This window comes from Equus caballus, chromosome 29, assembly GCF_041296265.1.
Source record: "Equus caballus isolate H_3958 breed thoroughbred chromosome 29, TB-T2T, whole genome shotgun sequence".
NCBI lineage: Eukaryota > Metazoa > Chordata > Mammalia > Perissodactyla > Equidae > Equus > Equus caballus.
The window spans coordinates 25165683-25309861 of record NC_091712.1 but is presented as its reverse complement, the minus strand read 5'-3'; the positions used below and the strand labels follow the sequence as shown (position 1 = coordinate 25309861).

The 144179-nt window shown below is 39.4% G+C and overlaps 4 protein-coding genes across 10 annotated transcripts; all 4 read left to right on the top strand.

Moving 5' to 3' along the window:
- The first annotated feature begins 47968 nt into the window (after positions 1-47968).
- Positions 47969-52298, top strand: COMMD3 (COMM domain containing 3). Of its 2 annotated transcripts, XM_003364353.5 has the most exons (8): positions 47969-48502; positions 49828-49939; positions 50043-50106; positions 50207-50241; positions 50609-50669; positions 50762-50818; positions 50912-50971; positions 51913-52298. In XM_003364353.5, the coding sequence occupies exons 1-8, from the start codon at positions 48364-48366 to the stop codon at positions 51970-51972; spliced, it is 588 nt and encodes a 195-aa protein (XP_003364401.1). In that variant the 5' UTR covers positions 47969-48363; the 3' UTR covers positions 51973-52298. The 2 variants fall into 2 exon arrangements, with proteins under 2 accessions (XP_003364401.1, XP_005606951.1); XM_005606894.4 differs by lacking the exons at positions 50043-50106; positions 50207-50241 and having other exon boundaries at positions 48226-48502.
- Positions 52299-53344: 1046 nt separating this feature from the next.
- On the top strand, positions 53345-54146 carry LOC138921357 (brain acid soluble protein 1-like). Its single transcript, XM_070254855.1, has 3 exons — positions 53345-53352; positions 53446-53648; positions 53794-54146. The coding sequence occupies exons 1-3, from the start codon at positions 53345-53347 to the stop codon at positions 54144-54146; spliced, it is 564 nt and encodes a 187-aa protein (XP_070110956.1).
- Positions 53461-63689, top strand: BMI1 (BMI1 proto-oncogene, polycomb ring finger). Of its 5 annotated transcripts, none has more exons than XM_023632367.2 (10): positions 53461-53785; positions 58587-58717; positions 59074-59170; positions 59764-59819; positions 59910-59960; positions 60127-60235; positions 60316-60361; positions 60795-60893; positions 61251-61331; positions 61423-63689. In XM_023632367.2, exons 2-10 carry the CDS (start codon positions 58606-58608, stop codon positions 61750-61752), a joined length of 981 nt encoding a protein of 326 aa, XP_023488135.1. In that variant the 5' UTR covers positions 53461-53785; positions 58587-58605; the 3' UTR covers positions 61753-63689. The 5 variants fall into 5 exon arrangements, with proteins under 5 accessions (XP_023488135.1, XP_005606950.1, XP_005606949.1 ...); XM_005606893.4 differs by lacking the exon at positions 53461-53785 and adding an exon at positions 54015-54261; XM_005606892.4 differs by lacking the exon at positions 53461-53785 and adding an exon at positions 57728-57843.
- Positions 63690-77596: 13907 nt separating this feature from the next.
- SPAG6 (sperm associated antigen 6) lies at positions 77597-143971 on the top strand. Of its 2 annotated transcripts, XM_023632241.2 has the most exons (11): positions 77597-77776; positions 77862-77957; positions 96677-96843; positions 100612-100795; positions 117145-117350; positions 118125-118298; positions 119488-119640; positions 122109-122300; positions 133687-133803; positions 137102-137247; positions 143016-143971. In XM_023632241.2, the coding sequence occupies exons 1-11, from the start codon at positions 77752-77754 to the stop codon at positions 143083-143085; spliced, it is 1530 nt and encodes a 509-aa protein (XP_023488009.1). In that variant the 5' UTR covers positions 77597-77751; the 3' UTR covers positions 143086-143971. The 2 variants fall into 2 exon arrangements, with proteins under 2 accessions (XP_023488009.1, XP_023488010.1); XM_023632242.2 differs by lacking the exon at positions 137102-137247 and having other exon boundaries at positions 77603-77776; positions 143016-143772.
- Positions 143972-144179: the final 208 nt, after the last annotated feature.

Genomic DNA, 144179 nt, shown 5'->3' with positions numbered 1-144179 from the left:
GCCAATTGCAAGGGCAAATAAAGCTTAAAATAAGTTACTTTCTTATCTCTTCAGGATTGCTTCCTTTAGAAATAAAAGTTGGAAGTTGTAGCTTGATCGACATTGTCCACTCTTAAATCTAGCCACTGAATGCAACTGATTAGGTATTAAGGCCTACTTTTTTTCGATCATGGCAAAGCATTTATTAAACTCTTAAGACAAACTTGGGTTTCTTTTTGTAAGTCCATGTAGTGATTAATTTTCAATGTAGAACAAAGATCACCACATTGATGCATCCTTCTTCCAGCATTTCATGTGTTAAACAGTGCTAAGTAATATGCAATTCAACAAGAATATCATCTCTATCTGAAAAAAGAGGCTGAATTTTAAGTAGACCTCATGTTTTATTCAAAATCTATTTGGAAAGATAGCTAATAGAAATTACCTTCAAATTTTTGGCAAGGTAGTCCTTAGAAATGCAAAAAACAAATTCAGAAATATGCAAGATATGATAGTCAACTTATAACACATACAATCTTTACATAACTATATTGCTTATTATTTTTAGCATGACCTATTGATCTCTTTGTCTTTCAAAGTCTTAGTATTGGCAATTTATTGAATACTTTTAAGGTACTTTTTTATATGTACATTGGTCTGTTTGTTACATCATAAGTCATAGTTGCTTCGACCCACTGAAATATGTTATGCTAAGTATATTTTAAATGGTCCTTATTTATATTATGAATACCTCAAATTTCAAATGTCTGCAATTTTTACATTTTGAAGTACATTTTTTTAGTGCCACATATTGCTATATGTTAGCACATGGAATACATTCAGGTATTTCATTCTAATAGGATCCAAATGTAAATGCCTCAAATAAGATATGTAATGTGACAGAAAGCAGCAAAGAAAACTTCATTTTATTATAATTCTATTGGCATTTTAAGAACATTCAATTAAAAACATAAAGTAAGTTTCCAATATGCTAAGACTTTACCTTTGTACCAAAATAGTAAAAAGCAATACAATCGACATTCTCTAGCAATCCCTTCCCCATCCATTGCTTTCTCAAATACTCTTCTCATTATATCTACCAGATACCAAGCATGGTCAAACATTTAGATAAAGAAATGAAATGAAATTTTTAAATTTCCCTTCTTAGTATTTGATGTTTCTTAATTGTTTTATGAGAAATCGATACAGTTAAAAGATCTTAACAATTTTAAACCTAAAATTAAGATGAACTCGTGCCTTCATTTATCAAATATATAGACTTTATTGAGGTCCAAGGTTACCTGAGCAATGAATGTATTGAAAATAAATATTGAAATACAGAAAGTTTAAGGGTTATAACTCTAGGTGTTAACTAGGAATTTAGGAATGGTGTTGTTTTTATTTCAACATTTTCTCTTGCTTTAGGAGAGCAGCCTATAGTACCAAAATAGCCTAAGAAAAGTGTGTGTAGGGCTGTGGTAGTTGGAGGGGTGGTTTGGGGGGAGTTATTGAGGTAATCTTACAGCTTTTTAACGCACTTGTTTGTTTGAAAACACTTTATGTTCCCAGCTAAATATTTGGAAATATGTTCATTGCCTCAGACAATTTCTCAGATAATCGTAAAGACCTAAAAATACAGCAAAAGAATGTTGATCAGCTAAAACTTTATAGTTTTCATGTCACAAATAAAAATTGTATATAAGCCATTGATCGTGATATTAATAAAAATTGTACAAAGCAGTATGGAAAAATTGCATAGTTGTATTGCTGAATAAAAAACTATTGCTACAATAAATGCACTATTTTATAAAAGTCAATAATCTTTTAGAGCGGTTTTCACACATTTTAATATATCATTTTAAATTATTCCCTTTGTTATATACAAGTGTTCTGAATTGAATTGTCTTTAAACATATAGAATCCCCAGCTGATTTTTGTATATTAGGAATAACAAGAAGCTACTAGAATTCTTGGTTACAACAAGGGTCTAAACACAGTGATAATAGAATTTCATAAATCAATTATATGCTCCATTTGAAGATTATAAAGCATAATTAACTTACTTGACACCAACACAAACAACGTTTTGTTTCTTCACAGAACAGGCTATGAGCTGTTTTCAATTATTGCACCGAAATGCTGTCCTCTAAAATTAACAAATGAAGGAACATTTGCATACTGCACAGTGGCCTGAAGACAACCTAGAGTGCAGCTATCCAATTGTTTTCCTAATTATATTTTGCCTGCTTGCATAATTTATTTTCCACTGAGGAACTAGTGATCACCTAATTTTTTTTAAGCAACTTGGTGGAAAAAATTCCTGAAGCAATGCATTATCCTTATGAATGATGTGAAATGAAATTAATCATTTGAAACAGCACCCACAGGTTGTCACTTTAATTCTTAGTTTGGAATATTGAGCATAAAATTGTTATGTTGTATCTTTTGCTGTGCCCTTCCTTACGAAGATACAGGAAAAATAGAAACGAATGTATCGATGATTAAAATAAACATTTTCTGGTTATGTAAAACGGAGGAGAGTTTTCTGGGAAGAGGGGGTTGGTGCAGAATTCTTGTCTGCCTTCGGCACAGGTGGACTAGGCAAATTGCTGCTTGGTACAGTTTCAAGGGCAACTGTAGAGTGCCTCTGCCCCCAATCCTTCCCTCACCCATTCATTGATGTCTTCAACAGTTTTATAGTTTAAAAGGTAGAACCTAGGTAAAAATCCAAAAACTACTGAGAAAACTCCCATTCTCAGCTGTTGCCAATTATTTATACTTTTGAGTGTCAGAGCAAATGTTGGTGGAAGGAAGAGAAAGTTTCAGGACACTGAGTAATTAACATGAATGGGGAGAGAACTTGAGGAGGGAAGAGAGAAAGGGCTAAGGATGGGAAATTGTTGAGGCAAAGAGACAAACTTGTCCGTAATTTTTGCCTGGTCAAAAGTAATTGACTAGATAACGTCCTATTTAACATCAGCATTTAATGATCTATAATCCACTTCATTTTATACCATTCCTTATATCTGGGCAATTAAGTTATCAGTGTAAGGTATAATGGAAAAGAATTAAAGATTTCAGGTGCAAACTGGACTTAGGTAAAATGCTCAGATCATTAAAGTCGCGTCTACAAAAAAGAAAGTGAAATGTTAATAGTGTTATGTATTTGACAATGAGATAATTTATCTGGCCACACAAACTAACTAGATGACTGCTAAATTTCTGCTTTACTATGAGCTGTATTAATATATATCATGGTTAAAGACAGTCTCTTAAATCATTTTTGTAGTTGATTTCAGAAAGTCTGTTTCCCTATTGGTTATATTAATGATGATTCCACGTTGCGTGGAAATTAGAACATTTGTCAATTCAAAATCAATTGTTCAGATAGCCAAAAAATTATGTTATGGTTCAGTTATTTCAAACATAAACCGGACTCAGATTTTTTTTTTCATAACCAACTATTTCAATCCATTCAAGATTCTATCCTAAAAGCAGCATTTAGCAGTTTTCAGGTAATTTCCAAACAAATGAAGATTAATAAATCATCAGCAATTAAAGTTTAGCTTCATAATTTAGTGTAAAAGTGAATTTTTGGTCAAATGCTAATAACATAAAAATGAAATTTACGTATGTCCCTTGTTCTTAAATATTGAACAAATAATCATCGAATTAGCCAAAACCAAAAGATATTGAAATATAACTTCTAGTTAATTTATCATCCATAATTGATTATCCTGCTTTGCAATTCAATAACATCTGTGATCAAAGATATCTTTCAACAAATTAACTCTAAGTTTAAACAACTGGAAACCATTTCTGGATGGTGCAGGATTTCGTAATGTTAGTTCAAGAGACTAAGAGACATATGACCAAATTTGGAAGCTGATTTGTGCTGATTTGTGAATTGTTTAACTTGTGTCTTGGGCTCTGACAAAGGGAGACACACGTTCAGACATATGTAGTCATTTAAAGACTCCAGTCTATTTCCTAGTTGGTTATCTGCTTCCTGAGTCCAATTTTAGTAGCCAGTGAGTATCTCCTCCCCCATCTGACTTGATTCTGGTTTCTTATTTTGTGATTGCAAGCTGAATTTTTTTTCTCCTATATTCCTGACTTTGACCTGAGAAGTAAACTGATCAGTGGTTTGAGCATACTTTCTTAGTGTTTGTCTATTTTTGAAAAGATCCTGAGCTGTTTCTCTGATCACAGCCTAGTGATCCCAGTACATGTTGACACAGTGGCCCAGCAAGCATTCAATGCTATTTTTCCTGGTGGCGTGACCACCTGGCCACCTGCCCTTCAGGAAGAATAGGGACCTGTCCTCTGTTGACTGGGTCTCTCTCTCAGCTCTGCCTGATGTCAGACCATCTAGGAAAGAGTAGCTCTGTGCTTCTATCAGAAGAGACCAGGAAAAATCTCACCTTTGCAATACTTCACGGTTGGGCTAGGATTTCCCTCAATTTCCTATGTTAACTAAATTGGTGGGTAATATTTTTTCAGTTTGTTGGTTGCCAAAGATGACCTTTCACCGGGTTTATCTGAGAACCTGGCCAATTAGTCCACCTTCCGTTAAAAGTAGAGGAACTGTCCCTTATACCCCCATTGTCTTGGTGCCGGGCCAGCCCTGGCGACAGCTGGATACTTGTCTTCTTAGTAGTTCTCCAGATATGGACCTCCAGGTATGGAACAGGAAGGACATGAAGGCCTTGAGCAAGGCCTCAGTGTCCTTGGCCTTGTCTGGACCTTCATGCTTAAAAGTCGTGGAGAACCATGACTCTGTCTTTATTGGTATCAGGGCCCCTAATCCTGGGCCTCTGCCTTTGTTTGGCCCTGTGTCAACTTTCGCTAAATCTCATTACATCTGGGAAGCATCCACACCAGCAGTGCAACCGTAGGGAGCCAAAGCCAGTTTGTGTTCTGCATAGAAGGTGAAATAAATGTCAGTGTTTTAATTTATCATGTTTTCTGCAATATGGTTCTCTCAGTTTTTACTGATACCCAACTACTTCTCAAGGATTCTGGCAGGAATCATGGCTGGAAGGGCCTAACCCTACTGCTAAGTCTTCCCCTGCCTCGAAGGTTTGGTTTGGTCCCCTCCTTCCCAGATGTACTCTGCTGTAATTAACTCGAGCACAGTTATAGCAAAGACCGACTTAGATTTCTTTTAAAATCTGCTTTTCTAATATGTAATGTTGTTTCACTATTCCTCTTACTAAGTTTATGAGGAGGGTATTATCAAACCTGCTTTACAGAAATACAAGCATTTGTTCTTGGCTAATGTAACAACTCACATTTAGCCATTGTACAAAGCGTGTGAAGGGCTTTACACATAAAGGCTCTGTGAAGTGGGTGCAATTATTATGACGTTTTACTGAGGAAAGAAGGCTTAGGGATAGTTAATAAAGTGCCTGAGATTCTTACCAATGTTACTAACGGGCCTTCCATGTTGTCAGATCAGTGGACCCTTTCCTTTCCTTAACTTTCTCAACCTCATAGCACAGATCAACCCTCCCAGATTGACATGATGATTGCTGGCTCTTTTTCCTAGCCTGTTGGTCTTCTTTGCCGCCTCGTCCTTCTTTACCTTAACTCTCAGTGATGAAGTTTCTGAAGACAAGGCCCTACCCCTCTTCTTTACTCTCCGTCTCTATTCTCATAACTTCTACGGTAATCTGTACATCTACAGTGACAACACTTACACCGCTACGGAAGACCTCTTCTCCAAGCACAAATTTATCTATCCCACTATCTACCTGATAGCACCATTTGGAAGCTTCTTGGGTATCTAAAATCACATAATATATCCAAAGGTGCATCCTTGGGCTTCTGCCTACAAATCTGCTCCTCTCCATTCTCAGTGAATGGCATCACCATTACCTAATTGCTCAAGTCAGACACCTGCAAGTCATTCTTTTCTTAAAATGCTTACATCCATTCCATCACTGAGTTCTATCCATTTTACTGCAAAATGCCTGCTATCCTTCTATTTTTCTCTATCTCGATGGCCACCACATTAGCTTAAGCCACCATCGACTTCTCTCTGCACTACCGAGATAACTTCCTAAGGGGTGTCCCTTCTGCTTTGCCCTTGAAATCTGTTCTCCATCCAGACATTGTAATCCTTTACATATATACATATATAGATTTTTTTTTGGTAAAATTTTTACAGAAATGTTATTACAGAAGAAGTTTACGGAAAAGTACACAAATCATAAATGTAGAGCTCAATGAATTTTCACAGCCTGAACACACGTGTATAACCAACACTCAGATCAAGAAATAAAATGCTATCCACACCCCCAAGGACCCCCTCCAAAATCCCTCCCAGTCATTACCCCTGAAGGTACCCACTATATCTTCTTTTGCCATAGATTAGTTTTGCCCTTTTCTAAACATTGTATAACTGGTATCAACAGGTTTGAAATATAATACAAATTATGACACTAGAGCCTAAACTCCTCAAGTCTTCTTTTATATGTAGATTAAAATATAAACATATTACTGTGGCCTACCAGTAGCAGGATAATCTGGCCTCTACATACTTCCCCAAGCTCAAGTCCCACCATTTTCCATTTGCTCTATATGCTACAGCTCACTTGGTCCTTTTTTGATTCCTTAAATATGTCAACGTCTTTCTTACCTCAGGGCTTTTGCATATGCTGTTCCTCTGCTAGAATGCTAGCTCCAGCATGGCTGGTTTCTACTCACTCCTAAGTTCTCGCTTAAGCATCACCTCCCCAGGGAAACTTCCAGGACCACTGTATCTCCTACCCTTCTCCCATCCTCCTGCCGTAAGACAAGGCTTCTGAAGGCTGGGGTGTGTCAGGAATGGCTGGGGGCCTCTTGTTCTTGGCAAACAAAAGAGGCATAAGAAGATGTTATCTTTGTTTCAGCAGCTGTACACATGTACAATTTAAAGGGGCATTTGAATTGGTTAAATTTTGGTATAAAGGAAGCTGGAGGAATTAGAAAAGAAGTGTCCGACAGACATGGCAGAATCTGAGAGACCTGCTCTGCTGTCTCCCAGGAAGGTAGATAAAGCAGCTCGCTTCTGTGCCTCCCTTAGCACATGTTTTAGATTCATTAGCGGGAAGAGGAAGGGCCACAGCCTTTGCTTCTACAATGCAAGTGTTAAGTCCATCAGTCGGTGAGTAGCTGGGTACCTGGCAGGCAGAGAAGGGTGTGGGACAGCAGCAAAGACTCCAGCATATTTGGCCATTTTCCCCAGGACGCAGGTGGCGGATTCCCGGCGGAAACCTTGTTCTGTGTAAGTTGAAACACTCACCACTTTACATGAAGTGTGTATATCTCAGTTTGTGTGCCTTGAGCTTGGATTTCTTGGAATTTCACTTTACCATATTCCCTCAAATTTCCTCCCACTGTGATCAAATACTTTGACTGTAAATGGCCACCTCTGTGCTGGTGAAACAGGCATTTGGGAGGAAGGGAAGTAGACAGAAGAAGGTGGATGGGCAGTGGCCCAGGGACCCTGTCCAGTGGAGACCAACATCTGTCCTTGAGGAACCAGATGCAAAGTTGTCCTCCATGGGAGGCCGCAGTCCCATGCTGTCCTGAGAGCTGTTAGGCCCCAGTCTGCGGCCTCCCATCACACACAGTGCCTTGCCCAGCCCGTGCAGTGAGGCTGCACAAATATTTTCCCTGGAACTCGTTCCTCAGTTTCACAGAATGCTCCAGTTTGAATAGGATCTTTGAATGAAGTACCTCACGTAGGGTTTGGGTTCACCTTGGAGAAAATGTCTGGGTTACTCAAACGAAAGTATTTCATGCTCCCAAAGTGCTCACTCTCAGGCAGCATAGGCTTGAAGAGAACACAAAAGTGTAATTATTTGTTTACAACAATAATTATATTATTATAATTCATTATTATTAATAATACTTATTCACAGTATAAAAGATATTAGACGTTTGTCACTGTTTTGGGTTTCAGTTGGGCTGTTTTCATTTCAAAAGACAGCGACTGTCTCAAGTTACCTCAACTACTTGAGGTCTGGGTTGAGTGGAACAGAAGCCATGCAGACAACAGCACTGCCCTAGTGTCAAATGGATGGATTTGCTCGCTTCCTGCTTGTCTCTGTCATCGGCTATTGAGGCTTGACTTGACATTGCTGCAATCCAGGCTTCCTCCTCCTGCCTCCAAATGGAGGACAGGGGAAGGAGGAGGGCGGAAGGAATGTTCCACCATCAAGGACTGTGGCTGAGCTCTCTGTGCTCACGCCAGAAACTTGATTCTTCATTTCCCTCTCCGGACTCCTGGCTGCTTGCATTGCATCGCCCTACCTCATAACTTTTAAGTTTCACTTTCTCCCGGCGGATTGCTTCATTCACTTAAAGTTTTTCATTGCAAATTCCTGACAGAGAGAGACAGAAAGGGGGAGGGAGAGAGAGAGTGGGAGAGAATCTGAATGGCCCTTTCACCCTTTTAAGGCTGACGATGCCATGGGTCTCTGGCCAGCCTATGAATTTACTGTCCTTTCAGCTGGGGCTGGGACGTGAGTTGAAGGGCGTCATGTGATCCGTGTACCTAAAGTCTGCCCTCTCAGGAGGTGCAGGGGGTGCTTCATCCTCCTTAGAAGCAACTGTGGTTAGAAGCAGCTGGCAATGCATTTGGCATTCCCAGTATGCTCTCATCAACAAAAGAAAAGCCTGAGCAATGCAAGTACTAGGTATAAAACGTACAAAGTAATCTTTCTTTTTGAGTGGATGTTAAAATATATGTATATGATGGTGGATACTTTGAAAGAATACATTCTTCCAAAAAAAAAAAAAAAAAAGCAGCTCTGGTTTGGAATGTTTATTTGACCCAGCTGTGGAGCATTATCCTACTGATTCAAAAAATTAATATATTCTTTAGAAGTATTAGTATTATAATAATCTATTCCTGCAAGCAATAAAAAACAGAAACATAATGGTTGATGTAAGGGGTTAGTGTTGTACACCTGGACTTCGATGGAAAAAGAAGGCTTTGACGACGAGAAGGCTTTGGGAGGCTGTTAATATGTTCCAACTACAGTATTCATAATAGATGTTAGGTATTTCCAGCCCTTTTCTGCATTATTTAACATGAGTTTAACCCAATCTTTCCTTAGGCTCAATGGAAAACAGGTGTCAAGGGAGCAACATGAAGATGTTTTTATCTTCCTTAGCTATTTCTGCAGCTGTGGGAGAAAGAATTTTCCCACATTCTGAATAAAAACAAGGTTATACATTTCTACCAGTCATATCTAGACAAAAACCTAAAAATCATCCTTGATTTCTTCTGTCTCTTACCCTATGTTTCCAGCCAAACCATCATCAAGTCCTGCTACCAACAATGCCATCAGAGACCCAGGCTTTATCTTTCTTTTCTATCATCCTTAATGTATTGGCTTTCATTCTCAAGCTTGTTACCTCATGGTCTCCAGATGGCTGCTACATTGCTAGGCATTGCATCTGTGTTCCGGACAGGAAGAAGGGTATGGACAGAGACTGATTTCCTTCAGAAGTTTTGTCTTTATATTCAGGAAGGAAACCCCTTGGCAGAAGACTACCTCTCACATTTCATCAGCCAGAACTGGATCCCATACCTCTTCTTAGACTAATCAATATCCAAAGGACTAAAATTGCTAAGGTAGATGTTGCAGACTTGTTTGCACAGTATCTCTTCTAACCCCCTTCTGTGCATTCCTGTAGAGCTGAGACTGGAAAGCTAAAAACTACATTTCCAAGACTCCCTTGCAGCTAGGGAATGGAGTAAAAGAGAGGTGGATACAAGGTGTCCATTTTGCTGGTACCCATTATCAGGGTAGAGTGGCTCAGGAATGGTTAAATAGGCACTTCCTTGATTGCCTCTCATTTATAAAATGATTTAAATCATTATTAACTTCACTTGGTGTTGGCTTTGTCCCTTTTTGGTTTTTGTCTCTGGTTGTTTCGATGTGGAATATTGCAACATTAGGTAACCCACAGTACAGCACTTTATAGCATATTTGGTCCCCACACAGTTGATGAGCTGTGCTTACAGCAAGATAAATTTCTTTGGTCTCAGAACTATAAATCGCTAGGCTTCTGCAAGGGCACTGGCAATGGCTGCTGATGGTGATTTTGATGGTGGTGAGATTTTTCAAGTCACCTGGACACTAGGAATTGTGACCGCTGATGGTGTCTTTTTCCTCTTGACTACTAAGAAGATTTAAGGCAAATGAATGGTTTTCTTCCTGAAAGTATAGTCTTCATTCTGCATATTTTGTGTGCTAACCTCACTTCTGATCCTATCATTTCTACTCATTTTTCTCCTTGTCTTGATTCTCTTACTTATTTTTGTTATTTCATTCTGTTGCATCTTCTTCCCACATGGCAGAAACCCTTTGGAAAATAGGATTATGGGAGTATGTCTGCTAAAGAAATAAAACTATTAAGTAAAGACATTTGAACATTTGACCTCCCAAATTAGAAAAACTATCAATATACTAGGTGTCAAAAATAAAAATTGGGATTAAACATTCCATAGGTATAAAATGACTTTAGTAGAATATTTTTAATTGGTCTCAAACATGAATCTCTGCTTTGTTCCTTGGAAACATATTGTCTTTCTTCCATATGCTTGTCATAAACTTGTGAGTAGGATGAATATAAAAGATGAATGCTCACATTGGCCTTAAATCATCTCACTGTGGTGATGAGGACCGCATACATCACAGAACGGAACTGGAAGTATTTGTCACCAACACTTTAGAGAAGATAAATGCATATACAAATGTTTTAAAAACCAATAGGCAGTATAGTAGAATATGAAACTCATACCCAAATGCCAGTGGTATCCTCTGACATGATTTAAAATGGGACCACAATCCAGATGGGGGAGTGAAGTTTGGACAGCAGGGAGAGTGTGCTCCGCAGACCTGCTCTGACTGCAGAGCCCTGCCCCAGACCAGAAGCTTCACAGGGCACCATTTTGAAGGCTGGGAGGTAATATTCCTTCAGGGCATCAGGCTGATTTTGCTGCTGTCAAGTCAGTTAAAAACACGAGTGGCCATCCAATTAACAAATTCTAAAGTGTATGAAGGTGTGTTTCAAGAAATTGCAATGAGAAGATTCAGCCTCATGGCTTTATAATCAGAGCAAATTTTTGACCCTAAATAATGTTGACCTGCTTTGACATCAACTCTGTTTACTGAACACAATTCCTCTAAATGGTTTCTGTTTCCCACTCCCACTCCACATCCCACCCCCAAATCAAATCCGCTCTCAAAAGCATTATCAGCATTAAGCATATTCAGAGGTGTGAGCGGAGGGCAACTAAAGAGGAGTTTTACAATGTTTTGAGTAAAGGAGCACTATTGAATAATTGTGTGGCCTGTCGGGGAGCACTCTCTCCTTAAAATCATTCCTTGGCTCACCAATGCATTCACAGTGAAGTCCAAAATCCTTGGAATGGCATCAAGACTCTTCGCCATGGGAAGCCTGATTCCCTCCCCAGTGTCATCTCTGGTCACTCCCCATCTTGTGGCTTGACAATGTCCAGCTACACTGAATTACATGTTGTTTCCTAAATACACCACATGCTCTTCTCCCTCTGGCTCCTGCACGGACTGGAACACAGACCCACCTTCCTTGTCCATTCTTCCTGCCTGATGACTCTGGCTAAATTTTCAGGACCTGCCCCAATCTTCACCTCAACCAGGGAACCTTCTTCCATACCCATTTTTTTGTGGCACCCAGTACTTACCCCATTGTACCCCCTAAACTGTCCTGAAGTTGCCTGTGTCTTCTTCTATTTCCAAGCGTAAATTCCTTGAGGGCACAGACTCTGTTACATTTATCATTGCATCCCCAGCACTTGGAATAGTGCCTGGAACATAGGAGATGCTGGATACCCATTTGCCGAATGAATGAGTTATTATTCTGCAGGAAACAATTCATTTGGATGAATAGTTTTGCTGCATTTGAAAAAAACCACTTGTCTTGTGGACGTAATTCATGCTATATCGACATTCATGTTTCCTAATAAGTACTCCAGAAAGGTGTTGTCATCCAATGTGATAATCCTACTATTTGCATTTTAATCCCATCTCAAATTTATAAAAACCTCATCATAGCTTAAACAAGAAATTTATCAATCAAAATATTCACTTTAAGGATGGAAATACTCTCTAAATAGAGATGGCAATTAAATTATAACATAAAACAAATATTAGCAATAATACCCTGTAAATAGGAACCTAGTCACATTCTTGATTTTATGAAGAGTAAATGGCTTTTTTTCAAGCTGTAAAAAAAAATTTCCAGAATAAAAGCACCACTGTCTTCTCACTGTCCTGATGATGATAATCATGATAATAACAGTAATTTACATGGCTAAATGTGTACCAGGCCCTTTGAATGAATTTGTCATTCAGTTCTCATAACATAAAAGTAATCGTGACCTTTATTTAAAAAAGAACAAATGAGTTTAAGATAAGTTAAATGGCTTGTCCAAATTTACATACTAATAACCAACTGGTAGAGTCAAGAATGAAGCCCAGACAGTATGACACCAGAGTTTAGGCTCGTTCCAGACTTCTGGAAAATGCAATCTCACATTAAGGAATCTGAGATGCTATATCTGAGTTTTGGTGAACTCCTCCTCTATATATGTTATGCCATTACCAGTTATGGAGTAGAATATGGTCTAAAACTGGTCCTTCTGAGCCTGCAACCAATGAGTTTGGTTATTAAAGTGTCAGAAGTTACATTCTGTATTAGCTTTCTATTGCTACATAACAAATTACCCTAACCCGGCATCTTAAAACAACAAACATTTATTATCTCACAGTTTCTGAGAGTCAGGAATCTGGGGCTGCTTAGTGGGGTGGTTCTGGCTCAGGGTCTTTCATGAGGCTGCAGTCAAGCTGCAGTCCAGGGCTGCTGCCATTTCGAGGTTCCACTGGGACTGAAGGACCTACTTCCAAGTTACCTTGTGTGGGTGTTGTCAGGCTTCCATTCCTTGCAAGAAGTTGGGGTGAGCACCCCAGTTTCTCCCTGACTGTTGACCAAAGACCTCCCTCAGTTCTTCACCACATGAATCTCACAATAGGGCTGCTCACAACCCGGAGGCTAGCTTTCCTCAGAGCCAAGAATCCAAGAGAGAATAAGAAACAGGTGACCCAAGAGGAAAGCAGCAGTCTCTTTTAACCTAATCTCAGAAGTGACGCCTCATCACTTCTACTGTGTTCTATTCATTAGAAATGAGTCACAAAGTTCCACCAAACTCAGGGGGTTACACAAAGGGCATGATGACCAGAAGATGGGGGTCATTGGGAGCCATCCTGGAGGCAGTCTACCACACGGGCTTTAATATGCTATGAAGATATGGATGTCTTAGTTTCATTCCTTAGTTACAGGTTTCCAGCCAAAGTGTTGGCTTTTTCTCTTTATTCAAATGAAAAGAAATTAGATTATTAGACTCAAATGACACATCTCAGCTTACCAAAATACCCTTTCACTAGAAGAAAAGATTGGAAAAATGAAGAAAAACTTAAAATGCCTTTAATCTACAATTACATCAAATGGCTAATAATTTTCTTAGCATGTATCACATTCTCTCCTAATACAGTTCAAATGTTGGTCTAAGCTATAATGGGTCCCAAAGAAAAGACCACACAAATAAGCAAAGAGCACTTAGAAATACTGTTGAGTATCAATTTCTTGAAAACAATTGTGTGTTTCCAGTACCTCCCCTTTATGGCTGACTAATTTCTGAAATCAGTGTGACAAGTATCATGCCAGAGACTCCTTGGGGACAAGCTGAAGAACACATATTTAAGATCTATTTGAGAAAAGGTGTGTTACTGCCTTGATACAACACAATTAATCATTTTTAGAATAAATCAGCTGTTTTAAAGATAAGAGAAATATACACTTCAGATTTAGTGGTTAAAATGAAATGGTGATACTTCCAAAAGTTAAATCAATTTGGAATGTTACATATTTTCATGCTTAGAAACTTAGGAGGCCTCTACATGGTTTTAAATTAATTCCTTACAGTGCCATTATCAGAATAAGTAATCATTCATTCTGCAAGTTCGTTAATGCCCATGACCAAAAATCTTAAAATTCTGATCTGAAATGACATGAATCTTATTCATAAATGTGGCAGTATCGTCTTATGAAGGACTATATGATATTTGCCCTTGACTTATTATAAGGTGAAAATTGTACATGCATCTGAATTTTTTCCAATTAATCAGGAATTTATCATCACTGACATTTAACTTTGACCCACGAGTGCTAAAATCAAAGAAGAATTCCTTTCTTCTTCCTATCACTAAAAATGTGTCATATGTTAGTATAATTTTTTTCTAACAGTGAAATTCTTAACAGCATTGTAAATGTTACATCCACTTTGTAACTACAGGACAGCGACTAGAACACAGAAAGCTGTGTTGATTGCTTTTCAGGCTTGATCTATAACCTCCAGTGGTCAAACTTGAACTACAACTTTTCCAGGCTGATAGCAGAAATTTGCCATTTTTATAACAATATTTTTTACAATGATAATATGAATTTAGACTCAGTCTTCTCTATCAGGAAAAGAAAATATTCTCTTCTTTTTGCCACTTAATTAGATATTCATCTTGTATGAAAGCTATGAAGTTATATAATCATATTTTCAGAAATAAAAGGGATTATATGTTGAACACTTTGTTTTCAATGGCGAGTAGAGTGAAGCCTCATTAATTTACATCTTGTGAATTCGGAGTTCGTTACGCTTACTGTGATTATATTTTCACTTTTGTATGCTCTATTAAAAGGGTTTATAAATATATCTGAAATGTAAATTAGATCCCACAAGAGAATGTTTTTGCATTTAAGATAATAAACTTTCTAGGACTTTAGAAGTATTTTGTGCAGGAGTAGTTATTATTCAGTATTACTGCATCATTATGGTAGTCTCTAAAGGATGGCTATCCATCAACACTTACCAGCACAGCATGGAGAGAAACTTATCTTAGTGAAGAGGCATTTCTTTACATTGTAATTTAGTCTTCTCACTAATTCACATAGCCTTTCTCACAATCAACACCACTTATTTGGTCTTATCTTTTCAAAAATTTGAGGGTACATTATTATTCGATATAATATACTGACAATAAAGTCAAGAATTTGAAAAAAGTCTCCATTTCAGACAAAAGTAGATTTGCTAGGTTTTTCTAAATAGTATAAAAATAAAAGTTTTTCAAAGTGTTCCAATTTCTATTCCAAGTTAGTATGTTAACTGAATTTTCAAGAGAGCATTATCAATGTATGGTTTTGTTTTGTTTTTAAGATTTTATTTTTTTCCTTTTTCTCCCCAAAGCCCCCTGGTACATAGTTGTATATTCTTCGTTGTGGGTCCTTCTAGTTGTGGCATGTGGGACGCTGCCTCAGCGTGGTTTGATGAGCAGTGCCACGTCCGCGCCCAGGATTCGAACCAACGAAACACTGGGCCGCCTGCAGTGGAGTGCGCGAACTTAACCACTCGGCCACGGGGCCAGCCCCTATCAATGTATGTTTTTATTTTCATTGCAGAGAAAGCATTCCCCCAGAACTCACTTGAAAATGTGACATAAGTAGAGATAAGTAGATGGACCTTCAGTTCACTTTAAAGTGATAGGAAAAATAAAATTAGATGTATAGCTGGACACATTATGTAAACTATTTTCAAAAAAAGAATGAAAAAGAAATTAGTTTATGTTCAACTCAAAGTTATAGAATGTAAGTCTGTATCCAGTCAATCAATAAGTACTTATTGAATATCTACAATGTAACCAGCCCAGGGCTAGGTTGCTATTTGGTGACTATCTAATTATAAATAACCATAATTAAATATAAATATATACATTTCTGCATTCAAAGAACTTATAATTTAACTGAGGATATAAGATTTAAACAGTAGAGATCATTTAAAATGGAATTACATTAAAAGAAAAATGGTACATGATAAATTCAATAGAAATTGAGAAAAGAAGCAATTAATAGGTGCTGTTGTAACTGAGTAAAATTAAAAGGAGAGGGGGAACTTTAAGCAGGCAGTTAAGAGATGAGTAGATTTCCACAAGAGACTTAGAGCAATGAGTGCTCTCAGTTGGAGAAAGGGAATAAACAAAATAACACAGGTCAAGATCACAGGGTTTGTTTCACAGGCAGTAAGAATTTCACCTCATAGGAGTGAAGGCTCATTTGGAAAGTGGTGGAAATTATATTTGGATAACCACTGTAGGTTATCCAGATAAAGGAATCTACTGAAAAACAAGTCAGAGAAATTCAGATTTGATGCAGAAAGGAATTGGGGCCAACTACATGTTCCTGAACAAAAAAGTAGTGACAAGAACATTTTTTGGGGGAAGCTTTTCACCCACAACTAAAATTTAAACATAATTAATTAAATAATTATGAGCCTCTTGCTTGGTAAAGACGATGTTAAAAGATGACCGGAAGAAATCAGAACCTCTTAAGTTCCATTTGCTCAAGTTTAGTTATATTGTCTTGATTCCATCAGAAAGAATAAAGGGTAGAGAAAAACACAACTTTAGGAGAGTGAGGTCCAAAACAGATGGGAAGAGAGTGAGAAAGGAGCTACTTCCGTAATTTAATACCAAAAAATATATCGACCGAGCGCCTCCTGCTTGCAAAATACTTGATATGAAGCAATCAAACATAAATAAAATCCAACTCATGTGTCCAGGTGGTTTACAAGATAGTAGATGTGTTAAAGAATGTACATTAGGCATTTTTGTAAATGTCATAACAGAGGTGCAAATAAAAATCCTATGTGCGTTCACAGAAGGGTGAAGTCACCTTTCTGGTACATGAATCAGAGGGTTTCGTGGAAGAGGCTGCCTTTTTTGTAAATCTCAAAATGAGTATGCTGTCAGAAGGAATGGCCAGGGAGCCTCAGACAAGAGATGTTTATTTGGGGGGTGGGGGGCTGTCTTGTGTCTGTTAAAAATCAAGAGTTACAGTAGAAAAACAGGGAGAAGGGATTGGGGGCCAATAGCAGTGCCTAGCACACCTGGTTTGTACAGAGATGGGAGCAGGAAGATGACATCTGGCTAATGTGCAGAATATATGAGTGTCATGCTGCCCAAACTGGTTTGGAATAGTTCCTTAGCAGGAATGTTCTGGCTCATGGAATAAAGGAGTTGCTCAAGTGGGATAGCATGATGAAAGAGTTATGAGGTTACCAAGGCAGAAGAGCAATTTATCTAGCAGAGGGGTAAACCTGAGGAAGGCAAGATCTTATCTTGTGAGCGTACCCCAAACTTTCCCATTCTTGGCTTTGCTCTTTCATCTACCAATTCTCTTTGTATTCAGTCCTGAATGCTCAAACCCTCATTTCCTCATTCCCTTCGGTGACTTTATATTTTGTTCCCTAGAAATTAAAATTCAAACTTCAGGGCTGGCCATATTTTTGTTGCAAACCTTTTATTATCCAGCTACAGTACTGACATACTGAATCTCCTTTATGTGCTAAGTAATGAACTCAACTAGCTGGAAAGCTTCAACTCGAAGAGAACAGACACTCTTACGATATAATTCACAGACAATTCTCTTCACTCACATTATTCCTGCCTTAAAGGACTTCCATGTCCCCATTATTAGTTGGTTTCTCACTAAAACTGACGGTGAGCAACCTCACCTTACGCATATTTACTTAACAAAACATTAATACCTCATTAATTGGGCTGGGAATTTAATTTGCCTACTCTCAAGCAACAATTTTTTGTTATTAAAAAACACAACACTTGATCTTCTAGAGTGGGCTGCAAAGACTTCTCTAAAGGTCAATTCGTTCTGCAAATGATTTTCTAAATATTTACTAGCACTCAAGGACAGTCCAACTGGGCTACTTGTTTGTGAAAAGAAACAATGCCACTTTACACACTGCTGTCAAGCTTTTGATAAATATGTAGAATATGGTCTTGGGAAACGATGAACCTAATTTAAAACAGAACAAAATCTTCTTGTGCCTCTTCCAAACAACGGCAGTGATTTTCCACTATTTTTCCTCCTGATGCTCTTCTCAGTCTCCTTGGTTGCTTCCTCCTTATCTCCTTGAATTCTAAATGTTGTTGGACCCCAGGGCTCAGTCTTCGGATCTGTCTCTTTCCTGGGTTGACCTCAAGCAATCTCTAGGCTTAAGAACCACCTCTGTGTTGGCAATTCCCAATTTTCTATCTCCAGTTTAGACTTCTCTCCTGAACTCTACTCTTCCATGTCTCATGCCTAGACAGCATCACATGGATGTCTAATAGGCATCTCAAATTTAATGAGTCCCAAACAGAGCTTCTGATTTTTTCCCCTAAATAAAAACTGTTAATCTCACTATCTTCTCCATGTCAATAAATGGCAACTCCATCCTTCCAAATTGCGGAGGTGAAAAACTTTGGTGTTGCTCTTGACTCCTCTCTTTTCTCTTGAGCCCCTACATCTAATCTGTGAGGAAATCCTACTGGTTCTACCTTCATCATCTATCCAGTCTTTGACCACTTTTCACTATCTCTGTCACAGTGCATGCTGCCATCATCCTTCCCCGACATTCTGGCAGTTGTCTCCTGCCTGGTTTACCTGCTTCAAGCTTCTCTCCCAACTCTCATACCTAAGGTTTATTTTGAGATCTTTTTAAAATCTCCTCCTCTGCTCAAAACCCTCTGCTGTATTCCCATCTCAGAGTCAAAGGCAAAGTCCTTACAATGGCTTCAATTGCCCTTTGTCGTCTCTCCTCCACCTCTGCTCCAGCACACTAGCTTCCTTGCTATTCCTCCAACTCCAGTCCTACTCTCTCCTCAAGATCTTCGCAATTGTTGGTCCTCTATCAGGAATGGTCTTTCCGCAGCTATCCTCATAGATATCTTCTGGTCTTGGATTAAAAGCCATCTTCTCAGTGAGTCTTTCCTGACCAGCCTATTCAAAATTGCAGCTCCCACCTTCTCCCCAACACGCTCTCTCTCCTGTCTCTTCTTTACTTTTCTCCATAGCACTCATTATCTTCTGATGTATATTTTACTTACTTGTTTATTGTCTGCCTCCCCTCACTAGAATGGAAGTTCCTTGAAGGCAGAGGATTTTGTTGCTTTTGATCATCTAGAGCAATGCCTTGTACATCATAAGTGCTCAATAGATATATGTCGAATAAATAAATAAGTAGTGAGTATTTATGACTAACTAGGGCAAAAGCATGATGAACAAGGATGCTTTCACAAAGTATAGCCACCATGGCTTTTCCCCCTCTTTGTGACCCCAGCGGCTAACAGAGTGTCTGTCATATTGTAGGCATTCAATAAATACTTGTTGAATATTTTTTGGAGAGCACAGACTGAAGCTAGATTGCCTGTGTTCAAATCCCTGCTCCTCTACTTACCAGCTGTGTGACCTAGGGAAAAGCACTTAACTGCTCTGTGCCTAGTATCTTCATAAAATAGAAATAGTAATAATAGTAATTATACATGGAGTTTTTGTGAGGATTAAATGAGTAAATATACCTAAAGCAGAGAACAATGCTTGGCACGCGGTAACTGTTAGATGATGATGATGATGATAGTCCTAGGAAACTCATAACAAGATGAGAATTTTCTGAATAAGCTAAACTACCCAAGTTCTTTAAATGTGAAAGGTTACATGAACGTAATCAAATGAGAAAGTCACAGCATGTCACTCCCCAGTTGAAAATCCGTGACTAACTCCTACTACCTCCAGGACAACATCTCAACGTCTAATCTAGCATTCGATGACTTCTACACTTTGTACCCAACATTTAACTTAAAAGTTAACAAGAGGGGGCCGCCCCGGTTGCACAGTGGTTAAGTGCGCACGTTCTCGGCCCAGAGTTCACCGGTTGGGATCCCGGGTACGGACAGGCACCGCTTGGCAAGCCATGCTATGGTAGGCATCTCACATACAAAGTAGAGGAAGATGGGCATGGATGTTAGCTCAGGGCCAGTCTTCCTCAGCAAAAAGAGGAGGATTGGCAGCAGTTAGCAGTTAGCTCAGGGCTAATCTTCCTCAAAGAAAAAAAAAGTTAAGATTTTTTTTCAAGTCACAAGGTAAGGAATTTTCCAAAAATGTAGGATGATGATTTTTCTAGGACTGCATAGTGCCTCCTATTTTTAGAGCACCATGTGATTTTCAAAGAGCTTTCACATAGTCGACTTGTTTACAACAGTGACCACATTAAAAAGAAACTAGCACAGGCATTATTATTTTCATTTTATGGATAAGGAAAGCAAGATTCAAAGAGAATAAGTGATTTGTTTGAGGTTTCATAGCTGGTAAATGGTGCATCCAGAACCAGAAAATTGATGCTTCTGACACTGAATTCAGGGTCTCTTTTACCACAACCTTCTATTGCTACATAGAATTTAATGAGTGGGGTAGCATATGCTAGTTATATAATAGGTGCTTAACACACATTTATTAATTGCTTAAGGCAAAAAAAAATATTTATTCTTTTGCTCTGGACTTACCAGACTTGTCATAGAAAAAGGATAATTCGTATCATTTAACAGAATATGAACTAACTCCCAAATCTTACTAATTGTCTCAGTGCCTTTTTTAAGACACAAAAGCTACTATAACAGGCCTAGGATTTCTATCGATATCTATATTTACTATTTGTTTTTCTAATGGAAAGATACGTTATCTCCCAGGAGTTCTGCAAAATTGATGCCTAGGTTTCATGACTTGAGTCATTTTCTCTTGAACCAAAAAATAAATAGTCAGACTTTACAGGATCTTTGTTTCCTTCCGTATGTACTATTCCAGATCCTCTGCTCCTATATTTGAAAGGTCAGAGAGATTCGACTTTAAATTGTCTTACACAGGGATTTAAAATCTTATGCTTCAACATCCCATCACATACTCCTAATATTCTCTAGCTATAATAAATATACCTAGAAAATGGCATGATATTTATATGCAAGGATCTTATGTTTGAAAATAATCATGTTTGTAACTAAACTATGAACAATAGCCTTAGAAGAATTTGGCAAATACTGTATAATAGTCTTATCTTTTCTATTTCAGCCAGACTAAAGAGTAGTTTCTTTCAAGTCTGGAAACACCCAGAAAACCTCTTCATTTCCTAAGGCTGAAATGAAGAGGCATCACACACACACAAAAAACTTATGGGAAAAAAGAAAACAAAAGAAATTTAGCCTTTCGGCCGTTTGAGTTGTTTAAAGGAGCAACTATAGCCTTTTGTGGGTGAGCTGTCTGCTGTGGTTGAGCTCACGGAAGACGTGGAGATGATTCCTCCTGTGGGCTCCAGCCTTCCTGACACCCTGTAATAGTCATCTTGGCTTGCCAAGGTAGCTGCCCCAGTGAAATGAATCTGCAGGCTTCAAAGCACTGAGAACCAGGAAGCTCACTTCCCTCGGCCTCTTCTCCCTAGCTTCCACTATTGTTTTCTACATTTCATCTGCCAAAAACATACGATGAACAATGTGATCCAGTGAGGGAGGAGGCACCAGCGCCCAAGTTTAGTGGACACCACGTCTAGACATCGGGCAGAGAATACACTTACATTGTTGTACAGGCTGCTCATGTAAACTGTTATTCCCTGGCACCTACAGGCTAGGGCGGGAGTCCAAACTTGTGAGTGGGCAGCAAGCCATGCCAACAGATGGGCACGGGGATGACAGCCAAGGGACTATGTATGTACATCAAGTATAGGTGTTGAGAACAGGAAATTCCAACTGAGAAGATGAAAATGACTGTCTCTCAAGCTTATAGTTAAGAGCTTGTCACTTCATGCCTTGGTTAATATAAACGGACTGGAGTTCAAGAGACTTAGATTTTGACAAAATCTTAAATTTCATCTTATTTTTTGTAAAAATATAAATATAAAAATAACTCCGACATTTGCAGCAAATGGTTTGGTGGCATTTTGTGAACAGAAATGTTTCAACTTCTCAAAGTTTTCATGACTATTAAAGCTTCTCTTAAAGAAATCTAGAATTGGATCCTTTTATAGAACTAGCTCATTAGATTTTCATTTTCTATTAAAATCCTTAAGTGCATTCAATTTTATTAATTCAGTGTCATGTACAATTCTGAAGGAAATTTATCCTAACGAATCAATGTGATTGAATTTCCTGATTTAATCCTCTATTAAATCTTAAAAATACCTGAGATCCACTCTACTTTGTTTTTAATGTAGGAAAGATAATTCAGAGGGGGCACTTTATTGGTATTTTAAGTTTTTCTTTCTAAAAATAATGCAAAACCTCAAATCCTGAAATTATATGATTTGAATCATAAGTGGGAGGAGGGGAGATTCAGAATCCGTTAAGATCGCCAATATGAACCAAGAAGGGCACATGTGGTTTATATCGCTTAACTTCTCTGTGCTTTGTTCCTGATTAACGAAGTTAAGGAATTGGTCTAGGCTATCTTTAAGGTCCTCTCCAACTACAACATTCTCTATTTCTAATGCAAACAAATGAAATTGTGCCATCCTCTCAAAATAGAAATCAAAATTCTGAGTGGAAGTCTCCTCGTGGCTATTGTAACTCCAACAGAAGGCGTGTCACTATACAATCCAAGTTGCCCCGGATTCCTCAGCTTTTCGGAGGTAAGGAAGCCTTGATTCATCCCCAGCCTTTGAAAGACCCTTCAGAAACAGGTTTCCCCTATCATCCAAAACTTCTCCGTAAAACTATTTTTAATTTTTTTTATTGAGGAATAATATAAACACAAAAGGACACATGGCATGAATGTATAGTTCACGAACTTTTGTCAATTGGATACACCAATGAAAAGAGCCACAGATCAAGAATCAGAGCCTCATCAGCACGCCAGAAGGCGCCGTTCCCTTCCAGTCGCTCCCTCCTGAACAGCAACCACCAAGAGGACTTCTATCAACGTAGATGAACCGTAACTGTCTCTTGAACTTTGTATAAATGGAATCGTACAGCATGTATTCATTTGTGTCTGGCTTCTTTCACTCCATATTGTGTTTATGAGATTCATCCATATTGTCGCATGATGTTTTAGAATGTTCATTCTCGTTGCTGTATAGTAATCCGTTTAGCTATTCTACTGTTAACAGGCATTTGGCTAGTTTCCAGATTGGGGCTATTACAAATAGTATTTCTATGAATTTGGGGGTACATGTCTTTTAACGAACACGTGTATGCATTTCTTTGGGGTATATACCGCAGAGTAGATTTGCTGGGTCATAGGGTAAGCATATGGTTTGGCTCTAGTAGATATCCACTTTCTCCAGTAATCATAGCCGATTTACACATCCGCCACCAGTTTGTGAGAGTTCCTATTGCTCCGCATTCTTGCCAACACTTAGTATTGTATGTCTTTTCTCATTTTTGCTCTTCTGGTGCTCTTCTATGTGGGTTTTTTCCTAACATTTTCTTAATTGAGGTGAAATTCACATAACATAAAGTTAACCATTTAAAAGTGAACTATTCACTAGCATTTAGTACAGTCACAGTGTTGTACAACTACCATCTCTGTCTAGTCCAAAACCTTCCATTACCCCAAAGGAAATTCTGTATCCACTGAGCATTCACTTCCTATTCTCTGCTTCCTCCCCACCTGCCCATGGCAACTACCGATCTACATTCTGTCTCTACGGATTTACCTATTCTGGATATTTCATATAAATGGAATCATAAATATGTGACCTTTTGCTTCTAGCTTCTTTCACTTAGCATAATGTTTTCAAGGTTCGTTCACATTCTTTCAGTACTTCATTCTTTGTATAGCTGAATAATATTCCATTGTATGTATATACCATAATTTGTTTATCCATGCATCCACTGATGGACGTTTGGGTCATTTCCACCTTTTGGTTATTGTGAACAGTGCTGCTATGAATATGCACGGATATGTATTTGGTTGAGTACCTCTTTTCAATCCTTTTGGACAGGTATATATAATATCTAGGAATGAGATGCCTGGGTCATATGGTGATTCTATGTTTAAGTTATTAGGGAACTGCCAAACTGTTTCCACAGCAGCTGAACCATGTTAGATTCCGCCAGCAATGTTTCAGGGGTCCACTTTCTCCACATCCTTGGCAGAAAAATAACCCTTGTTACTTTCTGGATTTTTTAAAGAATTATTATTATAGCCGTGGCTATCATGGTGAGTATGAAGTGGTGCCTCATTGTGGTTTTGATTTACATTTCCCTAGTGATTAGTGATGTTGAGCATCTTTTCATGTGCTCTTCGGTCATTTGCATATCTTTTTTAGAGAAATTTCTGATCAAGTCCGTTGCTCATATTTTAATAGGATTATTTGTCTTTTTGTTGTTGAATTGTAACGTTCTTCATACATTTTGGATACTAGACCTTTATCAGATATATGACTTGTGAATATTTTCTCCCATTCTATAGGTTATTTTTTCATTTTCTTTCTTTATTGGTGAGGAAGATTGACCCTGAGCTAATATCTGTTGCCGATCTCCCTCTTTTTACTCGAGGAAGATTTGCCCTGAGCTAACATCTGTGCCAATCTTCCTCTATTTTTTATATGTGGGATGCCACCATAGCATGGCTTGATGAGCGGTGTATAGGTCCACACCTGGGATCTGAACCCTTGAACCCTGGGCCACCAAAGTGGAGCATGCCAACTTAACCAGTATGCCACTGGGCTGGCCCCAATTTTTTCACTTTCTTGATAATGTTCTTGGATATTAGCACAAAAATTTTTAATTTTGATGAAGTCCAATTTATCTATTTTTTCTTGTGATGCTTGTGCATTTTATGTCACATCTAAGAATCTATTTGCTAAATCTAAGGTCATGAAGATTTACCACCAGGTGTTTTCTTCTAAGAGTTTTATGATTTTAGCTCTTATATTTAGATTACTGATCCATTTTGATTTAATGTTTGTATATGTGTGAGGCAAGGGTCCAACTTCATTCTTTTGCATATGGATATCCAGGTATGCCAGTACCATTTGTAGAAGAGACTATCCTTGCCCCAATGAATGGTCTTGGCATCCTTGTTGAAAAATCAATTGACCATAGATGTATAGGCTTTTTCTGGAATCCTGATTCTATTATATTGGTCTCTATGTCTATTGTGATGTCAGTACCACATTGTTTTGGTTACTGTAGATTTGTAGTAAGTTTTGAAATTGGGAAATGTGAGTCCTCCAACTTTGTTCTTTTTCAGTATTTTTTGGCGGAAATTCCATATGAATTTGCGAACTGGCTTTTCCATTTCTGCAAAAATTGTCATTGGAATGTTGATAGTGATTACACTGAATCTGTAGATGACTTTGCTTGGTATTACCGTCTTAATATTGTCTTCCATTCAATGAACACAGGATGTCTTTCTATTTATTTAGATCTTCTTTAATTCTTTAAGTAATGTTTTGTAGTTTTAAGTGTACAAGTTTTTCACTTCCTTCATTAAATTTATTCCTAATAAGTTTTATTACATATTCTCTTGGATGCTCTTGAAGATGGAATTGTTTTCTTAATTTCCTTGTTGGGTTGTTCATTGCTAGCGTATAGAAACACAACTGTCCATGCATGTGTGTTCATCTTGTACTTTGCAACTTTGCTGAAATTTGTTTATTAGCTCTAGGGTTTTTTTTGGTAGAGTCTTTGAGACTCTCTATATATAGGATCACGTCATCTGCAAATAGAGATAGTTTTACTTTTTTCTTTCCAATTTGGTGCCTTTTATTTCTTTTTCTTGCCTACTCTGGCTAGAACTTTCAGCACACTGTTGACTGATAGTGGTTGAAACAGGCATCCTTGTCTTGTTACTGATCTTATGGGGAAAGTTTTCAGTCTTTTACCCTTGAGTATGATAGCCGTGGGTTTTCCACAAATGTTCTTTATTATGTTGAGGAACTTCTCTTCGATTCCTAGTTTTCTGAGTGTTCTTATCATGAAAGGGTTTTAGATTTTGTCAAATGCCTTTTCTGTATGAATTAAGATGGCCAGGTAGTGTTTTACCATCATTGTCCTATGAATGTGGTATATTACATTGATAGATTTTCTTATGTTGAACCACCTTTGCATTCCTGGAGTGAATCCCGCATTGTCATAGTGTTTAATCTTTTTAATATACTGTTGGATTTGATTTGCTAGTATTTTGTTGAGGATTTTTGAATCTATATTTATAAGGAATATTTGTCTGTGGTTTTCTTTTCTTTGTGGTATCTTTGTCCAGCTTTAGTGTGAGAGTAACACCGGTCTTATAGTATGAGTTAGCATTTCCTCCTCTTCTATGTTTCAGAAGAGTTTGAAAAGAAGTATTAATTCTTCTTTAAATGTTTGGCAAAACCAATGTGGTTTTGATTTGCATTTCCCTATTGTCTAAAGAACTTGAACATCTTTTCATAGGCTTATTGGTCATTTTTAAATCATCTTTTGTGAAAATATGTTCATGTCTTTTGTCCATTTTCCTATTGGAATTCTGTCCTTTTCTCAATTTGTAGAAGTTTGTATATATTCTGGATGAGTCTTTTTCAGATATGTGTATTTTTATATCTTCTCCCACTCTATAGTTTGCCTTTTTATTTTCTTAAGGGTGTCTTTTGACAAACAGAGTTCTTAATTTTAATATAGTCCTATTTGTCATTTTTTCTTTTGTGGTTAGCTATTTGTGTTGTGGTTAGGCCATTTTTGCCTACTCCAATGTCGTGAATATTTTTCCTGTGCTTTCTTCTACAATCTCTATAATTTGACCTTTCACATGCAATTTACCTGGAGCTTACTTTTGTGTAAGATATGAGGTAAGGGTTAAGATATATGTTTTTTCCATGTAGATATCCAATTAACTCAGTACCAATTCTTTCCCTACTGCCCTGCAGTGTCACCCTTGTCTCAAATCAGTTAACCATGTATGTGTGGGTCTTTTCTGGATTCTTTATTCTGTTCTGTACAGTGGCTTCTCTAACATGCATGAATACCACATTGTCCTAATTACTATAGCTTTATAATGTAAGTCCTAATACCTGACAGTGAAAGTCTTCCAACTTCTTCTCCAAGATTTCCTTGGATATTCTTCACCCTTTGTATTTGCATATTGATTTTAGAATCAGCTTCTCAACTTCTACAAGGGAAAAAGAAAAAGCCTACTGGGGTTTTAATTGGTTGTTGGTTGTTGCAGAGGGCTTTGGAAGTTGAAAAAAATAAAGGAACACATCTAGAATTTGGGGACAAGATCAGAAGAAACACTGTTTATTCAATATATATTTGTTCAGTGCCAGATTTTGGCCATGCCCTCTATGAGGTGTGATAATGTGTAGAGACACAGTGGTAAACAAGACACAGTACCGGCACTCACGGAGCCGAGGAACTGCTCTCTGAATTCCATACTGAGAATCTCCACAGAATTGATCCAACCTGCGTGTTGCTTTTTAATCATGACAGTTTCATAATGGGTGAGATTAGACACCTGCTGAGGCATTTTATGATCATTTGTAAATGTCTTCCTGATGACACTGGGTGCTTTCTAAATCCTCAGGAGGTTTCACTTAAGAAATAGAAGTTTAGAGTTTACTGAGTTCTTAACACGTGCCACTGAGCACTTCACACATCATCTTATTTAATTCTCATGACAACCTCTTGCAACAATGAAGTAAATATTATTGTCCTCATTTTTACAGATGAGGACACTGAAGTTTAAAAAGGTTGAGTACTTTGCCCAAGATCACACAATAAGTGTATTATGGATCTAGGGTTAGAACCCAGGTCTTCCTGATTCCAAAGCCAATGCTCTTAACCACTACAAATCAAAAATAGAAATGATATAAAATGACTTAGCCCCATGATTTAATTTCTTGCAACATTTGCATGTGCAGTGTCGAACAGAATGGTAATGATATGAATGGAGTCTTAAGCAAAGATAGACATATATTAATTTGCCAGTGTTTTTGCATGCTCCATAGGGTTGTGGGAGATAAAAAATATCTAGAGTGATAGGGAAGCTGGAATTAGTTATCTGGCCTGGTTGGGGCTGAAGGGAGTAAAAATCCAACTAGTATTGAACGATGGGACCTTGGTATTACATGGCACAGTTAACTATGGTCACCTGGCATGAAGTGCTATTTCATACAAGACATTGAGAGACCCAAGGCCTGTTCCCAAGAAACACCATGAAGAATTTAAAGACCACTGGATGAGTAGGTGATTCTAATGGTATTGGAGAACCTAAAGGAAGAAAACGGCCAAACTCAAAGTTCTAAGATCTTAGCTTATGTCAAGGACTAAAACTAGGGACTTCCTATGATTATTCTTAAAGAATCTCTTATCTATTGTGCAGCAGGATTTATGGACTCCAAAATAAATGCTGAGATTCCTGAAAATCAAACATCAGCTTAGATCTTGTGGGTGGTCCAATTGCAGTATCAGTTGAAGAACCAGCCTCACCAGATTCCTCGTGTTCAAGTTAAGGCACTAAATGAGAAAACATAGGAACCCGAGGATTGGAGTACAGACATATGGGAGGATTAGAATAACTCAGAAGATACCAAACCTCCAGCCACCCTTGAGTTTCCTTTGTCAACTGAAGCTGATAAGATTCTTCTTGCCTTATTTGAAAACTCTGTAACGATCTGGCGTGATGAGAAACATTTTCTTCATATCTTAACTCCTCCACCCATTATTGTGTCTACCTGTCTGTCTATCTATATAGTTAAATTTAGTTATACATATATATATACACATACACACATAGATATGTATAATTATATATAGTTATATATACACATATAACTACACACACATATGTATATATACATATACACATATATACATCTGTAACTATATATGTAGTATATGGAACAAATATATTAGTATATAGTATATAGTTACTTATATACATCCTGGCATGTCTTGGGGGAGATAGACTATAACAACAAAATCCAACAAGAGAAATATCAACTGTACATTGAAAGAATTGTAGGATTATGCTAATTTATATTGGTAAACTTTGGAAATTAATTCTGAGGGTGTTAGGCCAAAGAAAATGGGACAGAATTTGAGGTCTGGATGAATTTATTGAGTGTACTGACTCAAGCAGCTGGGAATGGTTCTAATGGTTTGCCCAGTTGGTTGAATGAAACCCGGCTAAATAAAGTTGAGATACCATAAGTTCCTTGATATAATGCAAAGGAAGAAACGAAAGAAAGATAAAAATGTTGGAGTGGATTGATCACGCAAAGGCTGCTCTCTTAACTCTTAACTGTGTCCCTTTACAGGAACCAGAAGTTACTGCTTGGTGAGGGGAGTGCCAAAACTGAAAACAAATGAACAAACATTGTACTGGCTATTCTATGTCACTTAGGGATGTGTTGGGTGAAATGGGCTCCTACCTTCACTCCCCAATGAACTCATAATGGGAACACCAAGGTCCTAGGGTAGATCACCAGGGCAGGGGTGCGTAGCTGCAGAATGGAAGTGGTAAATAGAATGAGCCCTACAAGGAGCTTTATTAGCCACTATTCGAGTATTTGGTACCTAGAACCAAAATAGATGGCCAACCTATTGAGGGCCTACTTTATCTAAATAACCCAAAACCTCTAAATCTGGTGAACAGAGACTTGCTTTGAGCCTTGATGGTGGGGATACAGAGCCACTTACTCGATTCCTGACCTAGCGTGCCTGCCTTGAGGGGAAGATTGGGAACCTTAGAGGAAGAATCTGCAACAATATCACATGTATGTACATGAATCTTCCTCCCGGACTTTCCCAAAAGCACCTGCAAGTCACTGATCAGAGTAACAGTACGCTGTAAAGGCAAATACCTAGATGTTTGGGGATTATTGGAAACTGGCTCAGAACTAACTCTGATTCCTGAATGACACTGTGGCTTACAAGACAGAATGAGATGGTTCCCTTGCTTCCTTTAATCTTGGCTCACAGAAGGCCTTCCCTGACCAGCCTATTTAAAAGTGCAAATACCCCTCCACCTAGAACTCCCTAGCCCCTCCCTTGACTTATTTTTTGCTCCATAGAATTTGTTGCCTTCTCATAAACTAGGTTATTTAGTGAGTTAGTTTATTGTCTGTTTCCTTCTTTTAGAATATAAGCTCCATGCGGGCAGGGATCTTTGTCTATTTTGTTCCTCGCTGTATCCCAAGCAGCCTAAAACAATGCTTTGCATATGATTGACACTTAATGGGTATTTATTAAATAAATAAAAATGAGAAATAAAGTTTTAATCTGAGTTTGTCTCATGTAGGCCTGGTAGGAACCTAAACCCACGCTGTATTTAGTTCCTCTGTTGTTAAGAGCATAAAGGAATAGATGAACTCAAAAACTGAAAGAATCTCCACCCTGGCTCCTTGTCACATCCACAGCAAGAGCTATTGTGGCGGGAAGGGCCCTTGGAGCATCCCTTGTGTATCCCTCCATACCAAGAAGTTACCAAAAAGCGATACCCCATCCCTGAGGGATCACAGAGATAGTAAGGGTCATCACAACAAACCTAACAGACACAGTGATGATGATTCCTTTCACATCGCTGTTTAACTCACTTGTATAGTCACTGAAGCTAATGGATGTCTTGAAAAAGACAGTATACTATCAAAAATTTAAATTCCCTTTATGGGAGAAGTAAGACAGTGAGCTGATATCATGGGATTTACTTATCATGTATCCATCACTCAGAAGTAGCCGACCTTATAGAATGGTGGAACAATGATACATGTCCTTGATAGATGGGTTTGCTCTCTTATGGGGTGCAGCAATTGTTCTTAACCAGCAACCAATTCCCCCACAGCTAGAGTTGATGGATTTGAGACAAGAAGAGGAAGTAGGAGTGGAAGTTTTCACTGTTACCCCTAACGATTCACCTGAAAAATATTTGCTTCCTATCCCAGTGACACTAGGCTCTGGCATAGAGGTCTTAGTACCCAAGGGAAGAATGCTTCCATCAGAGATAAACCACTGGTTCCCTTGTATTATAAGGTGTCACATGGCCAATTCAGGCTTCTCCTGCCAGTGGACAACAGTTCAAGTATTACATTGTCTTATGGGGTGAACACTCCTGATTACTAAGGGAAAGTAAGTTTGCCACTAGACAAAGGGTAAGGGAAGAGTATGCACTGATTCTTGAGGGTACATTGGATCACCTCCTAACATTATCTTGACATTGGTGAAAATTATAGAAACCTTATATATACAGGACCATTAAGGGCTCAGATCCTTCAGGTTTGTTATCCCTTTGTGTTAAGAGTCTCAACCAGCTGAAGGCAGAGGGCATATGGAACATGCAGTAGAGGAGGAAAATCATAACGTCTGCCCTGGCCTGGTGATCCATGATATAAATGAGGACTACTTTCTTTTCTCCTAAGTCAGGTACATATCTATACATTTTAACTAAGTTCCATTTTCTCCCCAGGTCTCTTTTCCCCACTATTTCATATGGGCTGTAAGTTAATCTAGTGATTAATTTTACAACTTGGTCCATAGGTTACAGAACATTGAGATGGGATGGTGATGAAAGTGGAAGAGGAATGCACATCTCCCTGAGATCCTGACTGGGAACTGGGTGCAGTTACTAACGAGACGTGGGTGGACCACTTTGCGAAAGGAGGTAAACACATTTTCCCCTGTCCTGGGGCTTACTCATCATGTAAATTAGAATTCTTTCTTTCCTTCCGAAGTTCTTTTGTCTCTCCCTCCTTCCTTTTCTCCCTTTCTTCCTTTTTTTCTTTCTTCCTTCCATTTTTGGAAGTTTAAGTATGGGAAGAAGATTGTAGGCTGATATTAGGCAGCCAAAGGGGTGAAAGCTAAAACTGGGCAGACACTTGTTGTTCTTTTTGCCACTCACTGTCTGAATTCTTTGTCTCTATTTGCAGAACCTCTCACTTTATGAGGCAGAGCCTACCATCTACTAAGTTGAAAATGTGAAATACTTCTTTTTTTCAGATTCCTTGCACGTAAGTGAGAACTGTCAATCAGATACATCTACCAATTTAAAGTCCTGGGAGCTTGCAACACAAAGACACAAGGGTCATGGTGCTCTGGTGACAGATGCCAATTGTGGCCATTTCCTGAACCAACAAGGGGCAGTAGTTCTGGCAGTACCCTCCTGTGCCCAGCTAGTGACAGGGTCTGTGCCCAGCTCTCTTGTGTGCTATCATCTATTCCACATGCAGTGCCATCTTCCGTGGAGCAGTACTGTGGTGATTTGGGGGTGCTATTTCCTGGCTGGGTGGCCCCAAAGCAGTGGTGTACTAGAGTCAGCTGTACTAGCTTGTAAAAGGCAATTGCTAAATATTCAGGAATTTTGTGAGCCCGTTGTTAAATGTTAAATAATATAAACTTATTAAATTAATTAGGTATAAAACAAAGATAATAAATACTCAAAACCTCATCATTTCCTAATTATTTTACTGTTATCTATGGACATAAGGTTTTTTTACATCCATTGTATCTTCCCAGTTCCATGTTCAGTGATGTCACACTGGGAGCTTGAAATTGGATATCGTGGGAGTATTTACACCAGGGAAATTGGCAAATGCTATAAATCAGGGCTTGATTTATTATTTTGTTGCTTGTCTAGAGTTTAAGGGATGGAAAATGTTAATAACACAGATTAAACTTAAAAGTGTGTCATATCTATAACCATCACTTGTAAATAGCACAGAAATTAAGAAAACACTTTTTTTCCCCATAGAGCTGGTTTCACTGCCTAAAAGCTTCATTCTTAGATGTTCCCAGCGATTTTGAGAGCAACCTATTATCCTTTATAAAAATATTTTTCTGCATAAGTCAGAGCATGTTTCTAAGGACAAAGAAAACCGATGGCTGCACTGCTCTATCTGTAATGGAACAGGGATCTTTCCAGGAGCTGCAACAAAAATGTCTACAATGAGCCACCAATGTTCAAGGGAGGGCAGAATTCTGCCTTTCATTCTGAAGCTTAGCCTCAGCTTGTCACAGAACATTTCAACCCTTTGGACAGTAGTCCAACTCCTATTTGAAATTGTTTGTCTTTCTGTACATCCCAGTTGAACCGCAACATCTCTTGCACATACTACATAGACCTCGTGTCCCCAGTGTACGTTTATATTCTGATGTGGACTACTTTGCATATTTTTGAGGAACTAAGCTACTCATATTAAAAGTCACAAACATGTATTGAGTACCTACTATCTACAAACTGCTGTGGCAGAAGCTGTTGGAGAATAAACAGAAAGTTTTGTTTCGTCCTTGAAGAAATTTATCACTCAGTATCAGAGATGACGTATACACAACGACTGACTTTCAAAATAGAATGTATTAGGAAACATAAAAGAGGTTCAAACTGCTACGCTATCTACCAATTTCATCAAGACAACAACTAAGCAATCATACTGTTTATAACAATAAGCCAAGCATGATAATGGGTGTCATCCAAATAAAAATCTTAATTTTTTTTTAATATTAGAAGAAGACTGATATGAGCGTAGGAGACAGACAGACCTGGGCTTGAGAAGCCACTCGAAGATTTGCTTGCTATGTGTATCAGTTAATAGTTCAATCAGCGAAGCAGAACCACCAGGCGTGATATGCAATAAGGGATTCATCATAGGGATTAGACCTGACACAATTGTGGGGGAAGATGTGATGGTAAAGGTCTGTAAAGGAGAGGATACTTGGAGGACCAGATGCAGTCACTAACCTGGGAACATGAACAGGAGCCCATAGAGGGCTCTGTGGAAGGCTGATTCCTCTGCTGGTGGGCCTGAAGTCCCTGCACACCAGCAGCACAGGCTGTTGGTCAGGAAAGCAGGTCATGAAGCGACGAAGTGGTGGAAGGCAGGCACACCTACTTGTAGTAACACGGCGTGTTGGCTTTATGCTGTCTCTCGCTGCATCGAATCTGGCCCAGGATTGACAGCACCTGAAGGAGATTGGCAGGCACTGAGGCAGCTGCAGCCTCAAGCCAACAAGAGAAGCCAGGGGATGAGCTGTGGCATGTTTTGAGGGTAATGGCTGCCGCTTCACTTCTACGTTCCAAATGTTGCTCAGATTTCTCTTGCGGCCAACTTTAAATGGGAACCATACAAGCCAGAGAATTTGGGGAAACATAATCCCAGTTTAGCTAAACTGACACAGTATAAAGCCACCATACTACGTTACCTTGAGTAAGAGACTAAAACTGTTCTAGCCTCAGTTTCTTCAGTTGTAAAAAGGAAATAACAGTACTTACCCGGGAGAGTTGTTGCGAGGATGCATATCTTAAGGCATAGTACCTAGGATATAGTCTCTCAAATATTATTTATTCCATGAAACAAATTAGTTTAAAGTCTTTGATGTCAGTTTTTTGGTACTTCCTTTCTATTTCTCAAATTATCCTCTTTTGGTAAGATTATCATTATGATTTGCTATTAAAATATATTTCTTGAAATATATTTTAATATTGTGTTTAGTGTGTCATTTCCTCTGGTTATAAATGATTTTCAATATTATTGAGAGCAAAACTCATATGCAGTTAGTATTTGTATATATGGCCCCAAGCTTGAAAATAAGTGTATGATTTAGATAATACGAGTTCTCTTTAGTCACCAACAGCTTGGTCCTCAACCAATATTGACTGGAATTTTTAGATCCCTCCAAAAATTTTGTTACTTCTCTTCTGATGCTCTCTCTTATTTGAGGCCCATGGACCAATGTCCATGATGAAATCAAAGTTCTCAGATGCTAGGGTTGACAGATTTAGCAATAAAAATATAGGATGCCCAGTTAAATTTGAATTTAAGATAAACAATGAATATTTTTTTAATATAAGTATGCCCAATGCAATATTTGGGACAAACTTATACCAAAAAAATCATTCAGTATTCATCTGAAATTTTAATTTAAGTGAATATTCTATGTTCTATATGGCAACCGTCTTTGATTCCTCCACCCCTCTAAGGCACTCTCACCTCACTAATTCAGGAATCTCATCTACTGTCACACCTTCTCATACTATTTCTGTGGATAATTCCCATAGCAGTTCAGCTCACACTCAACGCATCTCAAAATGAAGCATTATCTTGACCTCAGAAATGGCTACCCTTTCCATGAAGTCACCTCTGTCTGCACTGCTGACATTCTTCTCACCTCTTCAGACAGAATCTTGGGTTCATTCTTGAGTGCCCCTCTCCAACTTTACCTACTTCCAGACATTACTAAGTTCTGTCAATTCCTTCTTTAAAGTGACTTCCCAGTGTTCACTTTCCTCTTCATTTTCACTGCCACCACCTCTGCCCTAACTCCCATATGCTAGACAGATTCCCTAATTCCAGTCTCCTACTTTGATCCTGCCCGAATCCTACTCATCTTCCTAAAACACTACTGTTTCATCATTCTGTGCTGCTCAAGCACTTACAATGGCTTGTTTTTGTCTACTGTATTAAGTACTATAACTAGCGGAAAATCTTTTGCCCTTTGAAGGACAACACTAAGAAAATGAAAAGAAAAGAGATAGTTCTCTCAAGAAAAAACAGACAACCTGAATACTATTATATCTACTTTAAAAATAAATTTGTAGCTAAAGACCTTAAAATAAAGGAAACTGCAGGCCCAGATAGCTTCCCTGGTGAATTATCCTAATTATTTATGGAAAAACCAATACTAATTCTACACAATCTCTTCCAGAAAATAAAAGCAGGGAGGTCAGCATTATTCTGATACCAAAAGAGACAAAGACATTAGGAGAAAAGAAAACTACAGACCAATATGCCTCATGAACATACACACAAAATCCTCAACAAAATATTAGCAAATCACACCCAACAATACATAAAAAGGATAATACATCAAGATGAAGTGGGTTTTATCCCATGAATACAGGTTAGTTTCAAGATTTAAAAATCAATCAGTGTAATTCACCATTATCGACATACTAGAGAAGAAAGCCTGTATGGTCATCTCAATAGACACAGAAAAAGGCTTTGAAAAAATTCAATACCTATTCATGATTTAAAAAAAATAACTCCCAGTGCCAGCCCTGAAGGCCTAGCAGTTAAAGTTCAGTGTACTCTGCTTCAGCAGCCCAGGCTCCATTCCTGGGCATGGAACCACACGCTCATCTGTCAGTAGCCACACTGTGGCGGCAGTGGCTCACAGTGAAGAACCAGAAGAACTGACAACTATACACAACAATGTACTGGGCCTTTGGCGGGGGTGGGGGAAGGAAGGAAAAAGGAGGAAGATGGGTAACAGATGTTAGCTTAGGGCAAGTCTTCCCCTGCAGAAAAAAAAAAGGGAGGGAGGGGACTGGCCTGGTGTCATAGTGGCTAAGTTCATGCACTCCACTTTGGTGGCCCAGAGTTCACAGGTTCAGATCACAGGCATGGACCTATACACACTCATCAAGCCATGCTGTGGCGGTATCCCATATACAAGATAGAGGAAGATTGGCACAGATGTTAGCTCAGGGCCAATCTTTCTCACCAAAAAAGAAAAGAAAAACCTCCCAGCAAACTGGGAACATAAAGGATATTCCTATGTTCTTCAACCTAAGAAAAGATATCCATGAAAAACCTTCAACTAATATCATAGTTATTGGTGAAAGACCAAACACTTTCCCTGAAGATGAGGAACAAAGTAAGGATGTCCACTTTCACAACTCCTATTCAACATCATACTGGATTTCCTAGCCAGTGCAATAAGGCATGAAAATAAATTAAAGACATACAGATTGGGAAGGAAAAAAGAAGGAGTCTTCTCTATTTACAGAAGACATGATTGTCTACACAGAAAAATCCCAAATGGGAGCTGGCCTGGTAGTGCAGCTGTTAAATTCACACGTTCCACTTTGGCAGCCCAGGGTTTGCTGGTTTGGAACCTTGGTGTGGACCTCTGCACTGCTTGTCAAGCCATGCTGTGGCAGGTGTCCCACATATAAAGTAGAGGAAGATGGGCACGGATGTTAGCTCAGGGCCAGTCTTCCTCAGCAAAAAGAGGAAGATTGGCAGCAGATGTTAGCTCAGGGATAATCTTCCTCAAAAAAAAAAAAAAATCCCAGATAGAGTCCATAAAAAAGCTACTAGAACTAATAAGTGAGTTTAGCAAGATCATAGGATGTATAGGCATTATACAAAATCAATTGTATTTTTATACACTTGCAATGAACAATTAGAAAATGAAATTTTAAAAAATATCATTTAAAACAGCACCAAAAAGCATAAAATATTTTGTTATAAATCTAGCAAAATATGTACAAAATCTGCATGCTCAGGTATAAAACACTGATGAGAGAAATCAAAGAAGACATAAGTAAAAGTAGAGATACATCATCCTCATGGATTGGAAAACTCAGTATTGTCATTTCTCCTCTAAATTGATTTATAGATTCAACTTGATGTCAATCAAAATCCCACTAGGCTTTTTTGGGTAGAAAGCAACAAGCAGATTATAAAATTTATGTGGAAAAAGCAAACAAAATAGAACTGCCAAAACAATTTTGATAAAGAAAAACAGAAGACTCACACTACCCGATTTTAAGACTTACATAAAGCTACAGTAGTCAAGACTGTGTTGGTGTTGGCAAAAGGATAGATACATAGATCAATGCGTCATAGAAGATCCAGAAAGAGACCCACATAGGTATAGTCAACTGAATTTTGACAAGAGTGGAAAGACAATTGAACGGAGAGAGTTTTTCAACAAATAAGGCAAAATAATTGAATATTCATATGCAAAAAAAGTCAACTTAATTCATATCTCACACAATATACAAAACTTGACTCAAAATGGATTATACACCTAAATGCAAAATCTAAAACTGTGAAACTTCTAGAAGAAAATATTGATGAAAATCTTTGTGACCTTGGTTAAGGAATGATTTATTACACACGACACCAAAAGCACAACCTGTAAAAGAAAAAATTGGACTTAAAATTTAAAATTTCGGGGGCTGGCCCCGTGGCCGAGTGGTTAAGTTCGCGCACTCCGCAGCAGGCGGCCCAGTGTTTCGTTAGTTCGAATCCTGGGCGCGGACATGGCACTGCTCGTCAGACCACGCTGAGGCAGCGTCCCACATGCCACAACTGGAGGAACCCACAACGAAGAATACACAACTATGTACCGGGGGGCTTTGGGGAGAAAAAGGAAAAAAATAAAATCTTTAAAAAAAAAATAAATAAATAAATAAAAAAAATAAAATCACATGCTGTAGAAAAGAATATAAAATCATTAAAAAAAAATTTAAAATTTCTGCTCTTTGAAAGATAATTTTAAGAAAATGAAAAGGTAATCCACAAAATATCCACAGAAATATTTGCAAACATATATCTGATAAAGGATATATATGAAGAATATATAAAGAACTCTCAAAACTCAGTAATAAGAAAACAAATAACCCTATAAAAAATGGGCAAAAGATTTGAATTCACACTTCACTAATAAAGGCATATAGATGGCAAACAGGCACATGAAAAAATGGTCAACATCATTAGTCATTAGGGAAATGCAAATGAAAACCACAATGAGATACCACTACACACCTGCTAAAATGTCCAAAACAACTGATAATACCACATACGAGAGGATGTAAGGCAACTGAGACTCCCATCCAATGCTGGTGAGAATGCAGTGTGATATAGTTACTACGGAAAACAATTTGTCAGCTTGTTGTAAAGTTAAACATAAACATATCATATAAACCAGGAATCCCACACTTCAATATTTATTCAAGAGAAATAAAAGCATATGTCTACACAAAATCAGCACATAACTCTTTATAGAGGCTTTATTCACCATCTCCAAGAATTCAAAACAATCTAAATGTCCTTTGAGTGGTGAATGGATAAAGAAACTGTGGTATATCCATACAACGGAATTCTATTTGGCCATAAGAAGGAAGGAACTACAGATACACACATCAACATACGTGAATCTCAAAAATATTGTACTTGGTAAGAGAAGCCAGACACAAAAACTACAAACTGAATGATTCTATTTGTATGACATTCCAGAAAAGACAAAACTATAGTGGAACAAGGTAAATCAATGGTTGCCTGGGATCAAGGGTAGGGCAAGTGTAACGACTGCAAAGGGGAAGGGGGAAATTGCTGGGATCATGGCAATGCTCCATACATTCCACGTGGTGTGGTTACATGACTACATACATTTGCCAAAATGTACTGAATTGTTTGACTCTTGGGAGTTGTGGAGTTTCAGCTCCACATTCCAAATCGTGTGCCCTCCGTCCCCTGGTAGGTAAGGGTTCTTTTTTTTCTGATTGTCTTAAATTTGCTTCATCTTCTTAATCCCTTATGAAACGTGGCGTTTGCAGAAGATTTTCCAAGCAGAGCAAAAAGGAACACAAGTTATGGATCACTCTAACTGGAGTGAGACAGCAACTCCCTAAAACTAAACAAGAGACATTCCAGAGGAAAATGTGAGGGCATCTTGATTTTGCTCCCGGAGACTTTCTAAAGAGCTGCTAACCAAAGGAAATGATTCAAGAAAAACCAGAGGAAGATCCAGTGGGAAGACAGGGAATGGCCCACGAGGCCTTCTAAAGAGGGAGGTGTTTACAGGTAGGCTGACCATAATGGACACTGGCCTAGATTCTGAGGTTCCCAGGGAGGGGGTCAAGAGCTGAGGGGTAAGATAATTATTGTCATCAAGGTCTTTGAGGGTATTTTATAACTGTTGCTATTAAAAGAGCTCTGTCAGATTCACTTTAGAGTCCCAGAAAGTAAAGAAGCGCCAGGCAGCCCAGAAGGTTTTTATTTAATTTTCTAAGTAGGGGCTTATGTGCTTGGGGTCCTCAAATGGTTACATCATGTGCACAACAGCTGTAAATCTGAATGAAAAAAAACCCATGCCAGTAAAAACAAAATTTACAATCACAGAATTACATTATTTGGTTATAATTGCATGCATGAAGCACATGGTAAGGCCAGGTTCTGAATGCTTTTCAAGAGCCATATGAAAGAGATGCCATTATTATTTCCACTTGAGGAAAATGAGACTTAGAGAAAATAAGTCCAAGGTCATAGAACTAGAAGCAGGTGGGATAGCGATGTGAGCCCAATTTCCACTGACTTCCGGCTCTATACTACCTTCATTCATTCAACACATATTCTTGACTATCTATCATGCACCAAGTACTTGTCTAATAAAAGGACTCTTTATAAGGACAACAAAGTAAAAAAGTAAAGAAATAACAACCATCAAGATTTAAATGCCATGAGCTTCAGTATATTTTAAGAAAGCCTTGTAACTTGTTTATATAACTTCATAGTGATCCATACAGTTAAGACAAAAATAAACTTTTTAAGAAAAGTTATGAAAACCTCTCTATTAAAAAAAAAGGATACATCTCTGGATGAATACCCCCAAAAAGATTTTTTATATTCCTCTCTTCAAGAAATCTTGTTAGCCTAATCAAATATGTTATTCAAAAAGTTGATATTCCCCTTGAAACTAGAGATAAACTCTAATCCTTAATTTTTTCATTTAAACTCATATCTCCAAAATAATTATTCATATAACTGTTCAGATATCTTAAAGAAAAGGAAACCAGTGACAAGTATTTTCACTCAAAGAATGTTGCAATATTATTCCAATACACAAAGTAGTATTATCTACTCTTCTATAATTATATTTAGCTGGACTGATAATTTAAAATTTTTGCATAATATAAAACTATGCCTGAGATTCTGATGCCATTTCAATGTAAAGGTTGTTTTTTTTAATTACCTTAGGGATGATGTTGAATACGTTCAAATATAACCAAGTCTTTATGTTTACACTATTTTCTAAAATAAAATAAAGAGAAGCTAAGAGAAGAAGCTTAAGACCAACTAGATTGTCTTTATGCCATTTATGTCAGTGGACAGATACTTAAGCCTTAGCTAAAGATTTAAGTCTGTTACTTTATGACATATCCTCCCGAACCCTCCCTCCACCCCTCCCAATCCCCCCAACCCCCACCCCCACCCCAGGCAGCTACCCCTCACCTCCCTCCACTCCCTTTACCCCCCCCCCCCACACACACACACCACACCACCCTGCAGGACCGCCATTATTTGACAGGATGTTTGCTGCAAAATGACTACTTTCCTATAGTCACTCTTGATTTTAATATAACAGACTATCATTATGACTCAACTTGAACATTAGTCATCATGGAATGTCGTAGTCTCTACAAACAGACAAATATTGATCATAGCAACTTTTAGAAACAGAATAAAAGCAAAATGAACATAAAATTAATTTAAAAGTATTAGTTTGAAAATGCTTTTAGATTTTCAAAAACACGCTAATCATTGGTTAAAACATCTCACAAACATCTGTATCTTAGATTTTTATTTATGTTCACCTTCTTATAAACATAATTTAAGGCAACATTCAAAACTGCAACACATATAGTAGAATATTATTTTCCTTCTGTTATAATTGGCAAATGTAAAATCAAAATTTCCAGTATATTTTGTTGAAAGAAAGAGTTCTTTGTTAATCAGAATGTTGTCTATAGAAATATATAAAACAAAATATATAGCTCTTTATTGATACCTTTGATCTTACAAAATGATTCTTCATTTCAATTCACAAATATTTTAATTACTTTACTATTTTAACTAAAACAAAAGTTTTCTTTTACCTCTGTTGACTACTCACCTATATATTGTAGTTGGGCCTGAGTTAAAATTTTCTGTCACCTTCAAATTTTAAGAAAAGCATATGAAAATTCAGAGTATTCCCAGGCCTCATTTGCCCGTGTATTTTCATCTACATTACTATTCTTTACCAAATTTCTTCTCATTTCTTGGTCTATAATTTATAGAGCACTGCAAGTCAAATGAAAGTTGCCAATTATCTGATTAATTTTGATTTAGAATACTGTTGCTCCACGTGATTCAGGCCTATATCCTTTAGCACAAAATAAAAAGAAAATTGAGTAATAACCCAGATGCTAGTAACTCAGGTCTAAGTTTCTAATTAAGCAGACTAAATTGACTGTGTATATTAATACAATTCTCCCTTTCACTCTGTTGCTAGTCATTGTTTTCTTCATATCATATGATATCAAAATGATTTTATAAATCTGTCTCCCCAATACCTTTCCCTATAGAATACAGATGAAAATGCTTACATAAAGAAATATAATTTTGAAAATAATACTTCAAAGCATTAGAACAACTATATTTATGTTTCAACCTTAATAAAGTGATCAAACAAAAACTTAGGGAGAAAAACCTGTCTGTGTGGGGAAAAATGGAAGTTTCATCTATTTCATTGGTACTTGTCTTCAAAAAATCTATAAAATTACTTTTTGAGCATTTACCATGGTGTGAAAATCAGTTATGTATAAACTATTTAAAGTATTTTCTGAATAGTTCTATCTATGGAAAAAAACGAGTGAGAGATTTGAACACAATTTTTCTACTAAGGCTTTTAAAAAGTACTGAATTTTGCATAAAATTGTTTCAAGTCTATGTTTAATTTTGACAAGGGAGGTAAAATATAAAATATGTATTCTCTTGAAAATAACATATTCAAAACAACCATAATTAAAACGCCAAATTCTTTAACCAGTATTATTTAAAATATCATAGATATTTCAAAATATTAAAACTCTTTCACCTAGGCCTTTCTTTGCCAGGTAAGCTCTTTTAAAATATTAATTTTGGGGTAAATATTTACTTTAAATGAATTAAAAGCACGTTTTGTACAGTTTTTTAAGTGTTTGTAATGTATTTACTTCAGATCATGAATTCTTATATTCTACACATAACTTCCTTTCTGAAATGTTTTATTTGATAAAGGATGCTCAAATCTTTCATTTTATAAGCAAGTACAAATTACTGTTACCTGAGTTTTAGTCTATAAAATACTCCCTTCATTTTTTTGTTTCCATATTTATTCTTAAAATTATATTCCTTTAAACACAATAAATATGAATACTTGTACATTATTTACATTTCAAAATGTAATATGTAAAAAAAGTATGCTCTCGAAATAGGAACTTGTAAAAATTATTGGCTTTAGACAATAATATTCTGCCGAGTAGGCTCATTGGTTCCATTTTTTTGCTGGAATTCATGAATCTGGCCAAAACTCCAATTTATGAAGTATGAGAAAATACAGTGTTAGATGAAATATTTCACAACCAGAACCCAAAAGGAAGGGAATCTGTTAGATATTCTTTGTTGTCTAAATGCAGGACATCTTGAAACTCATTAGGCTCTGGACATGACAGATGATCCTCCAGCCCGTCACCGTGGGGCTTAGTCAAATTCAGTAAAGCTAAGAGAATCTTCCTGTAATGGACTGTATCAGAGAAAACAAACAGTAAATAAGCTTTCTGTGATATTTCTCCTCATGAAGGGAAAAATTATATTCCATCCCTCTCTTTCTCCCTCCTTCCCTCCATCCCTTCCTCCCTTCCTTCTTTCCTTCCCTCTCTTTTCTCTTTCTCCTTTCTTCCTTCCTTCTTTCTTTCTTTCAAAAAATATTCAATCTCTCTCTTTAAAAACATACTAACAATTTAAAGGACAGTCTGCATACATATGGAAGAAGTAAGTAGATATATGCATCAAAGTAACCTTGTTTCAATGAGTCCTTGCCTCACTTTCTCTCCCTTACAGCTAAGCCATGGGTCATTCTGGCTGATACCAGATCAATGAAGTAGGAAATCGAAATGATGATCTTTATAATTTAAACAAAGAAAAAAATCAACACGCTGTTGAGGGAGAAACTGTGCTGATTATCTAAGCTGTCTATTTGACAGAATTTATTGGAGAATTGGCTAGCTTCTAATTTTCATATCACTTCACTGGTGAAGTAGATATAAATTATGTGATTTAAGGAGTAAACTTGCTTTTTATAATCCATACAAAAGATAACTAAATTATAGTCATTTAAATCACTTACTGAATTTAAAGGTAAATTATTAGTTTTTATTTGTCTCTGTAGAGAAGTTCTAGACACATGATTCAACCTGTTCTTTTCTTATTAAATGTAATATGGATTATGATTGCTTTCTTAGTTTCTTTCTAATTTCTTTACCTTTAGATTAAAACTTGCTTTCTTCCCTTGGCAAATTGCATTTGTTTATTTCATTTCCTTTTTACAAATCAATTGCTCATTTCTTCCTGGCTGAAGACTTCACAGTTTTTCTGTGGGACTCAGATATTCCCATGTGACATTACTTACTTTGCTTCAAAATAAGGGATCAAACTTTCTACAGGCAGCCCTAAAGAGCACACACGACTTCTAACATGCACAAAATCTTCTGAAAACTATAGACTGGTTAGATCCAAAGATTTGATCTTTAAGGTTATCATTTGATTCTTATGTACATTCCTTTAATGTTACGGAGTTATCTTATTCTGACCCAAGTAGCTAACAAAATCATAGCATGATATTCTTGATGATAGCTCCTAAATTCCTCTTCAGAAATTCAAGATTTTTCCCCCTTTTTGGCAATATCTTAACTATAGAATTTCCTATTTGCAAAGTTTAAGAAAATTATAGTTTCCTAACTTCAGAAAATTCTTTGAGATTTATCTTTTTAAGAAATTCAATTTCCTAGTACTGTATTTAACCTGTTAAAATTTAGACTGAAAATATTTAATTTTGCTTATTGTTATATCACATTTTGAAGCTTATATTTGATACTACCCTGATACAGCTATTTGAAAATGAAATTTAAAAAATGGTACTAAATGATATAATACTACTTAAATACGAATTGTACCATTTAGTCTAATTGTTTTGAATAAAAGTTTTGAAGGAAAAAAATGCAAAACACTCATGCAAAACCACAAGCATGAATTTTCTAAGTGTTTTAGAGAATATTACATCACTGATTTTCATTCCTCTGGTTTCAGTTTCTTTAATGTAACTAGCATTTCACTTTCCCTCACATATTAAGGCACTAATTCCATTGAAATGAATTTGGGTTTTATCTAAAAGTCCACATATACAATACAGGCTATATTATGTGAAGGGAGAAAGGTTATATTTGCCTATAATAATTATTGTAGCAATGACCATGTATAAATTATTAGGGATTGGATTAAATTTTAAATTTGAAAATAAGAATTTTTTCTCCTCTGAATATTCAGTGTGCTGTGTTTGACAACATATGTAATGGAAGACAATTTTAAATGACTGAACTCTGTGATCATGAATGTGCAAAAACTTGACCCTTCAAATTCCAAGTGCCAATTTCTGCCTTACCAAGTTAAGATATTTAATAAAGGAAAAGAATATATATAGATTTTATAAATCTCACTGAAATAGTTTTGACCTAGACTCTCAAATGTCATGTATAACTAAGTTAAGTATTCTTCCCAACTATCCCTTTGTGGTTAAAATAGCTTTAAACTAGTAAATTCTATTTGCATTAACATTTATCTCAAGGCTTTAAGGTCAATACACATCAAAGAATCGGCATTACGGGGCAAGGAGAAGATGGTTTCTTGTGTACAGGAAATTTTGAATTGTGTTTAACTTTCTTCTCTCTAGGAAATGAGCATGTTTTCCATGGGCAGGAATCAAATAGAACACTACTAGAACATGCAGAATGTATGCCCGTTAAAATTTCTGGATGTCTCATAGGCACTTAAGCACATTGGCTTTTTTTTTTTCCTTCCCATGAATGTTCAACAAACTCTTCAATCTAAAGGAATACTTTCCTTCAGCTTTCTTTGCACAAAAGCAAAAGTACTTGTACTTATGCTATCTGAAAGAGAATACGAGAAAATATTTTACTTCATAAAACTAAACAAATTTACCAATGAGGCCTTTGGGAAATGCAGACCATATAGAGCCTGTGAACAACGCAGCACATTTTAATTGTACTCACAGTGCAGAGGCCAATATTAAATTGGTTTGTAAAACAAAATGAACTAACCAGCTCAAAGGATACAATGTATTTTAAAACACTTGTTTAAAATGATGCTTTCTAATTCTTGGAATAATTTCTAGATTCTCAAAAAGAAAAACAAATTTATTAGCACTATCTTAATATTAGCAGTTTAGAAGGAAAAATATATTATTAACAGGAAGATGTTTGAATATATATTTTGTTGTTTTCAGCTGCACATAATCGTTGTTTAAAAAGACTCTTTGAGGCCAAATTTAGTCTATTGGCTTTGAGCCTGCTGAATTTTGTAAAGTCTAGTGAAAGCTCTAACGCTGTTTTCGGTGATCAAAGCAAAAATTTTAAAGGTTTTTTTTTCATACTTTCAGAATGTGTTCATACATAGTTTTTCTAATATAAAACACATTGATTTTATTGCTGCAACTAAGAAAGTCTACATCTGGGTAATCATGCCTTTTAATGATCATACTTCAATGTATTTCAATGGCTTACTTGTCAAAAACACACACTCTATCTACATTTAAACAAATACTTAATCCTGTGCCTCCTTCAAAGGGAGTTGAAATCAATGTACCTACGGTAGAGAAATTCAGTTTTTCTAGCATCAGAAAACATTAGTTAAAATTTTTGTGTGAGCTGGAAATGGAGCCACCACTTGGGCCTAACACATAAATATATTTAGGCAGAAGAGGACAAATGCCCTGTAAGAGAAAGTACTTATATATGTACAAGAAAGTAACATGACAGCTGTTATGGAAACAATCCTTATGAATTTCCTAACTTTTATGCCCACAAACTCACAACCATTTAATTCTATTTACTTTCCTCTTTTAAAATAAGGTCTTCAAATCTACGCTCAAGCATTAATGTGTTCTTTTTCGCCACTAAACTGAGTCTGATTACAATTATCAATTCAAATTCTATCAGAGTATGAGCAATCACTGTTAAGCAAGGTCATAAAATACATGTGTAATAAACATAATGAGCTTGGGTGTTGTTAATATTGTTTAACACTTACACAACTCTGCCCTGTAAAATGTCCCCACGTAAGTCAGATATCTGGAAATGTTGCAACTGACATTTTACTACTGATGAGAAGCAAAGAGTTTAGAAAGAAAAATGAGAGATGAGAAGAAAAGATGAGCATGATTAATAGGTGTTTGTTTCATAAAGACTCTAGGGAGACTCTTAAATCCTTCACTGCTCCTACATGCTCACCGAAGTGAAGAGCTAGTTCACATGGCTTTCAAAGCTTTCAAAGGAGAACTGAGGAGTTACTCAGTCTGTTACTGATGTTAACTTATTCCATTTGCGTCCTGTTGTGAAATCAGGTGCTCTCTATGGATTGGTGCAAGGTTGAATGTTGACTGTATTCATTAGAAACAATTTGTTTTCAAATAAGCACCTAAATCATACCCAGAAAAGTGTTTCACCTTGAGTCTGTTTCAAATAATCGCTCCTAAAGACTAAAACACCTTTTTTTCTTATCCCTCCCCTCCACCCTAAAGAACTTGCATTTTGACTTTTTAAATTCTTTTGATCAAAAATGCATACTCTACTTTGCTTTGCGGTTTTTCTTTTAAAGAATCACTCTTGTTCTCCAACTTCGTAGAAATATAAAGGGGAAGTTAAACTTTATACAATATTTGAATCTTTAAATTGCGGGTCTCAAGAACAGTAATTCACTCCTAGCAAAAGTGTTGCCATTCCTAACTGTATTTTACTAAGATAACTGTCTGATATAAATATATGAAGTGTGTTTTTGAGTAATTAAAACTGGACCCATAGACGTAGTGAGTACAGCAGCACAAAACTTGTCTCAGTTTGCTTTTGAAAGGTATTTATTTGCAGCGGCATATAAAAATTTTAATTCTCTCCAGTATGGTCGTGAATGATTTATTAATCCCCCAACTATTGAGGTACAGTACGTACACATGCGCACTATAGGTAAGTGTGTGTGTATACACACACACCCCCTCCCCATGCAGGAAGGAATCAATTACCGTATTCCAGAAATGACAATGAAAAAGGGAAAATAAACAATTACATAATTAGAGGTCTACAGTTTCACTCACTGCTTGGGGAGGGGGAGTGGTTTAAGCTGTTGAGTGAAAAAAAAAAACCCCAAACCCCAAAAAACAACCAGTTGCCTTAAACTGGAGCGTCCCGCAGGCTTTCGCGCTGAGCGAGGAGCGGGGCAGAGCAGTGTTCGGGGGCGGTGGGGGCGGGGATCGCGACAGCTTCCAGCACCTCCCGAGGGGGTCCTGGAGGGGCCGCTCCCGCGGAGCCCCGCAGACGCTGGTGACAGTCCCGTTGGGCGCCCGGTGGCGGAGAAAGCACCGAGCGCGTCCACAAAGCGCGCGGGGCCGCCCCTGTCGCGGAGGCGCGGCAGCTCCGGCGGCTGGCGCAGAAGGAAACGCTGGACGGAAGCGGCGGCGGCGGCGGGCGGCGGCGGGCGGCTGGGGGCGCGGGCGGAGAGGCCAGCGGGGAGGCCTCGGGCGGGGAGGCCCTCAGCCCGCGCCGCCGCCCGGGCGGCGTGCGCGCGCGGCCGATCAGCTGAGCGCGCGGCGCGCGTCACGTGGTGCGCGTGTCGAAGGTCACGGCGCGCTCACAATGGAGCTCTCGGAGTTTGTGCAGAAAGGCGTCCAGCGGCTGGCCGATCCCGGCTCCTTCGACTCCAACGCCTTCACGCTTCTCCTCCGGGCGGCTTTCCAGAGCCTGCTGGACGCCCAGGCGGACGAGGCCGTGTTAGGTAAGCCGCTCGGCTCCGAGCTGGATCGGCCTGGGTGGCGGGGCGCTCGGAGAAGAGGAGCGAGCCCGAGCGAGAGGGGAAAGCCCCGGGAAGAGGAAGTCTCCGGGCTTTGCCCTTCGCTCCGGACGGAGTGTGCGGTGCTGGCTTTGCCAGGACCCGGAGCGGACCCTGAGCATTGTTCCCTCCCCGGTTGGCACCTGCACACAGCCAGCTACACGTTCCCGGCCTGATTTCCCCTCCCAGTCTCTTTGTTCCTTTGTAAAGCCCGTTTTCAAGTCTTGTTTGTGGCCTAAAACGCGAAGATTTTCAGCCTGGTCGGAGGCAAAGGCTGTTTGACACTTGGACTTCATCAGGGGAGCTCCCTGCAATGAAAGCTTTCAGGGCTGGGCTGGCAAAAGTTTTAAAGGGTCTGTTTGCAAAGGAACTCCTAGGTCCAGTAGTGTTGACATTTTCCAACTTAGAGAATAGCTCAAGTTCCTCTGATGACTCCAACACTCTAGTTCTTATGTTTTGCCCAGGTTCCACGCCTGGAACCTTAAAATAGGGTGCACAATGTTTTGTTCCGCGCTAGTGACCAGGAGGCGAGCCTCTTTTAAGTGGTCCGGTCAGTGATTGCGGAGAGCGGTGTCAGTATGGATTGAAGGCGTATTTTAAGACAGATCGCTTTTAGATAATTTTCTTAAATATAAATATCCCAACAATTCAAATTTTTGTTTTTTTCTGTAGTTTCATGAACTAAACACTTGTACAAAAAAGTATGAAAGTGGAAGTTCTTTAAACGAAAATAGTAACCACCACCTGGGTTAATCTCAAAAAAAAAAAGGATGGCTGTCAAAACCTGAAAATATTTTGAAAATTGTGTGTTATATTGTGAACTGGTGCCTCCCCCCCATATATTAATGTCCAAGGAGCCAGTTAGCCTAAAATTAATGGATATTTACAGGGAAAGTTTATTCATTCTTAAATTACACCATGTAAAATATCTTATTTTCCCCTGAGTTTACTCCATCCAGCGTTAGAATGACCCCTGTATAGTTACTTTTTCTTGCGGACTGTAATTTTTTTTAAAAAAGTAAAAATGTAAAGGCAAAATAAAGAAGATAATTGGGACCAGGTAACAGGAGAATTATTGGTGTGTGCTCTTGATCGTTTTGCCATTGACCTTGTTGCTCATCTCATTTACTTAAAATTGCCAGTCCTTATAGTTGAATTCTTTTTGTTATCTTGTTTAAGACAGTTTTTACCCAAATTAAAATATCCTTTTTAGAAATATGACTACAGAGAATTTATTATCACAGGCATCACTGGCAATTAATTTATTTTAGATCACCCAGACTTGAAACATATCGACCCAGTGGTTTTAAAACATTGTCATGCAGCAGCTGCAACTTACATACTGGAGGCAGCAAAGCAAAGTGCTGACAAATCAACTCTAAGGTACAGGATTTATTTAAATATCCATTTATTTTCAAATAGTTCCTTTATGATTCCAATTTCAGTTTTTAGAATGGAGACTAAACTTTGGCTTTTTTTCCTTTAGCACTTATCTAGAAGACTGTAAATTTGATAGAGAGCGGATAGAACTGTTTTGCACAGAATATCAGGTTACTTACTTAAAATTTTTTAAATTAACAATTACTATTTTTCTTCTACTCTGTTTGCAAAGATGTGTTTTCTTTCTTTCTCTCCCCCCCCCCCCCCCAGAATAATAAGAATTCCCTAGAAATCCTACTGGGAAGGTAGGTACTGTATAAGGTGTCAAGCTGAGCCACTTTTCAATTGGAGGTATGAATGGAGAGTGCTGGTGTGAAACAAAACAGGGCAAAAAAGCAGGGATCTTGACCAAAAGAAAAGGGGCCAAAGGGCAAGTGAAACAATTGAAGTTAAGCTAATGTTTTTAAAGGTAAAGTTTATTGAGATAATTTTTTAAACGCCCTTTTACTACTCAGAACTTGAAAATAAAGTTTAACAATGTTTTAAAATTCAGAATGGATTAAAATTGTGTGTGTGTGTGGGAGGTGGAAGGTGGACACCGTTCTTGGGGAAGATGAATACTGAGAGTTTTCCGGTAGATGTTGTGTACAAAATTATCATTGTATCTTTCAGTATAGGCACGTCTCTGCCTCATATAACTGATGTTTCCTGGCGTTTGGAATATCAGATAAAGGTAAAGTTTAACAAACTGTTCTCTAGGGGGATTTAGGGAACTTCTTAAAAAATAGACTTAGAGACTGAAATGTATGTGTTGTGTTGTTTTAGACCAATCAACTTCAAAAGATGTACAGACCTGCATATTCGGTGACCTTAAATGTAGAGGTATTTATACATAAACCCTGTGTAGAAATGAAATGTGTAATGAAATTTAAAATTTCCTTGGTTTAAATAAACAGTGTTTTTTTCCTTCCTTAGAACACTGATTCCCAATCCCACCCAGAGATTAGTTTTCGTTGCAACATGGAACAGTTACAGGTACAGTATTAGGATCTGCCAATATGTCTGTCTTTTTATAGATGTTTAATTGAGGATTATGCTTATGTAAAGTTCAAAAGAAAAATAATCTAACCATGTGTCAGTAGATAATGAAGGTTGATTAAGGATTTAATGGGAAGGGTGCTTCAAAAGCAATATTTTAATGTGGTCTTCACTTTTGAAATTAAGCTGTTACTAACAGAGAATTGATCTATATTTGCTGTTCCCTCCCATTAAAATAAACTTCTGAAGTGTATTGTTGAGTGTAAATTCCTTCTATTTGTGATGAGTTTGATCCAATAGGACAAAGCAAAATTAAGAGCATGTCTTTGAAAATGTCTTCTTTGGTTTCAGAAATTGAATTAAACCTTCAAAACAGGGTTTTTAAACAGTGGTTTTAAATGACTTTTTATAAAGGAGCAAGTATACATAAGATTCCAAAACTGTTTATATTGCCAATGTAAGACTGGGGACATTCAAAACTACATTGATTAATGGCCATGACAACGAATGTATTTCTTACCGCCTAAAAAAATGAAGATCATTACTTGAAATTTTGATGAAATTGGATTTATCAAAAGGCATCTCCTGCAGAGTCGTTTTAATATAATCAATCAAACTTTAAACTTTCAGAAAATGTGAACACAGCATAATCTTTGTTAGATAACTTGAGAAATTTAATTTGATATACCTTGCCTGTTAAAGAGGGTTCGGTTAGAAATCCTATTTCAAATCTGAGGGCAAGTAGCCCATTTGAAGGTGAAATATTTTAGAGGAAAACCTTCTTTTGACCAACAGTGGTTTGTCAAAGGTTAAAATCCTCGTGAATTTTAATCTTGTTTAGAAAGTGTCTCCCGACTTTTTTCTTGCATCTTTCTCAAACTTGGATACTTCTTTCTTGTGTTTTATTCTAAAAACGTGGCATTAAATACGTCTTTTAGGACTTAGTGGGGAAACTTAAAGATGCTGCGAAAAGCCTGGAAAGAGCAACTCAGTTGTAACCTGGGGAAGTTAACGATCTGCCCGGGTCTAGAGGAAGACCAGGAACGCCTTGCCATCGGCAGAAGCGTCGTTGATGCGAGCTGGATGTCCTCCTTTTCAGTAGAAACCCTTTTCCTTTTTGGATTTATGTTACTCATCAATTTTGACACTCTTATTTTTTTACACTTGCGAAATGTAAGTGGAGGGTGTAGGGAAATTCTGCTTAAGTATTTGAGTCATCTTTAGTGTGAACTGCACATTGATCCCATTTTGATCTTTTTCAAGTCTAACAAAAGGAGGTAGACAGTATTACACTCTGAATAAATAAGTTGTTCCCACAAAAAGAGTGGCGAGAGTGTGTTTGGATTTGAGTTTGTGTGTTAATTATTACTTTGAAGACATAGATACGATTAGCGTTAACTTTTGACGATCGCCTTTTCTCTGGATTAGAGTTAGGCACGGGGGAAAGGATGCGATCTCCGGGGTTTGTGGAAGACTCCGGTTTCGGGACTCGGGGAGCGGGCGCGGGGGCCCCGCGGCGGGAGCCGGCCCGTCCCGTTACCTGCGGCGGAGGGCTCGCCCGCAGCCGGCCCCTCGCGCGGGGCTCCCAAGGCCAGGCCGGCAGCCCCCGCGCCGAGCCCCTGCCCCGAGCGAGCCGCTGCCCGCGCGCGCCCCGCCTCGGCCGCCGGCGGGCGGGGAAGGGGCCCGCGCGGCCGCGGGAAGGCAGGGGCGGGCGCTGTTGTTTCCGCGAGCCCAGCTTGGGCGCAGGTTCCGCGCTGCGACGCCGGAGCCTGGGCCGCAGCCCGCGGGGCCGCCGGGGCCGAGCGGGGGGCGGTGGCCGGGCGGTCTCCCCGGCGGGAGCCCGGGGACGTGTGCGCCGCGGGCGGAGGCGGGCGGCGGAAAGAAAGAAATAACGGGGGGGCGGGCGGCGCTGCGTGCGGGGCCCGAGCGATGCCCGCGCCGAGAGCAGGGTGGCGCGTGTGGCGCGGTGGAGAAATGTTTCCGCGGCCGCCAGCACCGCCGCCGCTGCGCAAAGCCCGGGGGAGGGGGCCGGGGCGCGCGGCTCGGAGGGGAGGGGGCGGCCGCGGGCCCGACTACACCGACACTAATTCCCAGGCCGCCCTTAAGGAATGAGGGGGAGCACGTGACCCGGTGGGGGGGCGGCGGGGGGAGGGGGCGGGCGGACTCTGAGCCATTTTGGAGCCGGTGTCAGTTTCCACTCTGCCTTCAGCGGTGCATTTTTTTTCCACCCTCCCCTCCCCCTCCTCATCCTTCCTCCCCTCCCCCCGCCTCTCCGCACGCACACACACGGCGCCCCCCAGCCGCCCTCCTCCCCCCCAGCAACTATGAAATAATAATCGTAGTATTAAAGGCAGAGATCGGGGCGAGACAATGGGGATGTTGGCGAGGGAGCCCCGATCCGGATTAGAAACACCTCCCAGCCCCGCAGAATAATACTGATCGCGCCCCCTCCGCGCGCTCCCTCCCCCGAGTGCGGAGCGGGAGGAGGCGGCGGCGGCCGAGGAGGAGGAGGAGGAGGAGGAGGAGGCCCAGGAGGAGGAGGCGTTGGAGGCCGAGGAGGAGGAGGAGGAGGCCGCGGAGGAGGAGGAGGCCGAGGCGGAGGAGGAGGAGGAGGCCGGGCTCGGGAGGCAGCATGAGCCGAGCGCGGCGGCCGCGGCTCCTCTCGGCTGCGCTCGTTGCCCATTGACAGCGGCGTCTGCAGCTCGCTTCAAGATGGCCGCTTGGCTCACATTCATTTTCTGCTGAACGACTTTTAACTTTCATTGTCTTTTCCGCCCGCTTCGATCGCCTCTCGCCGGCTGCTTTTTCCGGGTACGTAGGAGGCGAGGCGCCTCCGGGACGGGGCCGGGGGGCGGCGGGGGCCGCGCGGGGCTCGGGCCGGCCGCGGGTGGACGGGGAGCGGCCCCCCCCGCGCCTCGCCCGCGCCGGCCGGGAGGGCGCTGACAGCGTGGGCGCCGAGCCCCGCGCCGCCGCCCGGCCGCCCGCCCGCCGGCCCCGCGCGCCGCCCGCGCCCGCCGCCCGCGCGCGCGCGCCCGCCGCCGCCCGCCGACTCCCGCGGCGCCGGGACCGACCCGCAGCCCGCGCCGCGCCGCCGCCGCCAGCCGGGCTCGGCGCCGCTCCAGCCGCCGCCCGCTCCAGCCCCGGCCGCGCCGCGCGCCGCCCCACGTTTTAGTTCCTTTCTCCCCCGAGCGCCCCTCTACCCCCTCGCGACGCACATGGCCCCCGAGAAGAACACTCGTATTTGCAGCCTCGGCGGCTCGCCCGGCCGCGGCGCCCTTTGTTGAGAGGTAGATTTTGATGAAGCGGGGACGGGCTCCTGAAATCGAGAGCTGCTCGGGTCAAGTGGCTTCCCTCCTCTCCCGAAGAAAGGGCTTTTGAGGGGTTTAAACCTTCAGAGAACGCCCCCATTTTATAGGGACGGGTAACGTGGGGGGCGGCGATCCCACCGAGGTGGGTGTTAGGCTGGAGAGAGCCCGGACAAAAATGTTATTAACTTAAGTTGGAGGGACACTTGTGTGAAATTGGATGGCTTGTAAGATGGCGGTTGCCAGTTGTTTCTAAGGTCTCTTGCATTTATGTTTAAAATGGTAAAGTTTTCGAGGTGCGATCTGTTGGGAGTCTGGGACAAGTTCTCTAAACGTTGCTCGGGAGGTGCTCCCTGGGAAGTGGGCATTTCAAATTTGGAGCTTTTTTTGGAGTGATGATGGTGACTGGACGTTAGTGTAGCAGGAGGTTTCCTTTCTTTCTTTCCTTCTTTAGCCCCTTTTTCTTTTTCTCCTTCTCGGAGACTGTAGTTTTTCTCTCAACCTCTGCGATGGGATGCACCTAGAACCATGACTGAAGCCCACTGCGTTTTATAGGTTTTGCTAAATGTCAAAATAGGTCATGTAGAAAAGAGATGCTTTGGGAAAGGAGCACTAAAAAGTTGATTGCATATGTTTACGCAGTCTTTTGGGTTTGACAGCATGATGGCATGATCTTTTTCCCAGAGATTTACAGTTAATAATTGGAAGTAAACAAGTAGAGGGACTTTGATCATTCCCAATTGCAATAAAAGGATTTAGTGGGCTTAGTGGTCACGGTTCAATATTTGAAAGAGAAGGATGTATTAACCCCTTCCCTTAAAGCAGGCAAAATTCTAGGCATATTTATCCAAATGCAAGAGTAGGTGGGTGGTACCTAGAATGTTATGAGTAGTTCAACCTATGTTTTATGGGAACCTTAACCCTCAAGTTCTGGAAACACCATAAGCTACACTAAAGACTTGAAAGTTAAGGATGCAAATTGTTGACAGTATATACTAACTTAGGAGACTATATTAACATTTGAGGTTGAATTTAAGTAGGCTGATCAGAATCCCTTGGAGATTGATTTTATGAGCAAATTTATAAATTTTTTTAATACTTGAGTTCATTCCCATCTGCCCCAAAGTACAAAGGTGTTTGAAATCAGCTACCTGTGCAAATTATACGCCTAGTAACAGTATCTTTAAAGCCATATAAAAGTTACTGTGTATGAATGTGTATACACGCACGCACACATAGACAGGCTTTTGTAAGAAAACCGAGCATTTAATTGCAGTTGGTAAAGCCATTAATACTCTACCACCAAGTTCTTGGATGGGCATTAAGTGCCCACATAGGCAGAATTCTCCCTACGAGTCAAGTTAACCCCACCTTTACCCATGCTTGTGTTGGACTGTGAGCTCCAACTGGGGTTATGGAGTTCTATTGCGTTTCTTAGATTTCAGTAGTTGAGCTGATTGTTAACATAAGAACTTGCTTCTGTTTTCCTTCATTTTGACATTACTGGTGTTAGGCCTCCAACTAAACTGACAGCCCTAACTGAGTACGTTATAATGGCAAGTTTTAACTCTTGAGTCTTTTTACCATCGTGTCTTTCGTGCATTTTTGCTTGCTTAACTTGCAGTTTCTGTGTTGGAACCCAGAAGGTTTTCATTTCTAAGGCGCAAGAGATTGTTTGTTAAACCTTATCAAGCATGTCAAACGTTTTGGAAGTCTCTATTAGGTTGCCAGTACTTTCAAATGGTATAAAAAGATAAAGAACTGATTTTTTACCCAAGTAACAAAGTGATATTTACTAGCATTATAAAAGGTAATAGGGTTGTGGCCACATTCTTCTGAACTGAGGTAGAGGAGTTGTGTGAATTAAGACTGAAGATGAATTTGAAAGGGTTTTGGTCAAGTACATGTGACTGAAATGTTCAAAGCCAACCAGTGGCTAACCCTCCATTGAGGTTTGATTGTTCTATGTGTTAATATCTGTGTTGGTTTTCTGTAAAGCAGAGGAGAACTAAAGGCAGCTATTTTTCTTGAAGCCCCTGCCTAGACTTCATGATCAGTGGCATTATGTGATGTGCTTTCACAAGGAGACAGAAGTATCACCTTGTTAACTATCTTTCTAGGAAAGGTCCTTAGGTTTCACAAGGAGAGTTTTCTTTAAGAACCAAGAAGGCTTGTCTTTAATCACCAAGGACAATAGATTGAAATATTGCTGCTCTTTAGGGCCACTGCTCCACCTACAACTCCTCTGCAACCCTACTTAGATTTATCTTAATAACATGTTGACAATATTCTTCTGAACAAGTAATCCAAAGATAACTGAGGAGTCACACGTGGAGTTCTCTGGTTGAAGTCGCTGGTTGCCACTGTGGTCACTTTCATAAAAGAGGCTTTGTTTTGTTTTTACCGTTTTTTTGGTACTCTGAAGCTTTTAGTTTCAGCCATTGAGGTATGTTGATTGGTATTTCCCTCTACTGCATTAAAATTCCCTAAGAATTAAAACTTGAGATGCACCTTTCAGTTTCCCAAGTTCCTAGATTTCTCTTCAAGGCAGCTTTGAGAATGTACTTCAGACAAGCCTAGAAGCTTAGTCTTATTTCAGGTTCTGAAATGAATGAAGAGGGGGTAGGAAAGGCATTTTTCAAGAATACTACGCGAAGTAATTGACTTCCCTGATTGTCCGCTGGTGTATTGTTGCTGACAGTTCCCCACCGTGACTTTTCTGTAATATATGGTATCTGTTGGGAATGTATGGTTTCATCGTGTGGAGGTCTGTATGGAGGTTAGGCTGAGAAAATGACATTTGTTTTTCTCTCCTCTCGTTGCTGTGGGTTGACAAGGTGTTGATTTAGCGTTGGGAATGGGCTGGTCACAGGGTTCTTTACATATTGTCACTATCGTACCGATTAAAGTAGTTTTTCTTGCCTCCAGCATAGTTCAGATGAAACACAGGGCTTTGCCCCCTCCTCTTCTTGTGAAACAGATTTCAGTTTTCAGCCTCTCCAAAACTTTGTATCGCTCATCTAATCTACAGGAGAACTTAATATTAGAGAAGAGAGCTTTAAAGAGGTTCAGTTCAATAAACATCTCTGCAATTTGAGCCCTGACGGTTTCGGGCTAAGTGCACAGTTGGCAATTCTCAAGGATCCCTCCGTGAAATTTTTGACCTAGTGATTTCTAACAGGAGAGACCAAAAGAGTCAAGATCTGAAAGAAGCTCTTCGCACCGAGTCGACGTGGAAAGAGGCCCCCAAGAGTGTCCGAAATGGCCGGGAGCGCGGTGTGCACTTTCCCTTCCCACTCGCACGCTCCGGGGTCCCCCAGGCTGCCGGCCGGGGCGCCGCGGGCCGCGGTCCTGCTCCCCGGCGCCGCGGGCCTCGTGGGGCCGCCCCACCCCCGGGCCGCGGCGCCCGCACCCCACCCCGCCCCCGCGCCGGCCCCGCCCCCGCGCCGCGCGGCCCCTCCCCCGCGCCCGCCGCCGCCGCCGCCTGGCCGCCCCGCACGCCCGCCGAAGCTCCGGGCTCGGCCCGGCTCCGCGCGGAGTTGCAGCGGTGGCCGCATGCCAAGTGTAAGTGTAAGTTGCTATGGAAACCCCGACCAAGGCGAGTTCCGAATCCGGAGCGAGACGGAGCCCCGGGCGCCGCCGGATCCGCCCCTCGCATCCCGGCCCCCCGGCGTCCGCGCGCTCAGGCCCCAGCCCGAGGCCGACTCGAGGTGCTTCTCCTGCGGCCCCGGCACCCAGCTCCGGAAATGCCAGGGATGCAGATAGAGCCGAATTTGTTTTCCCTTTGTATCGAGTAAAAACGTGCCAACTTCTGGTTGCTGGAACCGCCTAAAACAACAGGAACCCCTGGGAAGCCAGGGCATGCTCCCGGATTTTCGACTGAAGATCCGTAAGGAAGTTTTACAATAAATTGGGAGACCTGGAACAAGCCCTGGCGGTTGGTAAATATCTGCGGGGACTGTGTGGCGTCGGCAGCAGCCGTGGGGCTGCTAGGCTGGAGGACAAATGGAAGAAAAAGACTCGAATACTCTCAGCTCCCAGCCCCCACCCCAGACCTTTTCTTCTCCCTCCTGGAATTACTTGAGGGACCAGAAGTTACTTCAGTTGGATCCGTTTTCACCGTTTCAGTAGAATTGATTCGTCTGATTAGTAAACGTTTTCTGTAGAAAACGTTGGGACGGTCCGGCTGTACAGTGTTAAACGAGTTTTATGAAGTCCTCAGCGTTTCAGAGTGCACAGTTACTAGGAGTTGCGGATAATTCACTTCTCTTTCTGTGAATTATGGCCAATCTTTCTGTGTCTTGCAGGATCTGTTATCAAGCAGAAATGCATCGAACAACCAGAATCAAGATCACTGAGCTAAATCCCCACCTAATGTGTGTGCTTTGTGGAGGGTACTTCATTGATGCCACGACCATAATAGAATGTCTACATTCCTGTAAGTACAAAGTGTCACACCTTTTTCGTGTTATGTATATTTAACATTTCGTCCTGAAATTTGAAAACTAACAATTCCAGCAATCCTTGAGAGTGTTGGTACCAAATGACGAAGTCTTTTTCTTGTCTTGCATTTAATGACTTTTTGTTAATACATATTTAATAAAATATTATTGTGTAAGCACAGCCATGCAATGTATCAGTGTTCTCGCGATATTAATTGAGTGAGTTTATTTAATTGGAAATTCTTTTTGGCTTTACCATTTTGCTGCTTCTAGTTCTCTGTTTCTGACACTAATTTTAATGCTTTAGAATCTAATTTCTAAAGTTAAAAACTTTATGTGTTTCCACTTCTAGTCTGTAAAACATGTATTGTGCGTTACCTGGAGACCAGCAAGTATTGTCCTATCTGTGATGTCCAAGTTCACAAAACCAGACCACTACTGAATATAAGGTAGGGAAATGTTTATAATCATTGTTTGTAATTGTTACTGGAATTCCATAATTTAGTGAATTTACCCTTGAATCCCACCTCTTGTGTGCTTTGTGGAGGGGGGCCTTTAATTTCTTGCCATTTTAATGATGACTAACTTTGAACAAAGTTCCATATTATTCAAGTAATTTTGAGGATTTTTAACCATCTTTTAAATGCTGAATTACTTCTCCAATAAAGTATTGGTTTATTGACTTCATGACAGGCAAAAGTGAACGTATTAAAGAGCTTCCATTCTCTGCTCTTTATTTTCTTTCATATTAGCTAATTTAGTAACTTGAAAGGCATGCTTTTCTTGACTCCGTGAAATGTGAAGAATTTATTAGTGAATATAAAATAAAGTATTTTTTTTACTAATTTAAAAGAATGCTGCTACCTAAAGAACTTTTATTCTCATAATTCATTGTTATCCTGTTGATGTAGTTATAGACAGAGTCACTATCAAGTAAAATACGATAGCACAAAGAAAACAAAGAATCTGTAATAGTTTATGAATGCTTTTAGTTTTTGCCGTCTTAATTGATAGGTTACTTTTCTAATTTCTTCTTTTTCAGGTCAGATAAAACTCTTCAAGATATTGTATACAAATTAGTTCCAGGGCTTTTCAAAAGTGAGTAACTTGCTTTAAAATGAATGTTAAAAAAGTATTTATTGGTTTTACCTGCTATGCCAAATGTTTGTCTTTTTTCCTTGCCTTTAGATGAAATGAAGAGAAGAAGGGATTTTTATGCAGCTCACCCTTCAGCCGACGGTAAACTTTTTGGAGGGGGGAAGACATTTTATTTGGAGGGAGAACTTAGTAGCCAGTAAATTATTAAAATTGAATTTAATCTGAAGTACCATTTCCATTCTCCTATATATGATATTTTAATTAAATATTTATTTTTTTTAAATTGAATTTCAAAATGTCTTTATAGCTGCCAATGGCTCTAATGAAGATAGAGGAGAAGTTGCAGATGAAGATAAGAGAATTATAACTGATGATGAGATAATAAGCTTATCCATTGAATTCTTTGATCAGAACAGGTAAATTCTTTAGGAAATGTGTTTTATGTTAATCTGTTTATTGGATACATTGTTCCACTAATAAATTATCTTTTTCTTAGATTGGATCGGAAAGTAAACAAAGACAAGGAGAAATCTAAGGAGGAGGTATGTTCCGTGTCACAAAAACATAGAAGGAACATTGTTTGGATTCTAGATTTTATGAGGGTGTATCTCGCCTTTTAGAATATTCTAGGGTCAGATGATGCTGTCAAATAGAAGAAAGTTGTCATGTTTGATGTTTGAGCGACCTATATCCCATAGTTAATAGATAGGATTTATTTTATATGTGATTATTATTCTTACAAAGTATTTTAAATAATTAATGTTTAATGCTTTGATATACATAAAGTTTCCTTATTCTATCAGGAATCTGTTCATTTAGTATTTATATAGTAAACTCAAAGTGTAGTTGAGAATTTTATCACATCCCTGCTTCGGTATTTGTACCTTTTATCATATTCAGGCAATCTAATTGAAACTCTTTTCTTTTCTGATAGTTAGGAATTAAAAAAAATTACTTTTCTAACTATACTCGTAGGTGAATGATAAAAGATACTTACGATGCCCAGCAGCAATGACCGTGATGCACCTGAGGAAGTTTCTCAGAAGTAAAATGGACATACCTAACACTTTCCAGGTACCTTCTTCATAGTCGTCATTCATTTTATTTAGATCTCTTTCTTAATTCAATGACTCTTTTCTTTTTGGATTCTGAACCCAAAAAAGCAACAGAATTTTTTTTTAATTTAGCACTTAATTCAGAAGTATCTCTTACAGTTTGGTACGAATTCTGTTTTATGCTATGAAAACAAGTTCCGTAGTAATTTCAAGAAACATTTTTCCTAATTTGAAGTTTCAAGGGGGAGTCTTTCTTTGTCCAAACGTTTGGAGAAAATGTCTTTGAAAACATTTTTGGATTATATTTAGATGACCCGAAAAAAATCTAGATTTACCTTTGTGATACTTAATAATTGAAAATATTATTTTTCAATAGATTGATGTCATGTATGAAGAGGAACCTTTAAAGGATTACTATACACTAATGGATATTGCCTACATTTATACCTGGAGAAGGGTAAGGAGCCTGTCTAATACTTGCAGATTATCATGGTAAACTGTTTTTAAAGAGTTGAGACTGATTTTTTTTTTTCCTTTTAACTTTGTAGAATGGTCCGCTTCCTTTGAAATACAGAGTTCGACCTACTTGTAAAAGAATGAAGATCAGTCATCAGAGAGATGGACTGACAAATGCTGGAGAACTGGAAAGTGACTCTGGGAGTGACAAGGCCAACAGCCCAGCAGGAGGCATGCCCTCCACCTCTTCTTGTTTGCCTAGCCCCAGCACTCCAGTCCAGTCTCCTCACCCTCAGTTCCCTCACATTTCCAGTACTATGAATGGAACCAGCAGCAGCCCCAGTGGTAACCACCAATCCTCCTTTGCCAATAGACCTCGAAAATCGTCTGTAAATGGGTCGTCAGCAACGTCTTCTGGTTGATACCTGAGACTGTTAAGGAAAAAAAATTTTAAACCCCTGATTTATATAGATTTCTCCATGCCATTACAGCTTTATAGATGCTAATACATGTGACTATCGTCCGATTTGCTTTCTTTTGTAGTGACATTGAATTTGGCTATAAAAGATGGACTAGATGTGATATTCATATGGACGTTAATTGAAAGGAAAGGTTGTTCCTATAAAGAATTGGTTTCTCAGAAGGCAGGCAGGATTTTTTTCTGTGTGTTAGGAAAGATGTGAAATGGTTTCTGTAACCATTGTTTGGGTTTAAAAATATTCTGCAGTGGATATAAACATTGGGCCATAGTTTGTTAATCTCAACTAACGCCTACATTACGTTCTCCTTGATTGTTCTTGTTATTATGCTGTTTTGTGAACCTGTAGAAAACAAGTGCTTTTTATCTTGAAATACAACAAACGGAAAGAATATGCATAGAATAATGCATTCTATGTAGCCATGTCACTGTGAATAACGATTTCTTGCATATTTAGCCATTTTGATTCCTGTTTGATTTTTACTTCTCTGTTGCTACGCAAAACCGATCAAAGGAAAGTAAACTTCAGTTTTACAATCTGTATGCCTAAAAGCGGGTACTACCGTTTATTTTACTGACTTGTTTAAATGATTCGCTTTTGTAAGAATCAGATGGCATTATGCTTGTTGTACAATGCCATATTGGTATATGACATAACAGGAAACAGTATTGTATGATATATTTATAAATACTATAAAGAAAATATTGTGTTTCATGCATTCAGAAATGGTTGTTAAATTCTCCTGACTGGTTCGACCTTTGCAGATACCCAATGTTTGAGCCTTATCAGCATAGAATATTTTTAATGTGGCAATCTAATTCTAAATTCTGTTCCATTGGAAGCAACTGGCAAATCATCATACTGACTTTCTCTAGTAATAAATGTTTACTTTTAAAATTAATTGTTTCGGTAAAGAAAAACTTTTAAGGAATTTGAAAATAGTGTCTTCATTTCCCATTGCTTATGATGGAATCAGTGTGTTTTTAAAATGTATATTGATCACTATAACTCTAAAACAAATTTTTAAATAAACCAGCAAATTGCTGGAAGAAGGCATTTTATCTAAAATTATTTTAATATGTGGTATAGCAGTAATTTCAAATTTAAGAGTTGCTTTTACAGTTATAAACAATGGCATATGCCCTCTTTCTAATGTCTGGAAATAGAAGCAATTTATTACGAGCTTCTACAGGTATTCATTTTTAAATAGAGTGGGTATGTTGAATTTAAAATATGAATAACCCCAACAATTTTCCATTTGTGTTTTGCTTTGGTCGAACTTGGTGTGTGTTCATCACCCATCGGTTATTTGTAAGGGTGTTTATTCTATATGAATATCGTTTCATGTTTGTATGGGAAAATTGTAGGTAAACATTTCATTGTCCCCAGTCTGCAAAAGAAGCACAATTCTATTGCTTTGTCTTGCTTATAGTCATTAAATCATTACTTTTACATATATTGCTGTTACTTCTGCTTTCTTTAAAGATACAGTAAATGAAGTTTTATGAAACCACAAAATACATATATTTTTATTTTGACCTAAATTTGTACAGTCCCATTGTAAGTGTTGTTTCTAATTATAGATGTAAAATTAAATTTCATTTGTAATTGGGGAAAAATCCAATAAAAAGGATATTCATTTAGAAAATAGCTAAGACTTTAATAAAAATTTGATATGAAAAGCACAATGTGCAGAAGTTTTGGAAACTCTATTGTGGATTACAACAGGTAAAAACTACAGAGAATCCCGTGCTGTCTTAAATAGTGATGTTGCTAAGAAGTACATGCTTTGTTGTATAATTGCTTGAAAGCCCAATTGAAAGATGTATCTGTTTATTTACTCTACAATCTTTGAAGTAAAAGTTACCCATGTTTGCCAATTTTGGTGAATTTAACTCATTTTTCTAGGCTTTTCTTCTCAAGTTTTTCATGATGTTATCTAAGACAAAGAAAAGTTAATTAATGGAAATTTCAAGTGATTTTTACTTTGGATGATCATGTATATAAAAAATATTTTTCAAAGGCTACAAACTTCAAATGCTAGTGGACTGCTACTTGACTTACACAAAACCAAGTTGTAAGATCAACATGGAACTCAAAGACTTTCCATCTCAACCTTTTTGTGATGGACTCATTTTTGAAATGACTTATTAAGATATCAGATATTGCATTTGTGTCTTATTTAACACTTTTACCATACTTGAAAACGTGTCCATTTATCTAAGTTCAAGGAAGATTGTTCCCCCTACTCAATTGGAAAATTGCTTGAGTGTTAAAGGCTATTTCAGCTAAAACTTCTGTCTTTTAGTAAAACAGAAGAAAGATTATAATGTTTTGCATTCTCCCATAACCAGCCATCACAGTTCTGACAATTAAGATTTAAAACTTTTGCTAAACTACCACTTTAAAAAATTTCAACCTTAGGAAAACCCATATCAAAGCTGCTAACTTTGTAACTCTTAGCAGTAAAGACAGGGTACATGAAAAGTCGGCTTTAAGTTTGGCTTTAGCTTCTGAAAAGTATTCTAGGGTTCCATACCACAAAAGTTAGTGCTAACAAAATATTCCACAGAAAATGCCTAAATTGATTTCACAGAGTTGAGCTTAAATGCAAAAAGAGGAGGCTGGTTGCTGTTGTGTGAATAGTCATCTATCTTGCTTTACACATGCATCCCACTTTACAAGTACTTTTTGCTTTTAAAATTGCCGGCCGTTAATTGCACTGAGTTGAAAAAAAAGTTGCCCTTCAGTTGACTTAACCTACCAACCACACTCCTTCGTTTCCATGTATGTGTCTGTGCAAATGTTCAGCTCTCTCGAGGCACAATGCAACAGGCAGAGCAAGCTGCTAGGGGCTTTCCTTTATCCTTGCCTCTTATTCTTCTCCCAATATTTGGAGTTGCAGTTCACTTGTGAAGTGTCTCGGTGCTCTCATTGTATAGGCCTATCAAGATAAAGTTCTGTTATGAAATCCGAATGGGAAACCATGTGTAATACTACTCGCACCGGCCAAGAAGAAATGAAGATGCTTGGTTTTTGTAAAAAATAGTTTTTGGTAATCTTTTGAGGGGATGGGGTTTTAATTTCAGAAACAATCTGCACAGAGATCTTAGTCTCTTAGAATCCTGGGGTTGAAGTGTTATTTTTTTTCCCCATTTCTCTTTGCATTTTAAAGGTTTGAGAAATATCTTGTATCTTTTTCTTCCCATTGCCCCTGGAATGGCAGTTGGAAATTCGGACTTAGTTTAGTGCTTCTATGAAATGGAGGCTCCAACGTATTCTGAAATACCATGGTGGTTCCCCCATATAGTCTTCCTCGCATTTTATCTAAAACAAAAGGACTAGATGAAATTACAGTTAAAAGGACCCTTTTAAAAACCCGTACATACTTTTAAGACATTTAATGTGGTTCAAAGAGCTTAGAACGCAGCTCCAGCATAGGGCTCTTGGGCTAGATAACGTCATTTCACTTGAGGATGTTTCTTCAAGTATAAAATGAACAGTACAACAGGTGATTATTTCTAAGGTCGCTCTAAAAAAATTGACCCCTCCAAAATAAAACCTTGAACTAAAGTGGGGCCACAGAAATCAGAGAGACGGGTCCTTTACAAGGAAGATAAAGTAGTACCTATCAGAGCCTCAGTAAATCAGACTTGAGAAACAGCCCCGCGAGGACCTTGAGCCTGTCGGATCTCCTTGCAAATCTCAAGATCGCCCAGTTTTGATTATGAAAGTCTCCGAAAATGTTTACACAGTCGAGTGTTTCCTGTTTCCGCAGTTAATTTTTTTTAACGTTTTTTCTTCTTTTGGTTCTTGAAACGGATTTCCTTTATTTGCACCAGTTTCTATTTCTTAGTGTGCAATTTCTAGAGGTCTCACATGAAGACTTCACTATCAACGTCTGTCTTCATCAAGTCGACGACATCAAAAGTTATTTATCACTGGAAAGTCTACTCTAGGATCCTTGTAAGTTTTCTGAAGAAGTTGAAGAGCGTGTGGAAAACTTATCCCGAAGTCTGACTTAACCCTCCAAATAAATAGCCAGCACTCCATAAAAACTTCCAATGAATGAGTTAAATTGCACCCATTCTTTTGACTCTCTTAAAACATCCCTTCCAGAGACTGTCAGAAGGAACTCCCAAAAGAGCAGGTGTTGTTCCTTCAGAGCCACCTATATTTCAGCACAAATATTACTTCTTGCTCTGATAGTTGGATCATCAGAAAACCCAAACTTCACAGTGACCGTGATTTCAAGTTCGGTACCGATTCGGCGCTCTCCAACCCTCGGTCCTCCTAAGAACCCAAGTTGAAAGAAGCCTTGGAAGGCTGCAGACCAGGGTGCTCGGGAATCGCCTCGGAAATTGGGATGGAAGGAATGCGAACGTTACAGAGGTGGATAAAGAGGCGCCTGGAGATGGAGAAGTCTGTCCGGGGGCTACAGTCTTAGGTCTGAGTGCCCCCAGGAGTGGAGGAGATTCGAACAAAGCCGAAGACAGGAGCGCCCTGCGCGGCTTGGAAGATAAAGCCGGGGGCGAGGGGCATTAGGATGGAAGGAGCAACGACTTGCAAAAACAACAACAACCAAAAAAGTCTTCTTCTGTTCTGATGCCCGGTAGAGAGGGCACAGGACGGCCACCCAAAGAAAACGACCTCCCTCTCCCGGCAGCGCTGCCTTCCCGCTCGGGGAGCCTTTACCAAAAGCGCACGTTAAGGAGGAGACGGCCCCTCTCCCTGTCCTTGTTTTGTACCAGCAGCTCCCCGAGGAGGGCAAAGAGCCACCGCGCCGACCTCGGTGGCCGATGGCGCCGCGGGGGTCGGCCCGGCCCGGCGCGCGAGCCCAGGCCGCGGGGCACCGGGAGGCCATTTTGCGCGTGCGCCGCTCGCCGCGCGCCGCCCTCGGCTCGGCGGATTCGGATCCCGCCAAATTTGAAAGCGAGATGCTCAGGCCCTACGGGGCTCGGGAGGCGGGGAAACGAAGTCGGTTCTCCAAAATTGGACCCCGTGGCCAGCGGCGGCGACAGCGGGGTTCGCGTGGCCTCTCGGGGAAGCCCCCCTTCCCGCCCAAGGCTTCTCCACCGGGCGAGACACCGGCGGGGCCGAGGCGCGGCGACCGGCCTCTGGGCCGCGAGCTCGGCGCGGGCAGGGAACCGACCCAGGTCCGGGGAGGCGGCGGCTTCGCCTGCAAAGCCCACCGAAGCGCATTCCCGCGGTGCCATTCCGGATCATCGCCTCGCGTTGCCCTCCACCCTCCTCCCATTTCGAATCTTATGCTCCTTCTCCTTCAGTTACAGGGTGTCCTTGGAGTTTGGGTTTTTGTTGGATAGATTGTTAACTAAATTATAAATGAAATATAAAATTGCCATCTTGAAGGTTCCCGAAGGCTGCGCTTCGTGGGCGGCGACTGGAGAGGCCGATGGGAGAGGGTCCTCCAGTGGAGCTTGTTTAATGGGTAGAACGGGCTCTAATCCCCCCGGGAAGGAAAGTTCACGGGGTGACACTGCCGAGGAGGGGGTGGCTGCGCCGCAGGAATCTCAAGATCTGGGCAAAGGACCACACCTGGGGCCCCAAGTGCGACGCCTTAATGCGTCTCTGGCCGGGGCGAACCTGGGATGCCCGGGTCTCTGGCACCCCCGGCGCCCCCGCGCCCCCGGCGGGGCAGAGTAGCGGGCGGTCCGTGGTGGGGATGTCGCCTCCGAAAGCCGCTGGGACGCAGCCTGCTTCCTGCGGAGCCCGTGTCGGGCTGATCCCCAGGGTATAAACGCTTTTCTGACTGCTGAGTCGCATGTGCTCCAAAAAAACGGGGAGAGGAAAGCACCACCTGGGGAGGAGGGTCGGGGTGACGGCAGAGAAGTGAAAGCGGCCTAAAATGGGCGACGCCAGGCGAGTCGTCTTTATCAGTGCAGCAGACTGCAGGAGCCGCCATTTGGTGGCGGATTTCGGTATTTCAGTAGCACGTTGTGCTGAACGTCACAACTGGCTTGCCTACGTGGCGTGGTCGTTTTTAAACCGCGGGTTTTAAAAATGCAAATTTCCTCCTGGCCTTCCTTCCCCTCGCCCCCCGGCGACATCGAACCCCTCCCCCACCCCCGGTGGACCGCTCCAGCCCTCGATCCAGGGCGGGGACCTACTCTCGGGGCTACACCGGCCTCCACTCGTGCCCGAGGGCTAGCGTGGAGCGCGATGGAGCCCCGCAAAGAACTAAAGGGGTTTTTTCCTTCCCGTTTTTCCGAGACTGCAGGATCCCGAGCCCAGAGCGGAGAATCTCATTTCCTTGGGGTCCTGACCGGCATTGTCTCCTCGCCGGCCCGTGTCCCCGCCCGGGTCTCCCGCCTCACACCTCTCAGCTGTAGGGAAGGGACCCGGGGGCCGAGGCCTAGCGGGGAGGGACCCACCCGACGAGAGGAGCCTCCTCGGGGAGTGTCGGGTTAGGATCCCGCACTCGCGCTTCCAGCCCTGCCCGGAGTCTTCCAGGGACCGGGGAAGCTAGACAGTTCTGGGGAGTTCCAGGAGGTCTGCTGTCCCACCCAGGGTCGCCGAGTCTTCGAGGGTTTCCATGAAAAGCCTCGCAAGCGCGGGATGCCTCCTGAGCGGAGAACAAAGGGCCGAGGGGGAAGGCGGGCGAGTCCGCGCGCCGCTGCCCTCTGCCCAGCCCGGCTCCGGGTCGGGGGCGCCAGCGGGGCTGATCCCGGCCCGGGAAGCAGCGGCGGGCGCCCGGCGGAGGCCACGGCCCCGCCTCGCTGGCGGACCCAGGGAACCCATTCTTCGAGCCGGAGCTGCCATGTTGCATTCACGGAGGGCGCCCGTCATTTGACGCTCGCGAGGCAGCGACACCCCCAACCCGGGAGCCCTTTGGCGCTTGGTGCCTGCCGCACAGCTGCGGTCAAAGCCCGAAGGGAGCGCAGGGCGCGGGCGGGAGCCAGAGCCCTGGGGGCGGCGGGCGCGGCGCCGCAGCCGCTTCCTCTCGCCACCTTCCTTCCAGGGGCTGCGGGGCTCCGCGCGCGGCGGAGGCTCGGTTGCCAGTAGCAACCACACGACGGCGATTTGCAGCCAGGGCCGCCGCCGCCGCCGCTGGTACCGCTGCCTCCCCGCACACCTCGGGGTCGAGCATCTGAAACTCCGGGGGTTGCCCTCGTTGACATCTCTCGCCCCCGCCCCGGGTCCTCCTCCTCCTGGACCCTCAGCTGCGCTCAAAGGCCAGCTCCCCGGGCTTGGCCCTGCCCCCACGGCAGACAATAGGGGCGGCTTGGAGCGCACGCTGCAGCGAGCGCTGCGCTCCACCGGCACCTGAGCCCCCCATGCAGGGGCACTTTGCTCAGCCCTAGTCCCAGGTGTCCTCATCTCCAACCTGAGCCGAAATGCTTTGTCAATGGCCAGTCCCTTAGAAAGCTTTTCTTGACTTCAGAAATACGGATGGTGGTCAAGAAAGAAGTCAAGACAAGACGCCCACTCCCTTTCTGGTAACATCGACACAAAGAAGAGCTTAGGGTTGTCTCTGCTTTTGGTAACGGTGGCTTCCCTCTGGGTTAGAGTCACAGGCAAACGCTCCAATCGTCCCTCTTCTTTGTCTTGTCTAACCACGAATATTTTGCATGAAATCCTAACATACTCACTTGTGTTAGCTCAAACATTACATCCAGATATTTGTTCTTGTCATATACAAGTGGATGGAGCCCTCTTTTCTCCCTCATTTCATTTGATGAACCACCGCAGCCCTTGCCAGTGTGGACTGAGTGGTCTGAGACGTAAAGAAAATGATTGACATTAACTTGCAGGAATCTTTTTGCCTTTTCTAATATCTGTGGGTCTAGGACACCGATTTAATTTTTTAACAGAACGCTTTCTAGCTTTTTAAACAGTTTTTTATTGAAGAAAATCTTCAAAGTATCCAGCAAAGTGTTTCATTTAGCTCGTAGGATAACTCGGGAAATATGTGCATTGCCAAATTTCTTCGCTCTTAATAATTGTCCTGGCTTTAAATAACCATTAAGTTAGCTGAGTGTTCTTCACGGATTGAAATTTCATGTAGATCACAGATGTGTTGAAATTTCTAAGTTTTAAGCTCCTTGAGGACAAGCACCTGTCTTATTTATCTTTGTATGCTTTGGAGTCCTTTTAACATAACTCAATAAATATTTGTTGAATTTCCAGAGGATTCTAGAAGTTCAACGGCACTGATTAGAAAAAACCCCCACTAATAAACAGACAAAGCTTAGAATCATTAATGAGTTCAATGAAAATCTAAACATTTTCCAAGCAGTGGCATTAATCAGATATCCTCATTCATGCATATTTTTACCTAATTATATTTCCAGTGTGGTAGATCGTACTAAAAAAAATCTGACGTTTCCAGAATTCTAAGAAGAATGACACATTGTATATAAGAACTATGAACTTTGCTATTTTCGCACCAAAAGTGGCTGAAAGTTGTTTAAGTAGCCATAAGTAAGATAAGATTTTAAAGTGACTTTCATACAGCACAGCCATGGCATTAACTGTCTCCACAGTTCAACAGGAATGCTTGAGGGGCTAGTATTGCATATTGCAAATCTACTAAGACAATGCACCTTGAAATATCCTATTTAATTTAAGTAATCTTTAAAATATACTGAAAGTAGTTAATAGGTCTTAATCATATCTGATGGTAAACTCAAATCAACATGCCTCCTAAAATGACTCTTAGGTATGATGCTATAAAAGGGGTTTACCCTTAAGCTTCACAAAATGTCAAGTTCATTAAATAAGGCAGTTTACTTCAAAGAAGAAAGTTAGCACTACTTGGTTCCTGGAGGCAACATAATGACCTGTAGCTTGCCCAAACACCCCACCACCACCTTAAAAATAGGAAAGCAATGCTTTAGTGAAAAGTTCCCTTCTATGGTCTTTCAAGAAAGAAAAGCTCCAACAACTTGCTTTGGACCAAGTTAAAGAGATTATCTCCCTTTTTCATTACGACTGTGTCTTTCAATGAATGAAGGATAAGATCAAAGTGCATTCATATTCATGTGAATTATCGCTATAGACTTGAATAATGATGGATTCCCTTGTTTTATTTAAGCTAAAACCAAAAATGCTGCTGCTTTTGAGTCGACACCTCAAGGCTGTAAAGTTTTTTCCATGAGGACTCAAAAGCCAAGCAATTAGGTCTGACAACCACGTCATTTCTATAATGTATTTCCGCACAGAGGACTTTTTATTGGAATTGGTTACATTTCTATAGAATCTTAGCATGCAATTTTTGACTTCTTTCCAACCTTTTGAACAAAACTCATGAGTTCAATAAACACACTTCCAAAATACTTAAATATAAATTGTACTGAGAAGATACAGTGATGTTTAGAAAGCATTTAGCTGTTCACGAATCGGACAATGTTATCAGTAATAAACTCAGGAGAGTGTTTTTCCTTTGAATGTGATTCATTACAGTTTGTTTTCTGGTGTAACTGAAGAACTCAGAGTAAGCTTGGGAAAATGTGTTTAACAGCTGTTTTTTTCTAAATATGCCCCATGACAATTTTCTGAAAATATTTTCACTTGGGTTCTCTTCACACTAGTCAATCATTTTTTAAGGAGAAAGAAGTTAGTTACGAGAGCCGATGGACCCCACTCACTTTTACCAAAGGATCATTCTGCTTGAATTATTCACCAATTAAAATCTTTATCACTTTGGAGAACACTTCTAAGGAAATTCATTACAATAAAGTAAATTTACAACAAAATAATATAAGCAACCTTTAAAATAGACTTAAGAAAATGCATTGTCATGAACTTTAAATATACAATTCATATAGGCTCTCTAAACTTAAAGAGAGATCCTAGTGCAACACATGTCTATTATATTATCATGGTCAGCAATGGGTTCTGGGAATATCCTTCCTGGAAAGATGACTGATACCGGTTAGTTGGTATCACTCTTAAACGTTTGCCATGCGTTTAAAGCATTATCCATAAGCATCATATTTTTTTAAAAAATCAATGATTTTCTATCCAGTTGTGCTACAAGAAGTCTCTATCTTCATTGTCCCATTTGGTGTCTTGATATTGCAAGGCATTCTTTAAGCCAAGAGTTTGTTAGGAAGATTGTTTCTTTTTGGGATTTAACCATAAATATATTGACATTAGTTGTATACTTCCAAGTTTGTTTGTAAATTTCCAAGACTTTTGCCCTTGATTTACAATTAAACTGATAAGCAATCACGTATTATTTCACCAAGAACAAAAAAGCACTTCTAGAATAAGGAGCATTTCTTCAGAATTTATTTCCTGTCTTACTAATGGGAAAGGTCTTAGTATTTTAGGTAGTCATGAATTTTTTCTTATGTTATTCATATGAGAACCTTTTAAAAAATAAATATGGGGTAACGTTGGAGTAGGAGGTAAATTAAAGTAATCCAGCTTTAGCAATATTCAATGTTTCTTCTGAAATATCAAAAATTGACAGGAGTTGTGTTTTATACCTTCCGTGGGCTAACAAGGATGCAAATTGTAGTGCAAGTATCTCCTCTTAATGAATGAGATGCTGTGCCACCGCGTCTTCCAATCGACTCTACGTTTTAGCGGAGTTCACTCTCCACTCTGATAATCTCTCTGGGGGAACCCGACATGCAGAGTGGATAAACAGCCTACGGTATTTTTGTGAAAGCAGAAACTATGATAAACCTCCTCTCCGTACTTTTGCAGTATTTTCTACGAGTAGGAACACACAGTCAATTATTCTTCAGAGTAATCAATGAGCAAGAAGTTTTGGCTTGGGACTTGATATAGCGAAATGACGTCAAAAATTTTAAAAAAAATTGAGGCTGGCACATGCGCAGTGAGAGGCAGCTGCTTTTTTTTTTTTTTTTTTTAATAAGCTTTTGGCTCTTCACCCCGCCCCTGGGATCTGGCCTGCGCAGCGGGGTCTGGGAAGCTGGTTGATGTAAGGCGGTGCAGGAGTCCCATACCCGACCCCCGACCAGAGAGTCCGAAGGCCCCTCGCTGCCCCCACCGATGGGGCTCTTTCTAAGTCCTGGGAGGAGAAAGTCAGAGGGAGCAGGGCCGACCCGAGCGGCCGCGGCGAGCTTGTCTGGCTGCGCCCGCGCTTCGGGGCCTGGGCTCCCGGGGTTCCGGGCTCCGGCCGCCCCGGGCTCGCTCCTGCGAGTCGGCCGCAGCATTCCCGGCCCACGGGTCAGCCGCGCCGCGGGAAGGCTCGGGCCGGGCCCTCAGCACGGGAGCCCGCGCGGCCGTGCGGGGCTCGCAGGAGGCCCGGCCCGAGGAGCCAAAGCGAAAGGACAGAGGCCTTCTTTACCCTGCGACCCGGCCCAGCAGACGCCGGCTCGGCGGGACCGGCCCGGCCCGCGCGATCCCCGCCGGCGACCCGCGGAGCTGCCCCCTCGCTCGCCCCCGCCCGACCCCGCGGGAGGAGGCGGCCGGCGAGCCTGCGCCGCGCTTCCGCACGCGCGCCCCCGGGCCGCGCGCCCCCGCCGCAGCCGCCTGCCTGCCTCCCGCCCGCGCCCCCCGGCCGGCCTCTCCCCGCTGCTCCCGGCGGGCGCCCCGCGGGGTTCTAGTCCCAACGACAGCCTGATCCCGGCCCCAACCTATTCCCGGCGCCCCTGCCCCGTTAGAAGCTGCGCGGGGACAGCGGAGGTGCCGGCTGGACTACAGGAGAAGTCGAGGACGTCGGGGAGTACCACATTTCCCCCTGCGCTCCCGCCCCCTCATCCCGCTCCACACCCGACGCACTTGTCTGCCAGGCGGGGCCGCGCCGTCTAGCCACGAACCCCGCGCCCGCCCCGCGCGGGGACCCGCCTGCGGCCAGCTTTGCGGCGTCGGCCGAGAACCTTCCGCTGGGGCGGGCGGAGCCGCACCAGAGGGATGCTGTGGGCCGCGTCCGGATGCCGGCTGGGGGCGTCCAGGGGTCGTTTCCCATGTGGCACCTTCCATCCTTGTCTCTTGGGTCTTGTACTAATAAAAAGGTGGGAAAGGGATAGTACCTACCTTCTTTGAGACAAGCCCAACAACGCCGAGAGTTTAAAGGAGTGGGGAGTCTGGGGGGTGATGAGGGGCAGTGGCCGATGGACTTGTGTGTCAGGGCGCTTAGAGGTTTCTATCTGGTGATGCTGGGTTTGGGTACAATTCTTAAGGGAAACTCTTTAAAAAGAAGATGTTCACATAACACACACATACGCCAAACAGCAATAATTTGGTTTTTATGCATGTCCCCATTGCCTTAGAAAATGTTATGCTGTGTTTCAGACTTCCACATTAGAAGCATCAATCACTTTGTGCTATATGGTGCCTTTGGAAGTGAACTTCTTCGTGTGTGGAATTCCCCTAATCATGGTTTACTTTGGGAGCAGACAAGATGAGTTCTCTCTCTCCTCCCATTGAATTACTGGAAAAGGAAGCCACGTACAGGTGTATCTTTAAAACTTTGAGGCCAGCTAAATCACCATCACCTTAACATTTATTGGCCATCACACTAAAAGAGACGTAAAACTTTCAAGTGTGAAGAGTTGACTTAAAAAGCCTTGGAAAACTGAATAGGAAATAAGACACAAACACAAGTATAGAATTATTCATCTTCCTCTCCTGGATGGAATTGTCTGAGTCTCTTCTGCTCTTCTGACAAACTTGCTGGCACAACTGGATGGGCAGCTGAGACCTAAACATAAAATTCTGACTTTTCCCCCCAAAACAGTGGCAAAGCAACATTTAAGATGTCATATGTTTGCTTTCATCATTATATATAATATTTTGAGTCCACTAACTTGGTTATGGCATATGTAATGCCTTTATTTTCAATTCAAGTGTGTAAATATGGAGTGATTTCAGTAATTTTAGATTTGGTGTTGGCAACACGATTATTGTATCCTCATAACTTGAATAATTACCTGCAATTGCCAAATGAATGCCTATTTAAATACAAACACTATGTTTTAATTCTTTGGGAGAAGAGGGAAGGACATTTCATATCTAGATAAAACAGCTATTTTTTTCTTTAAAAAAAAAAACAAGAATCCTTTTATTATTTAAGTGATGTTTTATATATTCTCACCTCTTCACCTAAGTTACCCTAAGTCCCTCATTTTTGCTCCCAAAGCACTTACAATGCTTAGAGCAAGTACAGCCCTTAAAACAGGGGCAGGCTGCAGTATATGCTTATTGAATGAATTAATGCTTCATTTACATGTTTATCTCCTACTAGATTTCATGTCCTAGAAGACAGGCACATTCTGTTATTAGCAAAGTGTCTGGCATACATTGATATTTAGTGTATTTTGCTTGATGGACTATATATACACTTGATCCTCCTCAACAGCAGTTTTTAAAATGTGGATGCTAATATCTAATTAGCACATATAAAGCTTTAACTTTTAAAATTCAGCTAGGAACTGAAGAAAAAATACATGTATGTTAAAATTAGCAAAATTTCTTTTAGGCATGTGTAGAATGTATTCCCATGATGATGGGATTTTTCTGACTTCCCAAAGGAGGATTTTTGAACTGGCTTTATCTGTCATCTTTTTGAGTCTCATTTTCATAAATAGAGGAATTAAATGCACAAATGATTCTGAAGGTACATATATGATTAGCTTTTTACAAAAGGAGCCAAAGGCTTCCAAACAAATCTTTCATGGAAACACTTTTGCAAGTTGTTCAGATAATGTTTCATTCTCAATCAAATATATAATTTAATGTGTCAAGTACATTGTATCTCCGTACTTCAATTCATCTAGTACTTTAAGAACAGTAATCTTAAATAGCAGTCTGGGTTTTTTTTTAACTGAAATATCCCTTTGAATAGTTTTCTTTCCCACTGCTTAACTGGTAGAGGTGCGCATGTGACCATGGGGCATTCAATTAACTTTGTAAAATAGAATGGTATTTTAAAGTTAGTAAGTTGAAAAGTTGGTCAGAAAATATAGATTTGCTTTCATGTCAGTAAGAGTAATCTGTTCTCATATTTTATATCTGACTTATTAACAATTCATTTATATGTATATTATGATCATTCTATGTTGCATTTCTCCATTTAATTTTTAAAAAGAGACAAAACAGAGAAAGCTAGAATGAAGAGCAAAGATCTGCCTTCTTTAACATGTCCAATTTCAGATATAAAGTAGGAATCCTATATTGTGTTTTATTAGGAAGAATACAATTTAACCCTTAGACATTGTTAATGCCAGATTCGCAGAATCTATAGTTAAAAATAATTTATATAACTATTTGAACTTAAGTCTTCAAACTTTGTAGCATTCCTTAAGTAAACTGTTAGGTTTATAGGTTTAGACCTTTTTTCACCATTGAGCTCTTATCTCAACATTTTTAAAGTAGAAAATATATAGCAAAACAAAGACTAAAAATGGCAGCTGTGGTAGTTTAGGAGTTTGAATTGTTTAAGGACTGAAACCAAATATGGAACCTTTTAGTTTTAAGGGGATTTTCTTTTTCACAATGCAACAAGGAACTGAAAACAAAATTACAATGAAGGTTTATTTGCTATTTTAATTATTTGCTCAGTCTGTTTCCCCCCACATCTCTAAATGGGAACACACAAAAACTTTAATTTTAAAGGACCTGTTTCCTTAGGGAAATGTTGAGATCATTGTGAAACTTAGGCATTAGAGTTAAGTAAAGGGATTGGGGGTATCCCTGACTTCAGAATGCCTGGAGGAAAAGACATGCACCTGTTCTGGGGGTGGCAGGGACCCAGCTGACTGAACATACTTATTCCTTTCTCTGATTGCTGATCTATTCCCCAACTATTTGGGGCTCTACAAATATCAGGACTTCATCAGAGGGCTCGGTCAGAGCGAGATCTCAAAGATTATTATATAGGACTCACCCCAAACATAAGAACCAGCTAAGTTTGCATGTTCCCTTCTATTGACGAAGAGATATCAAGAGGTTTCGTGTTTCAGCTCTACTCACAGCAGCTGTGACTATCTACTCATTTGACACCTGGTGAGATTGTAGTTTCTGAGGGAGAAACATTTAAAGTTGACACCTGTCATTGAAACATTTAGTATACAGTTTTCGGACAAGTTAGAAACCAGTGGTCGACTAAGTCCTTAATCTGTGTTAAAAGAAACTGGGTGGAGTTAAAGTTATATAAGCTAGGGAAGTCTGGTTAAGATCATTTGAATCAAATTTTCCAGGTAAAAATTCTCTCCCCCTTGCTGTTGGAAATGTCATTCAGCAACAAAATAAGCCTCAATTTAAAAGCCAAAGTCAAAATGTGTAAAAATCACGTAAAAACGAGGAGAGAGCAAAGTTGGTAGTAATTAGGAGAAAGTTAGGGGAACAAAGTGACGGGAAGACAGGGCATTCATCATATTGTTTCCTTGTCTGCTTTTCTCATTGAATCTCTCCGAGTGCTAATTCCGTGCTCTCAACACAGCATCATTAAGTGTGTGAACACGGTTGTCTTGACCCTCCAGGAATCCTGCAACCAGAAATGCCAGGCGTAGAGAAGCTGGATGGAAGGGGAAAACGTTGCACTGTGAAGCTGCGCGGACAGTCGCGTATTTGTCAGACGTCACGATGTCACAGGGCGGATTTCTCTTGACCGTCGAAGCCCAGCCGACTCCGCTGCGCAGCCGGGGCTCCCCCGCCCGGCCCGAGTCCGCGCCGCATCGGGAACCTGCGGGGCCGCGCTGGGTCCGCAGAGACCCCCGGCCCGGGCGGCCGGGCACGCTCGACGGGGCCCCTCCTGCGGCGGGGCGGCGGGCGGACTCCCCCGGGCCGGCCTCGCGGGGCGCCGGGGCTCCGCGGCCGTGACGTCACGCCCGGGACTGGCCGTTGCCGCGAGACGGCCGCGTTCCGGTTCCGGTCGGTTGCCCGGGAGACGCGGGTACACAGAGAGGAGCGGCGGCCGTCGGAGGCCCAGGCGTCGCGGCGGTCGCCCCCTCGGCCGACGAGCCCCTGGGCGCGGAGCGGGCGGCGGGCGCGAGCGGCGGCGCCATGAGTCAGAGGCAGGTGCTGCAAGGTAGGGCGCGGGCGGCCGGGCGGGCGGCGGGGCGGCGGGGACGGCGGGCAGCGCGCGCGGCCGCCCCACCGCCCTCTCCCCGCAGTGTTCGAGCAGTACCAGAAAGCCCGGACCCACTTCGTGCAGATGGTGGCCGAGCTGGCGACCAGACCCCAGAACATCGAGACGCTGCAGAACGCGGGTGAGCCGCACCCCGAACCCGCGGCGCTCGGGGCCCCTGGCCGCGCCCCTCGCCCTGCGCCGCCTGGCGCCCGCCTCGCCCTGCCCCCCCCCCCCCCGCCCCGAGTCCCCGGTCGCCCCGGGTCCCCGACTCCTCGTCGCCCGCTGTCCCCGGTCCCCGCCTCACCCCCGGCTCCCCGTCGCCCCGCTCCCCTGCCGGCCGAGTTTTGGGGAAGGGCGGGCTGGGGAGGGGAGGACGGCGTCCCTAAATTCCTCCAGTCCACCGCGAAGGCTGCAGAAGCCTCTGGCCTCTTGCGCGGGTCTTTGGGGGTGAGGCCAAGAGGGTGACGCTTCCAGAATGGTCGAAGTGGGGCCTGACGCCCCTATTGCCATCTTTATGACGACCCGGCGAGTGTCAGGTTGAAAGTGAAGGCCGTACGAATTGCCTGGAAGTCATTTCTCGGGAATGGGAATCTGCCCTCATCAGACCCATTTTTTCCGGGCGCCGCTGCGGGTCACCCCGCAGCCTTGGATCGCCTTCGACTTCCTCGCGCCAAGGCGCTTCCAGAGCGGTTGACACGTCGTTTCTCGTCTTGCGTTAGTGAAAGAGCAGTGACATGCCCGCGTGTTTCCCAAGAGATTCAGAGTAGGGAAATCCTTATGGTGCTCTCACTCCACCCCCCAGTCGGGACTCCTGCAGGCTCTCGAGAGAGAGGAAGAGTGTGTATGTGTGTGTGCCATTCACTTCCTATCCATGAACACAAACTGGTAGAGAAGATAATGGTGGTCCGTGTTATTTTTTCCCCTCTCTCTCTAAATAAGGATGATTCCACTGCCGTCTGAACTCAAAGTCAGATAGCATTTTGTCACTACCGTGTCATGAGAAATCTTCAATTTATAGGATGCGATCTTTAAAACTCATTTAAATTAACACGGAATTAAAAGAAAATTAAGAACGTGTTGACAGGGCAACAATGTTTAGACATCATGTTTGCTCTGAGTTTCTTTGAGGAGAATTACTCCTCCAGCTAGACGGTAATTTCTTTTGTCACTGGGAGGGGTTTTGGTGTTTATTCCTTGTATGTTTTTATTTGGGGGGTGGAGGAGGTGTATTTAGAATAGAGAAAGTGTATTTTATAAACGTTTAAAAAAACTTTTTATTTTGAGATCATTGTAGATTCACATGCAGTTCTAAGAAATAATACAGAGATCTCATGTACCCCAAAAGTGTAGTATAGTGTCACCTCCAGGATGTTGACATGATGAAAATCCATTGATTTTATTCAGGTTTCCTCAGTCTTACTTGTATTTATTTGTGTGTAGTTCTATACAGTTTTATCCCGTGTGTATCCACCACCACCATAGTCAAGATACAGAACACTTCCCATCACCCCAAAGATCCCTTGTGTTGCCCTTTTACTCCCAAGTCCACCTTGCTCTTGTCCCTAAGCCTGGGCAACCACTGATCTGATCTCCATTTCAAAAATTTTATCATTTCAAAGTTGATAATCTTTTGTTCTGCAGTTGTTTCACATGGCTTAATTTTCTTCTGAATGTCTGTGTGCTTGCGTGCATACCCCTCAGAGTACCCAGAACAGGGCTGGACACACAGTGTTTCATGTATGCTGTCTAATTTAAACTTATTAGAGCAAGTTACATTTTTTAAATGCACTTGTCTTTTTAGGTTTTGTTCCTCTTGGTCCAACTCAATGGCCTTTGTGAATGGACACTTGCTATTTACAAATATTTAATTTCTGGGCAATATGTATACAGCTAAACTAAACCACTATTTTTTAAAAAGGGAGAATGATTAACATTATTTTTAAAATTTGATGCTGAAATATGGAAGTATAAATAACACTTAAGATACAGAGCAATATGTTTTAGTATCCTGGTGTCAGGTTGTCTCTTCCCACAGTGTGCAACATAGAATATATTATGGAATTGAATCAATCTAAACTGTTAGGCTAAGTCATCAGCAAAGTATAAGTGACTTGGATGTGACATTCTTAAATAGCCGCCTGTTTCCACTCATGGTCTGGCTTATGGAGAAAAGGAATATAACAATATTTTGAAGTTATCTGCACTTGATTAATATCTTGATGGAATACTAAGATTTTTATTTTCCTGAGGAACTTGTTTTAACATATTTCATGTTATCAAGAGTCAACTTAAGCGCTCCTTTAGTAATCTTAAATAGAGATAGATAATGAATATTCCAATATATTTATTCTTTTAATTAAAAAATAACCTGTGAGCTTTATGAAAACCTTTCCTTCTTCATAGCCAACTAACTTAAGCATTCAACTGGTTTTGCTTTAAAAAAAAATCACTTGAATTAAGAATGCTTTCAAATGAGCCATAATATGTATGTACTGATTAAATATTATGATCAAGCTTTTTTTTCAGTCAAGTAACTTTGTTTTGGTAGCATAAAATACCAATGCATTTTACTCCAGACTTTGACATACTGTCTGCGTGCTTGGGAGGATTTTGTTTTGTTTTGTCTTCTCACTTTTTCCCCCTAATAAACTGTTTAAATAAATATTATGGGTATATCATGGATGCAGGACAATGTGAAAAATATTTTCCATGTAGGCATCATAATAAATAAGTAGTTCCCTTGTTCAGAATTTTTGAATTCATTCAATGTGAAAGGCACCTTAAAGGTGAAAATTATCAGTGGAGTTTTATTTCATTCTCTGATCATTCTCTGATATTTTCCGTTGTGTTTTTGATGTGCTAATGAGAGATTTTGCTTTATTAAATATGTCAAAGTAATTACCACAGCAAACAAAATGTTGCAAGATATCTTCTTCAGAGTATTTGGACAAGAATGAGTTTGATTTCTAATCAAAATTGTCACTAGAAAGAACTGTGTACAATGTGTCTATAACCTGGAGTTATTTTTTTTTCTCATTGAGATTTTATTCCTTCTAAATCAAAAGAACATAAATGAAAACATTAAAAAGTTTAATGTTTGTTGTAAAATCTCTTTATGTACTCTCAAACCCTGTATGTTTGAACCATTACATCTTGCAGCTATTTAAAAATGAATTTTGATACTTCTCCTCTGTGAACAATCAGTAACACATGACTGTGATTGTGGAGATAATACACTGTTACTTCTAACAATTGTAGAATGTCAGCAATTGAAGGTAGTTGCTTCGTGTAAGACGTAAGAAACAGATTTTGTCACACATTGGAATACCAGGCCACTCTTAGGTTGTCTAGGAGGACTTCTGAAATAAGCTAATAAAAGCTCCAAGAAAATTGTTTTTAAACTGCTTGGCAACATAAATAAACTTCTGAATCAGCTATTTATCTAAGAAGAGTGGGAATAAAGTTTAAAATAATACTTTGTAATATTTTACTTATAACCTATAGTGAAACAGTAAACATGGCAAGTCAGTACTTATGCACATTTTCGGAAGAACAGAAATAGAGGAGTTTGAATAGCACTTTCAATATGCAGCTGTATGAAACTGATTTGCAAATTGAGACAATTTAATGGGTTCAGAATTTAAGAAAATAAGTAATATATGTTGACATAAAATGACTTTAAATTACATGTATCTGGGGCAAGGTAAAAATCTTCAGATTAATTATCTTCATAGCACCTCAATTTGCTATGAAAAGGGAAAGCCTCAGTAAGCATTCATAATGTACTTAAAACACATGCTGTTAGGTGCACGGACCATGATTCTCTTACAAAAACTACTGTCTCAGAGGATGTTGAAACAAAAAAGATAACTAGTAGAAGAACTACAAAAAACGAATCATATTGTTTAAATTTGATGTATTTTATCAATATAAAAGGAGTCTTATGGTTGTGAATCTCAGATAATTGAAGCACTCACTTTAAAAAAAAGAAACAGGAATAGAGGTTTGTTACATATGCTTAAGTGGAAAATATTTCAGGGAACTATAAAAATTCTGAACCTGTATGTACCTAAGAATATGTCCTAAAAACAAGATTATTCAGAATTTTATTCTGTGTTCCAAACCACTGTTCCTACGTGGGTCTTCATCTGTTTTGTCATCTAAGCATGGGTATATAAGTAGAAAATAAGTTAACCAGGGCTAGGGTCTCATTGTTTTCTTAGGGAAAACTAGAAAATTAAAAAAAAAAATCCAAGCCTATAAGAGTGGGACTTAGAAATGGCAAATTATGTGGGTTAAAATTTAATGTTGCAGATCAAATGTTTTGAGAAGGTATTTAAGTATTTCTTAATTCTACCTTACACTCGAATGTTGTTTCCCGGCCTTTGCACCTCTGCTAGAAGCTTTTCCAACACTTCTTTGCCTGTTTAATTTCTGCTCATTCTTTATGGCTCTGTTTAGATGTTGATTCCTCAGGGAAACCTTCCTTGAGCCCTCGGAGTAAGTGAAGCCTCTTGATTTATGCTTTCCTCGCTCCTAGTATAGTCTCTCTTTCATAGTGCTTATCACAAGTATAATGATTTAGTTTCTGTTTTCTCTACTAACTGTGAATTCCATGCCTAGCATAATGCTTAGCATACAGCAGGTGTTAACATGTTTAAATAGAATGAAGGAAGGAGTAATTACTTTTCTAAGTGTTTTCATATCTCTTAAAAAATTAGATTCTTGTTACAGCTCAGCTAGGTAGAGGCGGTATCTTCTTCAGTGGGGGTGCTTAAGCCCAAAGAAGGGTGGATAACTGCCCTCATCACAAAGTGAGTTAGTGGCCAAACTGAGACTAGAACCCATTTCCTAATTGCTACCTGGCCTTGTGCTCTTTCTGTGTGACCTTGTAGGTATTGTAAACCATTGCTAGATGGTTCTAGGAGTGCCTAATAAACCCCAGCGTTAACTGTTAGAACAAGTCATCTGTTTAGGCCTGTGGGTACCAATGGCTGTCCAGTAATTGTGAGAAATTGGCGTTTGAGGTCTCCTTGAGGACCATTATGGGAGCTTGAGTGTAGGCCGGATGCAGAGGACTAACTTTAATTGATAAATACATGGAGGTTTGAGGTGGTGGAATTTGTATTTAGGGCTTAAACTGGCCTCAGAGCTCTAGAGGACCTTCAGCTTCCTTTGGCTTCTAAGAAAACCAGAGGCTCTGTAAGAGCACCCAGGGAAAGGTGTGGAATCCTCTAGAAGAGGAGAGCCAGGATAGGCCTTCAGAGAGTTGTTGGACTGAGACCCTGCCGGGATCTGGGAGCGTGCAGAGGAGACCCCATCAGAGCCCCGGGGCCAGCTGCCCTGTGACTGACTGCCCGCTCACCTGGGTGCTTTGAGAACATGTGAGGTAGAGCACAATGAAGAGGGAGGCGCTGGGGATTGGTTGGTTGGTTGATGTGAGCGTATACTGAACACTTCCCTTGGTTTTTTAAAATCATACTTTCTGTGGAGGATTTTTCTTCCATGTTCCTTGGGGGCAGAACTCTGGGGTTTCTATTGGGTAAATCTCCTGGCCCTAGGAGAAATCCAGGGCCACAAGTCGAGAAAAAATTTGGCTTTGCTTTGTAGTGGGTGGGATGGCCCATCTGAACACACAAGTCAAACTTCCTAATTTTCAAAGTGAAATTTTGGTTTTGCCATATACCCCAAGTTTTCTATGATAAGAGTAGCTCAATCTTAAATGTATTGTTGATTCAAGTTCTATTCTAGTCTAGGTGGAAACAGGTGATACTTGTGCTTGTGTGCGTGTGTCTCCAAAGGAAATGACCTCTATCCACTTTTCTGTGTGTTCTCAGTTCTGTGTCTGTGTCAAGTTAGACTCACTAATAAATTAGTCACATAGACTAGATTTCATTAGTTTTCCAGAGGAATGTCTTTGTAGAATTCATCTATTAATATGCCCTCTTTTTTTATTGGGGGCTTAATTAAAAACACTTAATTTTGGGGGGCTGGCCCCATGGCCGAGTGGTTAAGTTCACGTGCCCCACTTCAGCGGCCCAGGGGTTCACCAGTTTGGATCCTGGGTGCAGACATAGCACTGCTCGTCAGGCCATGTTGAGGCGGCATCCCACGTACCACAACTAGAAGGATCCACAACTAAAAACATGCAACTATGTACTGGGGGGATTTGAGGAGAGAAAAGAAAAAAAACCAAAAAACACTTAATTTTCCCATAGCTTCTTTAAATGTATCATTTAAGACATTGTCCATTTCGTTAAATATTTTATATATATATTTATATTATTATATACATTTTTATGTATATATTTTTATATTCTTTTATTCAACCAATCTTTTTTAACTATTATATGCCAAGGTAGGCCTAGGTATGGAATTTCAGGAAAAAAATTGTTTATACTTCCTTTTATTTCATAAAGTGATTTCCTTTTTACTTTTACTGCCAGGAAACTCAGTACTTTGTTCAGAATTCAATTGCAGCAACTATCCCTAACCTATGTTTCTGATAAAATTATCAGTCTCCCTCTCTACTACATGGCTCCTAATTATTATCTTTGTTTCCATATCTTTTAAAGTAACCTGTCTCAAAAGTTTTTAGAGTAGGTGGAATATGAATAAAATTTAAAAATTTTATCTGAAGATAGATTTTTTCCTTCCGTATCCTTTTATCTTTTTTATTTTATTTTTTATTGACGTCATAATAGCTTATAAGATTGTAAAATTTCAGCTGTACATTATTATTTGTCAGTCACTATATATATCTGCCCCCTTACCCCTTATGCACACCCCCAATCCCCTTCCCCTCTGGGAACCAATAATCTGTTCTCTTTGTCCATGCGTTTGTTTATCTTCCACATGTGAGTGAAATCATATGGTGTTTATCTTTCTCTGTCTGGCTCATTTCACTTACCATAATACTCTCAAGGTCGATCCATGTGGTTGCGGATGGGACAATTTCGTCTTTCTTATGGCTGAGTAGTATTCCATTGAATATAGATACCACGTCTTCTTTATCCAGTCCTCAGTTGCTGGGCACTTGGGTTGCTCCACATCTTGGCTTTTGTAAATAATGCTGCAGTGAACATAGGGGTGCATAAGTCTCTTTGAATTGTTGATTTCAAGTCATTTAGATAAATACCCAGTAGTGGATAGCTGGGTCGTGTGGTATTTCAATTTTTAATTTTTTGAGAAATCTCCATACTGTTTTCCATAGTGGCTGCACCAGTCTGCATCCCCACTAGCAGTGTATAAGGGTTCCCTTTTCTCCACATCCTCTCCAACGTTTGTTGTTTTTTGTCTTTGTAATTATAGCCTTTCAACAGGTGTTATCTCATTGTAGTTTTGATTTGCATTTCCCTGATAATTAGTGACGTTGAACATCTTTTCATGTGTCTGGTGGCCACCCGTATATCTTCTTTGGAAAAGTGTTCATGTCCTCTGCCCATTTTTTGATCAGGTTGTTTGGCTTTTTGTTGTTGAGTTGTATAGGTTCTTCTCATATTTTGGAGATTAACCCTTCGTCGGATATATGATTTGTAAATATTTTCTCCGAATTGGTGTGTTGTCTTTTCATTTTGTTCATGGCTTCCTTTGCCTTCCAGAAGCTCTTTATTCTGATGAAGTCCCATTTATTTATTTTTTCTTTTGTTTCTCTTGCCTGAGTAGATATGATATTTGAAAAGATCCTTCTAAGACCAATGTCAAAGAGTGCACTACTTCTATTTTCTTCTAGGAGTTTTATGGTTTCACATCTTAGCTTCAAGTCTTTAATCCATTTTGAGTTAATTTTTGTGTATGGTGAAAGATAATGGTCTACTTTCTTTCTTTTGCATGTGGCTGTCTGGTTTTCCCAGCACAGCTTATTGAAGAGACTTTCCTCTCTCCATTGTATGATCTTGGCTCCTTTGTCAAAGATCCATAGATGTGTGGTTTTATTTCTGGGCTTTCAGTTCTGTTCAATTGACCTGTGTGTGTGTTTTTATGCCAGTGCCATGCTGTTTTTATTAGTATAGCCTTGTAGTATATTTTAAAGTCAGGGATTGTGATGCCTCCAGCTTTGTTCTTTTTTCTTAGGATTGCTTTAGCAATTCAGGGTCTTTTGTTGCCCCATATGAATTTTAGGGTTCTTTGTTCTATTTCTGTGAAGAATGTCATTGGGATTCTGATTGGGATTCGATTGAATCTGTAGATTGCTTTAGGTAGTATGGACATTATAACTATGTTTATTCTTCCAATCCATGTGCATGCAATATTTTTCCATTTCTTTATGTCATCATCGATTTCTTTTAATAGTGTCTTATAGTTTTCATTGTTTAGGGCTTTCACCTACTTGGTTAAATTTATTCCTAGATATTTTATTCTTTTTGTTGCAATTGTAAATGAGATTGTATTCTTGAGTTCTCCTTCTGTTAGTTGTTATTAGAGTATAGAGATGCAACTGATATTTGTAAGATGATTTTATACCCTGCAGCTGTGCTATAGTTGTTGATTGTTTCTAATAGTTTTCCAATGGATTCTTTAGGGTTTTCTATACATAAACTCATGTCGTCTGCAAACACTGAAAGTTTCTCTTCTTCAGTGCCTATTTGGATTCCTTTTATTTCCTTTCTCTTGCCTGATTGCTCTTGCCAAAACCTCCAGTACTGTTAAACAAGAGCGGCTAGAGTGGGCACCCTTGTCTTGTTCCTGTTCTCAGAGGGATGGCTTTCAGTTTTTGCCCGTTGAGTAGGATGTTGGCTGTGGGTTTGTCAAATATGGGCTGTATTATGTTGAGGCACTTTCTGAAGACAGATTTTTTAACTTATTGCCTTCCAAAAATTTCCTCTTCAGATATTACCCATGAAACCGCTTGGAGCAGATAGTCCTTTTAGAACGATCCTATTTGTTCTGTATACTGACCCCATCCTGGACATTCCAACCTTCTGCGGTAGATGGATATAATAGGTATATATTGTAAAAGAGAAAGCACATTGACAAAAGAAGACAGGACTAATTGAAAATTTGCAGCTCCCTAGAAGGCTTTCAAATTAAAATAGAATTATATCTATGTGGAGTGATTTTAGGTGAGGGAACAGTTTCAATGGCCCATTTGAGTTCCTTAAAACTTTATGAATTTATGGTAATAGTGACATTTATGAAGCTGACCTCATGTACATAAGAAAAGAACTATGACGTATATTATCCATTTTGTTTTTATTTTAACTAAAATTTACCTGAAAAGAGAATATTGCTCATTAATTTTCACAATTTGTTTATCATTAAACAAACATTTGAGTGTCCAGGTGCCAGATACATGCTTAGATGCTGACCATGCAAAAATAGAAGGCAAAGACTCTGCCCTTAAGAAGTTTATTTGCTAATGGAGAGTTCGATAAATAAGTAAAAGGCTGTTTGGTAATTGTCTAATATATAGACATACGGAGCAGATATGAAGGGTGCCTAACTCAAGCTTTGGGAATGAAGGGTGCTATTCATGCAAGACTTCTCGGAGGAGGTGTTATCTGTGCTGAATTTCCTAGAGTTAGCCCGATGAAGCAGCAGGAGGAAAAGTGCATTCAGGTAGAGGGAACATTATGTGTAAACCGTAGAGGCAAGAGAAAAGGTGGTACTTGTTAGATAAGGCTGGAGCTTCTTGGGGTAGCAGGGCAAGGGAGAGGAAAGTCAGGGGCTGGAGAGGAAAACAGGCCTAATTTTGAAGGACCTCATCTGAGGTGTAGATCTGTCCTGAAATTGATGGAAGGCCGTTGAAAAGTTTTAATCAGAGGAGTGGTGGGATCCATTTTGTGTTTTAGATTGGTGATTTCACATTAGTGTGGAGAATCAATCGAGGGGGTTACCACAGGATCAGGAAGGGCGGGTGTCCGTTTTGCTGTAGCAGTCATGCTGGAAAGAGGCATGAGGCACCTGTGACTTAGGAAAAGGGGGCAGGGCCAGGGAGGAGACAGACGGGTTCCAGGTGACTCCCAGGCTTCGGGCTGCTTAGGCACATTAGCGCCATTCGTTAATGGAGAAAGGGGACAAAAAGCAGAGGGCAACGGCGACTTGGCTCTCCCACTGTTGAGGCTGAGGTGCGTCTGGGATGCCAGGTGCCAGTGACTGTGGTAAGCAGTGTGGACGCGCAGGGCCGGGGTTCGGAAGAGAGACCTTAGCTGGAAACAAAGGTTTGGATGTGTGGAACTTACATGTTCAGTTGAAAACTATACTAAAAGCCCATTTTATATTTCTTCATGTAATTATAAACATGTAAATTCCAATCATTTTATCTAAAGTATAATGTAAATTGAACTTGCCATAACTTTTACGCTTTACATACTCAGTTCCAATCTCACATATAGACAGTGGCAACTGTGACCTCGTCAAGAGTCAGACAGTTGCAGCAGAAGAATGAATAGCATTTCGGTTTAGGACAGTAATCATGGGAGACAGCTAGAGTGATGTTAATGGTAGAATAATGTGAATTCTACAGATGATACCCTTTAGTATGCATTCTAAACCTGGCGCGTACGCCAGTTTTCATTGGTAAATGGGCTGTGATTGCCATTGGGAAGGAGACCCGGGAGAGCATAGACCCTAGAGCTATAAATATTATCTGCCTCACCGGACTGTAACGCGGATTAATGGGTTAATATCTGGAAGCTTCTTAGGGGAGTGGCTGGCATGTGGTAAATGCTATGTAAGTGTATGTTATATAAGTAAATAAATACATACTGTGTTCCCGCTCCCTCTTAGAAGAATGCTAGCTTCTCAGCGAGAGTCATCTTCCTCTCACCCCTCGCCGCTCAGCAATGACCTAGCAGCTTCACTCACAAACAGCTGAATTCATCGCGAATCCCCAAACAAAAGTCGGAAGATACTACAGTTAATGAGAATAAATTTAAAAGGAGAAAGTAGATAATTCTTGATCATGAGCTTCTTGGATTATTTATCATTATAACTGAATTCTATGTAAAAAGACTATACATACATTTTGTGATTCATTGTGACCCTTTATATAAGTTATAATACTCTTTATTGTAGGGGACTTAACACCTAAAATCATAGTTGACTTTATAGTTCTGGCAGTGAAGAAATATTTCAGAGCAAACAAGATAAATATGTATGTGATAAAATTTATGATTTCTTAATCAAATGCAGGAATAGTGACCAGAGGTATATAATCATAGAGGCTGGACAAGACCAAATCAAGGCCTGAAAATTCTTATTCTAAAAAAATGCAAGGGAGAAACACTTAAATATTTCCAGGTGAAAAATGACCAGTGAAGGAAAATGAGAACGTGTTAGAAGACTCATCAGTGTCATGAAACTTGCTTCAGTAAAAATACAGTCATGTAACTGTAATAACTTACTGCAGAAATAAAAATATTAAGATCTAATAAAGTTGATAAGTGTAATTGGAGTTACTCTGGGACAGGAGAACAGGTAGTTTTAGAGTAGTGAAACCCAAGTGGATGGTGGTTTCTAAGCCAACACCACAAATGTTTCAATAAGAGCTAGCTGTGTATTTAGAACTGTGCTAGGCAATTTGAGAAATAGAAAAGAAGTATAAGACATAATCTCTCCTGTAGACATATTTATTATTTTACTCAAGAGATAAGACATTTATTTACATAAAACAAACTAGAGAAACACATGACATGCTATGTCAAGGGTGGCTGCTGTGCTTTGCACAACTCCATGGTGCCATTTATGATCTATGTGAGTGGCATCCCCCAGATTTGTGCAGTACACAGCCTGCCCAGCCATACATGGGAGACCTGGAAATTATTCATTCTTCATTTTCGTTTGTTTACCTCCCTGAGAATACGTGGTGCAAACAATAAAGCTCTTCATTTCACTTAGAATAACATCACAAAATATTAGTTTGACCTATAGCCAAGTTTGATCTGGCCCCAACCAACCTCTCCAGCTTTATCCCTTGCTGTCACCCCTCCCGCTTTACGTTTCAGGCCGGTATGAATTTATGATGGCTTCTTCTACAGTCTGCAAAAACCATGCGTCACTTGTCGAAGCCAGAAGCTTGGCGGTATCCCTGATTCCTCCATCTTCTTCACAATAATCAGTTGGTCTCATAAATCTCTCCTTAGACCTCGCTTTTCTCTTTCCCTCTGGCCATGCTGCTCTCCAGGCTGTCCCCCATCCCGTGCAGGTTCTACAGCAGCTTCCTGAGTGGTCTTCCGGCCTCCCGTCTTGTCTCTTATCGTCCTTTCTTCCTCGTGTAATCAGAGTGACCCTTCTTTACAAAGTGCAAATTTGATTCTGTCGCTGAGCTGACATTAATGTTCAGATAAAATTCAGAATATTTGAAGTGGTTTATTGGACCTTGCAGGGCTTTTGTCTCATTAATCTCTTAGCTTTCCTTCTCCAAACTCCCCTCTCCCTCTAGGACTGTAGTCATACTGCCTTCTCAGTGTTATCAACATACCAAACTCTTCCATTCCAAGGTTCGTTTATGCAGTTTCTTCTGGTTGGAGTGCTCTCCAATCCTTCCCCTCTACTCCCTCCAAAAGCCTGCAGATCTCGACTCAGTCGTCCCTTCCCCTGGGTTGCCTTCCCTATGTCCCTCGGAGCCTGGGTCGGTGCTCTGCTGTATGTTTGCGGGGCGCCCTCTTTTTCTCCTGTAGTTGCACACGTCATGATATGTTGCATTTGTTTCTCTCTCACAACCCCTTTATGAGTTTCTTGAGGCCAAGGACAATTGTGTGTTCAACACATTGTATATTCTTAATAGATAGTTCTTGAATGAATGTTGAATGAATTATTCGTTCTATAGTAATTCTAAAATATATGGTAGAAAAGGCTCAATCTCTGGGGTCATAGAAGCTTTATTTCTTCATCACAATGAAAGGTACTGATTAATTAATGAGTCATATACACTAATAATAAAATGTTGGTAAAAAATATGGTCAACATAGGGAATTGATTCCTTTAGCACTTTTATTTATCAAGTAGTTACTGGTGTTTATTTTTTCTCAATTAATCTTCCTAGCACTTTAGAAATTTTAACTTATTTTAATTCTCACAGCAACTTTATGAGATAGTCCTAGAATTTGTCGCCATTTTATATATGAGGAAACTGAGACACAGAGATGTGAAGTAACCTCTCTGAGGCCCCACAGCTAGAAAGTGGCAGAACTTAGGTTTGAACCCAATCAGTCTCCCTCCAGATACATGCTTTTAACTATTTTCGTCTGTGGTCTCTCAACAGAGGCAGTCATGTAAGAAGTAGTACAAGAGACTCCTCTCGTTTCTAAGGCGGGAAGTGTCTTTTTGGACCCCAAACAGAATGCCTGAGTCAGATGGTAACATCGACAGTCAAAGGCAAATTCTTTGCTGTGTATTGGCTAATTGTTTGAAGAAGTCACTTCTTCTAAAATTTGAATGAACTATAGTAGCAGATTCATAGTAAATGGTCATGTAGAAAGTAGTTTTAGATTAAAAAAACCATATTGTTGGAATTTAAACTTTTGAAGCTTTGCAAATTTTACAACAAGGCTTTAACTTATTTTACAAGTTTATTGATAGTTTTGAATAAAATTGGAAAATAAAAAGTACGTATGGTAGAAATCACTTTATTTTAAGTGTAAAAATACAAAGGAAGGCATTGAAGGACACTATCAAGAGAGTGAAAGGACAGCTCACAGAATGGGAGAATATATTTGCAAAGCAAGTATTGGATAAGAGATTAATATTCAGAATATATAAAGAACTCCTACAACTCAACAACAACAAAGAACCCACTTCAAAAATGGCCAAAAGACTTAAATAGATTATATATCTCCTAAAAAGAGACACAAATGGCCAATATAGCACATGAAAAATGCTCAATATCACTAGTCATTAGGGAAAGGCAAATCAAACCACAGTGAGAGACCACTTCACACCCATTACAATGGCTATTATAAAAAACAACAACAAAACATAACAAACTTGGTGAGGATGTGGAGAGTTGGAACCCTTGTGCTTTGCTAGTGGGAATGTAAAATGGTACAGCCACTGTGGAAAACAGTTAGGTGGTTCCTCACAAAGTTAAACAGAGAATTACCATTTGATCCCAGCAATTCCACTCCTAAGTATATACTCAAAAAAATGAAAACAGGGACTCAAATGGATACTTGTACACCAACGTTCATAGCAACGTTGTTCACAATAACCAGAAATTGGAAACAACACAAATGTCCATCAACAGATGAATGGATAAACAAAATGTGATATATACACACAATGGAATATTATTCAGCCTTAAAAAGGAATGAAATTCTGATACATATTACAGTGGATACATGATATGATGGACAAACCTTGAAAACATTATGCTAAGTGAAATAAGCCAGAAAAAAAGGATGAATATTGTATGATTCCACTTATATGAGGTATCTAAAGTAGACAAATTCTTAGAGACAGAAAGTGGAATAGAGGTTACCAGGGGCTGGGGGCAGGGGAAATGGGGAGTTATTTTTTAATTGGTATAGAGTATCTGTTAGCAATGGTGAAAAAGTTCTGGAAATGATAGTGGTGATGGTTGTACAACATTGTGACTGTACTTAATGCCACTGAATTGTACACCAAAAATGATTAAAATGATAAGTTTTATGTTCTATATATTTACCACAATAAAGATAAAATTTAAAAAAAATTAAAAAACAAAACAAAGACGGTAAGAGGTAGCCAGGGCAAGCAGAAATCTCTACCGAGACTTCAGTGGACCCAAAGGCCCAGTTTGCAGATACTTGTTTTTAAAAGAACAAAGTTGAGATGTTAAATGTCTTTATGAAACAGCCGATTGAGATAATATGCATATAAATTATAGACATGTAATATGAAAATGAATGGGTCATTTTTTTGTCTTTGGAAATGTCAAACATTTCCTTCCTGACTTATAAATGCAATTGGCCTGCAAAATCAAAGCCATGAGGCCTAGGTTGTGTTGAAAGGAATGAAAGAGTCGTGACTATTTTGAGGCTATTTCATAGTCTCCTCCACTAGATTATTAGTTTCTTGAGAGTAGGAGCTGCCTTAACCCCATGTGTAGTCCTGTCACTTGCCACTTGGTGAACCCTGACGTAATTTTGAATGAATGACTCTGGGCAGGATCACTGAGGTTGCTTTTGGTTTTTGCAGATCTGGATTGCAATATAAGGTCTTAGTGGCAATGTTTCCAGTATGGCAGTGGAACAAGAAAAATAGAAAAGGAACTCAACGCTATAATGTTGGGGGAGGGGCAGAATTGTAATGATTTATCCTATAAGTGAAATTTCGGAAATAGTTTCCCACCATTTTATCAGTTTTTATAGAGTAGACAGAATTGTTTTATAGACATTGGAGTACAATATAGAAGTTATCATTCTGAATATTAGATAGCACATGTTAGCTCCTTTGCTGAAGACCCAGTGAGGTCATTAGCTGCTCGCTAGAGACCTTGTTTATCAGATATTCTGGGAACTATTCATGTTGCTGTAATTTATGGACTCTAAATTTTCATGCATTTGCTCCCTGAGGATCAATCACCATGGATTCCTAATAGACAGGCAGGTAAGGAAAATTTTCTTTTTATGTTATATATGGCTTCTTTTGCCCTTCCTTCTCTCTCTTCTTTCCTTCCTCTCCCTCCCTTTCTTTCTTCCTTCCTTCCTCAGTTCCTCTTGCATCATTATCTGTATTTTTAGGACAAATCTGTAATTAGAATAACAAAGTCTCCATGTTTAATCTGTGTAAGAGATAAAAACATATCCCTGGGGACTGACGATTAGGAAGCATTAAAGAGGCAATTCAAGGACTAAGAATTTGGGGCAATATTTTCTCTGATAAGAATGACCTTATTCAAACAAACGTATTTTAAACTGAAACTTTAGCTTTACTTTTGTAGGTTCAGAGATTTAAAATTTTTCAAAATTCTCCTTGTGCTACTGCCCAAACTAAGGAATATAGGAAAATTGTGATAGAGCAGCAGCATTCGCATGAAGCCTAACTTGGATATTGAATACAGGAAGAGAAGGAAAGAAATTGTATTTCATTTTATTGACCTTATTTTTCCTGGACCAGAGGCAGTAGAAAAATGGAGGAGAAAATACATAAAGCAGAAAGTTCCTTTGAGTATATGGACAAGTGAAATACATTTTTGGGGGTAAAATATTTTACTGCTAAAATTGCAAACTGAAATTTTCCAAAATTGAGAGAATTGTGGTATGTTACCTAAATACTGAAACTAGTAGTAAACACTTATAATTAAATTAAATGTTATAGACCCGGTAGATGAATTCATTCTTCAAATTCTTAACATAAAAGTTCAAAGTTCTTGAGATTTAATGAAAATATCTAGGTTGAATAACCCACTATGAATTGATTTTCTAAGTATGTTTCAAAAGACAACGAGCCACTGCCTTCCCATAAATATATCAAGTGAGAATAAAAGGAAATATCAGAATCGTTGGGAAAAAATAACATGAAACATAATTGTGATTCTTTTAAAACTATTCTAAGCATACTTATACTTTATATTTTTTGGCTTCATTAATGTATTGTGAAATTTTGAATACATGTCAACAGATTTAACTTTTATTTTTTAGAGTATTGACTTATTTTACTTAAAATGGTACATATTCATTATCAAAAATATCAGATTATATTCAACAATAAAAAGCAACCCAATTCAAAAATAGGCAAAGGACTTGAATAGTCATTTCAACAAAGATGTACAAATGGCCAATAAGCACATAGAAAGACATTCACCATCATTAGTGTTAAGGAAACAAAAATCAAACCACAATGAGATACCACCTCATACTCATTAGGATGGCTATTATTGAAAAAAAAGGAAAATAACAAGTGTTGGTGAGGATGTGGAAAAATTTGAACCCCTGTGCTCTGCTGGTAGAAAAGTAAAATGGTACTGTCTTTGTGGAGAAGTTTAAGGGTTCTTCAATAGTGGCGATGGTTACACACCATTGTAAATGTACGTAATGCCATTGAGTTGTACACAAAAAATGGTCAAAATGGTAATTTTTATATTATGTATATTTCCCCACAATTAAAAGACTTAAAAAAAGTAATAAATACAGCAAACTACAAAGAAGACACCAACAAATTGTTTCAAATCCAAAGTTCTAGAAAGAACTCATGTTATGTTTAGTAGTCATTCTAATACCTTCTTCTGGGCTTTAAACGTTTTGTTGTGAGATATTTCAGAAATTATCTCTATAAAAAATTATGGATAATATAAGCAACACTTAAGAACATAGACACATCGATTTGTTTAACACGAGCTCTGACCTCGGAATGAGTAGGAATGCTGTGTGGCGACAAAGTTAACCCGCCTAAGTGGGATTCAAACTTGCAACAGTGGCCTTATATAAGATGATCTAAACAAGGCAAGTGAGACATAAAAATGGTCACTAAATGCGATGCCACAGGTCACATCACTAAATGTACCCATGATAAGCATCATTATTCTCTGCGTATGTTATTTGGTAGTACTGTTTATCTTATTTTGGTCTAATCCTAAATGTTATTGTAAATGTTTCCCTTTTATTCTATTTCAAATGTTTCTGGATATAACACTATAAAAGAATATTGGTAATATTTGCTTTTATGGATTGGTGGGGCATGTTTTTAAAGAAAAGACGTAATAACATCAAGTTGAATAGCCTGCTGTAAATTAAGTTGATAAAGTCAAGGGACACTTTGTTCCGGTTTGAACTGTCATTACCTTGCTTGTAACCTTAGACTAGAACACCATCATTAAAGCACAAATAGCTGTTGACTGTTTTGCATATTTTATAGCAAGGCAAAGTGAGTATGAAGAGTTAGAATATGCAATAAAATGACCAAATTGCAATTTATTTGTCTCCCTTTCCCCACCTCTTCAATTTTCAATATATATTATTTGTTTAGCAATTATCAATAAAGATTGTCTGAATTTCTAACCCTCTACCATTTATTAGTTGTGTGACAATTTCCTTAACCTTTCTCAGCCTTCATTTCCTTAGCTGTAAAACAGACATAATATTAGGCCTACTTCATAGGTTTGTTATGAGAGTTCAACAAGTTACCATGGAAAACAAGTCCTTAAAACAATGTGTGCATATAATAAGTGCTTGATAGATGCAAGCTACTTCTATTCTTGTTGTTGTGATGATGATATGCCTTCTATGTATTCAACCCTAGAATGAATATTATGAGAGCTAGTAATACAATATACTTCCTTATCTCAAAGAGTTTATTTATTTGGAGATAATGTCAGAAACCTGAATTTGCAGCCCTTTATGAATGTGCGACTCTAGCCAAGTGGCCCTCCTGGCTGCCCCGGCTCTGAGATAGGTCCTGATAAAATGTCTGTCATCAACTCTCAGTTCGGCTGGAATGAGAGGAAAGACCCAATAGTCGGAATCAGAGAAAAAGACAGATGACAGACTTCATTGAGAGGAAAGGACCTGACCTGAGCCCTGAAACATAGGATTTGCAAAGGCTGAGGGGAACCTAGCCCCCAGCACCCCCTCCGCACCCCGACCGTGTGCTAGGTCGGCGCTATCCTACCTGCCTCACAGCCTCTCTCTGCGTCCTCTCCTCGTGACAGCGCAGTCAGGTCCCAGAGCCGGTACTTGCCAGGCAGGGTTTAAACTCCTCTCTAATTCCAAAGCCTGCCTTCTCTCCACGCTGTGACGCTGCTTTGGTAATTGCAGGTTGTATTCTTCTGTGTCTTGGCCAGTTATATGCTGCTAAATATCCCATTAGTTTGTAGTGGATAATTTTTTCGTTTTTACCGGTTTTCCCCCCTGAATTTTCGTATCTGCATATATGCTGAATTGTGTGTTTGCCTTTTAATTTAAATTTTGCTGACTTCTCTTCTTTTGTAACTTAACTCAGGTGTCATGTCTTTGCTGAGGCCTCTTCTCTTGGATGTGGTCCCAACAATTCAACAGACGGCTGCGCTGGCGCTCGGAAGGCTGGCTAATTATAATGATGACCTAGCAGAAGCAGTGGTGAAGGGTGACATTCTTCCACAGCTTGTCTATTCATTGGCAGAACAGAACGTAAGAATCTTTTTAAAACAAGTTATAATTGTTTTTGTTTTGGACTTTAAAAAATTTAATAGTTGAGTACAGTTGCAAGCTTGCAGGCAGTAGAATTATTAGGATGTGAATACAACCTTCACTTCTTTGAACCGTGCATGGTAATATCTTTAGGGTATTTTACTTTGGGATTGATACGCAGCTTTTCTCCATTACTGTTAATGTAAGGAGAAAACAGATTAAAAATTTTAACGGAATTATATATAATAAAGCAGTATTTCTGTGTTTGGGAATATTAAAGTTACAGGATCAGTCTTAGAAAGCTGATGGAGCTCTAGGCAAATAAAAAGTTGTTGTTAGCAATCTTCATGTACAGGTGAAGTCTGGGTAATGGAAACTGTAAGAAACAGCTTTGAAGCAAGGGGGAGAGAAGCATCCAAAAGTAAGAAGAATGTGTGTAACGGAAGGTTTGATAAAGCATTTTCTACCAAGTATGCAAGCATGTTATCCCTTTAAATGATCATCTAAGAGTGTCCCCATATTCCCCCTCCTATCTGATTCCACTCTAAATTTCCATACAGTGCCACTAACAATAGTTAAGGACCTTCCTGTCGGTAGGGTCTTGGTCTGTTCATTCCATTCTGCTAATTTATCATAACCTAGGGACATATCTTTCTCGACATGTCTTTAAGATTAAATTCCTATTTGTGTAACCTAAGGACCAACAATCCAATTAAAAAATGGGCAAAGAAGTTGAATAGACGTTTATCCAAAGAATATGTGCACATGGCCAACAAACATGAAAAGATGCTCAACAGCATTAGTCACTAGGAATTGCAAATCAAAACCAGGATGAAGGGCTGGCCTAGTGGCTTAGTGGTTGGGTTTGCACACTCCGCTTTGGTGGCCTGGGATTCACGGGTTCAGATCTTGGGTGCAGACCTACACACCACTCTTCATTCCATGATGTGGTGGCATCCCACATATAAAAAAATAGAAGAAGATTGGCACAGATGTTAGTTCAGCGACACTCTTCCTCAAGCAAAAAGAGGAGGATTGGTAACTGATGTTAGTGCAGGGCCAGTCTTCCTCACCAAAAAACAAACAAACAAACAAACAAAAAACCCCCCCAAAAACCAGGATGAGATACCACTTTGTCTACTAGGATGGCCATAATGAAAAAAAGGAAAATAACATGTGTTAGTGAAGATGTGGAGAAATTGGAACCTTATACATTCCTGGTAGGAGTGTAAGGTGGCACAGCTGCTGTGGAAAACAGTCTGGCAGTTCTTCAGTGAGTTAAACAGAATTACTGTATGACCCAGCAATTCTGCTCCTCGCTATATTTCCAAAAGAATTGAAAACAGGTGTTCAAACAAAACTTGTACACAAATGTTCACAGCAGCATTATTCACGATAGCCAAAAGAATGACTAAACAAAATGTTCTATGTCCATTCAATGGAATATTGTCAGTCATAAAAAGGAATGAAGTACCGATACACGCTACAACATGGATGAACCTTGAAAATGTTATGCTAAGAGAAAGAAACCAGACACAAAAGGCTACATGTTGTATGATTCCATTTACATGGAATATCCAGAATATGCAAATCCATAGAGACAGAAGCAGGTTAGTGTTTGCTGGGGGCTAGGGGGAGAGGGGAGCATGAGGAGTGACTCCTTAACACGTACAGGGTTTCTTGTTGGGGTGATGAAAATATTCTGGAACTAGATAGGTGATGGTTGCACAGCATTGTGAATGCACTAAATGCCAGTAAATTATACACGTTGAAATGGTTAAAATGGTAAATTTTATGTTGTGTGTATTTTTACCAGAATTAAAAAAAAATACGCAAATCCTAATTATTTAAAAATTGTTTTATTTTTATAGATTGGAGAGTCATTTACTAACGCTTGTTTTATCTCTACAAGGAGTCACAGAAATTTAATTTTTCTTGTGGGTTTCCTTCTATCATCAGAATACTGTTAGACTTTCTTCTTCCTGGATTCTTAGCTCCTTCCTTTGAGGGCTGGGTCTGTGTTTTGGTATCCCACATAGAGGGTTCTCAATAGAAGTTTTTGAACTGTGAATGAATGTCCACTAGTTGTAAAGGGACAAAAAAGTGTTAGGGCTGAAAGGTGAGGGTTTGAAAGTGAGAATGTGAAGCATTATTCACACGCTTCTGTCTCCTTCACCTGCCAGTCCTTTAACTGGTTTCCCACTGGTGATTTAATCTCTTCTTTATGAGGTACAAAGTCCTCTGGTTTCACTTTTTGCTTTTTCTTTTTAAGGCAAAGGAATGGGAGAGAAGAGAGGAATTCAAGGAAGCAGAAATTAGGAGAAAGGGAAAATGAGATCAGAAAGTGTGAATTATTGGCACTGTAGTTAGAAGTGACTATTGACGTCTAATAAATTGTGAATTTGAAAACTCTGCAATATAAAAAGTCCTATTAGCTTAAGATAATGACAAGAAATGTATCACCATTATTATTCCACAATTATAAGAAAATAATCTATGGAAAGCTACTTGAAAACTCTATTCTAATTTTTATAATAAATTACTACAAATTTATTTGGTTACTGGCATATAAAATTAGACTTTAAAACAAATATTTTAATATCTATATATGTTATTTAAGAAACTAAAGAAATATATCAAATTAAAACATCATTACTAGCAGCATATTTCTTATATCAACGTATGCCAATTTTTGAGATGTATGTTAAAAAATATACTTTATGTGTTTTCTCTCTCCTGTAGCTTTATTGTATCTTAATATTTTAGCCTAAGTAAATGGAATGCTTTCAAAACAGTTGCTGTAGTCACCCAGTCACTTTTTAGTAGTCACTGTAAGAAATAGAAACTCAGAATCTAAAATAGGGAATTAATTGGGTGCTACTAATAAAAGGAAGAGTTAGGAGACCATTACCGTGTCATTATACTAACCATGAAACAACAGTGAGTGTTATAGCCAAATACTTCCTATACATTTAATCTTTTTAGTTAGGTAAAGAAAAATATGTTAATCTTGCATTTCAGTTTTATTATTTCTTAATCAGATAAAATTTATGTATGGAAAATATCATAAATATGAAGCATTACTTAAAATCACATAATGGTAAGTCATTTGTATTTGCCTTCTTAGAAAAACATTTCTAAGAGGGGATAAATAGCATATCCCATGGATTTGCCAGGAAATGTTTTAAAATGTATCACAAATGCTTCACCTTTATGTTTCTCTGATGATTGGTAAGTGCATCTCGGAACATGGTGGTTATTTCGGGATAACTCGGGACACCGGCAAGGTCAGTTGAGGTCGTGAACGGCCTGCTGTGCTTAGAGACTGAGGGCAAGGCAGCGAGGCGGTCAGCTGACAGAGGGCTTAGTCGCACAGGCTAGCAATCTCAGAGTCCCCATGGCTCAAAGAGATACCTCTCAGTGTAATGCAGATACGGAAAATCTCGTATTTGGTGAACTTGTAGGAAAGTAATGTTTATATTTTATTTTATCCAATTTCCAAATGCATGTTTCAGAGTAAAACACTTGAAAGGTCATTTAAGACTCACATTGTTCTAGTGTAGTGACTGAACAAACGCAATGAGGGAACATAAAAAATCAAAATGAGTTTGCAGGACTTTTCCATCTTTTGTATTTAAAAGCTTTCCATATTTAAAAGTTGAGCTTTATTGATATTAATGTTGTTTTTATGCTAGTTTTGGTCTGTTCTAACTTTCGGTTATGTAAGTGCTCAGTTCACTTTGGGTTTTGTCAATTTTGTCCTTGTAGCGTTTCTACAAGAAAGCAGCTGCCTTTGTGTTACGAGCAGTTGGGAAACACTCTCCTCAACTAGCCCAGGCGATAGTCGATTGTGGAGCGCTGGATACGCTGGTGATATGCCTGGAAGATTTTGACCCTGGAGTCAAGGAGGCTGCAGCCTGGGCACTTGGGTATATCGCAAGACACAATGCAGGTAATGGAGCATGTTTTAAAATGCAGTTATTAAAGTTTAGATTTATTAGGCAAATCTGGTTTTGCTTAGTAAACCATAGATAGGGTTTTAATGATGTTCCTAGTATACATTATGGGAGATAAGTTTTGAATGATGGCCAAGTTGTTTGGATCACATACTCACAAAAAGTCTATACATTTCAGTCTTTATCTTTGTTAGCAGAAGAGCAATTTGAAGACGGAAAGAGAAAGAGAGGGGGGTGATGGTGAGAATGAGATATTGATTGATTCTCATAGACCTTGGTAAATTGGCTCAGTTAAAAACATTATTCTAGTTTGTCACCCCTCAGGGGACATTGGGTCTTCACTCTCACTCATGATAGGGTGTTCCAAACCAGCCAAGAGCCATAGCATGTGAGTGAGTAAGCTTGAAAAGATATGGACGTGATAACTTTCTAGAACTTATTTGTATTCAGCTCATACTGGGCAGAAAGCAGGAGAAAGAGAAGGAGCACCTTCTGTTATAAACCGAAAGCTCAGTGAAGTCATCAAGAAGGGACCTGGGCTCTTGTGTGAAGGCGGTGCTGACACACCCAATTAGTAAAAAATATACAGGGGACAAATTGCCCCCACCACTTTACAGAAGATGCTAAATAATGTGGATAACATAACAAGAAAATACAGTTTTTAAGCAAACATGTAAAAATGGTAAGCTTTGCTAGTAATCAAACAGCTGCATGTTAAAACATCAATGGGAGTGTCTTTTCCCACCTATTATTATTTGGGGGGGAAAGAGAGTAAAGCAGAAGAGCCAGGTGGTTAAGAGCACTGTGGCATGAGACAGGGTCTGAGTTTGAGTCCAAGTTCTACCATGTAGTTGCTGTGCGACCTTGGACGTGGCTTTCAAACTTTCTGAACCTTAACTTCCTCCTCCGCAAGAGAGTCAAGAGAGTCATTAAAAGCTGTTCAGGGCTTTATTGCGAGGATGAGGAGATGACATGTGTGAAGCGCTCAGACCAGTCCCTGGCACGTGGTAAATATTCAATAAATGTAAGACATTAGTATCAATACTGAAGCTGGGAAGGAAAGGATGGTGTGGATGCCCGTTGATGGAGGAACTACAAATTGTACAAACTCGTGGAAAGCAGTTTGACAAAGTTAATCTAAGTCATGAAAGAATTCGTGGTTACTCTAAAAAGCCTGCTTTGGGAATTCATCCTGAGGAAAGAATTCTACATAATGAAAAAGCTATATTCATGAAAATGTTATCGTAGTATTATTTGTATTATCAAAAATCCTCAAATATTTTGCAGGAATTTAATGGTTAAATTATGGTAGTTTACTTAATGGAATCTCATTCAACAAGTTAAAAAGGTAATTATGAATGCTACATGGTAACATGGAAAAGTGACTACAATGTCAAAAAAAGACAAAATTGTATACTACAATTATAATAATATAAAAAGTTTTTATGTGGACAGAAATTATAAAGAAATACGTTTGTGTTACTAAGGTGATAGAATTAAGGATATTTTTCCTTCATTTTCCAGATTTTTCAATGTGTATCTGTGTATAAAATAATAGCTACCATTTATTGAGTAACTACTGCATGCCTAGCTCTGTGCCATATGCTTCGGATACATTATCTCATTTTGATTGCAGCTACCCTTGTAGTAAGCGTTACTCTCCCTGTTAAGCAGAGGAAGAACGTGGCACTTAGAGAGGATACCTGAAGTTCTGTTAGTGATGGAGCTGGATTTTGAGTCTAAATCTGACTCCGAAGCCCGTGTTAACCGCTGTGCCACACAACTTTATTGAATACTTCTCTAAAGAGTATTGAGAAATTCAAAACAGAAACAGGAAGAGGGACGCCCATGGTTATGTTTAATTCTGTTCTTAAAATGGTGACACTATTAGACACAAAAACAGAAATAAAGTGATATAAAAGTAAGTTGAGAAAGAAAACTATTGTCATACTTAGAATGATTCAGAGTTAAAATATTAAAATTATTTCCTTGATATCCAGATTTTGGTTTTCCCGATAGGTTCACCTTAGGACCATTGTTTAATACACGTTGATTGGGAAAATGAAGGCAGTGTTTTAAATCACAAGCTGGTTATCCTGGGGAAACTACGTGAGGATATTTAGGTTGTGTTTTTTTTTTATGTCAGAGGACTTTATGGCAAACATATCATAACAAGAGTATTTCAAAGTGTGGTGCAAAAGAGTTTTGAGGGACACTAAAATACTCTTGTTACAATATGTTTGCCATAAAGTCCTCTGAGGTGCCCATAGATGACCTCTCCATACCTCCCTTTTGTTGAGTCTAAGGCTAAATCATTATAGTTCATAAGTAGGATCTGTCTTAGGGATTCCATTCCAATTTCTTGCTATAATCTGGCTCCCACATGGAATTCCCACTGTAATTTCAATATTTCACAGTAGATAGGGGCCTGGGACCCAGAAGCTCCCAGAAGAGGTTACTACATAGATTTCTCAGATGGAAAAGGGAATTGTTATCTAGCGAGCAGTAAAAGAAGTCATCGTTCACATCCTGAATATCAGTGAAAATAGAGAATTTACCTCCAAATAACTTGATTTCTTTCTCAGTGATTTCTAAAAATGGAATATATTGAGATTAGTGGGAGGACATTCATTGAGTGTGTTCTTCTTAGTTTTAGTAGCAAAATGTTTGATTAGACAGCTTAAGAAATATAAACCGTAAAAAGAGATGTAAAAGAAAGAAAGTATACCTTTAAGGGCAATAGAAAGAAAAAGTTTTGTGTATAGGAAACAAAAATAAAATAAGCATACGATTAGTAGAAGAGAGAAATCAATGGGCATTATCTTACTTTTCCTTATTTGCAAAATATAGTTTCTAAAAGTTACTTCTTGTATTGATTTTGAAGCATTTTACACGTAACCAAAGGGAGTTGGGGGCTAACAACCAGAAATTGTAGTGGTGCTTTTTTTTTTTAACTCTGTATAAATCGTGTTGCTAAATTTCCATGATTGAATCAGCAGTTATTGAATTCTCTTGATAATAAGTACCTCTTACTTTGAAGATAAATAAGCTGTTTCTTCATATTTTTTCTTGCTCCTTACTAGAGCCTGAGGTAGAATTCTCCTCAGATTGGCTCTCTCTCTTCTTTCTTCTTGCTACACTCTCCCATGCCGCAGAATTATTCTGTTAACATGTTTGCCTAACCAGTGTCAAATCTCTCACTATTTCCAAGGACTAGTCTTGCTTCTGGAGGGTGTGGCGAGGAGCCTGTGCCAGCTGGAAGGGTGAGGGGTGAGGCAGAAGGAAGCGTGGGGCTCTGTGACTACAGTGTGTCCTCGCAGCCCCCGGGGCGGCCCAGGAGGGGCTGCACTGCTCCAGGCCCTCCCTCCCTGCTCCCTCTGGGCAGCCTCTCTCGAGTGTTGCTGTCGCTGTTGGCAGCACAGCAGCTTTGTGGAGGAGGGCTTCCAGTGACCTGGTGGCGAGCCTGGCTGCAATTAGAGTGCTTGGGACTGAGGGGAAGCAGTGGCCTGGCTGGAAGTGCGAGGAAGGAGCCGCCAGAGAAGTGTTTTGTATGAATGTTCTTCCACATCGGGGCTCAAAAATTAGTTTTAAGTATTTATTTTGGGAACTTTAGCTAAACATGCTGTCTCTCGTAAACTGTGTCTTGTAAACATTTGCTGTCTCACAGTAAACTTTGGCTGTTCTCAAGCCTGACAAAGAGAAGCACATTTGATCAGGTGCTCTACGATGCTTTAATTATTGATATAATCATCATATTTCGGATGCGGACACTGAAGTGGAGAGGTTAAAGTGTTTCCTCTGGCCAGACAGCAGTTTATGGTGGAACTGCCCGGCATTTCCTCAGAACCTCTCAGAGAGTCTTCCTTTTTGTAGTGTGAGAAAGGAAAGTGTCTGAGAGCTCCTCTTCCTTCGCTTTAAGCTCCTTGTAGTAGCTGAAGGTCTGGCTGGATCCCTCTGTTTTGAATCCCTGCTGGCTGGTTTCCACATGTGTGACTGTTCTTTCTCCTGTAGACCTGATTGAGGTCCTATGACCTAAATCAAACGAGAAGTTTCCATTCCAGCTCAGGGGCAGTCAGGGGAGGAGGTTGCTGCAGCCAGAGATGAGCAGTGCTTCCAGGAACTGGCTGATTTGGACTCTGCAGAAACATTTAATAGATTATATCCTATTTACCAAATAGGTGACGTAAGGAAGGAATCCAGACAGGGCTGGCCAGCCTGACCCTTTTCTATCTGGTGTAGAAGGATGAAATGATGAAAGGAGAAAAGAATTTTAAAATTCAGAATTTTTGCAAATATTCTTCTCATGCCACGCATATATAAATACCAACAGCCTAAGCCATGTGGAACAGGCTCAGGAAGCAGCAGTTAACCTTTCAAAAATCCACATCTTAGTGACGAATGTCTGAGATAACCAGGGACTTTGTACTGTGTGTCTTAGAGCGTGGATGGACCAGGAGGAGGGGACTAGAGCCTGCGAGTCAGAAATTATTTTCAAAGCCCCCAGACAAAAGTCTTTCCTGATGCCTGCAGATACTAATGTTGATGTCGGTACTATCTTTCCTTTTTATAACTTATTTTATCCTGTAGGGGTTGATGAACACATAAACAGAGAGGCATACAATGTTATGGGATTTTCTATATTATATACCACACCTATTTTGATTCTAACATTTATTTCCACAAATAGTTTTCTGTTTATTTAGGTGGCAGGGAAGAAAAAGTGAAAATAAATGTCTCTTCTGTGTTCTTTGGACAAAGAGGTAAAATGTGTTAAACAAAATAACATTTTAATTATAACTTTACCCAGTAGTTACCTAATGTGTTAGTCATTTTTAGGGTTAGTTTGTGTGGTGATAAAAGATAAGTTGTGAATTCTTCTGTATTTATTTATTGTAATTTTTAAAGTTAGAAACTCTTGGTTAATAAAATCTTGTGAGTTTTTTAGAATTCAGAATATGGAACAATAAAATATAATTATGTAATCTCATTACATACATATAATGACTTAGATGCCTAAGTCATTGAGGCGTATGACTTTATATATGAGGCGAACAATTTCTTTATCACCACTGTCATCATTGTAATCATCAAAAAGTATTTGAGGGGCTGGCCCGGTGGCGCAGCAGTTAAGTGCACATGTTCCGCTTCGGCGGCTCGGGGTTCATCAGTTTGGATCCCGGGTGCGGACATGGCACCACTTGGTAAGCCAGGCTGTGGCAGGCGTCCCACATATAAAGTAGAGGAAGTTGGGCACGGATATTAGCTCAGGGCCAGCCTTCCTCAGCAAAAAGTGGAGGATTGCCGGCAGTTAGCTCAGGGCTAATCTTCCTCAAAAAAAAAAAAAAAGTATCTGAGGCACTTACGTGTGTTCTCATATCTTTTTTACTGTACTGGGTAAAAATGGGTTGGCTAGTATTTCATCTCTAGGGCTTTACCATCTCAGATGGAGCAACTGATACAGATGAGCATAAAGGTCATCCAGACAGCTGGGCATAACAGGACAGAAACGTGCTGTCTTGAGAGTGTGTAGAATACGTGGGGTCTTCTACATTGGACCAAGTGAAAGGTGAGTCATGAGTTGTGTTGTTGGGCCATGGCAGAAAGGGGACTCTTAATTTTCTTCTTAAGAACTTTGTTACACTCAGATAACCACTGAACAGCCTTTGGGCACAGAAACAAAAGGAAGAAATGACATTGATAGCGCAGTCGTAGGCGGGAGGAAAGTCCTCCACCCCACAGGATACTTCCTCCACCTGATGGCACCTATCATTGTTTTCATCTGAGGCTTCTGCTCAGTGCAAATACCTGTGCGAGAAAGGTCACTGAACGTGGGTGTGCTGAGTGGGTAAACAGGGGTATTTGTGTCTTAGTGATTTGGAAGTAAACAGAGTTTGAACAGTGCAGCATAACGTATTTTTTGAGTTTAAACAAAATTGTTTCTTGAACTTGGCTTGTTTTCCAGTCACTAGTGTATAAATCCTCCTAACACCTTTTAGATATTGAGAGGAAAAACACTTTTGTGCACATCTGAATTTCTAGAAGTACATTAGGCATAGTGTACTTGACTGAAATTTGAAAGTACTCCAATTAAGCATTTCACAAACATCCACAAAAGAGATTAGCTATTAAAAGCTTAGGACTTTGTTAGCATAAGAATTGTGCTTTGGAATAAGTCATGTTCATCATCTTTTCTTACCATAAATTTTTAAATCTACCATCTACAGGAAAAGATTTGCTTTATAATTACCATGTCATCGGACTGATTTTGCACAGTTATTTTTTGGTCCTACTTTGCTCTTATCTGTGGTTTTAAATGAATGAACCAACTTGCTATAAAAATGTAGTATAAGTTCATTGCATCAAAGCATTTTGCTCAAGTTAGGACTTCTGGCCTTAAAAAGGTATGAGCTTCAAATATTTAACCATTTGTGTCATAATTCTGTTACTAGCTATAGAATATTTCTCTATATCTTCTTTGATTTCACACTACAGTTTTACCAACATGGTAGCCCCTGGTCACATGTCACTATCACATACTTGAATTGCGGCTAATGTATGTGAGGAACTAATTATAAATTTTATTGTCTTTTAATTAATTTAATTTTAAAAATTGATAATCAATTATTGGAAAATTTTTATGCATGATTAGATATGTGAATCTACTTTTTCAACAGTAAACTTTTTGAAATCTAAATACAGGTTGCTTCCAGTGAAAATTTAGCAGCTGAATTGAGACATGCTGTAAGTGCAGAATATACACCAAATTTCTAAGACTTGGTACTAAAAAAAGAGTGTGAAATATCTCATTAAAATTCTAAAATATTGATTACATGTTGAAATTATATTTTATATATATTGTATTAAATAATATATATTGTTAAAATTTTACCTATTTATGTTTACTTTCTAAATGTGGCTACTAGAAAATTTAAAATTACATCTGTGGCTCACATTCCCATTGGACAGCTCTGACTTAGAATTACTGTGCCTATGCTTTGTGGTTATTTGCTAAAAGGCAATATGGTAGTAATGCCATCTTAAGCAGTCATATTTAATATCCATGTTTATTAATCAGTGTAACTAAACCATACTGTACAGTAGGTTAAGGAATATGGAACTAAAAATACCATTTGGGGAGAAGTGAATGATGATTCAACTTTGAGCAATCACTTACTTGATGTAAGGGCTAACATGTGCTTAGTAAGTGACCACACTGCCAGCCTCACACATTGTTGATGGGGGCATATAATGATATGCCCCCTTTGGAAAACAATGTTGCAATGTGTATTAGGTTGACCTATGTGAAATTACCTATATTCAGTTGATTTTGACTTAACAAAAACAGCAGTTTCATGTGGTTTGATCTAAAAATATGAGAACTTCAAAAAATGTCAACACCCTTCCCCTCAGTAATTTCACCTCTGGGCCTCTGTCTCAAGAAAATGCACACATGCGTGCACGTGGATGTGCATGTATGTATGTTTGTAGAACCTGTGGAGTTATATATGCACGTGACCATGTATGACCTGTGGTAGCCAGCCTCCAAGATGCTGCTCGAAGATGCTGTGTCCTGGTATTCACACCCTTGTAGAGTCCCCTCCCACATCGCACCAGGATTGGTCTGTGTGATCTCTAGAGCATGGCAGAAATGATGGTGTGTCTCTTTTGAGAATAGATGACCAGCTATAACTGAAACTTCTCTTGTGGGGTCCGTCTCTCATTCTCTCATTACTTGCTCTGGGGGAAGCCAGCTGCTCTGATATGAGGACACTCAGGCAGCCTATGGAAAGACCTATGTGGAGAAACTGAGGTCCCCAACTACTAGCAGCAAAGTGGGGCTTCCTAACCACTACATGAGTGAGCCTAGAAGCAAATCCTCCCCTAGTCGTGCCTTCACATGACTACAACCTCAGCTGACCGTGTAACAGCAACTTTATGAGAAACTGAGCCAAACCCACCCGGCTGAGCTGGTCCTGGATCCCTGATCCACAGAAAGTGTGAGATAATAGATGGTGGTGTTTTAATAATCTTAATGCAGAAAGAAGTTCACTATACTGTATAGTGGCAAAACCCAAACCAAACAATTAAATGTCCTAAGGTGGGGGAATGGTTAAGTAAATTCTGGAATATTTACTCAGTGGGATATTATGCAGTTATTGAAAATGTTGGGCTGGCTCCATCCTGTGGAATAAACGCAGACAGTGGAAGTCCACGAGTAGCATCAAGGAACCGCTTGGAGGGAATCACACCAAGAACGGCTGACAGGGACCGCTTTTATAAAAACGCCGTGTAAACCTTCTAACCGTCCAATGTTTCTTTTCTGTTTCCTCTCTCCTTTGTGTGTTCTGATAGAGAATTCCTCCAGGGCACCACTGGTCCTGTACTGTTTACCCTCTGTCATCACCCTGGGCCCCTGGAAGGCAAGAACTTTAAAACTGGGCTGGGTGGAGCAGAGAATGAATGCCGGTGAAGTTTGAATAACAAAATATGCATTTTCCATTTAAGTTTTTTTTAAAAAGCAGACTGTAAAATTGTAGGTGGAGTGAAACTACAACTGTGGTTGCAACATTATATAAAGCAAGTGGAAAACAAACAAACAAGTTTCTAGATACAAAAAGTATATTTTGTAAAGATCTGATTGCAAGTAATTTATTGTTATTTTCTTCATTACAAGGGCATTCCAGGCCTACTCTGTAGTTTTGCCTTATTCTATTAAGCTAAGTTTCAGCTGTTAAATAGTTAGGTCAAAAACTAAAAATTGCTGAAATTGGGGTTTTAAAAATTGCCTTAAATCTTATGCTAGCTATTATCTTCCAAGGCTGTACTCAAGTCTTTGTCTTTCTCCACCTTCTCTCTCTCTTGTCTCCACTTCTTACTTTTCCTTACCATATTTTGAGTTGCTTTTTTTATGCTTGAGCCCTGTAAGGTGGGCCCTCCATCCCAGCTCACTGTAATTTCTTACTAAGGCCCCATTAACTCCGTATCAGTGGCTCATTTGACTCACTTGACTTTTTAAAGGGCCCAGAGTTATTTAGCCTTCAAAGCATGTGTATGTGTGTTAACCCTAACCGCTCAAACGCTCAACCCATGTGTAAAGGTTAGACCAATGGCTCTGAAGATTGGGTGGAGAGAAGTAGAAATGATGAGAGCAGGAAAAATGGTATTTGTTAATGGAGGAGATAAAAATTATTGATTAGATTTTTTTATACTAATTTGCAAGTTCCCTCTCCACCCTTTTCTCACTCCCACCTGCAGTGGGAGAGTCAAGCTCTTGGCTCAGACTTATAGCCATAGTGAGTCATTGCTGCCTGTGGAAGGATGCTGCCTCTCTCAGGTGTGTTGGTGAAGAAGAAAGGTTTTCGTGGTAGCCAGCTTCCACGATGGCCCCCTAAAGATGCCTGCCTCCTATTATTGACGTCCTTGCATAGTCTCCTCCCACACTGTACCAGGGAAATATAGCTGGAGTGATGGGCTGTCACTTCTGAGGCTAGATTGTAAAAGACTGCAGCTTTTGTCTTGGGTTCTCTCTTTTGGATCCCTCCCGTTGGGGGAAGCCTCATTATGAGAAGCCTATGGAAAAGTCCCAGAAGTGGCAAGGAATGGAAGCCATCTTCTAGCATTCCTGTGAGTGTGCTTGGAAGCAGATCCCCAGACCCAGTCAAGTCTCAGACATGGCAGCCCCAGCTGACTTCTTGATTGCAGCCTAGTGAGAGGTCCCACCCGAACCACCCAGCTAAGCTGTTCCTGGATTCCTACCTACAGAAACTATGAGATATTAAATATTTCCTGTTTTAAGCTTCTAACTTTGGTATGATTTGTTACACAGTAGTAGATAACTATGCCAGTTGTAAACAGCTGGGTTAGACCAAAAACTAGACAAATGTCTTCTACGTTGGAAGTGACATTACTAAAATCGTACCAAAGTATAGCCAGTAAATAACCAGCTTTGGCAATTGCAGCACCATAAATTTTTTGTTTTTACTAAAATTCACTCAATCATGAAAAATGTGGTTAAATGGGATGACTATTATTAACATAAGATTAATATACATGGTAGGAATTTTTTGCGTGTGTGTGGTGAGGAAGATTCATCCTGAGATAACATCCATTGCCAATCCTCCTCTCTTTTTTTTTTGCTTGAGGAAGATTCGCTCTGAGCTAACATCTGTGCCAATCCTCCTCTACTTTATACATGAGATGCCTCCACAGCATGGCTGATGAGTGGAGTAGGTCCACACCCAGGATCCAAACTCATGAACTGCAGGCCGTCAAAGCAGAGTGTACAGAACTGCTTTATTTTAAAAGATTTTGAAGTGATATAGCTATATATTTTACAGCCAGATGTGAAAACCAGGCTATCTTTAAACTAATATATGGGCCACCTAAGTTCAAAGAAACAATAATTTATAACTTTCTTTTACTTCTTAATGAAACAAATATAACTTTTCATAGGGCTTCGAAATAGTGAGTTAAAAGCAGTGTTTGAAAAAATTAATTAAAAAGCAATAAAGTTAAAAGAAATTAGAGTTCTTCAGACATTTGATTTGTGTAATTATTATTATTATTATTTTTTTAAAGATTGGCACCTGGGCTAACAGCTGTTGGCAATCTTTTTTTTTTTCCTGCTTTATTTCCCACCCCCCGCCCCCCGTACATAGTCGTATATCTTAGTTGCAGGTCCTTCTAGTTGTGGGATGTGGGATGCCACCTCAACGTGGCCTGATGAGCGGTGCCATGTCCGCACCCAGGATCCAAACCCTGGGCCGCTGCAGCGGAGCGCGCGAACTTAACCACTCGGCTGTGGAGGTGGCCCCTGTGTAATTATTTTTGAATTAATGTGCTAAATATGTATTTTTTCCCTTCCTTTTTTTTCTTTTGGAGAGCCTCTTAATTTTGAGTCCTTTTTCTGAGTCCTCAGATGGCTCGCTTAAATTTTGCTCAAGTTCTTCTCTCCTACGTCTTTATTATTTGCAGAATTAGTTGAGTATCATAATATGTGTTTAGATTAATCATTTTTTGCAGCCCAAATTTTAGATTTTCATCAATTTCTTGGAATTCTCCTCTGAATTTTCTTATATGACCACCATAGTGGTGTTTCCTTTATAACTCCAAACATGACTTCAGGAATCACAGGTAGAAAGAACATCACCTTTCCACCCCAAGAAAGGCCCCACAGGTGGTTTAGCAGGTGTGAGGTTTAAGCCTAGCTTTGTAAAATGGTGGTCACAGGCTGTCACTGGCCCACAGACGGATGTGTTTTATTTGGCCTACACTATGTTGTCTCACACATTCAAAAAAAGTTGCCAGTGCTTAAAAACCAGGCAATTTCACATTAAAAATCAGATTTCTGACTTCTATTGAAAAAAATCAAAGGATCTGACAAGAGTAGGCCTATATTCCTCATAGATGCCTATATGGCAACACTGGGCTGAATTAAGCAATTGCTGCTCCTAGGAGTAGCTGGTGCACGTACTGTTCCATTTTGTGACTGCTCTCCTACTCGGTGTTGTTCGCACATCCTCTGGTTTATTTATTTTAATTACTTGCCTGGGCCCTGTAGGTGTTTGAGTTTCCCACCCCTGATCTAAACCAACAGCTAGCCATAACTGTCAAGAGGAGGGCTTGAGGCCACTGTGAGCTCTATTAGTGCAAAATCGCTCCTGCGTGACTCACCTAGCTTTCCCTCTAACAGCCGTGCTGATTCCGTGCAGACGGGCATCCCGTCTCCCTGTTCCCTTCTCAACATCAAGTCATTTCTAATAGTCCCCTCATCCAGCTTTAGATAGTACTAATTTTGAGAATGTTGTTGATATTAAAAGTCCTCCTTTTGTCTGTTTTTGTTTTAAAATTAAGCCTAAAATTGTACTGAGCTTTTTTGACTATTCTAAGTTGAAGATTTTGATCCATTTAAATTGTAACACTTCACACCTGTTAGTGAGGGAGCACTATAAGATCAGCCTTTATTTTGTTAGGAAAAAACTCCCCCCAAACGAAAAACCCAGATCCCAAGAACAGCATGGAGTAAAATTCTTAAGGCAAGACTGTGAGAAGCAAAGGGTTGTTGCCCCAAATTTTCTCGTTATTAATATACAGAGAATTATATGTGCACGTAAGCCTGATAAACATTATTAGAAAGACTTATGGAAAAACAGAGAGGGGGACAGGATGTCCTCTCTCAGAGGAGGCGGCCTCGTTCTTTCACTCAACAGTGAGCTTTCATGAGGCCAAACACAACCAGTTATTCCTGTACTGAAACAGCGGACCATCAGCTTTGGGGGCTGGATATTCATTGTCTACATGTATGCAATAAATGGCTTTGATTACTATTTATGAATAAGGAAGGTGCTACTGGACAGTTTTCTTCCCTCTGACCATTTGCAGTCTAAAAAATTGTTAAAAATGCAGAATGCTTAACGTTTCAAAAATGTAATATTTTAATGTAAGTGTAATAAGGGTATGAATTAAGGCAAGAAGGAAACTGTGAATAAGTAAATGGACAATATTTCTAGTATATATTAGTAATTCTTCAAGGAATAATTATATACTCTTTCCTAAAATTTTGTGTAAAGGAGGCATATATTTGCACCATTTTTTAAAAATAAACTTTCTGCCATATTGAGAAACAAGTTAAAATGTTTATATTTATTTTTCCTTTTTAATAGTAATGTTAGTATAGTTAGCCCCAGAAGTAGCTGTATGTATGAACAAAAGACATGCTCATATTTCTTTAATTTTTTAAAAATGTATAATCACATTGAAGAAAATTGGCAAATAAAGAAGAAAAACATATCACCATCAACCCAGTATAAATGCTGTTAGTATGTTGGTATAACGTATAGCTTTTTTCTCTGCATTTTTCTTTGCATAACTACTTTTAATTTTGTTATCAACAGTACATATGATTATGTCACGTTATTGCACAATAGAAGATGTATTTTTAAAGAATTTTTTGAAGATTCACTTAAAATTTAAAATGAGGCTAAGATTTCTCAGATAATGAAGATAAATTTCTTGGCTCACTGCTTGTCTTTGGTCAGACCTTTTATGAGCATCTGACTCTGTACATACCAGTCCTGATTTCATAAACATGATAGTTAATTGAGCCCAAACTCATTTCCAAATTGGAGTCTAAAAAGGAGCTCCATGAGATTTCTCCTGTGGGAAGTTATTTTTAAATACGTCAGAATTTTGTATGTGTCTGGGTTACTACTGCTTTTTTTAGAATAGGAAAGCATGGGACCAAAGAAAAAAGGAGAAGGAAGTACGGTGGAAGCACTCCCTGAAATGGACCCTGTATACATCTTCCCCCAACACTCCACAGAATCGACTCCTAGCTCTGTTCTCTGCTGGTAGGAGCCTGTTCATATATTCACCCTGAGCAGAGCCTTCTAGAACAGAGCAGTGTTTTACTCGATTCTGCTGCTCCAACATCTAGCCAAGTTCCTAGCACATAGTAAGCACTTAATGAACACTCAATGACTGAAGGAAGTGAGGCAAATAGGTACATACACTGAGCATGAGAGAGAACAGAAGTCTATCAGGAGGTTTTTGGCTATAAGCTACAGAATATCAACTACAAATGGCTTAAACAGTAAGGACATTTTTAATTTCACATGACACAAAGTTCAGAGTCGGGGCAGTTCCAAGGTCGGTCATGCAGCTGAACAGTGTCATGGAGGACCCAGATGTTTTTCATTTTTGTACTCAGCCATCCTCAGCGTATTGGTGATTTCTTCTGTTATAGTTGCAAGATGGTTGTAGGAGTTCCAGATGTCATCTGCGGAAACGACTATGTCCAGCAGAGAAGAGGCAGTGTTTCCTCCTGTGTATCTGTTTATGACAGAGGAAAACTTCTCACAGGTGGCTTCCTGCTGACTTCTGCTCATGTCCCATTGGCCAGGATTGGTTCACAAGCCCATGTCCTGGCTGACAAAGGCTATTGGGTAGACACCAACAGTGACTGGCACAGAAATGCCCGAGGGAGCAAAAGTAGGGAAGAGGAGAAAGATATGCCATAGAAAAAAGTGTGACAGAGGCAGGACGAAATAGCCTGTAGTAGGTGTAACATAGAATAGTGTGCATTCTTTAGGCTTACTGTATTTTTACTTATATGTCCACTGTTTTATACCTAATATGTGTATGAAAGTAGAACAACATTATTTATAAATAACGTGTGCCACCTAGGAGCAGATCCTGGTTTTGTAGCATCATATAAATTTGGAGATGTAAAGTATATGAAACTGCAAGTAGAAAATTGCGGGGCCCAGTCCAGGTCCTTACAAGCTTCACGACAAATCTTCCTCCATGCTGTCTCCAGCCTTCCCCGCACTCAACGTCATTGCTCTAGAGAGAAGAGGAAACAGCTCAGGATGGCATGGGGTAACAAGCCAAACTTTATCGAAGTTTGCTTTGTTATTAACATGATAGAGTTCAGGGAAAGGAGCATATGGCACTCTAATAGTTATTCAAGGAAATGATAAAATATCAGAATTACAAAGATAGGTATTTTTTTTAAAAGAACCTTAAGTTTTTATTAACAGTACTTTTAAGCAGTTGTAACTTGCTGCATATTCTTTACTCTTGGAAACTATGTATAAAAGTGAGAATATATAAACAGATGAACTAATCCTTATATTCTCTCTCAAAACAAAATGTTCAGCCCATTATATATATGCCAGGTGCCCTTAAATATGTACGGATAGAGTTCATATTACTATACAACACCCGTATAATCTGGACTGAATTAAATTAAGCAACATGCCAATAATTAACATAAAATGAGAATTGTGTCTAGAAATTACATGCAACATCACACCTGGTGTTTCCTTCCCATTTCCCTTGGGTGGGAGTGGCAGGAGGGAAACGGTGATCACCTGCTGCAGCTGCTGTCTTGTTGAACTTCAAGCAATCGGAGTAGAATCCCAGAGATGCTTTTGAGGAGTCTGCTGTGTTGCTCGGTTGATACTCCGGTTTGTTGCTGCTGTTGTCTTCTTCTTTTAACCACTTTCCTCCTATCTGCCTCTGGTTCTTGAGATTACATGTTAATTTCCCATTGTATTTCATATTTTACACTAGATTTTAAAAACTGAAACATATTTGCTAGTCAGTCTAGTGTTCAAATGTAGAAGTGTGTCATCTGCACCAGAGTTGAATGTCTGACACATAGTAACCTTCCATTGATACTTGTATAGTGAAAGAATGAATGAATTGTTTACACAATATTGGGATTTCTAAGATAATTCTAATAATTTAAAGAAAACAAATATTGGACATTAACCTGTATTTCGAACATTATTTCCACTTAGAAAATGTGATATTACCAATCTTTTGAAAAATTAAATACCATATTTTCTTCAAAGACTTCAAGTGATATGCTGAATAGATATCTTAGTTTGGCTATTAAGACATAAGTTATCAAGTCACTACAAATCTGGGAAAATGGGAATATAATTTGAAAGGAAGAGATTTTAAAAATGGGTGTATGTGATTCAGTAAGAGAGTCTGTGAATACAATGAGAGTAGAATCTGTAACTAGGACATTTTATGCTTCTCAAAAGACATTTTTTACATCTATATTATATAGGTCTGTCTGACTGTCTCCCATTCTCTATAATTTAAAATGTATTATATTTATAGCTGTTTTTCTTGGACACACAACTAAATCAACATGTAAATTTAAAACATATTTGTGACATGTAAAATGGTTAAGATAAATTTATTCCTTTATCTAAACATTAACATTGATATATATTAAAATTTGTTCTTCAGTTGTAGATCTCGTGTTTGAAAATATTTTTATGTGCACAATGAAAATGCACCTTTTTATTTTGCACAAAGTTTTTAAAAATCTTTTAAAAGTGTAAGATTAAAGGAATTTAAAAATCAACATTATTGGCACAAGATTCATGTTAATGTTTACTCATGTAAATAGCACAAAATACTGCCTAATTAGTGTGGTTGGTAAATTTTTGGTACTTTAATTTTCTCTGTTATTGTAAACCATGCATAAAATGCTTGTCTATTGAGAAGTGCAGAATTGTCAGAGCTTAAACAGCTGACATCTGCTTACTCTCTTAAAAAAAAAAAAAGAATAACAAGCCATTTCAGCCTAATCTACCTCAAATGTGTTCATGTAAATGGGGGTCCATCTATTGACCTGTATTCTTTTCAGCTCAGGATTGGTCCACATGGTTTATGAAACCAGAAAGGCTGATTTGAAATGCAGATGTCGAGACAGTGAAGTACACCCTCCCCTTTTTTCTTTGCTGTATCTGTCAGGGTGAAAAATGGCTTGCACAAGGGTCAGTCACCCATACTCACTTAATTACTTTTCTTGGACCCACAGAACTGTCACAAGCTGTGGTGGATGCGGGAGCTGTTCCTCTTTTAGTACTCTGTATCCAGGAGCCAGAAGTTGCTTTGAAAAGGATTGCTGCTTCAGCCCTCAGTGATATTTCAAAGCATTCTCCAGAGTTAGCGCAGACCGTAGTGGATGCAGGGGCCATTGCTCATTTAGCCCAGATGATCCTGAACCCCGATGCTAAACTGAAGGTATTCAAAAATAAGCCTAAAAATAAACGGCCAGGCTGATAAGCTAAGAAAATAGAAATGGGTATGGAGTAATAGTATACATTTTAAAATAATGTAAATTATCATTGAAAACAGATATGAATATATTATGTTTTTGGTCTTTTAATATATGAAAATTAAGCTGTAAGGGTTATACAATAAAGACATAACTGGGAAAAATATGTGCAATGCTGAAAATCAGAAGTAGTATCAGTATTAACATTAATCATTAAAATAAGGAATCACATAATGATTAAATCTCAGGAATTGGAAAGGAGCTAAAGGTCTTCCAGCCCACCTCTATTATATGTGGATTTCTTAAGAAAATTACTGTGCTTATGATGATGCAGAACTAGCACCTTATTTTTGGCATGATGCTGATAACATCTCAAAGAACTTTCCATTGCTTGGTTAACATTAAGAATTTAAAAACCTTATAGAATATAATTAAGAAACAGTATTCATTCAAAGGTCACATTCTTTGATCATGTGCAATAGATAGAGATTTAAATAGTCCACAGAGAACTAAGACATTTATTTTGGAAATTAGGGAATTTAAGAAATTGATTATTTCTGTATAAAACAGGGATGTGAATGTCTTGAGACTCAGAAATCTTAGGTTATGTTGGATATGTAATCGTTTTTTCCTTTTTATAAAGGAATTTGAATATGTCTAAAGCTGTTTGAATTACATCTGAACTCTGCAGTGGACTCCATGTAGTAATGTTTTGTTTTATTTTGGTTTTTGCTTAACAGCGTCAGATCCTTTCGGCTCTCAGTCAGATTGCAAAACATTCTGTGGATCTGGCAGAAATGGTGGTTGAAGCAGAGATTTTTCCAGTTGTTCTCACCTGTTTGAAGGACAAAGATGAATACGTGAAGAAAAATGCTTCTACTTTGATTAGGGAGATTGCAAAACATACACCTGAGGTAAAAGGAAAAAAAAGAAAGAAAAGAAAAGAAAAGCTTCAAAATACAATAATATGTAGTTAGTTTTAGTTTTTAAGTGAAACATCAACGTGTTTACAGGGCCTCAGTGACGTGGCACACGATCTGCTTACGTCAGGGCTGTCATCCTCAGCACTATGGGCGTTTGGGACTAGACAACTCTTCGTTGCGGGGAGCTGTCCTGGACACTGCTGGATGGATGCTTCGCAGCATCCCTGGCCTCTGCCCACTAGATGCCAGTAGCACCTCTCCCCCAAGTGTGACGATAAACACGTCTCCATATATTGCCAAATGTTTCCCAGGGCACAAAGTGCCCCCGGTTAAGAAACACAGGGTTATATCAATGGAGTTTGAGTCTGAAATCTCAGTTTTTGACCATTTTCTGCTTTCCATTTCTGGATTGTGGGGATTGTGGACCTTTGTCATCCTTGTCATTTTCGGTCAGCTGGGAGTAGTGAGAGATAGTACACTTCCAGGTCGGGAGAGACCACCAGGCCCCCCAGCCTGGTGTAACCATGTAATAGCTGCTCTTACCTGGTGGTTCCCGCTCTGAGTTCTTAGATGCCAAAGGAGTAGAGCTGAAGCAAGCCTGGGTGGCTTCTGAAGATGTATCTTTTTCTGTGTATATTTTGACTAATCAATTTCATTTCACTAAACTTTAAAGTTTTCATTCCTTCTTTCATCTAACATCTTTATTTGGTTGAGATTTTTCAAGATTGAGGTGCAATCAACTAGTAATCATTGCTAGCAAGTGGGGGATAATTACACTAGAATATTTCAAGTCTGACATTATCTTTCAACATTCAGTGGTTAAGCTGCTTCATACTCACGCACTGTAGTTGGGGCTTTCAGTAGTTAGCTAGTTATGAACTAGCCCTAGGCTTGGTGTGTAGGTGAGGAATTTTGACATCCATTGTAACAGGAATAAAAGTTGTGCCATCCATGCATGAAAAAACCATAGAGTGGAGCTCCTCACAGTGAGTATATCTGTACATTTGAAATGGCAGGATTATTATTCTTGTACATTTCTTTAATATAATTTCACTAGATGATATTTCAGATTTTACCGGATTTTTTATGTCCTAAATAAAAATATTTGGCAATCCTAAAGTAATATTTAAAGATCATCTTCTGCTCCGGTCACGAGTACCCGGCTCTCGTTTTCTCTTAGCTGTCGCAGTTGATCGTTAACGCGGGGGGAGTTGCGGCCGTGATCGACTGCATCGGGTCCTGCAAGGGAAACATAAGGCTGCCGGGCATCATGATGCTCGGCTATGTCGCGGCTCATTCTGAGAACCTGGCGATGGCGGTGATCATTTCCAAGGTTGGTTCTTGCTTCATCTCCTTCTAGTTATTGCAGTGAGATATTCTAAGATAGAGCCACAGATTAATACTCTCCCGCCGAGTATAAAATAGAATTGATGAGGGCGAGAGAATTACCGAAAGAATTTTTCAGCTTTCTTTCGAGGCTTATTAGTACATTTCCCAAACACTGCTTGAAGTAAGGTTTATTTTGAGGGAGGTTTAAAGTTTTACTCAGTGTTTAACATCAACAAATATCAATTCCTTTGAGTATTGCTATTATCTGTATTTAAATATTAAGCGTATTTGTGTCTTGAAGGACTGGCTGTGCATAGTTACCAACATGTAAAGCATACTTTGATTAAAAACAACCATTATAAACAACATGGCTGATCGTTGTTTTCATTGTTCTCAGAGATCCATACATTCTCCCCTTTCCTGTCATTTGGGTAGGAGACGAAAGTGGTGAGGACATCCCTTTTTATCCACTTCCTTTCCATCAGCTCTCAGGAACTGGTTTCTCCTCTTAGATGTAGCAGTTCACTGCACACGTCTCTGATGGATAGTGGTGTTTCTGTTTCCTTGTTCTAGGGACTTTGCCTTATCTCAATTTACAGCTCGGTATTAACCCACTATATAGTGTAGCCCTGGCACATAGTAGGTGCTCAAAAAATCTTTGTTGAATGAGTAAATATTGATCCCCTGAGGCATGCTTCCGCCCTGTGCCCACAGTATCTCCGGAGACCCTCCAGGGTGTGGGTGTCTTATCAGCATGGGAAACCTGCTGCTGTATGTTAAACAGAAGTGTGGATTTTTTCATCCCTTGCTAATCCTCAGCATAAAAGGAGCCTCAGATCTTTATTTTCTACCTATTCCGTGATAATTCTTTGCTTCTCCCCCTTTTTATCCCGTGCTTTTCCTTTTCTTCTGTTACCGAAGACTCTGATAGTGACTGGAGCAGGAGCGCTGCTTTCTGAAGGGTCACTGCAGGGATGGTGCTGGGATTGCCGATTCTCGGTTCTTCTGTGGATAGTCAGAATGCTTAATTTACGCGTAGGAGGAATGATGAAAGGAGAAGCCATTGCTCTTGCTTCCTGTATCTCTCCAAAGGAAGCAGGAGGGGCGCTCCTCTCCTTTGGTCCAGGGTTGCTGCTGGCCACTCCCACCTAGTTTGTCTTTCAGTTGATTGAAGATCAAGGGGGCAGCCGCAGTTTGAGGCAAACCACACAGTACAGTCTCATTCTTTCCTCTTCCTACAGTATACTGTAAGGACTAATAACAACACCTCACACTTCAGTAACACTTTAGAATCTTCAAAGCACACTCCTCTTCCCTATCTCATTTGCTCTCCTAACAACCGAGACCAGGAAGTCAGAGTTGGGGGAGGGGGTGGGGGGGCGCTGTCTTCTTTTCCTCCTGCTGCGTCCATCTTGATATGTCCCAGAAGTATGGACTTTCTGGAAAGTTGCTTCATTCTGAAGACAGGTTTGACCTTTCATATTGGCAGACACACAGTTTTAGTTGTAAGAAAGGACCCAGTGGAGAAATGTGCAGGTCTCTTCAGGAAGTCGGTCTTAACAACCAAATTTAAAGGTGCAGGAAGGCGGTCCATAGATCATTTGGCCTTGGCTATGGTAGCGTGACCACGTGGTATTTGCTCTTGTGGTACTAAATTTAAGGGGATAATTATTATCGTCTCAAATTAGTTGGAAAATTATGCCTATACAGAATCTGGAATTATAATTTGATTTATTTGGTTCTTCTTTGGATATATAAACTGTGATGTATTTGATGCCCTTTAGTTCATTCTGTTCTGGTTGTTTAGATAAAATTGAAGCCTAAAATGCAAAATGTAAGCACATGCTATCTGTGTAGCAAAAGCAATTGTTTCTACTTTGACATTCAGTCATATTAAAATGGGCAAAACTATTGCTTAAAAGTTGACCAAAATTAATGGAAATTTATTTACTATTTCAGGAAAGGTTTTCGTGAATATATTTAATCTGAAAGTTACTTAAATAGGATTCTTGCTCATATTATTCATTTGATTTTAGATCTATAGTGGTTATTTTGTTCTCAGGTCTATTATACTTGTGAAAAGGCAATTTTTTTTAAGGATTCTAAATTAACTTTTTAACAAAGGAAAAGAGAAGGTTTTAAAATCTAAGCACTTTTAATTTGTCACAGTGGAATCTGGTTTTGCATACATACTAGTCTGTGGCATCTGTTGTTTGGTTAAATGCCTCTCTATTTGGGGAGTAAACGCTGCAGAGATATTCTTAGTTTAGTTGGATTGTTACAGATAATTAAGGTAAATTAGTTCTAGTCATTTTATTGACTTGAAAAATGACAGGGTGTGATGTGCTCATTTATTGAACCGTTTAGGAAAAAAAGGATCAAGGCCCAAATGATTCCTTCTAATGTGAGAGACACGGAAGGCTTTAATCCTGCTCTAGATTCATGCGCTTGCTCTTTTGATCAACACGGCAGGGTGTGCCCCAGTTGTCGCTCTGCTTGTCAGAAGAACCAGAAGATCACATTAAAGCGGCTGCGGCGTGGGCCTTGGGACAGATCGGCAGACACACTCCCGAGCACGCCCGGGCCGTCGCCGTCACCAACACGTTGCCGGTCCTGCTTTCTCTGTACATGTCAACAGAGAGTTCTGAGGATCTTCAAGTAAAAGTAAGTGCTTGATTCTTAACTGTTTTACGAAGATTTGTTATATTTTGACTCTTTCTTAAAGATATGTAATTTAAAATGTTTTAATTTTCATTATGGACAATATTGCTTTTATTCTGAAATACAAGAAATACAAATTTATCAGAAGAATTGAGGTGAGTCTTGCCTAAAAATGGGTTACCCTTGTCTCTAAAAGTCAATGATACATTTTAAAGAAAGTTCTCTGCAGGTGCACAGTTGTTTGTAAAATGAATGAATGCTTGTTGCATTCCACATTTCTGATGACTTTTCTTACGGAATAGGAATTGGAGAATAGTAGAATTTTGGAGCTGGAATTGGCTGGAGAGAACTTTAGTCGATTTTACATTAAAAAATTGAGTCCAGAAGAATTTAAGGTACTTTCCAAAGGTAATATAACTGATCAGAGGGTATTCCTAAAGTCATAATCAATCTTTTAATTGTTTGTCTTATATTTGTTCTTTAAAAGAAAAATGCCCATAACATTCACTAAATTAAATATCTTTAAATCATGCAATGTTTTAAAAAGCAAGCTTTCTGGAAAAAGTTTTACTAGCTACTCAAATAATTCACAAAACATGAACATAAAGTAGGATGGATTGTTTAACAATTCTAGAATTTCAGAGGGGGGAAAAATGTTTCCCAGCATACTCGCTATTAGGAAAACATGAAATTTTTTGAAAGCAGCTTTCAGAATTGACTTGGATAGAGAGAAGTGCACAGAAAGGACAATTATTCAAAATAAAATTAGCAACAGTAAGTTAAATTACGTTTAAATTTTAATTAAAACAATAAACTGGCAAATAGGAAACCCGTTTGCTGACACAACCTTTAGGCGGTATAATGCGGCCGCAAGTTCACTTGAACTGTGTGGCTGAGGGGCTCAACGTGATAGGCAACAGTGAATCATTTACTTGATTTATAAATTTTAGAAAAGTGAATTTCTGTTTATTTGGTTATGTTCACAGGTTATTTCTCTACAAATTCATTGAGGAAAGTTGATTTCTAAGATGAACATTTTTTCAATTTTTATAAGACTTTCTGGATCAAAGCGATGATTTAATAGATGTAGGGCTTCTCTTACATTTCTCCCATGTCAAGTGCATTCCTTGGCAAGGCTTGGAGGAGAAAGTAAGTCTGACAGTGTGCTAAGGTCTTCTCCTGTTTAACAGTTCTGTGATTGTTTGACTTTCTGGTGAGAAACCACCATTCTGTTTCCAGTTTTGAGTTGTTCAAGTACAGCTGATTTACATATATACAATTGTAACCTATATATGTAGTTCTCGTTTGGTCTCATATTTCTTTATCCCATTATTGTTCTCTTCCTCCCTCTTCCCACTTCCCCTTCTTTCCTCCTCACTCCCCCTCATTTCCCATCCTCCCCACCCTTACCTCTAGTGATCCAATGACTGTGGCCTCCTCTGCAGGGGCTCGCAGGCATAAGCTGTGCCCGGGCTATAACAGTAATTATATTCAACTTCTAAGCTATCAATAGATAAATTATTAATATTTTAAAAATAGTCTCTATCACTTTCAGATTCCTGCACTTAACAACTTTTGTTTTCCTTTAAGTTTTGGAAATAAGGAAATACATGAGCTAGAGCATGAATAATTAATAGTGGAGTCAATAGTAATTATAGCTTGCAAATAGCCTCTTAGGTAGTACCGCATGCTTCTTATATACTACTAAGTTTATTTAACTTTTTTTTTTTAAGATTTTATTTTTTTCCTTTTTCTCCCCAAAGCCCCCTGATACATAGTTGTATATTCTTCGTTGTGGGTCCTTCTAGTTGTGGCATGTGGGACGCTGCCTCAGTGTGGCTTGATGAGCAGTGCCATGTCCACGCCCAGGATTCGAACCAATGAAACACTGGGCCGCCTGCAGCGGAACGCGTGGACTTAACCACTCGGCCACGGGGCCAGCCCCTATTTAACTTGGTTGTTAATGAATTATTATGATTTTATGTTGTATAAATATCACTGGAGTAAAATAAGTTTGAAAACTTCACTTTTTGAAGTAAGATAATTTTTATTGTGTTTTAGTTTAACAAAAGTAGTTTTCTTAACGCATTTAGGTTTGCTGATAGAAGTTAAGGTTCCCTCTGCCTATATTTGATACAAAATTTACTTTCAGGAAATACACTGGGTATTAAATTAAAAAGTGGGCTCTTTATCCATCATTATCCTGTCAGCAATCTTTCCAAGGCTCTAAGTCCATCCAGATCTTTTCTTATTGTAGGGACTGGATCATTATTTTGTTTTCTTCCCTCAGGTCTCTTGGATTCTATCAGTTGTTGTTTTAAACGCTCTCGGATGAGAGTCCAAGTCTGTTTGATTTGACACCATCTCAGTAGAGAAAAATATATCCAACAGCGTCAGCAATTGTCTAATGGTATTTCTCATTTGTTACTCTGTGGCAGCTCTCAGATTATAAGGCCATGTTGAAGTTCATTTTGTCCCAAAGGCATGTCAGTTCCTGTAACATTCTCTAATTGGTTCTGATCCAGGAGAACCAACGAGCAGCCCCTGGGAACTTCTCGCATGTTTTCACAGAGCCTTACTATCTACCTGCACCTATGTTATTTCAGATATCTTGTTAAAAACTGAAAAAAATATATCCTTTTTCTCTAATAAGTTTTGAAAATACTCAGGCAATTAATTGCATTTTCATTTGGTTTCACTTAGAGGCATCGTATCGAAATGTTCCATCTTAGTTTTGGCATTTGAATAAGTTCCTTCTAGTACCTTAGTTATAAAATTATTTCTAAGATAATTATTTGATTTAATTATTGTTTTCTTGTTGTCATGGGTTGTTCCCCTTCATTTTTTAGCAGCTTTATTGAAATATAATTTATATGCCATATGATTTACCCATTTAAAGTGTACCATTCAATGGTTTTTAGTATATTCATAGAACTGTGCAACCATCACCACAATCTAACTTTAGAATATTTTCATTCCTTCATTAGCAGTCACTCCATATTCTCCCTGCCTAGCCCCAGGCAACCATTAATTTACTTTCTGTCTTTGTGGATTTGCCCCTTCTGGACATTTCATTTAAATGGAACGATACAGTACACGTGGCCTTTGTGGCCTGACTTCTTTCGCTTAGCATAAGTTTCAAGGCTCATCCATTTTACAGCATATATCAATATGTTGTTTCTTTTTATTGTCAAATAAAATTCCTTGTATTGATATACCACATTTTGTTTATCCATTCACCAGCCGATGGACATTTGTGTTGTTTCTACTCTTTGGCTATTACGAATAATGCTGCTAAGAACATTATTGTAAAGTTTTTGTGTGGATGTATGTTTTCATTTCTCTGGGTATCTGGGTAGATACCCAGAAGGGAAATTGCTAGGTCATGTGATAACTCTTTAGCATTTTGAGGAACTGCTAAGCTGTTTCCAATATGAGCGCCATTCTATAGTCTCACCAGCAGTGCATGAGGTTTCCAATATGAGCGCCATTCTATAGTCTCACCAGCAGTGCATGAGGTTTCCAGTTCTTCCATTCTATAGTCTCACCAGCAGTGCATGAGGTTTCCAGTTCTTCCATTCTATAGTCTCACCAGCAGTGCATGAGGTTTCCAGTTTTTCCATTCTGTAGTCTCACCAGCAGTGCATGAGGTTTCCAGTTTTTCCATTCTATAGTCTCACCAGCAGTGCATGAGGTTTCCAGTTTTTCCATTCTATAGTCTCACCAGCAGTGCATGAGGTTTCCAGTTTTTCCATTCTATAGTCTCACCAGCAGTGCATGAGGTTTCCAGTTTTTCCATTCTGTAGTCTCACCAGCAGTGCATGAGGTTTCCAGTTTTTCCATTCTGTAGTCTCACCAGCAGTGCATGAGGTTTCCAGTTTTTCCATTCTGTAGTCTCACCAGCAGTGCATGAGGTTTCCAGTTTTTCCATTCTGTAGTCTCACCAGCAGTGCATGAGGTTTCCAGTTTTTCCATTCTGTAGTCTCACCAGCAGTGCATGAGGTTTCCAGTTTTTCCATTCTATAGTCTCACCAGCAGTGCATGAGGTTTCCAGTTTTTCCATTCTATAGTCTCACCAGCAGTGCATGAGGTTTCCAGTTTTTCCATTCTGTAGTCTCACCAGCAGTGCATGAGGTTTCCAGTTTTTCCATTCTGTAGTCTCACCAGCAGTGCATGAGGTTTCCAGTTTTTCCATTCTGTAGTCTCACCAGCAGTGCATGAGGTTTCCAGTTTTTCCATTCTATAGTCTCACCAGCAGTGCATGAGGTTTCCAGTTTTTCCATTCTATAGTCTCACCAGCAGTGCATGAGGTTTCCAGTTTTTCCATTCTATAGTCTCACCAGCAGTGCATGAGGTTTCCAGTTTTTCCATTCTATAGTCTCACCAGCAGTGCATGAGGTTTCCAGTTTTTCCATTCTATAGTCTCACCAGCAGTGCATGAGGTTTCCAGTTCTTCCACATCCTTGCCAACACTGGTTATTATCTTTGTTTTTTATTATAGCCAGCCTAGTGGGTGTGAATTGAAATCCCATAGTAGTTTTGATTTGTATTTCTCTGATGGCTAATGATGTTGAAAATCTTTTCATGTGCTTATTAGCCATTCATATATCTTCTTTGGAGAAATATCTAATCAGACTCTTTGTCCACTTTAAAATTAGGCTATTTATTTTTTTATTACTGATTTATAAGTTTTCTTTATATGTTCTGGATACAAGTACTTATCAGACGTATGATTTAGAAGCATTTTTTCCCAATCTGTGAGTTGTCTTATTACTTTCTTGATGGTATTGTTTGCAGTGAAAAATTTTTAATTTTAATGCAATTTGATTTACGTATTTTTTCCTTTTGCTTGTGCTTTTGGAGTGATATCTAAGAAGACTTTGCCTAACCCGAAGTCATGAGGATGTATTCCTCTGTTCCCCCTTCATTTTAATAACTACAGTTATGTGCTACATAATGATGTTTCTGTCAACGACGGACTGCATATATGATAGTGGTCCCATTAAGATTATAATGGAGCTGAAAAATTCCTATTGCTGTCGTAATGTCATAGCACAACACATTGCTCACACGTTTGTGGTGATGCTGGTGTAAACAAACCTATGGTGCTACCAGTTGTATAAAAGTATAGCACATACAATTATGTGTAGTACACACTGGAGAGGAATGGGGCATTATGTGCTTACAAGCAAATATATGATGAAAAAAAGAAACATACTAGGCAAACCAGCATGGTCATATTTCTGAAAAGAGTGAGACCTCCTCAACAAGAGCCTCAGACAGGTCCTTCAGGAGGTGTTCCAGAAGAAGTCATGTTATTATAGGAGATGACAACCGCATGCGTGTTATTGCCTCTGAAGACCTTCCAGTGGGACAAGATGTGCAGGTAGAAGACAGTGGTATTGATGATCCTGACTCTTGTAGGCCTAGGCTAATGTGTGTGTTTGTGTCTTAGTTTTTAAGAAAAAAGTTTAAAAAGTAAAAAATAGGGGCCGACGCACTGGCGTAGTGGTTAAAAGTTCCTGCACTCTGCTTTGGCAGCCTGAGGTTTGCAGGTTCAGATCCTGGGTGCAGACCTACACACTGCTTATCAGGCCATGCTGTGGCAGCATCCCACATATAAAATAGGGGAAGAGTGCCACAGATGTTATCACAGGGCTGATCTTCCTCACCAAAATGAATAAATAAAATAAAAAATCTTAAAAGAAAAAGTAAAAAGATAAAAAATAGAAAATTTAAAAATAGAAAAAAGTTGGGGCCTGCCCAATGGCCCAGTAGTTAAGTTCGTGTGCTCCGCCTTGGCGGCCCGGGGTTTGCCAGTTTGGATCCCGGGTGCCAGCCTATGCACTGCTTGTCAAGCCATGCTGTGGCAGGTGTCCCACAAAAAAAATAGAGGAAGATGGGCATGGATGTTAGCTCAGGGCCAGTCTTCCTCAAAAAAAAAAAAAAAGAAAGAAATTTGTAGAATAAGGATATAAAATAAGAAAGAATTTTCGTACAGCTGTGCAATGTGTTTGTGTTTTAAGTTAAATGTTATTACAAAAGAATGAAAAACTTTTAAAAAATATAAAAGTTCATGAAGTAAAAAAAGTTACAGTAAGCTAAGGTTAATTTATTATTGAAGAAAGATAAAAAAGACAAAGATGCACTATAAATTTAGTCTCTCCTAAGTGTACCGTGTTGCTAAAGTCTACAGCAGTGTCCAGTAGTGCCCTCGGCCTTCGCGTTCACTCACCACTCACTCACTGACTCACTCAGAGCAAGTTCCAGTCCTGCGAGCGCCATTCATGGTCAGTGCCCTACGTAGGTGCACCATTTTTTATCTTCTCTACTGTATTCTTACTGTACCTTTTCTGTTTAGATATGTTTAGATACATAAATACTTAGCCCTGTGTTCCAGTTGCCTCCATTATTCGGTCCAGTCACACGCTGTGCAGGTTTGTAGCCTGGAAGCAATAGCTACCCCATATTGCCCAGGTGTGCGGTAGGCTATCCCATCTGGCTGTGTTGTTCGCACAATGACAAAATTGCCTAACAAAGCATTTCTCAGAACATATCCTCATCGATAAGCAATACCTGACTGCACAACTCTTCGGGCCAGAATGCTTTCAGAACCAAATTAACTTTTGAGTAATAAACACTTTTCATTTTAAGCAGTTTTCATTAAAGGTCATCTATTAAGGAAAGCAACATTGAATAATTTTTGTTATTTCTTTAATTTTCTGTGAAAAACAATTGGAGCGGTTTCAAGTGTTTGTATAGTATTGACAGTTATATTTTGTAAATTTTAGTATTATTCTTATGTGTGTTGTTAAGAGGGAGAAAATAGTGCTGCTAGTCACTCACTGTGGTTTTTACAACAACAGCAGTTTTGATCAGTGTGGACAGAGTCAGTTTTTAGAAATGACAGAAAAATGAATGAATGTAAAACTATAGATGCTATGCTAATTCATAGGAAAATCAGGCTCAAACTCAAGTTGCCCTAAACAAACAGCAGTAAACCTATGACCCCTTCTCTGACATCATCATGTATTTTGTATGTCTAAGGAGAAACACTAGCTACTAAATGCAGTGACAGTTAGCAAAATTCATAATCTGTTATTCATTAGTTCAAACTAAGATATTGATTTACTGAATTAAGTAAATAAAAGTTTGTTGACCCCATATAATTTCTGTACAATTCACAGTATGAAATTGTAGGAGCTATTTTATTTTGCTCACAGCCATAAATAACCAAAGATAAGGCATATTTTCTAAAGGCTAACAAATCTTAAACCCAACGTATAACATGATCTTGTATGTAGAAAATCCTAAGGAATCCACGTGTACACAAATACTAGAACTAGTAAGAGTTCAACAAAGTCACAGGATCTAGGGTCAATATGTAAAAACCAGTTGTATTCCATATGCTAGTAATAAGCAATTTAAATATGAAATTAAGACAATAGTTTCACTCACAATAGCATCAAAAAGAATAAAATACTTAGGAATAAGTTTAACAAAAGAAGTATAAGACTTGTACACTGAAAACTACAAAACAGTGCTGAAAAAATTTAAGGAAAATCTGACAAAATGGAGAGACATTCCATGTTCTTGGATTGGAAGACTCAATATTGTTAAGATGGCAGTACTTCCTAAGTGGATCTGTATAGTCAACACAATCTCTATCAAGATCCTAGCTGGCTTCCCACCCCCCAAATTGAGAAGCTGATCCTAAAATTCACATAGAGGGCCTGCCCCGTGGCTGAGTAGTTAAGTTGGTGCGCTCCGCTTCGGCGGCCCAGGCTTTCAGCAGTTCAAATCCTGGGCGCGGGCATGGCACCACTCATCAAGCCACGCTGAGGCGGTGTCCCACATGCCACAACTAGAAGGACCCACAACTAAAATATGCAGCTATGTACTGGGGGGCTTTGGGAGAAAAAGAAAAAATAAAATCTTTAAAATTCACATGGATATGCAAAGGACCCAGACTAGCCAAAACAATCTTGAAAAAGAAGGACTTACACTGCACAATTTCAAAACTTACTGCAAAGCTATAGTAATCCAGATAGTGTGGTATTTGCTTCCAGAAAGACATGCAGTACATGTCAATGTAATTGAGAATCTGAAATAGACCCTTTCATGGTCAACTGATTTTTCACAAAGGTGCAAAGGCTATTTAACGTGAAAAGGATAGAGCAAGTCTTTTCAACAAATGGAAGTGGGACAATTATTATATCCTCATACAAAAACATTAATTTGGATGCTTATTTCATACCATACAGCAGAATTAACTCAAAATGGATCATAGATCTAAATATAAGAGTTAAGACTATAAAACTCTTAGATAAAACATAGGAGTAAATCTTTGTAACCTTGGAGTAGGCATTGAGTTCTTAGATATGACACCTAAAGCACAAGTGATAAAACATTGATAAATAGGGTTTCATCGAAATTAAAAACTTGTATGCTTCAAAGGACACCATTAAGAAAATGAAAAGACAAGCCATAGACTTGGAAAAAACATTTGCAAAGCACACATTTGAGAAAGGACTTGTATTCAAAAATATATAAAGAACTGTTACAATTCAAAAATAAGACAAATAATCCAATCCACATTGGGCTAAAGCTTTAAATAGACATTTCACCAAATAAGATATATAAATGGCCAATCAGCACTTGAAAAGATGTTCAACATTATTAGTCATTAGGGAAATGCAAATTAAAACCATAATGAGATAGTACTTCACACCTACCAGAATGCCTATAATTACTATGATGGATAATAACAAGTGCTGACCATCATGTGGAGAATCTTGAATCTTTTTACATTATTATTGGGAGTGTAAATGTTGCAGTTATGTTGAAACACAGTTTGGTGGTTTCTCAAAATGTTAAACTTACCATGATCACCCAACAACTCCACTCCCAGGTATTGTCCCAAGAGAGATGAAAACATTTGTCTACGCAAAGACTTATATATGAATCTTCACAGCAGCATTATTCATAATAGCCAAAAGTGGAAACAACCCAAATGTCCATCGACTGGTGAATGGATAAACAAAATGTGGTAAATCCGTGTAATGGAATACTATTTGACAATACAAGGAGCAAAGTACTGATACATGCTATAACATGGATGAACCTCAAAAACGTATTTAGTGAGAGGGGCCAGACTCAAAAGTTCACATACTATATGATTCTACTTATATGAATTGTCCAGAAGAGTCAAGTTTATAGAGACAGAAAGTAGATTAGTAGTTGCCTGGGGCTGTTGGCGGGGAGTGGGGAGAGGGAATAGGGAGTGACTACAAATGGGCATGAAGTTTCTTTTGGGGATGATGAAAATGTTCTAAAATTAGATTGTGGTGATGGTAGCACAACTCTGTAAATTTACTAAAAATCCATTGAATTGTGCACTTAAGGTGAGTGAATTTATGGTATATAAATTGTATCTGGATAAAGTGGTTAAAAAGTCTTAAGTCCAGAGGGCCAGTCCTTGAGGCCGAGTGGTTAAGTTCGTGCGCTCTGCTTCGGCGGCCTGGGGTTTCACCGGTTCAGATCCTGGGCGCAGACATGGCACCACTCATCAGCCATGCTGAGGTGGAATTCCACACAGCACAGCCAGAGGCACTCACAGCTAGAATATATAACTGTGTACTGGGGGGCTTTGGGGAGAAGGAGAAAAAAAAGATTGGCAACAGATGTTAGCTCAGGTGCCAATGAAAAAAACTTAAGTCCAGAAATTGACAAGTAAACAAAATCTTAACTAATGTACTAATGTTTCCTTCATGCTGGATAATACCACTGATTATCAATCATGACGTACATTCCTATCTAGAAGTATACAGTGGTTGTAAACTGAGTGTATTTTTTGACTAAGGAGAGTAAAGTTCAGTGAATTTCTAGTGTCATTAGACTCCTTTCTGGAGTTCTTGATTAACAACTCAACAGTACATTGCCTACTTGGAACTTTTAGAATCAGAGTAAGGCTGTCTGCATGGTACAGTGAATGTGATCTCCGCTACGCTGTTAGGAGACCTTGTCACCAACAGCAGTTAAGTTAGAGTTGGCCTGCTGAGGTCACCATGAGCCTAAGGTGGTTTACAAAGGTGTAAGTAGGTGTGCTGGGAATCAAGAGTTTAATTCCAACTTATGTTATATTACTTATGGGGGAAATGTTGGGCTGCATTTCTTACATTCCTTGTTTTATTTTATCTGGTTTATAAAGCAATGTTTGAGGACAAATATGTCAAGAGATAAGAGGTTATACAAGGCTGCTTAGCCTTGGTCTCTGGGAAACCATAAATTCAAGAGATCCTTTACAGATGGCACAAATGTGATGAAAGTTTTTACAGAATCCATTTACCAATTGTAAAATTCATGATGTGGAAATCAAAACCCTCCTTGACATTTCAAAGGCCTTGCTAAAGGTTCAGTAGCAAGATCCCAGAAGACTAGGTCGGCTAAGGCCTCAGAGAGAGAATAGGTGATCAGAGGACAGGCGGAAAGGATGCACCGAAGCACAAAGCCACCTGCAGGCAGGTGCGGATTTCTAGTGGGAAACAGCTTAGACAAGCCCAATTGTGAAGCCTTCCAAAGTGAAAGGGGCAGGCTTTAACACAAAGATACAGAACCACAACCAGCCATGGCCTCAGGGCTGGCTGCAGCCATGTGCATCACTCGAAGGGCACCCTTCTTCAGCCACTTGTGGCAGGAGGGCAGCACCACGTGGTGTCACTGTGAAATACACAGTGCTGGGGAGAGTGGGAAAGGTCCATGCAGGGCCCTATCCTCTAGCTTGTGGGTGAAACACTCCCTGTTGTTGCAGGGAGCTTTTCCCCACAGTTGGGTAGATCCTCCGCTTTGCTTCCATTTCTCCCCGTGAGCTACAGCAGCATACCTGCAAAGCTCACTGAATGATGCACACAGCAGAATATTTCTAACCACGTACCTACAGGCCATGAAACCTTTTGGAGAACACAAAATGCTCGATAATGACTTTCTACAATAAACTAAGTATTTTCTCATATTTGTTGATTGGGAAGAATAGAACGTTCCTGTTTGTACACAGTTCCGTATGTACAAATTTTTACACTAATAAAATATACATACTAATTTAATGTCTATTGTTTTATGCTTTATAATTTTAATTTCCTCATAGGTATATTGAGAGCTCAATAATACACTGTACATTTTAAAATTTAACATAAAGACAACTGGCAGGGTATTCTATGATAAAACCAATGAAAGATAGAAGGAGTTTTTATGACAACTAGTTTAAAATTTGAAACAACTGCAGGTTAGACCAGGAAATTGATTTCATTTTCAAATTCCATATGACATGAACTTTTGTCAGGTTTTCATCGATGACTGACTTTGGTATCCATTTTGCTTTGTATTTCAATAGAGTAAAAAAGCCATAAAAAGTATCCTGCAAAAATGCACCTATCTACCAGCCCTCGAGCCATTTCTGTATGATGCCCCTCCCAATATTCTGAAGCACGTGGTCGGACAGTTCAGTAAGGTAAGAAGTGCTCTCAGCCTGGACGTGGGGGAAGAGAATGAAAATGCGTGGTTAACTTCTTCCCTCTGTTGGGTCAGTGTTCTCTTCCTAAGATGACGACAGGGTTTTACTACTTAACTCTCACTGATTATATTGACGGGGAAGGTAGCGTAGGTTAATAAAATTAACATAGGTTAATAGAATTCACCCATAAATAATTCACACTTCCTTCCTCCTTCTTCCTCACCCTTCCCTCACAGCCCCTCTCTACAGCCCTTTTTAGTGTTCTTTGGGAGTAAATAGTATGTCAACACGTAAGAACCTCATAACAGATATTTTATATTGATAAGTAACTTTAAGTAATTTCACAGTGTCTGTTAGTCTCACTCATCTGGGAGCACTGCAAAGATCTTACAAAGAAAAGGAAAAAGGTTTCTGTGCCACTGAAATATTTTTTACAAAGTTCATGTTCTTTACTGGAGATGCTTTCAGGCAGTCATTCGGAGTTTCTTGAATTGTTTTATGAACAGTTTTAACAAATGTAGCTGTCATATTTCTTAGATTATTGCAGATTAAAAGTAGTAAGGTGGAAGGTCAAGCTGCTAGAAGTGGGCATGACCAGCGGGTCTGGCTTCTGATGGCAAAGGCTGAGGGAAAATGGCGCAGTCCCACAGCCACTGACAATCATGGCAGCCCTGACTACCCAGAACTGGTTGACTTGTGCTCAGGAGACTTGATTTAAGAGGAGGGGGTCTCTGGCAGTAGCACCCCAGAGCGGCTCTGAGCTCAGGCTCTGGATTGGGCTGCCTGCATGTACATTGACCAGCTGTAATGTCTTTAGCAAAGTCTCGACCTCTCTAAACCTTAGTATGATTACCCATAAAATGGGGATAATAAGAGTAGTACCTATTTCATAGGGTCATTGTAAAGATTAAATGAGATGTCATATGTAAAAAGTTTAGTTCAATCCTGGCACATATCAAGCACTCAAAAACAAACAAAACAAAAACCACACACATACACAAAACCAAAAAGTTGTTTTTTTAAAGAAATAAAGCATGGAAATGGTGAAGGTTAATTTTAAAAAGTTATGAATGGACGGAGGGCCACATTCATTTGAATAGTCAGTTGTAATGCTACTTTGATCAGCAAAGAGCGAGGAGGAGGAAGGAGCGGAGTGGACCATCTGTAGACAGTCTTGAAAATGAATAGTTGACGTTATTTATGAAAGTTTCATTTTATAGTTTAATCTTTTAGAATACTGAGTGACATATTCTAATTTTATTGAACTTTCTCTGAAAATGAACACTAACCTGAATTAAGAGGTCAAAATAGGGCCAGCCCAGTAGCATAGTGGTTAAGTTTGCATGCTCCAGTTTGGTGGCCCAGGGTTCATGGGTTCAGATCCCCAGCACAGACCTACATACCACTCATCAAGCCATGCTGTGGTGGTGTCCCACATACAAAATAGAGGAAGGTTGGCACAGATGTTAGCTCAGCGACAATGTTCCTCAAGCAAAAAAAAGAGGAAGATTGGCAACAGATGTTAGCTCAGGGCGAAGCTTCCTCACCAAAAAAAAAAAAAGTTCAAAATAAGTCACTATAGTAAATAAAAATAAATCAGTGGAATTTGTGCAAGTTAAACAGTCAAAATAAAATAAACTAAAGACAGTATCTCATATCATATACTCTTATAGATGTGCCTTTGGGACTATTTGCTTCAGGAAGAATTTTGTGTTTTCCTAATCTAAGGGTACCAGAGCACAAGAAAGAGATGGGAAAGCAAGATGGAGGGTAAAAAGGTATTAGTTTAATGTAGCTGGGGACAGAGATAGGAGGTCATGAAAACTCTCCAAGTCAAACAAAATATTTAAAACCAATATATCTGTAACGTTTTACTAGCCAGATCCTTTTGTAGTTTTAAAGATTTGTTAAATGCCTACATATACTCTGTTAAGCATTGGGGGATAGACAAAAAAGAATAAGACGAGGTTCTTCTTCAAGGAACTTTATCATCTAGCCAGGGACCAGACAGAACAATTAGAAAAGACTTCAATGTGCTAGGCTCACGATAAACTTTTTTTTTAAGAAGCACTGAGTGATTGCAGTCTGAGGTATTCAGAGAGGGCTTCAGTGCAGGAAGTACGAGTGGAACAAGCTGGTTTTGACCTTAGATTGAGAGGGGAGGGGGAAAGAAAGGGTGTTTCTGTCAGAGGGAATAGTAGGGATGACCAAGAAAGAGAGCGGAATTCCCATGGGCCAGCTCACCCCGCTCCAGGACCTTCCTTGCCTGGTTGTTGTTGTCTTGAATAATTAATTTCTTCATCTCCACTGGCTCTTTCCTCTCAACACACAAACACCCACTCTCAAATCCAGTGCCTTTTTTAGTCCTCGTTGGTTGTTTCTTAAAATCTTCTCTTGGATTTGTTGACACTTTACTTTCCCGACTTTTCTTCTTTCTCTTTAACATCTCCTCAATTTCCTTTCTCTGCCCACTCCTAGTATGTTTGTTCATCTGTTAAACATTTATTAGCATCTATTAGGCACTCGGTGCTAGAAAAATGAATGAATGAATGGTTAGTTTCTGCCTTCAATGACATTTGTATGTGACAGACATATAAACTGATAATTAAAATATTATGTGGCCAGTGCAGCAATAAGGGTTTAATGGATGGTATGAGAGAAGAACAGTGCCTATCTCATCCTGGGATAAGAGAGTACGGGTGCCCAGAGAAAGTTTCTTCAAGGAGGTGACGCCTGAGCTGAATATTAAAAGATGAGCAAGAGTTAGCCAAGCAAATGGAAGGAGGTGTGTGGAGGGTGGGAGCGCATTCTAGGAAGAGGAAACAGCATGGACAAAGGCAAGAAATGGCCCTGCATGCACCCTCTGAGGTTGCTGGACAAAATTTGGGATAGAGATGTGTGGGAAGGGAAGCTGGAGAGGTATTTAGAGCTGGTCACAGAGGCCTTCTGTGCCTTGTTAAGGGTTTGCCTTTGATTTTGTGGGTCGAGGAGAGAGCGGGAGTGGCTGTGGGCACAGGGGGAACACCACTTGACCACTGTTCTATGTATGAGTGGACCTCCACTGCCTGTGCTCGTGTCACCGCCTTTATTCCATCTCCGCGACATAAAAAGTCAATACGTTTCTAAAAAGACGGCATTTTACCTCCAATCATCAGCAAATTTGGGCTCATTATGCTACACATGCATTGGACATAAATTCTCTTTTCCATTTCCTCAGATATATTATTGCTTTTCAGTAGTAATAGTCGAACTTGGAAAAGAAAAGCTGACATTTTTACGTGCTTCACTTTTCAAGGTGCTGCCACATGATAGCAAAGCTCGGCGACTTTTTGTAACAAGTGGTGGACTTAAAAAGGTTCAAGAGATAAAAGCAGAACCTGGATCTCTCCTTCAAGAATATATCAACAGTATTAACAACTGTTACCCAGAGGAAATAGTAAGGTGGGAAAAATGGACTTTGAGAAGTTCAAAATTATAATGTACTACTTCTGTTTTCAAGTCTAGATTTTATATATACGGTGTCAACATGCGGACTTGGAAATACTACTTCAGACCAATGTGTACATCTACTTCTCTCTGGATCTTTCTTCCTCAAATTAAGCAGTGTTCTGATTAACACATGCATTCCAAATCAAGCTGGAATGTCATTTGAGACATTTCTGTGCTAATTTAACAAATGCTTTACTAAAGAGTATATAAACACCGAATTCAAATTAAATTAACAATCTTTAATGTGAGCCTCATTTAGAAAGGGCCAACAGATTCTGATTTTCATAGTTCCCTGCGTATTATTTTTCTGCCTTAAGCTCACATTTCTGTTAACGGGAGTATTACAAATAGAAAAGGGATGTTGAGTGTCAAAAAGAAAGTTACTATCTATGTTTAAAAAAAGTTAAATAAAGTTGTTTATGATATGCAGGTGCCTCTAGTAATATAGCAGGAAGCTATTTTCAGAATTAAATTTTTTTAATGAGGTCGATTTGCATAGCATTAAACCTAAGCTTCAGTCCTTTTGAGCCTAAAGGAGAACTATACTGCTAAACCCAAACTAAATACAAGCAAAGTTACTAAGAAAAGGTAGAATGATTCAAACAACTGAATCCGGAAAAATGCCCACAAAGCATGCAGAATTAAGGGCTATACTTATCTATATTTTTCTAACCCTACACTCATTTCTTATTTTCTCTAATTAATATTAGAGAATATAAATTCCAATGTATAAAACTTGTAAGATATAAGTTATATAAACTATTCTTCCTATTTAATATCAGTGGTTTTTAATACATATGGTAACATTGATTTTAATAGCACAAAAATAATTTTCTTTAAGATTAAAATTTGTTTTCTATTAACATATATTCTGCTGCTAAATTCCTTCCAGGGGTACAAGTTTATGCACTTTGGATGTTTATGAGAACTTCTTGACTATTGAAACTATTAGAGTTCCAATAAGGTGGCTTTGGAAATATTAATATGTATAAAATATATCAAAGGACTAGTATATAATAACATATATATCTGCTATATATAATATACAAATATAACAATATACCAAAAACGTTTATATAACATATAAAATGTGTGAAACCACTAAATGAAGGAAGTATGAAAACCTTTTATCAAGAAGAGAAAATAGAGTTAATTTTTATACATGAACTATATGTCCTTCAGAAAGAATGCACTTTTATGCAAGTTTAAAATAACTTTCAATGCAGTTTTCTAACATAAAATTATAGAGAATTGAAAAAAGGCAAACTAAAGGAACCCCAAAATGGAATGAGCTATTGGAATTAACCAATGATAAGGGACTTTCCTGAATAGAAGTCTTCTTTCTACTCCTTTCTAGGATGATTTTACAGAGCACCAGGGGAAATCAAAAACTCTGTCACCTCAGAATTTAATCTGGTACTTTGTCATGATACCACTGTAAATTTTTAATTTCTCACATTCTGTGATTTAGGATTTCATTTCAAAAATTGGCTAATTATCCTGAAAAGTTCTGGTTAGCTGTCTAACTTTGACAAGTTTCTGATATTTCTCTAAAGCATTAGGTTCTATAAGATGGTGTTTTCTAGAAATCTTTGAAATATTGTCTTTCAATGAAAACAGACAATCTCAAAATGGTTTTATTTTTGCCATCGTATAGTTCTCAAGAATCACTTGGTGAGTGTTTTAGAACTAATTATTCTCTATAAGACAGGTTATCAATGCATACATTCTCTCAGCTGTTATTAGCCTAGACATGTATTTCATAGTGCCTTCCAATTTTAGTAATCTTTAAAAACTTCTAATAAAGGTAGTTGGTATGATGAGTGGGAAGGGGCCCAGGACTAGATGTTAGAAGACCTAAGTTCTAGTCCTGGCCCACTCCAGTTAGAAGGTATTTTTGGAACTCTTGTATTCTGAAACTCTGCCCAAACCGGACTGGGGCGGGGGCGTTGAGGAGAGTGTTGGTTTTAGGAAATATCTGATTTGGGGAGGGAGGCAGGCATGGTCTTCCATCTGGCACATTTCTGGTATGATAACAATGTGGTAACCCAAATTCTACATGGGTCTAGGATAAGGTTAACTCACTTATATTTTTAAAGTCCATACAGAGGTAAGCTGGGATAGCGTGGTTAACAGCCAGAGGAAAGGAATTCCTGGTTCTTTTAGGAGGTCATTTTGGTTCTTTCATGAGGAGTAGGGCTAAAAGCTGGGGCTTAGGTGTCAAACAGACCTAAGTTGGTATCTCAGTCCCAACTACTTACTAACTGTGTGACTTTGGACATAGTACTTAACCCTCTTCATCACAGTTTCCTCATCTGTAAAATGTGGACAAAGCTAATTCTTCATGGAGTTGCTGTCAGGGTTAAATGGGATAATGCTTAGCCAAAGGGCTCACAGGTGGGAAGAATTCAGTTCAGGAAACACCTATTGCTGTCCTCCTTAGGCACCGTCTTCTCATTCTTCTTTCTGTCTGAGTTGAATAACGTGACCAGGTGGGTCAGACTTCACAGTGGAACAGTGCTGCAGAAACGAGGGAGCAGCACTGGACCACTTATCCTTTTCCACTATTTGCTTTGATGATAAATCATATCAAACAAATATTTGTTTCATTTTTTGCAAATAGAAAAGACATAACTAAAGATTATTCTGGTTAGATTTTAATTGCTTGAGTTGCTCATGTGGGGCCTCCAAGCTTTTTCTTGATGGGAAGCTACTTTTGAATTCCTTAGCATCAGACACACTCCACCTGGAGTGGGGTTGCTCACAGTTAACGGACACCTTGATGTACGTACTCTTGGGTCTATACTGAGAATCATCTGAGGTCTGTGTGCGTTCATGAGAAGTTAGGTAGTGCTGAACGTATGCTCTGCTGATGGGGGAGGGGTCTGAGTCCTGAGCACAGTTCCTTTCCTGTGGGGAATCCCCGAGATTATGACATCTCTGAGGTCCCTGGGGAGGTAGGTATGGCGATGGCAATTAGCTTGGCAATTAGCCAGGTGAAGCCTCAAGAATTATTGGTAGATCCTAATTGATTTCTTGGGAATCTTTGTTTAAAGCAATACTATCTAATAGAAATATAATGTGAGCCACGTTATTTAAAATTTTCTAGTAGCCACATTAAAAAAAGTAAAATGGGGGCTGACCCCGTGGCCGAGTGGTTAAGTTCGCGCGCTCCGCTGCAGGCGTCCCAGTGTTTTGTTGGTTCGAATCCTGGGCGCGGACATGGCACTGCTCATCAAACCACGCTGAGGCAGCGTCCCACATGCCACAACTAGAAGAACCCACAACGAGAAATATACAACTATGTACTGGGGGGCTTTGGGGAGAAAAAGGAAAAAAAATTTAAAAAAAAATCTTTAAAAAAAAAAAAAGTAAAATGAAACAGGGTAAATTTTAGTAATATATTTTTGTTAGCCTATTATATCCAAGTATTATAATTTCAACGTAAAAATCTTTGATGAGCTATTTTACACTTTTTATACTAAGTTTTTGGAGTCTGGTAGGTATTCTTTCACTTCCAGCACACCTCGATTCAGATGTTAAATCTCATCAGAAATACTCCATCTGTATTTAGATTATGTAAAGTTTACAGTTGAATATGGAGGTTCACAAGTTGGTCCAAACACACCTAAAATATTTCTAACAACTGAACTATCAGTTTGTAAATTTTTACTAAAATTAAAGATAAAAAGTTCAGTTCCTCAGTCATACTGGTCATATTTCTGGGGGCCAATAGCCAAGCAGCTACCGTATTAAACAGCACAATTTTTAAAGTTTTGGTTTTTCTAAATCTATTTCTTACTATTTATAGAAAAAGTACCTATCCTGTGTCTGACACATTTATCAGGCCTAGGAAGGTGAGGCCTGCTTTAAAATCCATGACTCAGAGAGAAACACATGTGAATTGCTCCATGTAGGAGTCCTTCAAAGAGATCCACTGTTGAAGAACAATTTTTTCAAGGGTAGGAGGCCCTTAGAGGAGAAACATTCTTTAAGGGAGCTTTTTGTGCGCATATGCAGGTATCTCGTTAACCATGACTGCCTGTAGGCACATTGCTGAGAAAATACGGCTCTGTTTCGTCCACCTCAACTTGACAAATTGTGGAAGAAATTAGTCTAATATAAATTAGGAGTTTTTAAGTCAAGCATCTGAGGATAGATAAAGATAACTAGCAAAGGACAAAGCAAGTCTTGAACATTAGGTTTTATGTGGAGAAAACACGTTGGGAGGCTTAATTATTTTGAGTGTCTTGGAAAATTTTAAATTACACTTAGATTTTTTTTTTAATTCAGGTCATGATAGTTTATCACATTGTGAAATTTCAGTCGTACATTATTATTTGTCAGTTACCATATAAATGCGCCCCTTCACCCTTTGTGCCCACCCCCCACTCCCTTCCCCCTGGTAACCACTAAACAGTTCTCCTTGTCTGTGTGTTTATCTTCCACATGTGAGTGAAATCGTACAGTGTTTGTCTTTCTCTGTCTGGGTTATTTCACTTAACCTAATACTCTCAAGGTCCATCTATGTGGTTGTGAATGGGACGATTTTGTCTTTTTTATGGCTGAGTGGTATTCCATTGTGTATATGTATGTATATATGTATATATATATATATATATACATACATACATATACACCACATCTTTATCCAATCGTCAGTCAGTGGGCACTTGGGTTGCTTCCATGTCTTGGCTGTTGTGAATGATGCTGCGATGAACGTAGGGGTGCATAAGTCTCTTTGAATAGCTGATTTCAAGTTCTTTGGATAAATACCCAGTAGTGGGATAGCTGGGTCATATGGTATTTCTATTTTTAACTTTTTGAGAAATCTCCATACTGTTTTCCATAGTGGCTGCACCAGTTTGCATTCCCACCAGCAGTGTATGAGGGTCCCCTTTTCCCCACAAACTCTGCAACATTTGTTATTTTTTGTCTTGGTGATTATAGCCATTCTACACTTACTTAGATTTTTTTTTATCCATTTATTCTAGAATGTCTGCCAAATTTTATTTGACATACTTTTATATGAATGTAAATATTTCACATGGTATATGAACATCCTACAATGCATTAATCAATGTGTTTAATACTTTTATATTACATCGTTTATAAAATGTTCAATTTATAAATATATAGTACTATAAATGCCCAAGAACCAATGAAAAAGATTAATTTCCTAGGTTTGTATGCTGGAATATTTGTAAACCATTTATTAAATAGTTCTTTAGTGTGAATTATACCCCCAGAAATTTTTGTTTTTATGGGTGACCAGATCTGATTAAAACCTACATTGAGAATAATTCCTGAGGCAATCAGAATGCAGAGTTGATTAGTAATAATAGACTGTGTTTTCTAACTTGTGAAAAAAACTATTAGCTATGATCATCAAAGCTACATCAGTCACTTGACACAATAAAAACAAAGTCTCTGTATAAAATGCTATTACTGGATTCAAGTACCTTGCTTTGAAAATACCCCTTCTCTGCTGTTGCATTGACATCCCTTGAATGTTTGCTGTTTATCTAGCACAGTCTTGTGAGCTGGCGTTCTCTTTTTCAATTGTCTAACCTTACGCACAAAGCATTACTGGAGCATAATTATTCAGGGTGTATTTGAGGTTTCACTCACTGAATTATTTCAGATAAATATGTTGAATCTTTTGTGCCTTCTGTGCTGAATCTTTTTACAAGTATCTAATAGAAAATTTTCTTTTTCAGGTATTATTCCCCTGGATATTCAGAGACCCTTCTGCAGAGAGTGGACAGTTACCAACCACTTGCTAACTAAACAAAATTATACTCAAATTCACAGCAGATTATTTTTGAATAAGAATTGTTAAAGCTCTTTTTAAATATTTGAACTAAGTACATTCCAGTACATTCCAATGTGAAATACCTTTGGATAATATTTTCTAAATTTATGTAATACTTTAAAAATTAGTGACTTGAATATGTGAAGAACTATTCATGGTCATTTGCATAGAATTTGACATTAAAGGGTTTTAAGGCATTTGTTATTGTTCTATTAAAAACCACACACACACATATCCCTCCAATTAGATATAGATGAAAGATGGTGTTCAAAAATTCTTAGTTATTTTGGCCAATTCCTCATAGGCATAGGCAAGGAAAACTAGCCTTGCAAATTCCGTAGTAGGATATAGAAGGAAACAGTTGAAAGAGGAAACTGATAACAGGAATACAGGACACTTGAAAGAGAATCTGACGCTGGTCACATAATGCATTAACCTACACATGGAATCCGTGGTAACCTGTCAGGTTTTCCTAAGAACTTAGGAAGCTCTCTTCTTCATCCCAAGTTTTCTAAGCTCTTTTCTCACCTTACCTAAACTATTCGTCACCTTTCATGGGGCTGGCGAGGGTAGAAGTCAACATTAAGCTTTATACTCCTGCAGACATGCTTCCTGTTTTCGTTGAAGGGTTTCGTGGTCTAGCACTGCTCCTGGATAAACAAGGAAGCAGGCATGTCAGATGGGTCCTCAGTACACCCTCGTCCTAGCTTCACTTTCCCAAGTTTCAAAAGTCACATTTTCAGGGATTTAAGGAATAATTGGAAAATAATACCATCAGGCTCACATTCTATATGCATTTTCACTTAGAGAGCTGAAAGGGGGTGAGTGGCGGTTTCAATAAAATTTTACATAAAAACAGCATTAGAATTGTCCCTTTCGTTTTTCCTTTCTAGCGTGTTTCTGACCTTGGGGACTATGTGATTAGACTTTGGCGTCTTGATTATTTGGCATGTGTGTCTTTTGATCTAAAGGGACATTGCTTATAGTGATCTCCTGGGAGGCCTGGAGAGGACGTGAGTGATAACCAGGGAGACCCTCGGCCGCAGTGTTTCCAATCTGGCCAGCTTTC

What these genes read in the sequence shown, in the direction of transcription:
- COMMD3 (XM_003364353.5), top strand. Translation starts at nt 48,364, where the DNA reads ATGGAGCTCTCGGAGTTTGTGCAGAAAGGCGTCCAGCGGCTGGCCGAT. An exon ending in GTTTGGAATATCAGATAAAG is followed by an intron (nt 50,670 to 50,761) that starts GTAAAGTTTAAC and finishes GTGTTGTTTTAG; the next exon opens with ACCAATCAACTTCAAAAGAT. An exon ending in CGGTGACCTTAAATGTAGAG is followed by an intron (nt 50,819 to 50,911) that starts GTATTTATACAT and finishes TTCCTTCCTTAG; the next exon opens with AACACTGATTCCCAATCCCA.
- SPAG6 (XM_023632241.2), top strand. Translation starts at nt 77,752, where the DNA reads ATGAGTCAGAGGCAGGTGCTGCAAG. An exon ending in ACCCCGATGCTAAACTGAAG is followed by an intron (nt 117,351 to 118,124) that starts GTATTCAAAAAT and finishes TTTGCTTAACAG; the next exon opens with CGTCAGATCCTTTCGGCTCT. An exon ending in TGGTCGGACAGTTCAGTAAG is followed by an intron (nt 133,804 to 137,101) that starts GTAAGAAGTGCT and finishes TCACTTTTCAAG; the next exon opens with GTGCTGCCACATGATAGCAA.
- BMI1 (XM_023632367.2), top strand. Translation starts at nt 58,606, where the DNA reads ATGCATCGAACAACCAGAATCAAGATCACTGAGCTAAATCCCCACCTA. An exon ending in AGCTCACCCTTCAGCCGACG is followed by an intron (nt 59,961 to 60,126) that starts GTAAACTTTTTG and finishes ATGTCTTTATAG; the next exon opens with CTGCCAATGGCTCTAATGAA. An exon ending in ACATACCTAACACTTTCCAG is followed by an intron (nt 60,894 to 61,250) that starts GTACCTTCTTCA and finishes ATTTTTCAATAG; the next exon opens with ATTGATGTCATGTATGAAGA.
- LOC138921357 (XM_070254855.1), top strand. An exon ending in GGCTCCTCTCGGCTGCGCTC is followed by an intron (nt 53,649 to 53,793) that starts GTTGCCCATTGA and finishes CCGGGTACGTAG; the next exon opens with GAGGCGAGGCGCCTCCGGGA.